The sequence below is a fragment of the Sceloporus occidentalis genome, unplaced genomic scaffold (assembly GCF_023333645.1).
Source record: "Sceloporus occidentalis isolate IW3139 unplaced genomic scaffold, rSceOcc1.0.p SCAF_144, whole genome shotgun sequence".
Classification (NCBI taxonomy): domain Eukaryota; kingdom Metazoa; phylum Chordata; class Lepidosauria; order Squamata; family Phrynosomatidae; genus Sceloporus; species Sceloporus occidentalis.
This window is the reverse complement of record NW_028317124.1, coordinates 1,155,297-1,299,475: the sequence shown is the minus strand read 5'-3', so window position 1 is coordinate 1,299,475 and position 144,179 is coordinate 1,155,297. Positions and strand designations below refer to the sequence as shown.

The window sequence follows — 144,179 nt, the reverse complement described above, 5'->3', positions numbered from 1 at the left end:
GAATCTTATGAATAGCTTTGAACACCCCAAAGTTACTTGCTTACTCATTGAACATATTTGTTTCTCCTGGAAGCTCCGACGTCAGTTATCCTGTCCTGTTTTCGTACCAATCTGTAATTTTACTGGAAAGGCTAGTAAATAAAACTAGAAAAATCAAGCCATATTGATCGAAAGATAATCTGAGAGCAATCTGGGGTATTTATTGGATGAAGGTAATTTAGTTTTTCTTATTGATTTTGGATCGCGTTGGTTCATGGAAATAGTGTAATAACTTTTTTCCCCCCAAAAAAAATATTTCACTCTGGAATCAATACAGTAATGTAATGTTTTACGGTTGAAAAAAAACATACTTAAATTCCAACATAAAATAAAATTTACCGACATTCTACAGCTCAGGATAAAATAAAAACTCATTATTGATAGCGTGAGTGACAAAGGGTTTTGAAAACATTATACAGCTCAATATTTTGTGCCAATTCTTGGCGTACAAGATGGATATTGTCTTTTAAATGAAACGGCATGGAAAAGTGACAGAAATGACAAAATAACATCAAAAATATTTCAGATCTGTCACTTCTATCTTTTCGGTATCGCCCTTACAGGAATTGTCTGACGGTTAAATTGATGCTAGCTGGCACGACGGAGAACGAGCTAGCGGTGGTAGGGGGGGAGAAAACGCTTTCTTTTTTTACGACTTTCACACCTAAATGCCCTAAACTCCGCTAAGGGCAAAAGTCAAGAAAAACAATGGGAATTTCGACCAAATTCAGCCAAGAAAGAAATGTTTTTGAGTTCCCTCGACAAGAATGAAATATAGATATGATTTTGCTAAAGTGGGATTCTGTGCTCTAAATTGGATATCAATTTGACAAGCAATCTTTCCTGTTACTTCAAAGAAGCTTGTACGGAAGTTTAAAAAGCCATCTGTTTGGCAGCTTTGATGTCTAGCGTATAAAATTGAAAACTGGACACATTTCTTAAAATATTTTTTTTTTTAAAAGTCAGATGTTATGCAGCCTGGAATTGGATATAGAAATATGGAGATACATCTGTGGATAGATTATTTTAACCTGGATTTTATTAAAAAGTATACATTTGTTTAAAAGTCATGTTGTTTTATAACATTTAAGTTGAGGAAAATACCCCAAAAGGGGCAAATGTTTATTTAAGAAACATATAAGTTTTACGGGTGCACAGTCATCATCATCGTACTTGGGAAGTCTCTGGGATGGACCTGGAGTCTCCGAGTGAAGTGCTGCGTTCCCGGGTCTCTGGGTCACCTTCCCTTTTCTTAGGGGAACGAAGGGGGGTTTGGCCATGCCCACTCTCCACCCACTTCTTTAAGAGTTTCTGGGACTAGCCCCACCCCCACACAAAGCCACTCCCCCAGAATAGTGAGAGCTCTGGATGACATCCCTTGGGAAGTTCCAAGATACAGTATGGTGATCATGCACATTGAAAGTGGTAAATTTAACTAAAAAGCCATTAGGTTCATTAAATGTTTTTGGTGAAATGACCTATAGCTGGTGCTTTAGGGGACACTCCAGTATTAATGCATATGATGAATCCTGCAGAATGCCCCTTATGCATTTGCCTCTTTCCCTGCCCCCTCTCTTTATTTTGGGTTGACCAAACCCATGACCAGTCAGCTCCAGCATCCACAGAAATATCTCCCAATGGTTTAAGTAGAAGTGCTTTCCCTCCACTGATTGGCTGCTTTAACCTGCCAATCAGTAGCGCAAAACAAGACCAAAAACAAGATGGGTTGTAAAGGTAGGGAATGCTTTATCGAAACACTATGGTAGGTGCTCAATAGATTAACCCAACATAACATTCTATCTTCTTCACCTGTAGATGTTTCCATTTTCTTTACAGTGCCACCTTGCTTATGCCTCTCCAGAAAAACTACAAACCCTAAGACCGACGCCGTACATTCCCCATCTATAAAATGAAAAATCATAAATGATAAAATCGACAGAGCGAGTCAGACAAAACCCCCAAAGCCTCCTTCCTCTACCAAGTTTTAATTCATTCACATAGCAGCCTAATCTGCCCCTGCCTCTTTGGTATTACACGATACCGGTAGCATTGTATAAATTACCACTATAACTGGGAATTATTTGGGACTTCTTGCCTGGAGGCCATGTGTTTTTATTCCAACATTTAAAAGATAAGCAGACGTGGTTCCTCAGTACAGGCCCTGCTCTCTATTATGCCAAAAAGTTTTCAGCACCGCGCAGATATAGATGGTAGAAAATACTTATGTTTCCCCTGTATCTGTGTGTTTACCAGTTTTTTTTACTCTTTTGTTCCATGTATGCATACCTGGGAACTCACCGGGTTTGCTCCTCCGGTTCTTTGGGTCAAGACCCGAATCATTCGACCTCAGTGGGTACACCCCCAACATCAGCGGGAACCCCCCCCGACATCAGTTGGACCACCCACCGACATCACTGGGACCGCCCACCGACATCAGCGGGACCGCCCGCTGACGTCAGTGTGCAGTCCTGGCCGCGTCCCGCAAGGGAAGGCTCCGAGTAGCCGGAGCCCAGAAGTTCCCAGGTGTGCATGTATGATGTCAAATCTCTTAATGACACTCTTTGAAGAGTAATATGACATAGCAGGGTCAGAGATGAGTTCAACCACTATGGAACCCGTAGAACAGATGTGTAAATAGGCAACGCATCGTTTAAAAGAAGCTGAGACCTATGGCAAAACATTCGGGAAAAATGGCATATCTAATCAATCTTCTGCTATGAAATTACGTCCCTTATCCTCCTATAGGAGATAACATAATGGGGAGGAATAATCATTGTGATCTTGAGAACAGACGGCTGCTTCCATAATATACACACAAAGGTAGATTTTTTTTTATTTTAATACATGTTATTGCTCAATTTGATTCCTTTGGCGTACAGATCTAGATAATGTTTGATCTGCCACGAAATGCCGGGAATAACTAAGCCATCGATGGAACTGTCTTAAAATGATAATGGATGCTAATATATCTATTGATCATCGGACGCATTAAATATCCAAAAATTCCTCTACGGTATAATATTTTAGACATCCGGTACAGTTTTATGTATGTCTAGGGTTTCTAAGGGGCAGCAATAATAAGGTTAATAGCTCTTTAACCCTTTCATGATTTTCGTTGGTCACAGCCTTGAGAATGATTTATTGTGATCGCGCCCCACTGCGGGTCACAGGACATAAATAGTGCGCTTATTTAATATATATCAGAAAGTTTAAGTGGAACAAGTCACAATACATCGGCCATTCATCTCCACCCTGACAACAAATAATTACAATTGATTGCCCTGCTGGCCGGGAGGACAGTAAAGGGCATTTACTAAATTTATTGCCCAACGATTAATGCAAGAAACCCTGCAACGAGAAAATGTAAGAATAGAGACTTTCATAACACGAGGGAGTCAAAGTACTTTTATGTGATATTTGTCATTTTTGTGATTTTATTATTTTACCTCAAAATGCATTTTATTTTGTGAGTAATAATGTTATGACTTAAATTTTATTCTATGGAACATTTCTGTTGAGCATAACCCCCAGCGCTGCATACAGTAATATAACCCCCAGTGCTGTATACAGTAATATAACCCCCAGCGCTGTATACAGTAATATAACCCCCCAGCGCTGTATACAGTAATATAACCCTCAGCACTGTATACAGTAATATACCCCCAGCGCTGTATACAGTAATATAACCCCCAGCGCTGTATACAGTAATATAACCCCCAGCGCTGTATACAGTAATATAACCCCCCAGCGCTGTATACAGTAATAACCCCCAGTGCTGTATACAGTAATATAACCCCCCAGCGTTGTATACAGTAATATAACCCCCAGTGCTGTATACAGTAATATAACCCCCCAGCTCTGTATACAGTAATATAACCCCCAGTGCTGTATACAGTAATATAACCCCCCAGCGTTGTATACAGTAATATAACCCCCAGTGCTGTATACAGTAATAACCCCCAGCACTATATACAGTAATATAAACCCCCAGTGCTGTATACAGTAATATAACCCCCCAGTGCTGTATACAGTAATATAACCCCCAGTGCTGTATACAGTAATATAACCCCCCAGCGCTGTATACAGTACTATAACCCCCAGCGCTGTATACAGTAATATAACCCCCAGCACTGTATACAGTAATATAACCCCCGGCGCTGTATACAGTAATATACCCCCCCAGCGCTGTATACAGTACTATAACCCCCAGCGCTGTATACAGTAATATAACCCCCCAGACTTTCATTAGTCAGAGCGTCCGGTTGGGTGATTAAGACTGAGCCATTCTATTGTTCCCCACAGGCAGTATGATAAGAAGTCGGGGGGTTTAGTAGATTGGGGAAATCATACAAATGGCTGATATACAGCTGCCTTAAAACATTATATTATGGGACAAAACAACATTTTTTTAAACTTATTTGTAGTGTGATACTAGTAAAAATAATGGTGGCATTTACCCTTTATATTTTATAAAATGTTTCCATTATAGTCATCATAGAAAACCATTAAACAATGTATTTTCTTGAATATCACATAAATGTAATATTTTAGAATTTTACAAATTGTCCCGGTTGGAATGCAGTCTAAAGTAGTTTATCTTTATGAAAATAATGAATCCATTGATGGTTTCTCCCCACGTAGGTAACTTAGTTTCTTATACACTCCTTATACACATAAGACCCGTTTTGCCGACCTAGTGTCTAATTTTTTTATTTATTACTTCTTACTTATGTGGTATTTATTGTAAAAACGGTATCTTTTAGACTAAATTTGTTATATCTTGTTGGACTATTTTTTTATTATTACTATGAAAATGATCATCCCAGCTAGACATCATTAATCATTGCACAATAAAATAATTCATGGATGATGTAAAAAAAATATTTTATCTTTATATCACCTAATCTTTCTCCAATTTTGTCTGCTTGCTTTGTAAGCTTTAAATCATCAGCAATTATTTATAAACACAAATGTAACTGAGAATTTTAATATACGTGACCTTTCTATATCAAAAGAGTTAGAAGTAGTTATTATTTTTATGATGGATCATTTTGCACCGAAATAAAATTTACCATATTTTAGAGATTTGGGGTTTTTTTTCTCCTATATTAGTGAAGTTATCCAAGGTGAACAAAATCTAGAAGTTTATGCCAGGAAAGAACAAATGAAAAATGAAATGAGATCCAAATAAAATGGAAGAGGGAAAAAAAATATATATAATGTAGAAGAAATACAATATTCAAAGTTCTGTACTATACTATTTATTATAAGTAAATTACAAACTGCCAGGCATGACAAAGGCTTAGTAGTTTCTGTAATCCTCTATAGGAGAAAGACATGACTGATGCATAAGCTGAAAAAAGAACAAATAAATATTATTTTCTAATATCATTTTAATAATAGTAATTAGGTCTTAAAATGTATAAATTTTATGCAAAAATATGCAAATTTATATAGAATATTGCATAGGCCTAATGAACTTGGACTGTGCAATATTCTACAGGTATATGAATAGGTGTACATCCCAGAATTGGGTACCCAGAGCTCTCCTTCTTCTGTGGGAGTGGCTTAGTGTTGGGGTGGGGCTAGCCACATAGTGGGGTGGGGCTACCTCAGCAACCTGTATGGGGGAGGGAAGTGGACAGAGCGTGTGCGGGGTTAAATTCTGCCCCTCCCCACCCGCAAAGAGAATGAAGAATCTGACCCAGAGACCCTGGAAAGCAGGGCTTCATCTGGAGACTCCAGGTCTGAGCACAATCTTCTAGACAAACACACTGACTCCTTATAATACTGCCTGTGGTAGAATGCCTCAGTCTTTTTCACCCAACCAGAAACTCTGACTTCTATGGAGGAACGGACTTCATTAACATTGCCATAAAGCATCAGCTCAGTGTGGTGTTTGAGCCGGGAAAGTCACCCAAAAGATCACATTTTAATGGATCAGATTATAAGGTTTTGGAATAACGGAAGTAATTATCCCGGTTAACTCATAGAGGGCCAGTGATAACAGTTTATAACATCTGGGGGCACAATTGTCGAAAGATTTTATTGTACAGATTAGAAAGCCCGTGCGTCATCTGTTGCTTGAATTAAAAATCTAATCCAGTGAATCGTGATTCTGTGTTATACAAATCTTTCAAATCGTAACCGTGGCAAAATTTTGGGAGCCAATTAATTTATGTGAGTTTTTACAAACCAATTCGTGAAGAAAGCTGTCTCTCTGTAATTTTAATCATCATATTCATGAATACAGTTTCACGAAACTACCGGTTGTGCGGCCCACGGATGATAACCCTGAGCGAGTTACAATTATGGATCTGAGGATATTTCATTCTTGCTTGAAGGAGATCGGAGGGAAATTGTTACAAATTGGAAGAATATGCGGCGTAATATGTCAAACCATAAACTATGCCAAGCTGTATCAATTAAGATTTAAGATGAGAAAGGTATGTGATGGCTAACTGAATTTAAAGTGTATCTGTCATCCAAACAGCAGGTATATATATGGTATACACTATATGGTATATTATATAGGCAAGTGGATAATGTATATGTACCTTAATAGCGCCGGTTGATGGGCCATTGTTAAATTTGGCGAACCCATTCAGACAGTCTTCTCTGAGATCTCTCTTAGATCTAAGATCTATGAAAAATCTTGGTGCTAGATGAATTCAATTAAAAAATAATAATCATAATAATAATCATAATAATAATATTAATAGTAGCACCAAAAATATAAGAGAGAATGCACAATTCATAATAATAATAATAATGTTAAACATGTACTGTATACAAAATGAATAATAACATGAGAATATATAAGATATACTGGTATAGAAGGAGAATGGTACACCTAAGAGATTCCAAGGGTTGGCCACCCAGAGTTTCCAATCTCCCGGGGTTGTTGCAGTCATCAGTGACGTTATCCATGCATATTGGAGGGCCTAGCCGCATTTGGACTTATAAGGTAAGAAGTGGGTAGAGAGTAGTTAGGAGCTGGAAGATCTTTAATTAGTGCTTTAACCCAAGACGCCTTCTACTCTGGCAATTTCCCAGGTTGGGAGATGATGGCCAGGCGAGTTTACAATCCAATGGGCACTTCCACAGCTATTGTTAAAGGGACTCACGGGTCATCATACGGTATATGTGGTCCCTTTACATTTTCATGACGTCCCCAGGATACCGCATGTTCACTTGCCTCTTTCCCCACATCTCAGGTATTTTCCGTTTGGCCAAACCCGTGTCTGGATATATTTACCGCCAGTCAGCTCCAGCTCAGGCTCAGCAAACACTGCAGGTGTGTGCATGGCTGAATACTGCTCCCATTGCTTGCAATGGGAGCACTTTCCGGGCACTGATTAGCTGCTTCCTGCATTCCTGTTTCTAGAGTGGGAGGTCAACACAAGAGTTTTGGAAGGCAGTTTTGCTTGCATGCGTTACTGTTCAGTGGAGGAAGAAAATAAAACAGATGTCTCATTTTCTTCAGTTAACAAATGCAGGCAAATATTTGAATTCAGTAAAGTGCAAAATTCATTTTACATAAACATAAGTCACAAGGGTTTCGTTATGTACTTAAAGTATACACGATCCTAGTTTTATTAAAGCCTCATCAAGTGTAGGCACCATTATTCTTCAAAAATATTAATTAAAGGTTATAACCCCTAATGATTGCATTGGGAGTTTCCAATGTTTATTTCTCTTTTATTTGTTTTCTATTATTTTCTCTGCCAGTCATACCGCTTAGTACTCTTAAATTATTTAACAAAATAACTTTATATTAAATATTTAAAAAGATGATAGCTTTTAAATCCATAGTTACACTATGCCTGTAGAAAAAAAAACAATTAAAAAAAGTAATTGTCAGTTTACCCCCTTTTCCCTGTATTTGAAAGTCTACCGTAAAATGCAGGGGAGGAACTAGAAACCGGAGGGCCCCCGTGCTAAGCTTAACCTGACAACCCCCCCTCCTGACTTCACGAAACATGCCCCACAGTGTCTGCTTTGCCACCAAACAACTTGTTAGTGCCAACTGTGTCCCAATCAGCTTCTCTGTACCATTTTAGCCCCCAAAGAGCTTGTCGGTGCCATTTTAGGCTGAAACAGCTTACCTGAGCAACCGTTGTCCCAAAATAGCTGGCCAGGGCTATCTAAACCCTCAAATTGCTTGTTTGTGCCCTTTAAGCCTCCCAACACCCACCTGCGTCTCTCTCTCTCTCTACATGCAGAATGATGCAGGAAATGGATATGATGCAGGAAATGGATATGATGCAGGAAATGGATATGATGTCACTTCATGAATGCTGGATCAAACAGAGTGCAGGGAGAGAGCGTGAGCGGTCATCCAATCAGATGATCTCTACACTCTCAGGTGTTACCCGCAGCTAGCGCCTTTTAAAGGGACAGTCGCTGGGGTCCCCCTGGCCTCCTAGAGTAGCCAGCCAATCGCTTTTGTGACCCCAGTGACCATGATTGTTAATTTTTTTGCAAGCACCATCTACTGTTCAAACATGATATTTTTTTCTACCATTGTAAACCCCTCTTACAAAGATTTTCCGTAAAATGCCCATTTGCACGTCCACAACGAGAGCACTTGCTGTTGGCCACAATTATTTTGTACACAAATAAACAGCAAAAAGTAGCGCACAGAACCGAAATGTTTCCACCCTAACACTTTCAAGAACAAAAGAAAATATCATTTATATTTGTGGTTTACTTCAATTTTGTGTTTATCATTATCGCTATTATCTTAATTAATAGTAATATCAGGTGGCAACATTTTTAACCAAGTCATTACAGTTTTAGTAATTAGGATATGATTAAAATTCTCAGCAATTTTTTCTACACAAAAATAAACTTTTTTTTTTTTTAACTAATGCATCATTTGCGTACGAGCTTCTTTGTTATCTATTTTATCTATTTACTATCTATCTATCTATCAGAACCGATTTCAAGCAGTTTCTGTTAATTTGGTCAGGTTGGCGATTTCTGGAAAAGGTGAGAACACTTATTGTCATTAAGTAGGTCAAAAAAAATATGTCTTTCATGTCAAACCCCCTGTCATCGGCTCATTGATATGCTAATTCCGAAAGCTCACACAATAGCTTCATAACGGAATTCTCGGGAAATTGGATTATTTTGGTTTCAGATCTTTCCATCTACCTATATAACTTTGGATAAACAGCTGTGCCAGCTCGTTGCCGTGGAAACTGCTTCACTCACACAATTGCCCTAGTGATGTAGTCATTAGCGACGTGACATCTACTCAGCCTGTCATGTATATTATCCAAGAGTGTTTTAGACGCATTAAAGTGGAGCCCTTTTCATTTACATAATTTAGCCTTTTTTATGATATTATGGCGCACGGAAACAATACATTATTTGCATTAACCGAGCTCATGCCAGGGGAGGAAAGAAAAAAGAAAAAGAGCCCCTGCACGCATATTTTGAATTAAATTCTTCCGTCGACGTTAGTGGCATCCCCTCTGCCTGATAAATGCATTTTTTTTACGGGTTGTTGCGGAGAGAACATAATAAAGACGCAGGGATGCATTTTATTACCTGTGAAAAGTTTAGCATTTGGGTTTTTTTGTTTTTTTTTTAACCACTGATTTTTTTTTTTTTATTATTCTCTACGGGGAAATTTAGAGATAAAAACCGTGATCAATTTATTATCCAGCCAATAAAGCTGTAGAAAATTGCTTGACTAAAGTACTCAGAGTTACCATCTTGTAATCATCACGCCAATTCCAACTTTATTTAGAGAGACTCGCCCGACATATGATTCATGGGATCCCCGGACAACCTCCCGATGAACCTGTTTTCGAGCGCCTAAGAAAAAAAACTAAAAGTTTGTTTATTCGTAAAGTAGATGGTTGTGATATAATATGTTTTTTTTTTATCATGAGAGATAGAAAAACAAGGTAGATGACATAATTTAATTTGTAATAACTGGGACCAAAAAATATTAAGGGTAAAATTGACGCTTATTTTCCATGCTGGGGTAAAATGGACAGAATCAGAGAAGGGCTGGCAACCTTCTGCCTAGGAGCCCAGCCAAGCTGAATGGCTCAGTAATACAGCAAACCAGATGGCACGTGACAGGCTCAATGATTGGATAGGGCTAGGGGAGGGATGGAACCTTCTGGTCTGGAGGGGGGGGCAAGTAAAGCCAAGTGGTCCATCTGCCCTTGACATTATGTGACCCCACTTTTTGAGCAAGCCGGCACAATTCGGGTTGGCACTGGGTAGGTGCCCCTCTCCTTTTCCTCCTAACCTTGAAATTGCCCTTTATCGGAGGGCAAAAATAAATTCCAAAGAAAGTTATGGGATTCCGGTCCAAATTCCGCAGCATTATAACCAATGAACTGGTCCAATCAGCAGAAGCGTTCCATTTTATGTTATGGCCGTAAGTGAAAATTGCACCAAGGTTACTTCTTATACATAAACGCCTGGTGCACGGTAATTCTACTTTCATTTAACGCGTATTTTTTGGTAAATGTGTAAACTGAAGACAGGCAGACGAGGGAATCTTTAAATGATAAATTATGAAATATAACACAGTGCCGTGAATAAACACTGCTGTAGTAAATGAACAATTATAGAATTCAGTAGAACACAATGTAATCTTGTACTGTACTCTTAATTAAACCTATGTTATCCCCCCCCCTCCATTCTCCTGGGCTTAGATAATTATCTCCACAGATAATTATCAGATATAAATACTTGTAATTCACACATACATGAGCATTTAAATACCTATTGTTTTGAAGTCTATGTTTAAGAAAAAGATGTTCCTCCAAACGCATTTAAGGCTATCATACAGAAACCATAGGGAACCCACCACTAAATTAGTTCCCACAGAGCAGCGTTCTCGGTTAAAATATTTAACAACACTCAGATTAGCCCCCCTGTTATCGTTGGCTAATACGTCGTGTTTAATGATGTAAAGTTGAGTTTCAACTTCAGTTTCAGAAGGCAGCGGGTGATGTATCTACTTCACCTTGAACAAACGTCAGTAATACCATTTGGTTGACCAACCTTTGAAGCTTTTAAGACTTCAAAGGCCCGGTCACCAAGTAGACAGGGATGGATAAAGTCATACATCATGAGAACTCTACGGATTGGCTGTCGATGACCCAGGAATCCCAGCTACTGGTCTACTGAGTACTGAGATTCCGGAGCAGCCTTTTGGTCTTCAGGTCATGATGAGTGGCGTTTAGCCAAAACATCTCCCACCTGGTCTTGTTCACGCTTCTCCTATTTTCAGCTATTGGTAACTGGCGTACCTGGGAACTTCCAGGCTCCAGCTTGCCGGAGTCCTCCCTTTTTGGGTAGCTTGGTGATGTCGGTGGACGGGGCTGACATCATCAGTGGGTGGGGCCAAATACATCAGTGGGCGGGGCTGGTGACGTGGTTGGCCGGGTTAGCCACAACAGCTCAATATTTCTATATTAGAATGTATAGTTTAATTTGTCAGTTGAACTTGTGAGTTTACTAATATAATCTTGCATTATGCAGGGCTAGCCAAGCTCTTCTTACAGAAAAAGCTCAATAAACGTAACTTAAATTAACGCTTTTGAGCTTAAACCACAACCCTCTCGCCAATTTAACATAGTAACATAGTTCATAAGGTTGAAAAAAGACCAAAGTCCATCAAGTTCAACCTATATACATATTGTGTCCCTACTGTGTTGATCCAGAGAAAGGCAAAAAAACCCTTATGAAGCAGATGCCAATTGCCCCATACCAGGGGGAAAATTCCTTCCCGACTCCAAATATGGCAATCAGAATAAATCCCTGGATGAACGTTCTGTCCCTATTAATCTAATATCCATAACCTGTAATATTATTGCTTTCAAGAAACACGTCCAGGCTCCTTTTGAACTCTTTTATTGAGTTTACCATCACCACTTCCTCTGGCAGAGAGTTCCATAATCTCACCGCTCTTACTGTAAAGAACCCCCGTCTGTGCTGGTGTAGAAACCTTCTTTCCTCCAACCGTAGAGGATGTCCCCTTGTTATAGATACAGTCCTGGGTATAAATAGGTCCTGGGAGTGATCTCTGTATTGTCCCCTTATATATTTATACATAGTTATTAAATCCCCCCTAAGCCGTCTTTTTTCCAAACTAAATAACCCTAATTCTGATAATCTTTCTGGGTACTGTAGTCCTCCCATTCCCCTTATTACTCTGGTTGCCCGTCTTTGAACCCTCTCCAGCTCCACTATATCTTTCTTGTACACTGGTGCCCAGTACTGTACACAATATTCCATGTGTGGTCTGACTAGTGACTTGTACAGTGGTAGAATTATTTCCTTGTCGTGGGCATCTATGCCCCTTTTGATGCACCCCATGATTTTATTTGCCTTAGCAGCAGCTGCCTGACACTGGTCGCTACAGGTAAATTTACTGTTAACTAAAACTCCTAAGTCCTTTTCCATGTCAGTCGTCCCCAGTGTTTTCCCATTTAATACATATTCCCAGCCTGGATTTTTCTTCCCCATGTGCATAACCTTACATTTATCTGTGTTGAACCTCATCTGCCACATCCCAGCCCAAGCCTCCAACCTATGCAGATCCATTTGTAATCGTGCACTGTCCTCTATTGTGTTAACCACGTTACAGAGCTTAGTATCGTCTGCAAAGATTGATACTTTACTATACAATCCCTCTACAAGGTCATTAATAAATATATTAAAAAGAATAGGACCCAAAACTGACCCCTGTGGTACCCCACTAGCAACAGTAACCCACTCAGAGTATGTACCATTAATAACCACCCTCTGTTTCCTATCACTGAGCCAGTTACTTACCCACATACACACATTCTCCCCCAGCCCAAGCATTCTCATTTTATGTACCAGCCTTTTATGTGGCACCGTATCAAATGCTTTGGAAAAATCAAGATATACGACATCCAGCGATTCACCCCGATCCAGTCTTGAGCTCACCTCCTCATAAAAGCTGATCAGGTTAGTTTGACAGGACCGATCCCTTGTAAACCCATGCTGATATGGAGTCATACACTTATTTTCATTGAGATTCTCCAAAATAGCATCTCTTAGGAAACCCTCAAACAGTTTACACACAACAGAAGTTAAACTAACAGGCCTATAATTCCCCGGGTCACTTTTTGTCCCCTTTTTAAATATTGGCACAACATTTGAACTCATTTATAAACCCCATTGGGTTCTTCGATGATCTACCATTTTTGGAGGAATATTGCTTCAACTTGAATGTGGGAGTTCAACTATATACAGTATATCAAACATTAAGGGCTTAAATTCCCAGATGAACCATCTGTTCCTGCTTGTTCTTTATACGTCTCCAGTTCTGATATAGTTTTCTTTAAAGTTGAATATAAACTACATTGACCCATTTAAAGTATGGCCATGGGGGCCAATATACTTAAAAGGTCAAGCCATGTAATTGTCATCTAGATTATTCACACGTAAGCAGCTACTGCTTTAGTTTGCATTTCATTAAAATCCTGTTTTCAAAGCCTTCTTTTTTACCATAACATATTTTTTTTTGGAACTTAATACAGTCTGAAAAGGCAGAACAAGAAATAATAATATCTGTATAACAACGCTTTTTAGGAGAACACTTTGATATTATTCTCCCGGCGCTCTATTATCCAGGCGTAGATGCGGGTATTTAGCCTTTATAACCTTTTTTTATGGTTTTGAACTCTAATTAATAAAATCTTTGAAATGATTTTATTAATTAGTATGTAAATCCAATAATCTCCACATCTCATTCTATCTTGAAACTCTCAGGACTGCATTTAGGACTAAGGATTGATTTTAAGTCTTTGGTGAATATATCATATATAAAAAGAAAGGATGATACACAATGCACATGATGGCAGAATGGTCCCTTTAAATTTTATAGGTCCATCTTTGCAAATGCATAGAGGATTCTGCTAAATTACCCCTATGCATTTGCCCCTTTCCCCACCCCAGCTATTTGCTGTGCAGGATACATGATAGGATAAAAGCCCACCCTTAGCTATTTGCCCAACGTAATTTGCTTACCAGTCAGCTCCAAAGATGGCTGGGGGAATGTTCAAGGTTGGGGGGTCTATAACGTGCAGACCTATTGATTTCAGTGGTGGAGCTTCAAGCAGCCAATCAGTGGTATGAAAAAGTGGACAACGGAAAGGAAGGGGGCTTCAGCTCTGCAGCTGCAGCTGCTTCCTAAAGTAATAATTCCCATTTTCTTTTTGTTAAATGAATCCACATGAAAGTACTTACAAACCGAGCCCATTTAAGTAACATGGGGAGAAAAACAAATCCACAAATACACTTTAATGTGTATTAGTGGTTGAATTTGGTTGTTAGGCCAGAGCACGTTTGTATTAATATTCACCAGCATGAGCACCAGAGCTTCTGTGTAACAAGTAGAATAAACTAATTAAAGAGATAACAGAACGATGTAAGGAACATTAATAGTCCCCACTGTATCTACTACTCCTTAAGCGATCCTGTCCATGAGGAAATAAACTATGGCTTCCACCACACTCTATAATGTATTAGTAGGAGTATAGTTTGTTTTAAGCATAAATTATTTGAATGTAACATAACTTGAAAGTTTTTAGGTTTTAGGCATCACAGATTTACTGTAGGGAGATAATATGCCAGATCAATCATATTGAGTACTTAACAATTAGACTATGAGACAAAAAGTATGTGGACACCTTACCATCACACCTATATGAGCTTGTTTGATATCTCATTCAAAAACCATGGGCAGTAATGTGGGGTTGGTCCCGCTTCACAACCATAATAGCTTCCATTTTTCTCGGAAGACTTTTCAAAGGATTTTTGAATGGGAACCTGTGCCCATTTAGCCAAAAGGGCTCTTAGGTCCTACCTGGTTCGTAAGAATGAGAGTTGGGAACAACTTGCAGGTAGACCTTGACACTGGGTTACCAACAGAGAGGGGGCACAACAGACCAACCCCTCACTGTAAGTAGAACAGGGTCCAGTAGGTTGATAGGGGTCCATGAGGAGCCTGGATCCACAGGAGGGCCATGAAACAACTGGGTCGGGATCAGTGGCCAAACCTACAGGAGCAGGCAGGAGGACTGAGAAGTCTGGTAGTAAGGAAGCTTGGTCACAAACAGGACAGGGTCAGCAACAGGAATCACAGAATCCAAGGACAACAGCCAGAAGGACCAAATGGACTAGGACATGGTCTCAAATAAATCAGGGTCGGTATCCAGAATCACAGAAATCACAGACTGAAGGAAAAAATGCGTGGTCAAAACAGCTACCCAAGGTCATCAATAACGGGGAGTCAGGAGCAGGTCAGGAGCAGAAGGGTACAGGGAGCATGAACAATGAACATGGACCAGAAAGTAGGTAACGGGACACTGAGTTGTAATAAAAACAAGGAACAGAAACTGAGCAACTAGGAAATTATATAGTTAATTGGGTAAGATGGGTAATTGGGTAGTGGTGCCTCCATGCAATACCAAACATTCACCACTAAGTGCCAGCAGAGGACCTCCACCAGTCGTCGGATCAGTCACTGATGATGGACAAGAAGGCCTGGCTCGCAATTTATCCCAAAGGGATTCACTGGTGATAAGGTCAGGGCTCTGTGCAGGCCACTCGGGTTCCTCCTCACAAAACTTCTCGAACCATGTCAATATGGTGCTTGTTTTGTGCGCCGTCATGCTGGAACAGGAAAGGGTCTTTCCCAAACCGGGACCACAAAGTTTGAAGCATACAATGGTCTAAAAGGTCATTGTATGCTGCAGCATTAACATTACCCTTCACTGGAACTAAGAGGCCCAAACTCTGAAAAACAGCCCCAGACCATTATTCCTCCATCACCAAACTTTAGAGTAGACACTATGCATTCTGGTAGGTAGATAATAATAATAACATCCTAGAAAAAAAAATGTAGTAGGGTAGGGAGTAAACACGGCCAAACATTGCTTCCCTACCTGGGGAAAGATGAGACTAACCCAGAGACCCCGGGAAGCAGGACTTCATCCGGAGACTCTGAGTCCACTATAAAAATAACATTCTCAGTACAATCGTTATCAATTTTGTCTTATTCTAGACTCTTTAGTTTTATTTCCTCGTCTGCAGTGAATATTCATCTCCTTATTAAAATCTAGTTTGAAGGCACTAATTGTCCAATTATAAGGTTATTATATTCTAGGTCTGACATCATTTCTGTACAATTAATTCTGACACTCGTGCCCCTCTATTATCATGAAATTATACTCAGCTGGCAATACATATATATATTACAGTTCATGTACAAGACGTAATGTATTCACAACAAAGTCAGAATTCAATGTCACTTTTTTATCCGCCATCGCAAATTTGAAGAGAGTTTGTGTACATGGGAAGATATGTTGGAAGTGTTAATAGTGAAGCCGCAGGCAAAGAAACCATAAGGAACAAGAGGGGTAATTGCTCACATATTTTGGTTGGGGGTCCTCAGTGATCAGTTCTAAGGATATGAAGAAACAATTTTGAAAGATGTCAATGGATTCACTGGAAGAGAATCTGAGGATCTGATGGAAGAACTCAAGTTACATCAACAGGAGCTGGGCCAAAATTGGACCATCTAGAAAGAAAATCTCAATGTCTGAGTTGTATCCAAAGTAGATAAATAAGAATGTTTTACCTGCTATAGTCTCTTGCATGGAAAAAGAGTTACTTTCTGACAATTTTCAAGATTTCATGTTTTTTTCACCCAACTCACTTCCCCCGTCCCGACACGTTACATGAGATACACTATATGGGCAAAAGTATTTGGACACCTGACCATTACACCAACAAGGACTTTGATGATATCACATTCTAAATACATAGGCATTAATATGAAGTTGGTCCCCTTCTTTGAAGCTAAGGATTTCCACAAGATTTTGAGGAGTTTCTGGGGGAATGTTTGCCCATTCATCCAGTAGAGCATTTGTAAGGTCAGGCACTGATGTTGGGACGAGACGCATGGCTCCCAATCTCTGTTCCAATTCATCCCAAAGGTGTTGGATGGGGTTGAGGTCAGGGCTGTGTGCGGCCCACAAGGTTCTTCCCCACCAAGCTCATCCAACCATGTCTTTATGGCGGCGCTTGCTTTGTGAGCTGGGTCACAGTAATGCTGGAATAGCAAAGAGTCTACTGGATGAATGGGCAAGAATTCCAAGAAACATTCCAAAATCTTGTGGAAAGCCTTTCCACAAGAGTGGAAGCTGTTATAGCCACAAAAAGAGGGGCGGCGAGTTCATATCAATGCCAATGGTTTTGGAATAGGATATGCAGCAAGCTCATATAGGTGTGATGGTCAGGTGTCCACATACGTTTGGTCATATAGTGAATCCATAGGTTGAGAACCATGTAAAGCATGAAAGAGCGAGAGAGACAGGGAGTGAGGGGTCTAGCCTGGCTCGATAATCCTAAAAAAAACCCCAGCCTTCGACAATGTAAATGACGCATTAGCTGACTTTGGGACTTCCCCGTCAAATGATTACGAAGATTCTAAATCTATTTTTATGTCTTACTTTGTTTCTATTTTTATTTCCCGTATTAAAACAAATTACGATGAAAGACGTACGTTGGTGGCCTTACAGGACAAAGTAGGGGAGGCCGCTGAGCGTCTTGGTGAAGGGTCAGACCAGGCAGGAAGTAATTAAGATGAATTGTACGGAGACCGGCTGAACAAGACCACTGCTGGGATTTCAAATGCTATGCGTTCTAACGGAGTTTATAAACAACGGAATGCCACGGGATAAGAGCATTCACCGTATGAGGCTGTCTGTATCATGTGGCTTGCTTTACATACGACACGAAAGTGGAGTCATAATGGATGGCAACAGAGCTGCCGGGGGGATAAGCGTAAGTGTTTCACGATAAGCCATTTGCCAATAAACCTGATGCCACGTGCACTGATTAAAAGTCACGAGTCAAGCCGTTTTAATGAGAGAACGGATATTTATAAATTGTTCATTTTGTAGACAGGTTGATAGCTCGATAATTTAGTTTCCAACAAAGTGATTATTATTAATTCTGCATGCTTGCTAACAGCAGAAAGTTAATTTACTTAATTGATATCTGAGCCTTAGCTCCCATTTCTCCAAATAATATTATGTTTCGGTCGCCTCTCTGTTTTGCGAGCATAATATTGACTCGCTGCTCAGTTTTCCCTTTTATAGAATAAAATTTTTCCGTGACATTTCTTCAGTTTCAAATGCTCAATGTTCCTTTATTAGATCCCTGTGTCGATAGCGTGGCTTCAACAGATCGGACTTTTTTTTTTTTTTTATGCTGACTGATTGTCGTCAATGAATAATATATTACATATTTAACGAGGACTACAACAGTGGAATTTATTGGCGTTTATATTGGATTAATATTATTATGCACGCTGCTTACGTTAGCTGGCACAGCAAGTGTAAAAGCCTTCAGCTTGTTTTAAAGACATATAAATAAATATTTTTTTCACCAAAATAATAAGATTTCGGGACCTATAGCTCCCTTACGTGTACAATATATAACACCAGTGTGGGCTGCGTACTCAAAGCATTATTACATTAATAGAGCGCCAATGGATTCTGAAGCACTATTACGGTAGAGGCACAACATAATATATTTTTGCCATGTGGGCACCTCCGTTATAATACTATATGTTACTGGTTTTTCAGATCCTCAGAGAGTTCTTTGCCATGAGGTGCCATGTTGAGCTTCCAGTGACCAGTATAGATCAACACATTAACACACAAACCCAGCATTGCATGTATAGATCAATTGAAATTCACTTGTGAACTCAGCACTGAAGGAATAGATCAAATAATCAGAATCAGACATACAAATCCTGTATTTGCAGGTATACGATAGTAATGTATGGAAGGTATAGATCAACTGGAAAGCACATGTAAACTCAGCTCTGCGGGTATAGATCAAATACATGGAAACAGCATTGCAGGTAATGATCAACTGAATAAGTGGAAGCATAGAATAGCAGGTATTGATCTACAGAATAACACAAAAACCCAGCTTTGCCGGTATAGATCAAATGGAATTCACATGAAAACATGGCATTAAAGGTAAAACCCCCCTAAATTACAGGCATAGATCACAGGTTGCACACCCCAAAGCCAGCCCTGGTGTGTCCACACTGCTCACATAGAACCTGACCAGCACCCAGATAACACACATAGGATTTGCCATCTTTAACTCCAAACAGCCCAGCACAAGTCAACTTTGTCCCCAAACAGCCCAGCCTGTGCCAGCCTTGTCCCATAAATACCCTGCCTGTGCCATCTTGGTCCCGAAGGCTCAAACACCCTGCTAGTGCCATCTTTGCCTTTCCACAATTATACATCTGAGACACAGAAACACTTTTACAGTCACTCACTAATTCACACTTCAGACAATTCATCCACATATTAATTTATACTCTCACTCATTCACACAATGCATGCCACTGGATATCGCTAGTTATGCCGCATAAAGCTTCTTTAAGGAGACCTTTAAAACCCTCTTGCTGTATGGCATCGCCATTAGCAGACAGAGAAACGGATTCGTCGTCCTTCACTTGCGGAGTCAAAATTTCAGAAATAATGCAGTTTTAATGTTTTTTTCGCGTACATCTTTCACAAAAGAAATGGGTTTCTGTCAGACTTCATATTACAAAAGAAAGAAATTAAATGAAACGCCCTGTAATGACTTGATTGATACTTTTATTGACTGTATGTATAATTGTTTCTGGCTCCGAGCGCTCTCTTCGTATGTATTAAGGCATTCGCAGCTATTTTACCATTGGTTTATGTATTGATTCAGGTATCGACCATGGCTTCCAACATGAAGGGTTGTTATCTTTTATTTCTGAAAGTCTGAATGATGCCATGGAGCAGAATATCCTGTAATGTTGATGCGTATTTAATTAAATAAAGTCAGAAATGATTAACCCAGTTTGAGCTTCTAGGTTTTTAATGGGTTGTGGCAAACGCTCTACTGGAAAGGTTGGAAAGATGCTGTCTTGGGGTCAAAACTCAAGTGCTAGGTCAATCGTACAGTCTCATAAAATATATACCCGTGGTTATCTCATCCTGCCCCGAGAGGACACATTGATTCCTCCTGGTAATCAGCAAAGTGTTCTTTGGTAGCAAGACTATTATCTCTGAAGGTTATCGGGTACTTGGGTGCTCTGTGAGTGGAGACAAAGATCGATAAGGTAAGGGATGCTGATACAGTCAAGAGCTCACCTTCAAAGTGAATGTTAGTTCTACAAGCAAAAAGATATCCAGCTGTCCTGACAATTTTGATATATGGCCCGGCATGACAGAAGCTGTCGGGACTGTGCAGCAAATGCAAGACTGTTGTCACCTGTGGAGGGTAGATGTTTTCTTGAGTTGCCACTTTTTTCTATCGTGAATAAGCAAGTTCCCTGTCCCTCCTTATGTATGGTTGGAGCAGATCTTATCCATTTGTTACTCATCATCCCCCTATTTTCTGCCTACAGCTCAACCCCAAAATGTCTTTACATTCCTGCCATTGGATAAACATACAACCACTAAGTGTCCTCTGAGAGACGGTCTAACCCAATCACACTTTCCTGCCACTGATTGGCTGCTTTAAGCAAAACATGGGACCCCCATGGAAATGGTGCGCTGAAGCTCTGGAGCTTCTCTTGAAGGTAACTCATTTTTCCGGCTTGAGTGAATGCACATTAAGGTACATACAACGTCATGGGGTGTCCCTTTATATCTGCCAGCCACAGAACAGAAGTGGTCTCAGTGTTGGTCTCAAGGGGTTACAGGGGTAATACATTGTGAAATCCACTAATGCCTCTTCTCAGTGACCTGCTGCCACCTTCCCGTGGCACACTAGTCTGCTACAAACGACCCATCAAGCTGGAGTGAAAGAAACCCGGTGTAAGCGTGTGTGAATGCGGGGACAGTGGGAAATATATCCATGTTTTTTTGCTTTAACGAGCGACGTGAACATTATAGCGTTGCACTGCCGGCACAAACACATCTGTCATGTATAAAGCCTTCAATTGGCCCTGGTGCAGCTGCAGGTATTTTACCTCCATGGGGTAATAATCAATTAGAGTTTTTTTTTTTTTAACCTGGTAAGCTTTGTATTTCTTTATGAACTCTTGCGAACCCTAATGTATCATTACTGTCTTTTCCATACAGAATACACAGTGAGGCTCTTAGCAGCAGAGGGCCCATTCAGCGTCTATGGATATTGTGGAAGTGACAGTTCCCTTTGAAGCTCCGTCTGCGAGGTGACACATTAGCGTGCAATTATAAACCTTCTATGTATTTTTTTTTTACCCATTACTGCAGAACGCTAAGTTTCATTAAACGGAAGCCCAGACAAATCTATTCGCTGTTAAAAGGTACGGAGCAATCATTTGTCACGAAGGAAATTGCTCGCTGCTCCCGAATAGAAATTGCCATAATAAGGACTTTTTTTCGGGGGGGGGGGGTGCGCTGGTTTCAGGGGCTGAGTGCCAGGTCACATTCTGCCGTTCTCGTTGCCGTGTGATAGCCCCATAAACTAAGAAAATACATCTGAAACATAAATACGCACATTTGACATCATCATAGCAGGAATATGCAGTGCAGTCCGGTAAGCCAGGCTGGGGGGGGGGGGTGATAATTAGAATATTGTTATATATATATATATATGTATATAAACTTGGCAATAATTAACTCATTCAGGTCAAGAGAAATGGGAAACCTATATGCACACTCTGTCCAGTAAGGCTGGGATATTTAAAGGGACCCGCCAATCTTCATATGCATTAATGTATATGATAGCTGCTTGGCCACTTTACATTTTCACCTGTGGGGACCCCCATATGCATATGGGAACCCCATATGCATTTGCCCCTAGCCCCACCCTCCCAGCTGATGAGCACATCCCCCTGCATACGGTAAACTCACCTCCAATCAGCTGCAGTGCTGGCCCAGGGTGCTCTGCGCATGCACACAAAACTCCCCCATTGATTTCAGCGGCTCCAGCGCTAATGAGACCCCCCATGTGTATGTACAGAAAGCACTCTCATCGACTCTGTCACGAACGCACTCTACTCCAAGCTTGCGCGTGACTTGGTTCTGGTGGTAAAAGGGTTAAAATTCACTATCCGTCTGCACTAGACCGAAAATAGTGATAAAAATATAAATATCCACCCTTAATACCACCCGCAATTAACTATAATGATATAACAAATATCAAAATAACGCTGCCACCACCAAGACAATTTAGAAATGGGGTGCCTTGGTACCCCAAACGAATCAGACTAAAAAAAGCCACACAATATATTTTAACACAAAAATTACGTGATTTCAAATTACCAATAAAATGGTCTAATCAGGTAACGCGAGTCTTTACCAGACAAAGGCAGAACTTAATAAAGGGATATTTATTATGAACAAAAAAAATCACAGTGCATACAAAAAAGATGATAAACAGATTTACACCAACAGATAAAAATAAAAAGGAGAAAATTACAGAAAACCTAACTACTCACTGAATGGTCAAGTAACAATTTTTCTGTCCGTAGGGCTCCGGCAAGGAAAGATGGCGACTTACTCAAAATTAGATCTTGGCCCCTAGTAAGCACACTGACCAATCTTCTTTCACTAACTTTATACTCTTTCCCAGTTCATCTCGAGTTTCCAAGCCGGCCCAGAGGTGGTATAAGCGGAGGGAAGGTGTACCATAAGTGACCTCCCCCTTGTGTGGTGGAAACATATCAGTCCAAATAACTTATTTTAATTTTATCGTCCCTCCTGTGCTCGCCACAGTAATAATTCGTGCGTTTATGAATTTCCTGTAAATTGTGAAGTCCATAGATATGTCACACTTGCTACTTATGACTGAACATCATAGACTTCACAATTCCTTCCAAACTGGTTAAGTGGCGCCGCCATGTTTGTACTTTTTTTTGTAGGGTGCGCTTTCCCCGTTCTAGGTATGCACACAAGGAGGTATGATAATGAATATATGAGGTATTATTGATATGGGTTGATATGACCTGGATATGAAATGGTTTTCCTGACTGCTAGTGGTCACTTAGCATATCAAAGAATCCATTATATATGAGGGGATCCAGGCATATGGTGAATGACTCAGCTAGCAGACTTAAAGGCACCGCCTCCCTGTGAAATTTCACACCTTGCAGAGGGCCTTGGTTGGAGTCCCAGCTTCAAAAGACCAATTTATCTAAAAAGACCTTTTGGCACCACATGCCTATACAGTCGAATTAACCCCTCACATACTGAAATTGGCCGTGCCATCTCTACCAGGTAGCAAGTCCATGTATGCACTACACAAGTTGGTGTGACAGACTCCAAGGGAGCATTTTCTTGCCAGTGACTGGATGCTTGAAGTAGCACACAGGAGGTGTTTCACTGCAGCTTTGGAGCTGCAGCTTCTTCCAAAGTGTGCTTTTTTTTCCCCCCTAGCCAGCCCGCAGGCGTGGAGCCAGTTTCTACAGCGAGTGAGGCTAAGAGTGGGCAGAATAAATGCTGGGGAGTGGATAGAACAAGATGCCCTGTGATAGATCAGTGGATAAGCCTTCCAGCAGAAGTGGTAGAGGGTAATACAGTGAGGGGATTTAAACATGCATGGGATAGACATACGGCTCCTGAATCTAAGACGAGACCAACGACTGATTAAGGTTTGAGTCTTTACAGCAGGAGAAACGGGCGACTAGACGGTGGGCTATGGTGGGCCGGAGCATCGTTTACAGGTTCCACTATGTATTCTGATGCGCCAAGTAATTAGTTCTTGCAAAAGGAACTTCGATGTGAATGGTCGTTCAGGTCGGTGATAAAGAAACAGGGCAAAGGTGTTATCTAATTAACAGATGCCAATTATCACATTAGCAATGCAACCGAGAAATCAGGTGAACTCAGAACTGCTAGAGATTTATCCATGAAATAACGAGATAATTAACATGTGATAGGAAAGCAAATCTCTGCTTTATCATCTTTAAATGGCATTCTAGAAATTCCGATACACCACAATATGGAATAACGTCAAATATATATCGATAAACCTCATAGAGCTCTTCTCTACTAAGGGGTTAGCGGAAGGCTACTCGGCCACTTTACTTTTTGGTTGGGCAGGGCTTTATAACTATATATTAAGGAGTTCATCCTGGGGTAACTCAGAAAGACCATCCTACTTTGCTCAAGAACACCCAGCACCAGTGAGTGCACCCTCCACCCAGAAGAGTGAGTAGAGTACCAAGAACGACCTGCCGAGGACCCTGACACAAACATAGAACCTGCCGGGAGATCAGACCCATTCAGCCCATCTAATCGGCCCATTTAGACTCAGACACAACATTTCTGGAAGTAAATAGAGAGTATGCGTGCGTTATGACATCATCGAGCCGATATATTTAAACGCTCTGCACGATTTTGCAGCCGCCAGTGTTCCGATGGGGAGGTAAAATAGTCTATAGTCTAAAATGAAAGCTGTTTACCACACAGACCATTTTTCATGTTTTATTTAATGTGCTAAAGGTTTTTTTTTGTGACAAATTCCCTTTAAAGACAGGTTTTAATAAATCATACATACCAATTACAAACAATAGGCTAATAAAACATTAATTTTGTATCCCGTTTAGGTGGAGGGGTAAAGGTACGTGGCCTCATAAGTGGGTTTGCAGACTGTGTGAAAATATTTCTTATTTAAAGTTAATGTAAATATTATTACCCCCCCCCCGAGATTTAAAGAATAACAAATATCTGACGCTCTAAAGGGCGAATGTAGACAAAGACGTCACTTTGAATGTCTTCTACATCTTCTTTACTAAGGGCATATTGTTCCCTGAAAAATTGAGGGGGCCCTGTCTGAGGGGACCCCCGACTTCAGTCGACCAAACGCTCCCCACCCCGGGCCGTGCCTCACTACCTCAGTCCCAGAGCACTGAGCGTGGGGATATGCTGTGTAAGTGTATTACTGTGTGTGTGTAAGTATGTTAGTGTGTGTGTGTGCATGTGTTTGTGTGTATGTCTGTGTAAGTATATTACTGTATGTTAGTCACTGTCGAGGGAGAGGCGTTGAGAGTGAGACGTCCCACTCGGCGCCCATTTCCCCTTCTACCACATTACATTTTTAGGCGTCTGGGGAAACCCTGGCACGCAACGTCAGCAAGACCACCGAAGGAAGCAAGGGAAGCTGTCACTAGGTGAATCCTTGGCATGCCCCCCTAGCAACAAGCAGGGTGCATTTCCTGCTGATGGTTTCCTGTGACACTTGGATAGAGCGTAACATGGCGGACGAGAGCTATAGCATAAAGAAACCCACAAACGGATGTAGGCTACACAACTACTGAGATGGAAACTTCGGCCTATTCTATGAGTCGGAGATGTATAACCTCTAACAATCTTAACCCCTTCATGACAAAGCCTGTACATGTACGGGCTCACAACGCATTGTTTTTAATGGGTTTAAGGACAACCCATATTCCTTAAGGGGTTAATAAATAAGACCTGAAGTACTCCACACTTAGTATGGTTTAACCAGTCACCATCCACTGCTAACTACATCTATAATGATTGGAAGAACATGGGGAATAGAGATGCCCGCCAACCCTAAAGCGTTTTTGTTTTCCATTATTTGTGACTAAAGTCCATTTGGGAAGGAGGGAGGCCATATTTTTGGTGGAGAAGTTTCTGGAAACGAGACTTACAAAGGGGGAGGGGAAGTTAAACTCTAACTGCAGGACAGACTCATCTTACTTATTGGTGGCTGAAAAAGGAACCAAAGGTGGCCGAGGAAATTAGAGGCTGACGTTTGAGCCGTGGTCGCTGAACTCGTCTGCCCTTTCTGAAGGGAGGAAGGAAGTTGTTTAGAAAGGGCACTGACCCCCAATTAATGCGGTCCACACAAATATATACGTGTATAGCTTGGAGAACAGACAAGGTGATATGTCAAGGGGTTAAACAAATTACAAGAGTAAAGTATATTTAAACGAGAAGAAAAGGAAGGGCAAGAGGCCACGCTTTTACAAAGCCAGAGCTTTAGATCTGATATAAGGAAGTACTTCATCACTAATATGGCGGTGGAAAAGTGGAACAGCCTTTCAGAAGAGGTATACTTTAAAACAGTTAAGGCGTTATGTGCACACCTGGAGGCCACCATTATTGTCAGGCATGTGATATTTTCAGTGATTTCCCCAAACCCCACATCGAGCTGATTCTTTATGGCAATGCTAATGAAGTCCGCTCTCCATAGACTTTCATTGGTCAGAGTGATTAAGACTGAGCCAATCTGTTGTTTACCACAGGCAGTATGAGAAGCACAATATTTTAAATTGATTTAAAAAAAAAATGGTGGGCGTTCCCCTTTAAGGCAGCCATTCTATTGTTCCCCACAGGCAGTATGATAAGGAGTCGGGGTGTCTAGTATATTCGGGGGTCAGAATGAGAACTCATACAAATGGCCGATACGCAGCTGCCTGGAAACAATGTACAAACAGAAATTATTTCAACGCAGAAAACACTATTTTTAACATGTGCTACAGAGAACGATTAATGTTCTAAGTGGAACAGCACCTTTAAGGCTGCACGGAGTAGAGAGAAGGATATCCTGAACATAAAACAATGGGCTAAATGGCTGTTCCATGCTGATAACACCCGGGAATTTTCTGAGTTTGACTCTCCGGAGCTCTTTCCTCTTTTCTCATTGTTTGGCCACGCCCACTCCCCACCCACATCCCCTCCTACTCCCTGCCCATTAAACGCTGGATGTGGTTAACCCCTGCTCATACATGACCAGATTCACCTCTACAGAGAGCTAGCCCTGCCCTCTCACAAAACCACGCCCCAGAAACAGGTGAGCTGTAGGGTAACCTACCTGGGGCATTCTCAGGTACCCCACAGATGAATTCTGTATTCACACACCCTATCAGTGGCCAGCATATATAAGAGGCCATTTTTCTTTTGTAGTTGCCATTTAACCTTAGGAACACAGAGCAGGATCAGATAAATAATCTATAAACGCCCCAGTATAAATAAGTCTGCAAAACGCGTTTTAAATATTCTGCTCATAACTGAAATTTACAGATGTGTCTTTTGTTTCTTACACTCAAATCCCGGTAATAATACTGGTAATATGTCAAGTGCGTAATATTTCATGTTTGGGAAGACAGCTCCGACGGCGTGATCAAAACGTAGTTAAATATTCACTAGAGAAACTCATTACTAATTCTCAAATAAAACCCCTGCCAAATTCTACTGAAGGGAGAACTAAAGTCGCGGGCCAACGTTTACCGGTATATAAGAATATCGGTACTTTGTGCTCGCTGCAAGGGAAATGTATTGTTTCTAATAATTTATCAGGGGTCATTAATGTTTTTAAATGATTGAACAGATTCTAAAAAAATTTAGTATATGTTTTTAAAATTTAGAATCAAATTTTTTTTTTTTCAAAAATATCTTTTCAAAAAATAAAATCAGCTGATCAAACTTTGCCAAATACCACATTTTCTATTATTTTTTTTGTTAAATCTGTGAAATTCAACAAATTAATATAAAATGGGCACTATAATTTGCAGGAATACGTCAGGTTTATGTTTACTTACGACGTTGATTGAATTAACTTTTTTTAACCGAGAAATCACCCAAAATATGTGATCTATTGCTTATCTTGATCCGCAAACGTTGATACATGGTTTTTTTGTAACACAGAGAACCGAAATCGTGAGATCTCCCCTGTAATATGTTGTCGTAACCATTCGCCTTATTGGGTCATGAGATCGTATAAAAACCTCTGCTCCCCAAAAAAGTACTAAAAAAAAAATAAAAAAAAAATCACAACACCAGAGAATATGAATTGAATTCATTTAATTTCACACAAAGAATAACATATGAATCGGATTACTTTTTTTTTTTTTTTTTTTTTTTTGTAGGTAAGTGCTCTATACTGCTAACCTGATTTGGTAGCGGAAAAAAAAAACTGAGCTTTCGTTTAGAAAAAAAAAAGTTTCAAAAAAACCAACATCTAGAATCATGAAGGTGCATGACATTAAAGCATGCCTGATGTATCTACGCATCATATAACTGCAATTCCATATCCATTTTTCAATGTACAAAAATGCTTCATGAATAAAAACCGTTACAAAAAGAACATTTCAAACAATGTACAAGTTTTTTGTTTGTTTTTTTTCTTGCCTCTATGTTCAATAAAATACAAATACATTTTTTTTGCTCTAAAATATGTTTACATACAATCAAGATAGAACATGCAAATACACTTTAAAAAAAGGCTTTTAAAAACCACTTATGAATACAAACTAAAAATTAGCCAGCACGACTTGTAAAACAATATTGTGCCCCATTCTTTTAAATATGTACATATATAACATTTCATGTGCATTACTTAAGAAATAGCTTAGAAATGAAAAAGAAAAAAAAGGCGAAAAAGAAAAAAAACATGGGTCAAACTGCTCTCCCATGTTCACCAATTGGCACGTCTTCTGATTTTTTTATTTTTTTTTATTTTTATTTACACAATTTTTTTTGCTGTCTTTGTAGTGTATAAAGTAGGCAGAAATGATGCATTAAATGGTTTTGTTGAATAAAATGTGCTTCTAATTGAATAGGGATGGTTTTTCTCGGGTGTGCCACCCGGCAACTGTTAATGGATAGTTATAGGGTAAAATACATGTTTGGGAGGCAGGTTTCGTAATAACAACAACAAAATAAAAAACAAACAAAAAACAAGACTTCTTCAAGGACACATCTGCATAAACTTACTGAAATACTAAGGTGTTCAGGTCACTGGGGAACAAATTGACCTGTTTTATACATTATATATATATATATATATATATATATTTTTTTTTTATTAATTTGAGTGGCAGAGCAATCGGGGAAGTACTCTACCCTGTGCTAATTACTGATTTGGTTCTAGTATGGCGCCCACAGGCCCTGAAAGGGTTACAGGACCTTTAACTACCCTAAAAGCAGATTAAATATGTTTAACAAGTGCACTTTTTTACCCTCGAGACTGAAAACATAATTTTTCTTGAATGCAAATTAAGTTTAGCCAGCGACCTGCCGATATCCACAAACATGTCCAAGACCTCCCCTTTTAAGCGTTTCCTAAACGTGATAACACTGTTCTGAATCATCCGCATGCTTATTTACAGTTAAATAAATAATTTGGTACCTTCTAATGAATTTCCAGTAGAGCATTACAAAAAAAAAATATATATATATATATTTTTTTTTTAAACTTGCTTTGTCAAAACTTCTAAATGTATAAAAGAAATCGTTACTATCGTATGGGGTCCTGTAGTGCACACAGTTAACAAAATTGGTACAGGGATAAAAGGAAATCGATTCGCAGGTTCTGGTTTTGTTGTTGTTGCCCTGAGTTTCATACGCTTTCCGTGATCTATGTTAGGAACCGGACTTTTTAATTTTTTTTTATTTATTTATTTATTTTTTTTTAGAGACCCATTGGGTTTTATTCACAACAAACCCTTTCTTGAATTAATTAGCGGGACACAGTACCTTGGTCTAGAGGGCTGGATTTTTAAATAAAGCAGCTGCAGCGTTAACATTAAAAGTGGGGGAACCGAGTTCCTACGCGTTTCACATTTTTTATTTTTTTATTTTAAAGGAATGAAGAAAAAATTTGTTATATTTACGTCCAAAACGTGAATCGGTCCCTAGCGTTATAGTGATATAAACAATGGCCCAATAAAACATAGCGCTCTAATCTGAAGGATACCAGTTATCTGCATTATATAAAGACTGAAATGGAAATGGAGATATTTAGAGAATCCATTGGACAAAATAGACAAAAAAAAAATAAAAAAATTGACTCTAACACTAAAATCTCCAATCCTGCAGCTGCAGTAAAATATTACAATTTTAAAATATATATCTGGCAGCTTTTTTGGCTTAGTGCAAAACAGAAGCACTGATTTGATAAATGCCCCCATTCCCACCCCCAGCCTCTCATATCTTAAAGTAGAATATTTAAAACCCCATTTCAAAAAAGGTTTTTATTTTAAAAATACATTAGACAACTCTAATTTCTGTACCAGAAACTATAAGGGATTGGTTTGAGATTTTTTTTTTTTTTTTTTTTTTTTAAAGGGCTTCGGGCTAATATATATTAATATATGTCTTAGAAATTTAAATGTTCTGTCGGTCTCCGAGAACGTTAAGTGCGTGTTTGGTACTTAAAATGCTTCCCTTTGATAGATATTCGCTAAAAACGACCACTGTATAATGTCACATTCGATAATGAACAGTAGCTGCTAGCTGGAGTCATTAGCGCATATGGTGATATTAAATGTGTCCAAAGCTCCTTGATCCAAAACCACTGGTTCTTGTAAACCCCTAATCTTTGGAAAGGGTATTTTAATGGGATACTAGTGACATATCTTATCCATAAGTCATTAGATAAAGACAACACATCTTGGGGAGTTGGGACAGACGATAACCCGGAAATACTGCTTAAACCACGGTTTTCTGTTTCGGACACTTAAGACCACCCCTATCCGTACACGGTTATTTACCAAAGTCCACTCAACGTCCTTGACTTTTCAGGGCTATGAGTACAGGTCGCTAGAACTCAAACACTTTTGTAGACGCTAAACCAATGGCTAACTTGACTGAACAAAAGACTATTAGTCACGGACAGTTTGCATTCATACAGACTGATAATTTTATACTTTACATTATGTACAAAAAAAAAAATCACTTAATTAAGGCAACCACGACTTGGAATGCGTTCTCCGACGTGGATTAAAACAATTGCAGTGGTGAAACCCTTTGATCATGTTTTTTAAGATAAGAACACTTACTTGTATTATTATCAACCAGTCGTCAAGAAATATTTTCCACATTGGAAAGATATAACGTGGATATTGAGAGACGTGATTTTTAACCTTTTTTTGACCAAGCTATTGAGAGCAAAATTTTGATTTTTTTTTTTGTTTTGGTGATAATCTGAAACGTACAGTTTTTTTTAATTATTATTATTATGTATATTTTGTCCATAAAATGAACAAATAGAAATGGATAATAAAATAAACCCTACAGCTGGTTTGTCTAAAAAAGGAAAGAGAGTCAAATCATGATATTTTCCTAGAATTTTGGGCTATGTTTAAAATGCTTGTATTCTCCGGGGGGGGGGGGGGGAATACAGTAAAAATATTTTGTGAAAAAGGCTTAATAAGGTATAGGGTTGCAACCAAGATAATGATGGCCCATAACAGTTCCAGAAATATGTTTGACTAGAGGTGGAATTAACCTGATTACAACATTCAACTATTTTTATTACATCCACTGGGTCTTGAAATGCACTAAATGCATTCCCCCCCCCTTGGAAGCAAACGTTATAGTTCTGCATATCATTGCAGTTGCACACGGTATACCAAAAGATAAAAGTTCATGAGTTAAAGTCTAGTGCCAAGAGAACCATACCAACCATATTAATAGGTTGCTACTGGTCGTTCTAGTAAAAGGGAAAAAAAACAAAAAATAAGTCTGTTACTGCAGCCGTTATTATGGTATCAAGTACCCTTTTTACGCCCGTTGCCACGCGCGATATGTTGTTTGACGCCATTTTTTTAAAAAATTCTGTTGGGATGCTTACGGACTGTTGTCCGACTCCCCTCTTCTTGCCTTCCGATGCCTTTTTATCTTCACCTCTTCCTCGGCAACGGCCTTTCTCTTTCCGTTCCTCGGCGCACGAGAAGATTGGTTTTCTCTTGCCATGTGTATCACGGCTTCAATGGTATCCATGACAGCGTCATGGCGGTTGACGTGCAACTCTAGAGGATGGAAAGAAGACTTTTGACCTCGTTTGCAAGGCAGGTCCACGCATTTCTCCAGAACCGGCATTTGATCTCTAGAGTCCTCCTCGAAAACGAGTGGCTGCTTCCTTGGCCGTCCTCTCTTCTTCTTTACAAAGTTATTGCCCGTCTTCGACTGTCTTTGCAACCTTTTGGCCTTCAGGATTTTGTTGACGTGGTCCATGTTTTTTTTGGTGGACAGAATCTTATTGAAGTTGCACATTTTCCGCACGTCACACTGGATCGCTTCCATCTCGAAGTGTTTGAATCTTTTGCGGTGCGAGGCATTGGCTGTTCAAAAAACAAAATAAAATAAAAAAATGAATTAAAGAGAATTTTAGTGCATGTATTAAAAAAAATCACTTCAAATTCAAAAAATATCCCTACGTATATAAATGACTTGAGCTGCAAATGTGTCGGGAATGGGAGAATGTTCGCAAAAACCCCCCAAAACCCACCCAATGCCAAATTTTTTTTAAAGATGGTAAAAAAACAGGGGTTTTGGTGTTTATTGTTGTTTTGTTTCTTTAGATATTTTGCTATTGTTAAATTACACAAAACATTTTTTTTTTGGGGGGGGGAAGCAATAATTAATTAAAACCAGCCCAAGAGTCAGCATTACCAGATCGTCTTTCCTGCTGATCTGCAGCACTACCCCTTAGTAATGAAATATATAAAAACGCTTCTGATGTTGGCAAATTAAAGAGAGAGACACATCTGTTCTCGTGAAAATATGTCTTTGGATGACTGGCTCCCCATGTCTGATTCTCATTAATTATAATACAAAATGCATTTTCCATATGCAAACTAAAACCACCTACATCTGTCCCCCGTGAGCGGCAGAGAAGATAGGAATGAAGTTATTTTCATTGCAAAGTTTGGCTTTAATTACTTAAAATTGGTTATATATTGTATTAGTTTGGCTTTGCCTCAAGCCATTAAAAAAGTTTTCTTGTGAGCAGCTGTGCTTCAGATACATACATATATAAAAAAATTAATATATATATATATATATATATATATATATATATATATATATATATATATATATATTTAGTATTCACAGGTATCCCACAGTTCCTTTTTAGATGCCCCCCAAAAATACTCTTTGCTATTAGTGAAATCAATTCTGATCTTCAAAAAAAAAAAAAAAAAGACAAATAGCAGTAAAAAGACAAGGAAAGACACTGACCTAACTAAGTAGTTTAATATACATTCTTCTAAATCAGGGTGAAAAAAAAAAAAAGAAAATAGAAAGCAATTTAATGAGTAAAAGCTGCAGCTCTGCAGCTGCCCTCCTCCCCTGTGGTCCGACTACTTTTGCCACCGATTGGCTGCTTGAAGCAGCCAATCAGCGGGCAGGAAATTGCTCTCATTGAAATCGAGCGCATGAAGTAGCTGCTACCGTTTAACAAGCTGTCCCCGTTCTCGCAAGCGGCAGAGAACCCAGCGAGTATGAAACCTGGGAGGTCGTCCCCAGTCTCTCAAGTACTCACCCAAGTCTGTCGTTGACGAGAAGCTTAACAACTGACTCGAAGGCACAGCTAACGATTCCGCCGCAGGCTTCCTTTTAGTCACATTGTTGGAAGAAGCACTTTCATTTTTATTGTTGATTAGATGGAGATTTGTTAAACCTGAAGAAAAAAAATAAACAAATTTCATGTTTTAGTTATAACATTCCGAAATGCAATCACTGTCGCTACTCTCACTGATTTCAATAAGAAAGCTTTATCACATGTGCAGGAAGTGTACTCGAGTATGCTTCCTGCTTCCAGTAGAAGCAGTTAGGGGAGGAGTAAAACGAGACAGAAGACTTGTTTTCTAACTCTAATAACTAAAGAATGCCTGTGCCTATTAGCATGTAGTAAAATGCATCGGTGTCCATGCAAAACAGACTCCACTATGCATTTTATATGGTTTATACCAAAAACTTAGTGTATCAAACATTTTTTTTTTTTTAATTATATACAGATTATGAACATGCAGAAGGGACGAAAAAAAGGTTTCCGACAGGATTCAAAAAACTCAAAACAAAACAAAAAAAACCCCACTCATGACAACGTGAATAATACAATGTCTAGGAAGCCAAAAAAAAAGACGCATACATCCTTCTAAAAGACGTGCAGGTTGTTTGACTAGTAACGGCTGAGGAGGCGCGTCATCTATCAGTATCTCAGGCACTTTCGGGAACAGACAACATGTTATGAATGATGCAGAGAGCCCAGATGATTCATTCCATCCCCATTAATCTCGCAGGCCCCAGATGAAAGAGTCAAGAAACGCCGTTAATCACGGTGCAGCAAAGCTTCTGCCTTACAGGATGGGTTAGCAGCCTCTGCCTTGAACCCTTTGAGCGCTGAATGGTGCAGCTTATAGCAAATACCCAGAGGGTGGTAGACAAATGGAATAGCCTCCCAGCAGAATTGGTTCAGGTTGGCTATCCCAAACCAAGACGGATCAAGGTTTGAGTCTTTACAGCAGGAGAAATGGGCGACAAGGGCCGAATGGGGCTGACCTGCCAACGTGTTTCTATGTTTTACCAATATCCATCAGAAAACCGTGACATCATTATATTCATTATACCATTATACCTTATACTCATTTAGCTCACCCCCAATAAAGAAAACCTGTATAGCAGGCCGTAAAGCACTTATATTTACACTGTTGCAAATAATATAGTAGTATGGGTGAGTAAGAGGACACCTTTCATCACAAGCTCCAGTTATCCCCGGATGTTGCTTGATTATAGATATATATATTCTGCATTTAAATAAGAAAGTAAAACAAATGTCCTGTAACTCAAGTTAGAAGGAAAATGTCCCTTTTTTTCTTCCGAGAGGCAAGATTTACCTTAAACCTGAAAATCTTAACACATCATTACATAGATCCCTCATCTATTTCTCGAGCCGTCCGTTTAGGACGAGCGCTGATGCGGGCTTTAAAGTCTCCCAGGAATTAGATGAACGGAGCCGATCGTGATAAAGTCTCAGTTAATAAACCCACAGCGCTCATTGCTGGAGAATGATCAATTTCTCGATGTCCAGAGGCATGTTTCATACAACTGATTTACTTGTCCTCCTACCTAATACCAATAAAGCCGAGACGAGCCCTAGATAACGCAAGAAGCCACTACTTAAAATCAAACGGATTAGAGAATATAAATCAAAGGCGAGGCCAAGGACCGATTAAGGTTTGAGTCTTTACAGCGGGGAAAAACGGGCGGACTAGACAGGGGCCGAATGGGGCCGATCTGCCGACAGATTCTATATTTCTATAGAATTTGACTACAGTCTCTGAGCTAATGAAGACAAGAGTTCTGTATTTGTAATAATTAATCCCTTCTAATTTTACAGAACTCCTATTAAAATGACATCAATTAAGAAACGGCTCTTTCCGGGGAACAAGAAAAAAAAAAAGTTATAAATAAAAAATATCCATTTTTATTCTCTACGCCCCAAAAAATAATCTCTGGCAGAGAATACAAGATTGTTTAATGTATAAAAAGTTATTTAAGTTACATGGTAAGAGAGCTGGCAAGGTCATTTCCCTTTAGCATGGATGCATCGTTGGCGGTTGGCTACGAGGGCGTCATACAGGGTTAAGATAATCCTTTGCAGGTGTCCCTAGGGTGTAATAAAAAATCAAGATGGGTGTTTACCCTCTTGAGTGTCCTGGCAGGAAACGCTGTACAGCTTGTCAAGTCAGTAAATTGTTTATTTTCCATAAATAAATTAGGACTTTAAATTGATTATTATATGGGCAAATAAGGTTCTTCCCCAATGTTAAAACCCATGACTTCACCCTACAGTCTGTAAAAAAAAATAAAAAATAAAAATAAAAAAAAAGCGCCCCCCCCCCAAAGAAATGGACACGATAAATGCTTTCTATTTATTTCCAATTTAATCCAAAAAGTACTTGGACCTAACAGACACCCATTCATTTAGTTGCCTACATAAAGCCGCTGGGAATAGATCCGAGAACTAATGTTTTTTTTTTACGTTTTGGTTTTTTTTATACGTTCATGTTTTGGAGGTCTTATTTTTCTTTTTAATGTACTGGAAAAAATGCGTTTCACTCGGCTTTTTGCCTTAAAACTAATAGATTCGACTTGGTCTTTGCGTACTGAATAAATATCTATAATGGGCTCGGAGAAAAAAAAAAAAGGTTCACGGTGAATTATGCACATCGTCAGAAATGGTTGTTTTCTCAGTAAACAATGATAAATGCATTAAAAACCCCTGAAAAATCCATGGTCCCCAGGGGGGGGGGGTTGCGGGGGATTTTGCAATCTAGTTAATGCTTTCAAACAAAATCGCTGTGTGGGTCAAATAATTGCTCTGCAAATGAAAAAAAAGATCTTATATAAACATGGCCAGTCTGTTTAGCAGCCAGACAGAACGATGGTGTATTCTGGCAGTCGTGATGGAATACAGAACGGGCCCCTTCCTTTCCTTGAATAATAAAAAAAAGCCCTTCCTAATTTTATCCAGAGCCAAGTTTTCGAAAACTGCAGCCGCGTGTGACTCATTGAGTCCATGGGGAATGCGGGGAGGTTGAGTGGGGTGGGGGAAACGGGGAGAGAGTGTGTATGTGTGTGTGTGGATATGTGTGTGTATAATCTAACAGAGCCTGGAGCTTTGGAGAACCACTTCAATAATGCAGGCCAGGTTCATTAAAAACGCTGGCAGCGATCCAGCTGTGAAAATTGAAGCAGTGTATTTATTGCTTTTTGTTCAAATAAATCTGAAAATGTGTGAATCATATCCCTCAGAGGAAAGAGCAGAAGGAGTAAACAATTCTCAAAGTAATGCACACGAGGAGGGTGTGATGGAGAACAAATCTACGCAGAGGTCAACAAAGACCATATCATAAAATAAAAAATACAAAAGAAAAAAAAAAAAAAGTCCAAACACCCTCCCATATTCACAAAATAATAAGCAATAATAATAATCATTCAAGAGTCCAATCTGCCCCTGGCAAAGGGGCAGGTGGGCTGTCACCCTCGCCGGACTTGCCGCACAAGACCTACATTGGTGCTGGAGTCACAACGTAGTTACCCAAGTTCTGCTCAATCTAATCGTTTAGTAGATTGGGGGGTCAGCTAACATACAAATGGTTAATAGGCAGCTGCCTAAAAACATAATATGGGGCAAAAAATAGAACTGGGTTTCATAAAAGTAAACAGCGCAACATATTTGAAAACTTATTTTTAATCTAAAAACAATGTGCGGGGAGTTCCCCTTTAATCTATTTAAAACCGTTATCAATGTAAATACTAAAGTTATGAATTTTATTTATTTATATTTTTTAAGATTAATCCGGCCCATTTTATAGACGGCCCCCAAATAAACAAACATATACTCGTTGAATTGGTAAGAGCCTGGCAGGCGCTATTCCCCCTGGCACACCAAAATAATGGCTCGGTGCCACAAAGCTGAAATGAGTTTCTCGATGGAAAATTACCAGGAGAAAAATACCTTTCCACCACAAAAAAAGTACTTTCCAGCAGAAAAAATACGGAACGCATTATCATACGTTCTAGCACAGTAACCAAAATAAACATATCTGAAAATCCAAGGGATCGCAAAACAAAACAAAACTCTTCGATAATCAACATTTTTTTTTTTGTTAATGTTTCTCGTTAATAGATCATCTGTCAAAAAAAAAAAAATGTCTTCTTCAGGAGAGCGCTCACTTTTTGAGCTCCGATGCCAACCCGCGTGACCTCCTCTTTACCTGCGTTACCGAGAGGACTTGGCAGTGAATGCTACCTGGTTCTGGAAAAAAATAAAATAAAAAAAAACTAACCTCCTCTGGCATAAAATGAAAGGAATAGTGGAGTTTGCTTCCATGCCAATGGCCTGGAGAAAAACTCGAGCTACTCACTAAAAGCCTCTTTTGGGCAGAGTTTCTCTCAAATTTCTGCCAGCTCATCCATTCAGAAACCTGAAGACTAAATGCGAGTTCAGTAATGATGTTTATACTCACTTTAAACCTGCCATGAATGAACTCGAATTGTAACAATCTCAAAATGGGTTTAATTGTGTCCATAACGTTAACCAGAAAAAACTCATTTTGGGGGGGGAAAATGGTTCCTGGTCCACGATGCTACCCACGTTATTTTATTTGTGGCACCTTCATGGCAACAATGATGTTATCACAGTTACATACATTTCCATGTGTCCTCGGTCAGAAAAAAACTCCCAAGTGTCTTAGTTTAGTTGGGACAGTCCTTCTTAGGGACCAAAAGCTCTCTCACTGGGTGCCCCTCTTTTCTGGAAGCTCAGAATGTTGGGTATGGGAGTATCTACAGCCCTAGAGGTCGTTATGATATATATAGAAACATCAGGAATTGGCTTTGTAAGTTCCTCTGTTTCATTGGGACGGTTCTTCTAAAGGGACCAAATCCCTTTGCTCCCATTTTCCTGCCCCTAATGCCCCTCTTCTTTTGGGAGCTCAGAATGTTGGGTATGGGAGTATCTACAGCCCTAGAGGTCGTTATGATACATATAGAAACATCAGGAATTGGCTTTGTAAGTTCCTCTGTTTCATTGGGACGGTTCTTCTAAAGGGACCAAATGCCTCTGCTCCCATTTTCCTGCCCCTAATGCCCCTCTTCTTTTGGGAGCTCAGAATGTTGGGTATGGGAGTATCTACAGCCCTAGAGGTCGTTATGATACATATAGAAACATCAGGAATTGGCTTTGTAAGTTCCTCTGTTTCATTGGGACGGTTCTTCTAAAGGGACCAAATGCCTCTGCTCCCATTTTCCTGCCCCTAATGCCCCTCTTCTTTTGGGAGCTCAGAATGTTTGCTGGGTATTAGAGCGTCAAAGGGTTCTACAGCCCTAAAAGGCACAATAATGAGTATATATCCTATTTTACTGAGCATAAGTAGTGCAATAAGTCAGAAAGTCAGACCAATTTAACCAGAACTGTCCATCGCCGGCCATTTGAAATGCTAGGAGGTAGAAGTGTGGTCAAATGCCCCTTCTAGGGCATATGTTAAACGGCACACTATGCTTATTCAATCCTAGAATCAACAAACAGAACTTGGAACCTTCCATATACTTGCATCTGGCACTCAACGAGCTCAGAAGGTATCACCGCGTAATCTGATTTATCTGCGGCCCAGACATTCTTTCCAGCTAACTCATCCACTTAGCTTTGTCAGAAACGAAAGAAAAAAAAATTTCTGAATTTCCTGTATCACGGTTATCATGTAATTCTGTACTTTAACATTTAAAAGAAAAAAAGAAAAAAGATCGGTTGGAGCTCGGACTCGGAGCCTCGTCCGCCCGCCAGTGTTTACGTTTCCTGCTTCAGAAACCGCAGCGGTGGTTTTGGAAAGAAAAAAAAAAAGTACATTATTGTAACATGTCAAAGAAATTTTATTTTACTTAAATTACCAGCCAATGTTCTTAGAAGAGAAACGCAAATAAAAACCTAGAATCTTAGCCCGTAAACAAAGTCTATTCCATTTTCTACCGTGAGGTTCTGCCCAGTGAGAAACCTCTTGAGATGGTTGACCCAAAATAGGTTCTTCGAGGCTCAGTCAAGTTCAACGAGGTTGTAAAAAGATGGCAAATAAAATGTCGCTTGGTAAGTCACCTGGTGGTGGGATACTGGCATCCAACAGCGAAGGGTATCTGAGCGCGCATGTACATCGGTGCCATGTACAATTCTCTTAGGGCATCTTAAGCAAGTTTATTAACCACCCCCCAAAAAACAGAATATTAAACAAACCCATTTAATGTTAAAGAATAAAATGCTGAATGGTCCAAGGTCAACTTTGTAAGGGTGGCGAGAGAAGAGAAGGTATATAAACATCTTTTTCTGAAAAAGTTGGTTTATTGATGAAATAAATTTTACCCACTCACGGCGACAGCATTCTATAAAGTCTATGGTGCCGGTGTCAACAAGGGGATGGTTTTAGTAGTCTTAGCCTTGATGTGTTCAGCTGAGACACGTTCAGCTGAACACACCTCCCTGCATCTGATATCCTCTCTTACAGCATTGGCTCTGTGAACGCCGCATGTGCAAGGCACTGTGCAGACCCCAATGTGGAATGGGCTGCAGTTGATTTCAGCGGGATCACTTTCCTGCCACCGACTGACTGCAGCCAATCAACGGCAAGAACAGATGGATGATGGCGGGTGAAGGCCACCTCTTCCATGTCGTACTTTACCATGCATTTGTCTATAGTGGGGACGTCGGGGACATTAAACAGTAACAATATATAAGTTTTGTTATTAGTAAATGCTCACATGTGAACCGCACTTCCAAACACTGCTTAGGAATAACGAGTTTTTGCAAGGTATTAATATTTACTTAAAGTCATTTACAGCCTCCGGGTAAATTGGGACAAATTGAACAAACATGTTTGATCCATTTATAGCTAAAAGGAGGTCACGGCACAACGCGCCTGCGAAGAGATGTTACAGAGATATTGATAGGACACGGCTGTTATGTCCTCATTTAACAGCTAATAATTAAGGTAATTAATTGGTAATTTCATATTTCCGTGGAAGTTCATTAGGGGTGGTGATACGCCTGATGGGTCTAACTTCCTCAGTCAAATAAACTGGAGGACAAAGCAGCATGGGATTTGTAAGCAGTAATAAGAGACCACCTCAAAATAAATAGGAGGCGGGGGGCTCCATGTCCCAAAAACCTCAGGCTTTCCATGTTCAGGTATAGAACATACTTCTGCTCCACCTGTGATATCATAACACAGTATAGAGCGGGGTTTATTCACTAAAAGAGTCGGCAGGAGAGCTGTGGTCTCAAATTCACTATTCATTGCCTTCCTTGGTAAATGTCTCTGCAAGAAGGGCCTAATGTGTAGTTAAATCAGTAAAGTGACTTCCAAGACCCCTCATTGATTCGAATATGCATTATACGGGGCTGGCCAAGCCATTTTTGTGGAGCAGAAGCTCAACAGGTTGGGTCTTCATAACAAACATCAGAATAATCTTTTAATCTCGGGAAGGAGGGGTGGGGAGCCATCTTGCTTAACCCGCTTCATGTCCCATCCGTGCCTCCTGCGACCATCTTTACAACCGTCCTGACTTTAAGAGAAACCTTAGAGGCCACGTCTAACTTCAACTCATTAAAAGATAGATATTTATACAGATTTGACAAAGATTTGGTCAGCTGTACCTGATCAAAATTGTACAACATTCCAAGATCTGCTTAATAAACTGTAACAAATCTATACAATATTATATATATATATATTTTTATTATTTTTATTTTTTAAGTAATATATTTGAAAATAAAAATATTTTCAATTTGAAACATTACTTTTTATCTAGTTTAAATATTTTGTTCTTCATTTATTTTGCCGTGTAGTATTTTTCAATATGATTCCTTGCTCTAAAAAATTTCTTTAAGTATACAAGACTTAACGGATGTTTTAAGAGAGGAGAGAAGAGATTTGTCGCAGAACCACAAAAGATATTGTCTGTATATGTTTCTTGTATATTTTGGAGCGGTTGAACATGTAACGGTAAAGCAGTAGGTCTGCCATGGCGGGTTGAATCACCAAAAACCAACTGAAGAGACAATTTTTTGGAGTATATTATTTTAAGACCTCTTCCAATCCACCCAAGAGGGGTTGTAGTTAGATAATCTACGGTAATATATTTTTTATCATGGAAGCGACATGTTTTATTACGCTAATAAACCTAAATCATAGTCCAAAAGGGTTGTAAAAATGTTTTTAGACCCATTTAAGACGTCAGCAGAAACCAAATTATAATTTGTTGTGTGTGGTTTCGGGCTGCAGATGTTTGAAAGATCTCTCTTTTATCATGTTAAAACGCTGTAAATATCTCATCGGATTACATTAAAACAAGCAGACAGCATAGATCGCTTAAAAAATTTGTGTTGCGGAACTTATTATTTGAGCGTCAATGAAAAAGATCTACGGAAGCCGTGCCAAATATCGACATACAGAGCCGTAGTGGGTTAGCTGTGAAAAGTAAAATGAGCAAGTTTGGCGAAGATAATACCTTTATTGGAGAATTTGATTAGATCTTAAAGTAGAATCTTTACCAAATATGCTCAGATATTGATATGGTGACTGCCCAAATGCGTGACATTACTTTTTATTTTAAAATCTGTCATTGAAAGATATAGTTTAATGGTATATTACTCTACGGACCATATTTATGAGAGAAAATACAGATTTCTTGGGTAAATGACTTCAAATGCTAACATTCCAATAAACTGATCCAAATTACCCAAATGTTATGGGATTATGGCACCGATTTTTCCCCATGATGCTTGGTTTACACTGGTGCTAAAAAAAATATTAGAATATGTGACGCTCTTATATTTCTACATAAAGAGAAATAAATTGCTTAACTATAAAAAAAAATAAAAAAATAAAAAAAAAATAATATCAAAAATAAGAACACGAAGCCTATTGGGAAATAAATTTGATTTGGGCCTCCGTTCAACAACAGCAAGAAAAAAAAAAAAAAAAGAAAAGAAAAAAAAAAGTTCAAAGAATATATGACCTTAAAACAAAAATGAAAATAAATAGTCTAACAAGAGAATATAAAGGCTGACATTTACACAGTCTCAGGAAAAACAAGGAACACTATGTACCACTAATTAGCAACTTGTTTGTGTTCTGGAAGTTAAAGTGCATTCCTTAAAATATAATCTTTTTTTTTTTTTTTTCTTTCAAATTTGCAGGCTTATAAAGCAAAATATCTTTCTTAAAAGAAAAGAATGTGTTTCGGTCTGCGTATTATGCTTTTGCATGTTGAATGTTGGCCAACTATGATAATACAGAAACGTGTTTGGGGATGGGGATGGGGATGGGGTGGGGTGGTAGGTAAGGGTTATTCACTATACAAACCAACGAGTCCAGTTGGCAAAAACATTCGCTTGGTTACAATAGTGTTAAGACCCCTTTAAAGGTGCTGTTCCACTAAGACGTGTTTCCTCCAACTTCCCTAAATCCTTAAATTATTTTATCCTACTCTTGTATAAATGTCACAAACTTAGTCCTGTTTTAAAATAATGCATTATTTTTCACTAGTTTGTTGTACAAAACCTTTCGATGGGGGCCTCTTAATTTGTTCCCTCTGAACTGCTCTGCGCTGGCTCCAAGACCGTCTATTAGTTTGAACGGGGACTGGGAGTCGTCGTCAGAAGTCAGACTGCTGTGATTTAATACATAGAGGGCAGCTTTGGAAGAATGACAGGACTCTATTGCTAAGCTTCACCGGTATCTCAATAAACCTTTTGATGTAGCTTATAAGTGACGGAGCATTGTGGAGAAACAAAATGGCAGATAGGTTTCTTTTACTTATCTGGGGGGACATTTTATGGGGCACTTTGGGTGGAAAAGCTCCTAGAAATCTAACCTAAGGCGTTTTACCTTCCGTCCCTTGGTCTGACAAAGCTAGATCAATGTTCTTCATGGCTACTCAAACCAACTCATCAATTTTTTCTAAATATAGATATATTCTACTCTTTTTTGGAAATTTCCATTATTGGGTAGGTATTTTGTGCTCAACATTACTGACTGTTAGTTTCTCCAACGGAGAGAACACTTTACTGCTGCTGCAAACAGTGACCCCTGACACAGCCTTGTATTTTGAATCCCGCGATCAGCTGACCATGAAGAAGAAAGGGCAAAAAATTAACCAAGTCTACTATTTTTAAATTTCCATGAGCCGTTGGGATTCCCTGTTTTCATGGAGTTTAGTTTAAACATTTAAAGCGACTTTAAATTTATTGTATTCTAATAAAATATAACTGCTCACTTAGCCTACCTATGGTTCCAGCACAGACTTACCCACATATAAAATAATGTTTATCATTTCCCAAGGGAATTACATTACAAAAAAAATAAAATACCGCGACCCACACAAAATGTTTCGTAATACATTCCACGTCCAACTATAAATTGGATATAAATAATACACCAGAAAAAGTCTAATCTAGAGTCTCAGTTTTAGATTTCTTAGTCATGGGGATTACACACTGCAAACAATTTGTTTTTGTATTGCAATCTCAATGTATTTAGTTGGTAGAATCTATATTGACCTTATTTAGTCAAACCAAGAATAAATATATTAACTAAAAAAAAAAAAAGTTATTGCTTGGCCAATTAGAGTGGTTTTAATAAAAGCAAACAATAAGTATTATAGACCAAGCCAAGAACATTAGGATTAATATAAGAAGTGTTGTAGGGGATCTCTGGCCCAATGGCTGGGCTCGATTCTAAATATGGGAGAGGAGACTCTGCCTAAAGGGGCCAACAATGGTTCTTCCAAGAGTTGAGTTGCCCTTTAATCATCATCTTCTTCCATGCCCATTTTGCCTACAATCTACCCATTTTCCATCTAAACCTGACCTACATCATCGAGTTTATTAACCAGGGACAAGTTTGTTTGCAACATTCTCCTGTAAACACCTTTAAATTGTGTTTTCCTTTATGTCTCGGAGATCCTGGACTCGTTTGCCCCCCGTGCTTCACGGTTAAAGCACCGTAGGGGATGGCCTAGCACAGGTTCGCAAGGAACGATTTCAGGATTTGGTAAGAATACCGAGACGGTATTTGAACGACAGCTAAATTCTAACAGATTTTTTTTTTCTCTCTTTTCTTTCATATTTTGGAGCAGAACCTTTCAGGAATGTTCAACCTTTCGAAAAACAGGAAACCCATTTAACAGAAAACAAAACTACCGAACAAACACATGTTGTTTTATCTGCTGTTGGAGACGTGAAAAAGTCACGTTCTACACACCTGGCATGTTTGCGGTCTTGCGAAACCGTTATACTAGCGAACCCCGGCTCGTATCCTATTACGATTACTCCAGCTAACCACTGCTTTGCAGTATTTGACCTATCAGTAGATTTTATTACTACACGAGATAAGAGTCCAGAAATTAACCTTAAAAAGGCACAAAGTGGGTTTTTTTTTTTCTAAGACAGCTTTCCAGAGCTTCTAAGGATGTTATTAACTAGATGCGGTTTGGGAACCTAAATATAGTGGTTTTTGGGGTTTTTCTCTAAGGGTGAAAAACAGGAAGTTTGTTCGACTTCAGTGCCTTTCTAGTTTTGGTGCCGCTTGTGAGCAACGTCTTCTTCAAAAGAAAAAGAAAACTGCTCTCCTAATAAGAAAATTCCTAAGATGACCACAGATGAGAGAAATAGTGGACATCAATCAGGTTGAACAGGAACGATAATAAAGAAAACTTATTGGAATAAATAAAGGTTAGTAACAGGGTAGATATAGGATCCTTGATCTGGCTGAGCTTGTTAGGGTGCTTCACTATAGGCTGAATTATCTCATTAGAAGATGACCTCACAAATACCTCTCATCAGAAGATGACCTCACATATCCCGAAAAAAGTCAAACTTGAATAAGGTTGCAATGGAAAAAATAACTATTGCGAAAAAATGTTGTTGTTGGTTATATTTTGCATTATTTGACTGAAAGGCATACTCCCTCAGGCGTCTGAGAACTACGTGCCCTATTAAGGGTATAATTCTGTTTTAAATAAGCAATGTTTCAGAATTGCGTCAGAGCAAAATGTCATAAAATTGTTTGCTTTCCTGGAAGTTGATAGCTTTTATTGGGAAGGAATATTCAAAAGATGTAAAGTTTAGCTTTCAGGATCTCTGAGGTCAAGAAAGCGAATGCAACATTGCATAATTTTTTCTATGTCGGTCCAATAAAATTTATGGACATTAAAGACCCATTTTTCTCTTGTTCTAATATAGTAATACACTTTTTTTTTTTTTTTTTTTAACTAACTTTCTTATAAAGAAAAGTGTGTTATACTTCAAGCGTACAAGAACGTGTATGAAAACATTAACAAAAACACAGTTATGCATTTGTAGGCTGTTTATTCGGGAGGAAAGAAAATGTCATACTGACACTAGAGAAATTATTAGTCATAGGTTACTTGGAATACAGTGTTCATAAATAAGAATAATGGAGTTAAAAATAAGTAAATAAAAAAGCACAGAAACATGCAATAAAATGGGAAATTGTAATTTTTTCTGAAAGGCCTTCTGTCTTCTTTTAGCTTTGCATATTTCCAGCTGAGCACTCTCCAAACCAATGAAAAAGTCTACTATGTATGTCCCATCTAAAAATGGGCAAATGTTATACTGGTAGCCAGCTCTTATTTCTCGAGTACCCACCCACCTAATGGTTGGGGATCATAGGAATTGTAGTTCGAGAACACCCAGAGGGCTATATATTAATTGGCTATTGTTGAGTTACTAAACTACTGAAAAACACACCAAGATTTAGCGGCAGTGAAAGTTTGGCCGTGCTGCCGTGTCATTGGACGATAAGCAGAGATCGGCACAATGCACTGGTGATAATTTTATGTAAGCGGCGTCTTGTACTTTTATCAAGTTTTCTTTCTGAAAATGCTAGAATTGTTGAATGATGATATTTTTCCCTCAACGGCAAGGGCAGTGGAAATAGAATTTAAGTTCCTTCGTTTTCTGGAGCTCACTTAATTATGATTTCATTTATACTGTAGTTTTTAATTAAGAGGATAACATTGTCCAATAGACCTAGTTTAACAAAAAATGCAATCACGAAACTAATGATCATGCTAAATTGCCCTGACTTTACTTCAAAACATTAAATGGCTTTACTGTAATATACCCATTTTAATTACTAAAATACTAAAATGTAATTGTATTTTAAAGGGCATTCTCTCTAATGCAAAGCAGTAGAGCAAAAGAGAGAAAACTTGAATCTTTAGCCTGCGTTCTCATAAGAAAGGATGATATCAAATATCTTCAGTAGTTGCAAGAATAATTCCTACAAAGCTACTCGATGTCATGGAGGCATAACTCCCAAATATCCCTGTATAGTGTTGCCTGTGCCTTTTTTGGGGCAGAAAACGCTCTTTCCTCCCCTCATGCCCCTCTTTTCTAGGAGCTCAATGTTTGAGGGTATCACCGGGTTCTACGGTCCTAAAAGCCCCGATAATGTGTATAGAAATATCAGAAAGTTGGTTTATGAATCAAATGTATTATCTTTCAGTGTCTATATAAAATCTGGAATCAGCTTCCGGAAAAGATAACAAGCAATTTTTCTTTCTAACATTTTTGGCTTAACTCAGTTTGCTCCACTGATCTCTTGACCGCAACAGAATATTCAATGAGTGAGTTACCTACTATTTTCGTTCACAGGTCCACTGTTATGTTTAAGTTCTCACATTATCATTAATTATAAAGTTTCTCTTACCTGACCCTGTAGGATCAAAGGAATTCCGGTCGTTTTTGTTGAATCTGAAAGACTGAAGGTCTCTTTCTCTGTACGATCCAAAACCTTCGAAGCTCCGCCGTTTGCCGACGCTCGCTTCGCCGTCTCTCTTTTCACTCGATGAGTTCATTTCGACAAAGATGTCGGAAGAATCTGCCCTCGCGTTGCAGTCATTGCTCCCAGAGTACTTTTTCAAACTATCAATCGATTCATTGCCCAAGTCAGCTTTATCTTTCGATTGTGTCCAGTGCTGGGTATCTGAAAGAGACAACGACGAAAGTGTGTCCACCTCAAAACTGCTCTTTGAGCCTCTTTGCCCAGCTTCACAATGCTGGTGCTTTTGCCTGTCCTTATGCTTGCTTTTCTCGTTCATAGAGGAAAGTTCTTTGGCAGAAGGACTAAGCTTCTCATTTGTTATGTGGCTTGAAAAGCTAGAAGTCTTGCTGGAAAACAGGCCACCAAAATCACTATGTCCTCCCAGGATACGATCATCCTTATGCTTGTGCTTATGCTTGTGTTTCCTTTTGTGAAGCCGGCTACTTGACAGACTAACTCCTCCAGTCTTGGGAGCCAAAGACGACTGTAGGTCACCCAGCCCTAGTCCTAAGGATGGTTGCAAGTGCACACCGTGTTTTGCTTTATGCTTGGCCGCAGCAGACATTTTCATATGAGAGCTTGTATGAAACGGTGTTGGTGGGACAGAGGGCCTCATGAATGGAGAAGTTGCCCCAAGAGTATGAGACAAGTACAGAGGGGCTGGATACTGACCATAATAACCAAGGTTCATCATAGGCATTGATGTGTAAGGCATTCCATATGGTGCATAGTAACTTCCACTGGGAACAGGGTACCCAAACCCTTGTAAAAAAGGCACCTTTGTCATGGTGTCATTGGTTTTGGCAGGCCTACCACGCTTTTTCTTCGATTTCATTTCAGAAGTCCGGCGAAGGTAGAGCAATGGGTCATACTGGATATATGGCACAGGGTAATAGTGATCAAAGTTTATCCTAAAGATACTAGGATAAGGATTTTCGTGGTAGAACGAGTAGTTCCTGTGGGAAATTCTGAAGACTTGGAATTTGTTGATAAGTTCCTCAAGATCCGCAAGAAACTGCAGATTATCCCTGTTCTGCAAACATTTCCTCTTCCGCTTGTGCTTTGGCTTTTTAACACTTTCATGAACAAGAAAGTTATCAACAATGAGATGTTTTTGCCGGTGCCCATGCTTGCTCTTTGTGCTGGTGTCAGACGGGGTGACCTCTGGATTGTCCAGAGAACAGAAATCAAAGGAGTACCTTCTTCGTGATTCTGAGATTTTCTCGGCTTGATCAGAAGTGCTATTATTGTCCGTACCAATCCCACTGTCACTTGGTATGGTCTCCTCACTGTGAGACTCGCTTATGGGGGATAACGTGACTTCTTTTAGCGAGCCGATCTCACACAAATGGGAAGGCGAGTGAGCCAATAATCTTGGCGGAGACAGCTTCCAAGAACTGCCGTGGATACTTTTTTGGGTTTTTGTTGGAAGAGCACTGATTGGCTGAAGATTTGGCATAGTTTTTAAATCTGAAAATATTGTATCAGTGCTGGCAGGGCTAAGGTTCCCATTAGAGCCCATGAGTTGTGTACTAAGTGTATGAAAAGATGCTGGTGTAGATGCCGCAAGTGACTGCAAGTTTGAAGGCACTGATGGGTTTTCAGGCTGGCTAGAGACAGGCCTTGTCTGTTTAATGGCTGTTCTGCGTTCGGTTTGTGGAGGGGTCTGCTCTGTCCTCGGCTTCCTTCCCCTTTTTTTGCCAATGTAGATTGTTCCCCTCTTACTAACATTGATCTGCTTGCCTAATCTAGCATCTAGAGTTGTGGTAACAGCTGCTATTGCGTTGGTCTGGGGCTGGGTTTTTGACTTCAAGGCTATGCTGCTCGAGCAAGACAAAATTTGGTTTAAAATATTTTTCCTCTTGAGCGTTTTCATCTTATTGATCGTTTTAATTGTTTTCTTATCAAGCACTCCGAGCTTCCCAACTTTTTTGTGTATATCTAGCTCGTTGATAGATTTTTCCATATTGGGTGTCATTTGGACAAGCTCAGAGACATTGGGCCTGCCCTTCCTGTTCTTTATTCCAGAGAACTCTCTATTTATTGGACTCACAGGACTAGTTGACGTTCCCTCGTGAATCGTCTCCACGGTAAGCAGTGGTTGTTTCTTTGGTCTACCCCTTTTCTTCTTCGCCGGAGTAATCACCGTAAGACTATCTGTATTGGTATAAAGAGGGCTAGATGGAGTAATTGGGTAAGCCGACGGGGGCTCAACCACAATCTTTTCAGACAACTGGCCAGAATTCTCGTGAGAAGAGTTTATTTTGGGTTTCCCGCATGTCCATCTCTTCTTGGCTGCAAGTTTAGGATGGTGTAATTGCGATGGTCTTGATTTCACGTTTTCCAAAATGGCTTTTGAAACTGGAGGAGTAGACGACTTTTGAGGTCGCGTCATGCTGTTGATGAACGTTTTTCCGCCGATACCATTTTCTTCCTGCAGCTTTGATGACAATTCATTGCCAGAAAGCTTGGCCTGTTTCAAAAGACGACTGTCTTTCTTGTTTCCTTGACCATTCATTTGGTTACTTGTTTCGTTAATTACCAGTCGTCCCGCAGGCTGGTCCTCTTGGAACTTTTTGTCCATGTTAGTTTTTACGCACTGTTTCTTCTTCCTTTTGTTCCCAGGCGGATCCATTGATGTAGATTTAATTGGGATTGTGATCCGCACATGGCTCGTGTCACTTTCACTAGCATTGACAGAGGCGTTATCCTGCCGTTGAGCCATCAATAAATTGTTGTCTATCGGACGACTGTCCTTTTTAGCTTCTGAAGAATCGTGACTTTTGGCATCAACTGATTTTTGATTACCTTTGACCCACTCAAGCTCAGTTACTTGTGCAGCTTGATGTAAATCTTTTTTACCAACCTTTCTCTTAACAGTGGGTGGTTCTGGTGGCTCCATCAACCCATTCTTTTGGTCCTCTAACTGCGAAAGTCCATTGCTTTCCCCAGAATTGGTAGACGAAGATGATGATGACGACACAACGTTACTTGGTGGTGAAACCGCACTGGAAGTTGAGATCTCCTTTGCACTGGACAGCTGACTCCAGGGACTACTCCCATTCGATTTTTTTGACTGAGACTTGAGAAACGAAGACCCCACTTCTGTATTTGGACTCTTGGTGATACTAGAGGGTTCTTTGTTGGGTTCAGCATCCAAAAAGCAACTCTGTGGTGTTGCTCCGGTGTCTGAGCTCGTTACCCAGTCGTGATGGAGCTGGCTGCCTTTCTGCTGGTGCTTTGGTTTTAAGGTATCACTGGTGATATCGGGACTGATGCCAGAGTCAAAATGCAGAGCAGGACGCTTTGGAAACTTTTCATGCATCTACGTAAAAAAAAAAAAAAAAAAAAAAAAAAAAAGGAGAGAGAGAGAGAAAAACACATGAGTATCTGCAGATCGGCAAAATATTTGAGCAATCAAAAAATTAAATGTGACAAATGTAAATTATACTTATTATACTTCTAATTTGATAGCAAGTGATTTGCCTCCATATACGATTCAGACATGATCATTTTAGGACGGAAGGCATAAATATATATATAGATAATAAAACACTATCTACACCAGTGGCATGGTAACATAAGATAACTGTATGCGTCTACCCAGCATGCCTGTCTTCTGCTAATCTCCGGAATGACGTGACAACGAAGTACGTTCTGAGAATTTATGGATTAGAAAACCCATTAAATTACAGCTGGGCGGACATTACCACGTAGAGCATTTGGAAATCATTTCATTCCCCAGTTGTCATGGATACAGTTTCATAAAACATATAGATGGCAATTTTATTATTTTTTTTTTTTTTCTAAGCAGCCGCTGTAAATCATAACGCGAACTGGAAATGCATTTGAAAAATATAGAACGCGACCCACGGAGGCGCAATGTTAACCCTTTCCGTGCCTGGGGAGTAGTGTGTGAAACAAGGTAATGTCGTCTTCTTCTAGAAAGCTTCCATTCAAGAAAACCGGAACCTGAGACTCCAGGTCAAACCCAGAGAGCTCCCAGGTATATTAATAACACTGAATTCTTTTTTACCTAATTTAATGAAAACATGCCGTAGCTTCTTGTGAGGGTACATAATATACGCTGTGTTAAAGGCGGTCAAATATTTCTATTTCACATAAAGCCTTAAAATAAAGACGTATAGATTTAATGGTTCCAGCAAAATAAACGCAGTCAGCAGTTATACGGATATTTTTAGCGTGGTGACTCATGGGGATTAGGCAGAAAAATAATCACCTGATGCGGCCAACGCATTTCATGCCAAATATGTACAGAACAAGTGATAAATCATCTGTGACAAATACAACGGCGCTATCTCTCCCAAATATACGAGCGAAACACAACCTCCGACCTTTTGTCCCTTCTGTTTAACCCTTCGAGCGCAGCGAGGTATCCAAGACTGGCAATCGCAACATTTAAATGTCGGAATGTTTCTCGTTTTATATATATATGGAATTCTTTATAGATTTTGTGACTTATTGCATGGTGGCATCTGGTCTTGGTCAGCATTTAGAGAGAGAGAGAGACTTATGTCACAGTTAAAAGTAATTATCTATAATTTCCCTGGAGGCCCAAGAAATGATAGCCGGGACTCCAGGTCGATATGTTTAACCTACTACTGCCTGGCTCCACCCTCTCCCTTCCTTAGATCCCGCCTACTCTTTGCCCCCCCCCAAAGTCCCATCTCCTTAATCTGGACACAATGTATCAAACACCATTGTCACATTTGTGAAGGGCTCAAGAGCCCATTTAGCCCAACATCATGGTGGTAGATTAGTGGAACAGCCTCCCGGCAGAAGTGGTAGAGGCTAATACAGTGAGGGTATTAAACATGCATGGGATAGGCATACGGCTCCTGAATCTAAGACGAGGCCAACGACTGATTAAGGTTTGATTCTTTACAGCAGGAAATATGACCCAATGAGGCCGAACGTTACATTATATATAGACAACTATACCTATTTACAAACAGATCAACCATGTTTTAGAGCATAAGGAATAAGACGGCATTATAAAACCAAATAATGTACTGTGTGTTTATAAACATGCACCACGTACGTTGATATATATATATACATTAACATATAAAACGCACATTTAAAAGAACTGCACATTTAAAAAAAACAAAAAAAAAAAAAACAGAATAGTGCTTTTTTTTTTTTTTTTTTTTTTTTTTTTTTAAATCATTTGCAGATCCATCTGGTTAATGGCTCCTTAAGTGTAATTCGCCATTAAGAGGCTTTATCTGGGGAGATAAGCAGCTGGTTCCCATGTCACTAATGGCTGTCTGCTGTGATTTTAAAACATCTGCACTATTGTGCTATTCATTTTCATATTCTAATCACGCTAAAAAAAAAATAAAAAAATCCCTAAAAGAAGCGGTGAACCCATTGATTGTTTGGATGAGTTAATTACGGCGCTGCTTCTGCGCGGAGACAATTGAAAGGCAGCTTAGTCCTCAATCAGCAAGTTTGTCATAAAAAAAAAATAGCTAATAATCGTGGTAAAGGGTCAAAGCCATGAAGATAAATACAGAACAAAAATCACCATTGTCCTGTTCTAGCCACAAATAAGGAACAGTCTTCACCATTAGAGTTCCATTTCATTTTACATCGTAGAAGACAGAGGAGTCTTTTTAAAGAATTTTTTCATTTTTTTTTTTTATTTTTTTTTTAAGTATTTGGTATATATTAAACATATAAAAGGGGGTTATTTGTTTAAAAGTAATATTTTCTTTAGTGTTCTGTGAAGAGAAAAATCCAAATGATTCTACAAGGCTAAAAGAAACCAATTTTTACTCTAGGAAATGTAAAAAAAAAACAAAAAACTTTATTTGGAATTAAGAGAATTTATGAGCTTTATCTTGAGTTGTGTCGCCATAAATCTAAAGAAACATCTGCCGGCAGATCGGCCCCATCCGCCCCCCCCCTGTCTAGTCTGCCTGTTTTTCCTGCTGTAAAGACTCCAACCTTAAATCAGTCGTTGGTCTCGTCTTAGATTCAGGAACCGTATCAATGAATAGCTGCCTATGATGTAAGGTACTGAGTCAATATGATTCCATCGAGAAGATGTGCACGATTTGCTAAACGGGGTCCCCCCCCCAAATAGCTATATCGTGACAGAGCACGTGGCGGAAACACGCGGATTCGCAACTAAAATATCTGTTTATTCTGTGCCTTGTAACAGCCGATATCGCATCAAAAAGCAACCAAGCCCTTATCTCGACTTCACAATTATACGGGATAGACCAGCGAGACGGTTTTTGTCTCCAGCCCTCCAGACCTCAAGGTGAAAGCAATGTGAAAACATCCAACAGATTATCCACCCATAAACACCGCCACAAGCATGCGCCGCATCCAAATATAACCCAGAAGGAGCATGATACTCGCTCTAAACTATCAAAAAGAACAGCATCATATTACCCAACATTCTTTCATTGTAATTATTTATGTATCCTCCAAAAAAATTATAAACCCCCCCAGGAACCCGATTTATTTAATTTAGGCACATGGTGTCTTCAAGACATAAGGGATGAAGAAAGTATCAGAAACCGAGGGTTCGTTGTAACAGTAATTTAGGTTGCGAAAAAAAGACAAGTCTAAGACAAGGCATTTACTAAAGTGCCTTTTTTTTTTGGCCCCAAAATGGGGAAACATTCCTTCTTGATTCCAAAATGACCTCTGACTTCTCACTGGATCAAATAAGCAAAACATTTTCAGCTTCCCAAAGCAGGGGATCTCTCAGAAACATTGGCATTGTTAGGACCTACAATTATAATCTTCACTAGGATTCCAGAAGGAATTAGAAACGTAGAATCTGCCGGCGCATCGGCCCCATCTAGTATTTTTAACGCGGTGCACATGAGAGCAGCCATCTTGTTCCGGCACACGGAGGACAGGAAGTGTGTATCGACTTCCTGTATCCAACGCCTCTTCACTGGGGCATCGTGGGAGTTTGCATGAAACGACCCAGCTATGCCTTTGGAGGATACCTTCCTCGCCTGTTTCTGTAACTCAACTTATGTTATATATTACTTGTTATGTCCGGTTTACCCATTGTACAGCGCCACGGAATATGATGGCGCTATATAAAACAATAACACAAGATTTAGAAAATATAAATCAGAATAAAGTAAAAAGAAAACAATCATTACATAAGTGAATTTGTTGTTTTCCGCCCCGGATTGCTTTTAGCTCTTTAAGAAGTGCCCTATGTTTAGTAAATCATATTTGGTTACAAGTAGGGGGGTTTGTGACGTCAGTCTGGAAAATCCCGGTGAATAGAGGCATTGTCGGGGACGGGTCGCTTCTACATGTTCGCTCTATTTTTTTTTTATTTTTTTTTTATGGCTGCTTTGTTTTGACAACTACAGAAAGCTAGTAATTAAAGATTTAAAGGGACTGCGTATTAACAAAGGGGAGAGAACCAACATTCAACTCCACGCAAGATTTACTCTTCATTATGTTAATACTAAAATTAGAGGTTCAGGGGCTTAAGTGTAATGATAGGAACTTTTACTTTACTGAGAGGGTGTTAGATAACTGGAACCGCCTCCCATCAGAAGTGGCAGAGGGAGTTTGAACATGCATGGGATAGGCATATGGCTCCTGGATCTAAGACGAGACCAACGGCTGACCCAGCTTCCCATCTGGCCGGCGTACGGCCATTATTAATACTCACATTCCACAGAGAGGAAGGACATGAGCAACTGCAGAGGACAGGAGGAGGGCGGGTTCCAAATCAGGACTGTGCCACCATATCTGGGACCCTTGGCAAGTATGTGAAAACCAGTGAGATTTCATCGAAGAGCTAGCTATGCATTAGGCAGGGTCCGCTCAGCCATCCTTACATGAGAACATTGCTAGGGTCCTCGTAACGAGTATCGAGGTCAGGAACGTGGAACTGCCTCCGACTCACAGTTTAGCGAATAAACCCAAAAGTGTGTAAGTTTAGCTAAAATCAGCCAAATCAAATCATTTCTTTTTTTGACGTCCGATGAATTGAGCGACAGATACAATGTAACAAAATGTAGAGACAGAAACGGTTAAAGAACATTGCAGAACCTTCCTCCCTCCCGAAAACGTGAGCGGAGGATGAAGTCGATTGTATTTTCCTCGAGTAAAAGTAAGTCAGGGGTATAATCCGCGTACGGCTGCATCAGATCAGTTATCCCGCTCACGTGTTTGCCAATCAATGTTACAAACGCCGGCGAGTTCGTGTAACGCGGCTACGCTTTCTTGAGTTAAACATATGGCGGCTGTTACGAGAAAATCAATATCGAAGCCATGCTCTTAGAGGAAAGTGGATTGGACCGACCCCAGCCGCACTTGAAATACGACTCGGTACCGCAGCGAAGGCATCACGCCGTGGAAAGCGAGTTGGCCGCGAAATCCACGCGGGGGGGGGACCCTTTCGGTGCCAACAAAGGGTGCCTGGTGGAGGAAAGAAAACGCACTCTTCGAGAACTTCAAAGCAACAAGTCGAGAAATGGAGGTTTCGATTCCCAGTTATCGTCCATCGCTTAGCGGAGCGTAAATCAATAAATTCTGCCTCGTTGGAGAGAAATGAGAAGCATTCTGCTTTTATACGGCGGGTCTTCAATGCCTTGTACGGTACAACGTTACGCAATAAATGATTAATGCACAGAACAGATACACTGACATGATCGGGACTTAAGGGCGCAGAAGAAGCAGAAAGAGACGCAGGATTATATTACTGTAACTCCTCCGGTGACGGAGGGCACGGGAAGTTCAAATCACGCCGCCAGCACATCAACGTGCAAAGGGTTAAACCCCACGCCATTTATAGCAAAGGTTTTTTGTTTTTTTTATTATTCTGCATTCTGGATTTCAAGATAGGACAGGCTGGATTTCCTCCCCCCCCCGAAGTTGTTAGTTTTTTATTTTCAGGTTTGTACACGTAATGCTCGACACTTATTACAGAGCAATAAATAAAAAGAAAATACATAAAAAAATAAAATAAAAAAAAAGGCATTAAAATATGTTCCCTTTCAGGCTGGTTAATATATAAAGTTGGATTTTAAAAGAAAAGGAACAAAAAGGTTAGGATTTTTTTCTTTTTTTCTTAACGAGCAGTAGTTCTCCCTTTTTGCTTCTGGTTTCAGTGAAGGTGTTAGTGTGTGTGTGCGCCAACATGTATGTGTAGGTGTTAGTGTGAGTATGTGTGCTAGCGTATATGTGTAGGTGTTAGTGTGAGTATGTGTGTGTTAGCGTGTATGTGTAGGTGTTAGTGTGAGTATGTGTGTGTTAGCGTGTATGTGTAGGTGTTAGTGTGAGTATGTGTGTGTTAGCGTGTATGTGTAGGTGTTAGTGTTAGTATGTGTGTGTCAGCGTATATGTGGAGGTGTTAGTGTGAGTATGTGTGTGTTAGCGTGTATGTGTAGGTGTTAGTGTGAGTATGTGTGTGTTAGCGTGTGTGTAGGTGTTAGTGTGAGTGTGTGTGTGTTAGCGTGTATGTGTAGGTGTTAGTGTGAGTATGTGTGTGTTAGCGTGTATGTGTAGGTGTTAGTGTGAGTATGTGTGTGCCAGCATATATGTGTAGGTGTTAGTGTGAGTATGTGTGTGCTAGCGTATATGTGTAGGTGTTAGTGTGAGTGTGTGAACTAGTATGTATGTTACTGGGTGGGGGGGTGGGGCACTCATCTGTATCTGCTTTAATGAGCCAGAAGGCACCAGCCCTCCCTGCAAAAGAAGCCTAGTTGATAAATAAACATTGTTGCCCAATTCCCACCTGGGCCTGCGATATCAGACCCGATACTTTATCCTCAACGTGTGAATACCAAGCTCCTTAAAAACACAAAATCTCCCCGTTTAGGACTTCATTTAAAAATCTCTAGCCTCCCCATACTACAGAAAAACCGCCCGTAAAATCACGTTCCAACAAGAACGGTCAAGTACTTTCCGTATTCTTTGTTATTTGATCGCCCCGTGCTAATGAGCTTCTAATCCTCTGAAATATTTTTCAATCACTTTCTTTAATTAACAGCGAAAAAACTCGAGTAACACGCAGGCCGGAGAACTCCTTTCCCATCCCTCGGTTTTTCAGTTCAAGGAAGAGGTTTGACTCTCCCTTCAGTTTTTTAATCCTATAATCCATCAAGGAATTTTCTCATGTTTATACCGGTGAAACGGCCACTTTACAGCGAGAGCGGCTACACGAGGAAGAATAGTCCTCCACGTTAAAACGGAATCAGACCCAACAGAACACGCTTTTTATTTTTATCTGTAATCATGACAATAAAATAACTGAATTTATTTAACATTCCATGCGTTATATCTCCCAACAACCCTGTTTTTTTCCCCCGCTTTAATTACTTAGTTCTCAAAACTTTTTTTGTATATAAAAAATAATAAAAGTAGTTAAAATAAATATATACATTTTATGGTGCTATACATTCTGTAGGTATCTTCCGAAAAGGAAGCGGCATACCCGGCGCCGAGACATTCGTGGTGTGTTTATATAATATTTACAGAACCGACGTTTGCAAGAGAAAGTTATTGAGTCTGATCTAGCACTCTATTCAAGTCCCATCCATGGGGAAGCCATTAGGCACCATGAAGCATGCGCAAGCTTCGTTGGAAGGAATGATGAAGTTTGTACAATAGATAAAAAAAAAAAGCGACAGGGCTGCTTAGGAAAACTGAACGAAGGGAATTTAAGAGCAATAGTTAAAAGTGTACAAACTGTTAATGAGGCAGCACTACTTAAATAACGTTATATACAGAGCGTCGAAAGAAGTGTGTTTTAGTAAAAGTAAAAACTCAATGTGGCAAAAAAAACCCCGTTTGTTATAAAACATCACCTAATAAAATAAAAAGACCTATTATTTACATGATAAAGCGCATAGTGCAGTCCATTCCGCATGGCTTGCAGATATTATTTTGTGATTGGATTTAATTTATCTTAACTCCTCCCCCAGCTGCCTCTACTGAAACAGGAAGCATACCAAAGTACACTTCCTTGCACATGCTCAGTAGAACTCCCATTCAAAGGAGCTATGTCAACTCTGGTTGTTTTGCAAGCATCACTTCGATTGGCTGCTGGTTCAGCGCGTGTGCTACCGAGCATGCGCAAGAGGTTTGCATACTAATGGCTCCCTGGTTTCAATGAGGCAGAAGTAAAATGCATTGACGTCTCTGAAAATTGGGCATTAAAAAAAAAAAATGGAGGACTAAACAAGCTCTGATATAAAATTTATATATATTATATATATAAATTTTATATGTATAAATAAAATAAAAAAATACGGAGATATAGTCACACACTTTTGCCTCTCCCAGGGGTTAGGGTTTTTAATGGCTCGAAATGATTTTGGAAGCCCCGACATCCTGCACAGACTTCACTAGACGTGGCAAACGAGCCGGGAACTCGTTCTTACCAGCCCAGACGGGAGCCCGAAGCAGGATTATGCTAAACAAATTACGGCAAAATCAATTGCCAAAGTAATTGGCGTTATTACAGATGATGGAAAATTTCTGATGCCGTCCATGCGCTCGTTTTGAAATAATACGCTTTCATCTAATTTGTTCGTTTCTCATTCAGCCGATCGTTCTCGTCTACCTAAGCTTTCCCATTTGGGCAATCAGATGACGACAGCCAACGACAACCGATCGGTTTTATTTTTATCTTTTAAAATGACAGCCTTATATATATATATATATATATATATATATATATATATATATATATATATATATATATATATATATATATATATATATATATATATAAGAGAAGAGATATTTTAGATGTTTTAATTTTGGTAGCAAAACTATTGCTCAAAAGAGGTTTTGATGCTTTTGAAGAGCACATGGTGGCGTAGGCTTACCTATTCATTTGGGAACCAGGCTGGGGGGAGATAAGGTAGCTCCATGGACGGAGGCTTCTCTTCCATGTAAATGGCAAAAGGAGAAGAAGCTGGTATGGGATGAGAAGTTCTAAATTCCACTTGGAATTCTCCAACAGCAAAATGTTTCCTTGTAGGCCCAGCGACCAGTTGCCATACTGGGAACTTCCAGAACAGTCTGCTGAATTGGCCAAACGCTACAGACGTAGGACATCACTACCAAAGAGCCAGCTTTTGCAACTACACCAAAGACTTTTTTTGAGTCGATTAGCTGGTGTTCAACAATTTCATCCCAACCCCATCGCCAACCCCCCCCCCCATAAGAATAGGAATTCGCTAAACACGAAGCAAAATGGCATTCTTGGAGACCTCATAAGAAGCCAACGAGGGCAGGAATAAAGAGTGTTTAATGGCGAAGAGAAAGGGGGAAAAAAAAAAAAGAAAAGAAAAACAGGGTTGAGCAGCTGCTTTTATTGCCATAACATTGTGTATAACCGTCGCAGCCAGAGAGGCAGGTTACGTAAAAACGTCTCTTATACCTCCTCTCCTTCACAGAACAGAATGTTTGTCTCCCGTAACGCTCCCTAAAGAGATTCGGCTCAATTCTGTAGCAGAGAATTATAGTTATTACCTACAGGAGTGACCCGTAGCGCTATCGAGACAAATCACTGGAGGAGAAGCGCCGCAGCTTTGGCAAACGCGGTCTTGGGTTTCTGTTGGCATCATTATAGCAGGTTGGATCGATATTAACAGCAATACGAAAGCCCCCGTTGAATAATGAGCTTACATGAGATATTGACGTGCTGTAGGCAGATGCACACAAGAACAGCAGTGGTCCGGCTAAGAGCTACAGCTTGCAAAAGGAGGTCAAAACGGTAAATAATAAGAACGAGGACTACAATGGACAGTAAGTAAGAGATAAAAATGGTAATTATGGTAATTAGTTATGGGCAATTTCAATAGGGATGAAAAGCAAAATTATCATGTCATATACCTCCTAAATACCCCCTCTTAAGGAGCCTCTCGATGTGGAGGAATAATACTGGGGCAGAAAAAAGGAATGGGCAGGGCAGATGGCAAGACACTAATGTGTCCAACATAAAAGGCTTCATCTACATGACTCACGGCTAATGTGTGACCAGGTTGTGTCAACACGGACCGGCGGGAGAAGCGGCTCCATCAAGGTTTTTCCAACCAAAACCAGAAATACACCAACTGGGCAGGAGATGAATTTGGTCGGGTGACTACTTTCTGTCAACGTTATCGGGTATAACTATAACGTCTTGTGGCTTGGTCTGTTTTGGGGATTTATTAAAACAAAGTCAACAGCCCCAAACGAGGCTCAAAATTATCAGAGATTTAATTAACGAGGTAGCTAGAACCAAAACCTAATAAAAAAAAATAAAGACCTCTCATGGGTTCTTAACTCCACTTTTACCGTGCGTGGTCAGCGCCTTAGGGTCATAAAGTTCATAAGACCTTCGTTCGCAACCAAGTGGATATTAGCAACATCCGACTGGTGGGATTAATAAAGGCGTAAAGGCTTTTTTTGTTGTTAATTAAGAAAATTACAAAATCTGTAAATAATTAAGGTTAAAGTCTCCAAATTAACAGGGAAAAATAAACTAAAATATACATAGCAAAACTATACGGCCGTAACTGTTGAGTGGTAGAGTTTTTTTTGTTTATTATTATCATGTTTTTTTAGGCTTCATGAAAGGCCACTGCCTGTAATATTAGTCAGTTATTCAAGGTCTTTCCTTATGGGTCTTAAATTAAAAAAAACCAAAAAAAAAAACCAAAAAAAAAAACAAAAAAAACCCTACAGGCTTCATAAATAAAAAATAATAAAAAAAAACACACACACCAGACAGCTTCTTTATTTTAATGAGATTCAGTAACAGATCAACTACTTTATTCCGCTGGGGGTTTGGGATTATCGGAGACCATCGGACCATGCCTACACACACACACACACACACACACACACACACACAAATTAACCGAAGAGCAGACAGACCACAACAAAGCAAGCCACTGCAATCATCAAAGGAAGAGGTCGAGGTCAACTCTATAAATCAAGAATATGTTTGAAATTATTATTTGGTTGTAATCTGCGGTCATCGGTTCAACCGAACACCCCGCTTTTGGCTGATACTTTCCCATCCTAAACACGGCGTGATAATATAACAAGGTCTCGGCAGGATTTGGAAATAATCGACTGGATTCACATATGACAACGAAGAACAGATTGAAAAAGCATATGACGCAGGACGCCATGTTGACAAATCCAGGGTTGGAGGCTAAAGACTTGGATCCCTATGGGGGGGAGGGGGACAAAATAAAAAGGAAACATTGGGATCTTCTGCTTGGTCCAAGCACGGTCCTACATGGTCTTAAGGTGGGAAGGGTATGAAATCATGGGGCATTGCTTTCCAGATGGATGCTCATTGATAAGCAGTGGGTTCATTGCCCACCAGATGGACAACCCAACATAAGCAATGGACATTGTGAATGTATCGCACTGATAAGCAGTCCTCATTATGCCTGAAGACATCTGCCTATACATTGGAACTTAGCTGGACAACAAATCTAGGGCTTTTATTGCCTACCCGTCCCTAAAACAAAACAAACAAAAAAAACCCTATCCTTTTCCGTTTTATAGACATATCTTCGGTCTTTTGATATAAGAGCGATATATTATAAACGTTTTTTTTTTTTTTTATAATATATCGCTCATACAACATACAAAACCTGTGGATAGCAATGTTTTGTTTCGGATATAATTGTTTCCCCCGCGAATGACATTTAGAGGGTAACTAGGATTGTGTGCATCGTGTAACGATCATATATACCCAATATAATAAAAACTTGGGACTTATTTATAGCTTTCCATGAATAATATTCCGCTAACATTCTGGAAAACGGAGGAAAGATGAAAGGGAAGGAACCCAATATATACAATTGTAATGGAGATCTAGTACCAGTTAAAGGTTATTATGTTGCAACCAGAATAAAACGTGAATGGGGAAGGCTCTCTGTTACAATGGAGGGGGGCGTAGGAATACAAAAAATATATACATTATAAACCAGCCCCTGGGTAAGCGTGCGTCTGGGACCTGCCGGCATTACCAGCGGGGTCCGTAGCCATTTTCATTCTGGGCACGTTCCTTCTCTCTCCCAAACAGTTCTGATTCAAAGTATTAGTGTGGCAAAGGATTGCATTTCCACATTCTCAGGCTGCAGTCGCTCCTTGGCATGAGTCCAGGGTTTTGTCTCATTTCTCTTCCAATTCACGAGAACAAAAAAACTAAAAAAAAAACCACCTTTTTTTTTTTTGAATTACCACGATTTTGAGTCCTTTATTCCCCCTGAACAAATAAGGGTGGGGTGAGAAGGATACATTTTGTCTAATGCCCCCTACCCCCCTTTTAAACCAACCATTCTGTTTATTGTACTCTCTACAACGGTGATTTCGAACCCGTTATTCCGCGGCGTGATTACAGACTGCGATGCCACGCACTCGTTGCGCTGTCCTTGCGCTGAAATTTCGGGGATGGGGATTTTATGGGCAGAACCTGCTGTGGGTCCTTCCAGACGTTACGCGCACAAGTGTAACACCCCGGTGTATAAACCAATAAAACACTATACCAAAAGGCTTGCCCGGGTAAGCGTGATGGCGTCTTTGCTTGATGGATCCCTTAAAGGGTTAATTTCTACAAGGTCAGCTGATTTTATTGCCCCCACGTAGCCTGTGTTAAAGGTAGAATGAAGTCGTCTCATCAGATACCCAATGTACCTAAACGAGCAGCACGAGACTGCAGGGAGAGGGAGGATTAGGCACACGTATCTAATGCAGGCGATGCCGGCTCTTTGCGCATGTCAGAGGCCGAGATCGCCAGCAGTCAAGATGGAGAGGGGGGAGGAAATGTAGGAGGCGAGTGTGTTAAACCACAATAAAAGCACCTGAGGGATCTCACTTTTAACACACGCCATGACTCCGGATTAAGCCACAGACTCCAGAGCGGATGATGGCATTCGGCTTTTTACTGAACCGTCTAAACCTGCCAAACACGCAGAGAAACACCGGCTTGACGGCTGGGCTTTGAGTCGTTAACATGTTGGAAATTAATAATCTTTTTTTTTTTTTGGAATGATCACCGTACAGATGTATACTTTGATTACAGATTGATTTATGTAGCGCCATCATATTCTGCGGCGCTGTACAAAGGGCAAACAGGAGAAAATATGTAGCGCATGACATAATTTAGACCTCAAGAAACAAAAAGTTAACAATGACGTGCCTTAAAATGACGCGGAAATTCAGAAAAATAAAGAATATACCATTGTGACATCCAACTCTCCCAGTTTTTGCAATACAGTCCCAATTTCTTTGCACTGCCCTGGCTAATGCAGATGCATTATGCAGGACGGTGGGGACCCTTGGCCAGTTACGGAGACCCTTCGATTTCCACCAAATGGCCCAAGGAGCTGTCAAATCAATGGAGGTCTACATCGTCGCCCGCGGCCACCGTAAAACTCTCTGAAGAGGAGCCCCACAAGGTGGATCCCCGGGGGAGGTGGGTGGGAGGCCAACATGTGAACATTTTCTTCACACGCATGAAGGCTCCTACAGTGTTTTTAAAACTTTCACTTTCATAACTCAACGCGTTAGGGGAGCTGTTCTTTTTACTGGAACACGTTTAGTATTTTTATTTATTTATCTTTCTCCTGAGTAGGAGTTCACTGAAATTGTTCTTTGTGGTTTTCCTGTTCATTGACTAAAGACAACATTTACCGCTAATAAATTATTTAAAGCATGCTGGAAAAATAGTTTCTGTAAAGGGGGTAAAAAAAAAAATTAAAAAATCTCCTTTAGCATAAACACCATCCCTATATACATAATAATGTGGGGTAACATTGGCAGAAACCTGGTTTTATCTCATTTTGTCCCAATAAACTCCCTTTATCTGCAGACCTGGAGGCCGCCATTGCTGTCAGTCATGTGATATTTTGGGGTGACTTTCCCCAAACACCACACTGAGCTGATGCTTTATGGCAATGCTAATGAAGTCCGTTCCTCCATAGACTTTCATTAGAAGAGAGTCTGGCTGGGTGATCCTATCATTTACCGCAAAATAAAAGGCTAAGAAAACAGAGGTTAATATCCAGCTGCCTTAAAACATTATGCAAAACAATAAACTATTTTAAAAAATAAAAAATAGTACAATATATTTAAAAAAAAAAATCATATTTAATCTGATACTAACAATTATAAAAGCAGAACTAGCGCCATTTTTTTATTTAAATGTTTTTATATAAAGTGGCAAAACAGGTTGACACCGGAATCTTTTTTTTATTTCATCATATTTGTAATGACCGTTCAACATTTCTGTTAACGAGCAAAAACAGTCAAGGAACCTCTAGAACGCAGCTGTTATCCGAAAATGTAATGTATTCTGGGGGGTTTTTTTTCCACGAATTTCACCAACTGAATGTGTGATCATTAGGTGACATCGCTCAAAAAACACATAATACGCTAGTCTAGGAACAAATTGTTTCTTGTTGCTTCATTTTTCTTGCAAATGATCAGAAGAAAAAAAAAAACAAAAAAAAACATAAAAAAAAAAAAACAGCTTGTTTGCCAGATATTGTTATCCGCGATCCTTAGTCTGTATGATACATGTGTGAAGTTCTCGTGCCAAACATGAAACAAAAGCCCCACGCAGCTGCTATCCTGGCTAAACCGTTCACAAACCGATTAACTTCTCCGTCTTGGAATCGGGGAGAAGATCTGATTGAAGCTTGCGGTTATAAGGAGGTGGAATTGGATTAAATATTCTGCACATTAAAACTGCTGCGAAGAACTTAAACCTAAGAAAATGCAAAGCGAGCACAAACACCGTACCTATCATTTCATAGGCAAGAGCGTAGATGGCTACGGTCCTGGGGAACAAAGTTACAATGTATTTCATCTGCGCTCCGGTTTGAACCAAGTTTTGCCCCGATGAGATCATTCTCAGCTACAGAAACCCAATGATCACCTCAAGAATTCCACGGCCGACCCTGATCCATCAGATTCCGCAATGGAAAAAGTTGAGTTATTAAAACTAAACACAGACGAGGTTCCTGGTTACTCAATAAATATAATTGTTTTGAAGGTATCTGGTTTTAGAATGGACTGTTTTACCGAACCGAGCCCGAGATCTATGGCATAAAGTGGCAGAACTAGCCTATCAACGGTCTGTTATCTGCCCTTTACCTGCTTCCAACACTTACTTGCAGTACCTTAAAGGGGAAGGTGGAGGAATCCAGAGAAGAAGGTCAGGTGGTTGATCCCAATCGTATACAAGTTGGGTTTTACTACATGTATTTTGCTTATCTCAATCTGTAGACACCTTAACAAAATTTTAGTTACGTACAAAGTGTAAGATGTTATGTTTGGGAGCCACTACACATTTCATTTACACAGAAATCTATGATGGGAACCATCCATGAATGGTCAAAGTGCCTCCACCATGGTCTCCTCCATCAACTGAAGTCCCTTCACCAATTGCCCACTTACTGATAACAGTTTCTTCTTTGTGGGAGAAAAAAAAATAATTTTTATGCAACAAACACTTTATAATTCAACAAAAGTCAAACAAAACACTGGGCCTACTTGGAGAAAAAAAAAATAGAAATAATAATTATAATAAATATTAAAAATTTGGAACGCTATCTATTTACTCTCAGATTTTAAAATATCTAAAGCAACGGCTGTAAAAAAAAAAAAAAAAAAAAAAAAAAAAAAAAAAAAAGGCAATCGTCGCTTGGCGCCGAAACCTTTCATTTCTTAAACCAACACTGGACCTGACAATTGCTATTTGGGAAAACAACTATTTTCCTTGGTCTGCTGATCTGCGGTATAATTTGTAACCAAACACCAGCGTGGACTAATTGACTACATGAGTCAGTTACATTATCACGAGCAGCGGCTGATATGTCGAACCTAATGCATACAGCTGTCCGGCTCGTCGAGGTGCCTATGGTCGGATTGTTGACGAAACACAATCCGCCGCTCATCTGTTCCCAGCGAGCTGGATATCGTATTTGCCGGAACGATTCCACCGAGGAACGCGCGCAAGTTTCCTCTCGGAAAAAAGGGACTCCCGTCAAGCGACAGTCGCGATTAATGAATTCAATGTCATTAAAGCGCCGTGCATCCTTCAAACGCGTCGATCCACTGTTGCGACACCAGACGTCTTAAAATGTTATTTCGGAATGTTTGATGTAGCTGCGTTTTTGTTTTGAGGCAAGTTTGGAGCGATCAAACATTTTATCGTGCCGTCTACACGCCGAAGGATCCAAAAAGGCAAGCGAGACGTTGTCGAGTCAACCATTAACATGACAGGCCAAGAAAAAGACAACGCTATACAGAAATACATTTCAAATAAAAATGATTCCAGGTCTAAACGGAATTACAAAAAGTAGCGTAACAGACTTTGATCGTTGAGGATAGGGCTGCTACAAATGATTCAGCGACACCCTTAAAGAATAGGCATCGTCGGCTGCCGCCGGAGAGACCTCATTTTGAATGACATAAAAAAAAAAAAAAAACTAATTAGAAGTTAATTTATTCAAATGAAAACAGGAATGAGTGTAACAGAGGGGATTTCGGAGGTTGAAGTTTGGAGGATTGCTGGCAAGAAGTGTTTCTAAGTCCCGTTCTTACCCCCCACCTTTCGCTTCTATCAAGAACCCAAGAATTTCGTAAATTCACTGAGAAAGGGTCTCTCAAATGTTTTATACCTCCTAGCCGATCAGGGCTTGGATGTTCTCCTCGCCACGTTAGACGATATCTTCTCATCTTCAGCACACTGATTAGTGGTCTTCACCACCCACCTTAGCAAAAAGACTCAGAAGCTCCGAGACCTACGTTGGCCAACCAAAGACCTTCATGACCAACAACAAGGTTTACATGGTCAACCCAAAAACTATATCCAATATTTCAAATCTCAGTTTCACCGAAATACTAAATAATGCTAAGAGAAGCAAGACTTTACAATATTCTCATACTTCACTGCGATAAGAATCTCACAATGAACTCCATGGGTTCCATGCCTGGTTTCTCATCATTCTACAGGAATTTACTATTACTTAAGGGGGGAAACAATTTATATATATTATATATATATATATATATATATTTTTTTTTTATTATTATTCTTTCAGCATCAAATACTTGATGGGGTAAAGCAAGATTGTCCTCAGTGACCACCAACAGCCAACGATTGATGGTGAACCAATTCATAAATCCTGGATTACCAGAGGATCCTTGGGGGATAGGATAGAAACCGAGTTCTAATTTGCTTACGTTTCTAACTATGACAGATACTCAAGCTACAAACATCAACAAGTCTTGATACATATGAGAGAGATGGGTGTTTGGGGTAATTTTTCATGAGGAGTGAAGATGACTGCATATTCTGGTTTATAAGGCTTGATTTTGTTGGTGGGGGGGGGCTTTGTGCCCTAATGATGAATATAACATATAGCAATAAACACCCCATGGCTTCTGAATCAAGTGTATTCGGCAAAGCACGGTTGTTTCCCGTCGCTCCTATCAACCTACGTAGCAATTATGCATGCGCGGCCATAACGCGCTGCAGATATCGATGAGCCATACGCCGATCTGTATCAAACCGAGGTCACATTAAATCACGACTAAGCCGTTACGAGCGCGAATGACTCAACGCACTCAGAAAACAAGCCTTCTGGGAAAATCACACAGCGATCGGCCGAAGATGCGGTACATCACACAAGTTCATTTATCTCCCGCGGCAAGGAAACGCGATCCTTCGAGGGACGGCCATGGCAGCGGTGAATCACAACAAGAGCTTCCCGGCAGAGAACGCGCAACCTGAACAATTAAAATCGCCATAAAAAACGGGTTTTAAGTAAAAATCAATGAAACGTCCAAACAATTTCCAAACCCTACATTATCATATTTATCGGCAAATCCTTCTCCGTTTGTATAAAGATCCCTTTTCCAGCCATAGGGATCTCAATATGTCCGACTAGGAGAAGCAAAGGGGGGGAGTGGGGGGCTCGAGAGAAACATTTAAACGCATAAAGAGATTTAAAGTACAGGAGGGGAGTTTATTTCAATGGAGGAGAAACGTCGGAGACCAGAATCTAAATCTAGAGGGTCGGAGGCATAGATGGAAAGTAAGGAAGTTTTACTTTACAGAGAGGGTGGTAGATAAGTGGAACAGCTACCCAGCAGAAGTGGTAGGGGCGTGTTAATACAGTGAGGGAATTTAAACATGCATGGGATAGGCATTAGTCTTAATTGTCTTGTTTGTAAGTACACATTTGACGAACCCCCTAAGGATGAATTGTTGTCAGAGGCTATTGTTCGAGTTTAGGAGTTTATTGTCTATACGCTTGGCTGGCGGTAAATACGTCGTAGATGTATTGAATACCAACCAGGACAGCATCACAATATTACAATAACTACCTAAAATACAACTGCTGAACTCCCACTATATTTTATAATTTAAGTATCAGATTAAGAATATATTTTAAAAGGTATTTTTTTTTTTATACCAGGTTTAGGAAAATATTTTCCTTCGGGACCGTAACCCCCCAGCGCTGTATACAGTGGCATCGGTTGAAACCGCGCACCGAGCTGATGCTTTACGGCAATGCAATAGATTTTCATTGGTCTGAGTTTCCGACTGAGTGATTACGACTGAGCCATTCTATTGTTTCCCACAAGCAGTATAAGGGGCCAGGGTGTTTGTCTAGTAGATTGGGCCCGTGGGAAACTATAGAATAGCTCAGTCTTAATTACTCAGTTGGAAACTGACTAGTAAAAGTCTATGGAGGAACGGACTTCACGAGCATTGCCATAAAGCATCAGCTCAGTGTGGAGCCGGAAAAGGCACCCAAAATATCACATGACTGACAGCAACGGCGGCTCCCGGTCTGCAGATAAAGGGAGTTTATTGGAACAAAATGAGATAAAACCAGGCTTTTGCCAATGCTATTACTGTATAGAGCGCTGGGGGGGGGGTTATATTACTGTATAGAGCGCTGGGGGGGGGTTATATTACTGTATAGAGCGCTGGGGGGGTTATATTACTGTATACAGCGCCGGGGGGGGGGGTTATATTACTGTATACAGCGCCAGGGGTGGTTATATTACTGTATACAGCGCGGGGGGTTATATTACTGTATACAGCGCGGGGGGTTATATTACTGTATACAGCGCGGGGGGTTATATTACTGTATACAGCGCGGGGGGTTATATTACTGTATACAGCGCGGGGGGTTATATTACTGTATACAGCGCGGGGGGTTATATTACTGTATACAGCTGGGGGTATATATTACTGTATACAGCACCAGGGGTGGTTATATTACTGTATACAGCGCAGGGGGTATTACTGTATACAGCGCAGGGGGTATTTCTGTATACAGCGCTGGGGCATTATGGAATATTGTTCTTTCCATGGGACTCCCCCTTTCGGAATTCTGATATAACGCGAAGCTGCTTTAGAGGATCAGATGCGGTTACTCAGTAGACACTTAGGCTGGAGTGCAATGAAAAGAAAAACACCCCCCCCCCCCACTGCAGACTCGCTCTTCAGGATGACAGTGACCGGCTTAATAGGCTGCATTTCCGCCCAGGCTCAATGCACTGCTTTGTATTCATGAAAGGCTCAATTGAAAGAAATAAGATGCTTTCCTATGCCGGTCTATAGAGCTGATCCATCAAAATGTCCGGGACGCGTAAGGGCCCGATTCATAAAAAAAGGTGTTTTACGCACTACTTGCTTTGGCAAACCCAGTAAATCGCAGCGTTTACTGGCCTCGGTTCATAATGAACCCTAAATAATGAATAGCATCCTTATTTATGGTCCTTTTCCCCCGAAGAATGCACACAGAACGCGCTGCAGGTGAGGTCATCCTGACAAGACAAGGACTGATGAAGGTTTGAGTCTCTACAACAGAAAACACGGGCAACTAAATTCAATGTTTGTATGTTTAGTGCGACCAAGTATTTTATCTCAGAAAAATTTAAATAGAAAATACAAAATAACTATTTCTGTTTTAAAATGGACCTGCGGTCCACAGCCAGGTGAAGCTTCATACCCTGCGTAGGTCCAACACCTAGCAGATTTATTGAACATGTAACTTAAATCTGCACCATTTGCACTTTTTTTTTTTTACCTTCCCATAATGCATTGCCAAAAAAACAAAACTTATACAGTGATCCAGGAGTACAGAGAAATCTTTGGACACAAATATCCTTCATTAGTGCATTCCCTAGCAATTGAGCCGGGACAATGCACAGAACAAATGTTTGCGTGACAGGTGCACTTTAAGCTGTCGATCGGCCCTTATCCTTTTTGCCTCCCCCCCCCCACAATTGCTACGGTTGTGTGAACGCGGCCACAATCCCTTTCTTAGAATGCGTTTTCCATCGTCTTCTACAATTCGCCCCCTTTGAGAGTCGAGGCCGCTTCTTTAACTCGGCAGGAATCTGGGCAAATATCCAAAAAAACGTTTACTTTTAACAAGGAAAGCAAAAAAAAAAAAAAAATATAAAAAATAAAAAAAAATTCCTCTACTGCCATTCAAAGCCTATCTTGTGTACCCGCACAGTGTTACCTCTTGTTTTAAACTCTGAATGATTGATAATGCCCTTGGCCTGTTCCTCTTGGCTGCCACAGAGCTTTCCAAGTGGGTATCCAGGCCCTGTGGGAAATAGCTCTCCCAGACGCTCGTCTTTGGGACCCCCTTTGGTTCTTTTCAGAGCGAAAAAGAAAGACAAGGAATACAAAGCCATGAAAAGCCCTTGATTAGAACAGACCCAACAGGTCCAAAGCAAACAAACAAATGAATCGTATCTTTTTTCCATGCCTCCCCATTTCCCAGCTGTCATCTAATGGGAAATTATATATTTTTGGGGGGCGAGGGGGGGGGGGTGTCTTTATTTTTCCTCTTTTTTTTTTTTTTAATGAACGGAGCATAGTCTAATAGATCAGGAGACTGGGGATAATCCCCAGAGGGCAACCGCGTATTGGACAGTTTCTTAGTACATGAATAAAACTGGCTAATTAAAGTGGGATCCCACGCGGTAAAAAAAAAAAAAAAAAAAAAAAATTAAAAAAGGCCAACATAAGAGTATCTACCGTTTGTAAGATTCTGAGAGGGTTCCTTTTAAGGGGGATATAGGAGATACTAGATGAATACACAATGTGAAAGATGCCCATTAGGCAGGTTGGACGTCCCAAGGGGTGGAAATGATCCCGATGGCAACACAGAGGAGTCCAGCAAAGAAGGGAATAAGCAAACCGAACGCAGAAGAGAAGAAGCAATAAGTCAAAGAAACGGTTGGGATGGGTAAACGAGGGACACCTCAAACAATACACAGACTATTAAGGAGGTTAAAGGAAACGGTTGATGAGCAGAGTGCTTCTTGAGGTGGGTTCTTGACCAGAGAAGCTCCAAGTGAGCTAAGGTTCCATGGAATGTTGAGTTGTCCATTCTTGATCACACTGGCCCATTTTTCAACACAATACAGAATATTAGCGGGGCAGGGTTACATTTTATTTTTATTTATTTTTTTGTGACGTGTTCCACATGGCATTCCTGAAGGGCCGGGACAGCATCAGACACCCCTTGATTAGAAATCATTAATGAGCTATATGGCTCCTTGTCAACCTTCCCACAAAGCTACCACACTGCCTTTAGTCCTTTTGTCATGCAGTGCCCCCCCCTCTATGCAGCATTTAAAGAGTTAATAGCATGGTACAGAAACCCCATGCATAATCCAGCCCTAAACCAAAAACGCTGATCATGTATCTATAAATGGGCTTGGAGCGGTTCTGGTCGAAACCAAGGAAAATTCAATTTCCTTTCCAAAAATGCTCTCATTTTTACAAGGCAATTGAGGGTTTGGCCCAGTCCCCTCGGAGGACACCCCCCAGGACATTTACATTCGTAATAGGGGAATGGTAGGTTACTCCCAAAACCTTGGCTTCAGAGTGACTAATAGAAAAAAAAAAAAAGGAAAAAAATAAATGCGAAACCGAAATTCCAACAAATAAAGAAAAAAATAGGGTTTGGTTTTTTTTTTTTTTTTTTTTTTTTTTTTAAGATGTCATACCATTATATATCATGCAAACATTATTATTATTACAGTTGTGCGCGTTCTAAACAAATAAGATTGTGGGTGATCTTGGAATGTCAATATAAATAATCAATTTAATTTATTTTTAATTATTAATAGTCAAAGCTGGGATGATCTTTGGCAGCTAATAAGTGCAAGGGTTATTCTTTCCTGAGAGGGTGGTAGATACATGGAAGAGACTCCCAGCAGCAGTGGTAGGGGCCAATACAGTGAAAGGGTTTAAACATGCATGGGATAGACACATCTGGCTCCTGAATCTAAGACGAGACCAAAGACCGATATTAAGCAGGAAAAATAGGCGATGGGGCCGATCTGCCGGCAGATTCTGTTCCCATGATGTCACCAGATTAACGTGCAACAATATGATGTCACATTGTAAGTATTACAGGCATGAAGTATGAAAAATAAGGAGATTTGGAACCGTTGGTGTGATTTAAGCTCATGGAAGAATTAGCCGTGTATTTACGTTTCATAGACCTTAAGACCCCCCCCCCCCCCTTAGCGCAGTTCTATGGATATTTCTTAATCACACACAAAATAGCAGGCAATTTGTTACTGTACCCAAAAGGTTACTGTAGCAGGCTATTAAAATACTAACGTGTATTCTTAAATCAAAGATAAGGCCTTTCGTGTAGGATATTATTTCCAGAACTATATTTCTTAGTGTTGTCAATTAGCAGTATATTATTAAGCCAAACTCTCCCAACAAGTGAAGTGTGACTAAGTGTGTACTCAGAGACTTCAAGAGCCGGGGAAATTTATGAGATGTCCTGTCCTTCCAGGACGGAATGCAGACCTCGCTGATCTTTGGTTTAAAAATAGGAAGACCCTGCTTCCCTCCTTCCCCCAGCGAAGGGGCAAAGGGCGCCATTTATTGTCTAGTCTGATAAACAGCAATAATTCACCGGACAGAACAAAGCTCAGGGGCACCCACTTGCCACACACAAAGTATTTGATCAGAGGTCTGAGCCATTAAACCAGGACAAGAGATAACTCAACCAGCCATTCCCTGCACATTCCAACTATCTGTCTGCATTCTTTTAATGTCACCCCCCCACCCTATATGCCACTGATGACCTGCGCATACCCAAGGTTGAGAGCAGTAAAGAGACATATCCACTTTCTCCGTGTAATATAAGTTACTTTTACTTTGGTGAGAGGGTTGTAGATAGGTGGAACAGCCTCCCAGCAGAAATGGTAGAGGGTAATACAGTCATACGGCTCCTGAATCTAAGACGAGACCAATGATTAAGGTTTAAGTCTCTACAGCAGGAGAAACAGGCAGACTAGACGGGGGCCGATCTCCCGGCAGATTCTGTTTCTATGTATCCCCAACATTTATATTGTTAACCTCAAAAAGGATTACCTTGGAACCCAAGCTAACCGAAAGTCAAGGTACGTCCTACCGGTGTCAAGATGAACATTCCATAAATATGATAGCTCCAAGCAGCTCTAGAGAGATTTAATTTATCGAAAGGGTGCAGGACGGCAAACTAACAATAATAATAAATAAAATAAAAAATTACGAACCATAACTCTTGCTTTCTGACCCAGATATTCTTTGACAAATCAGTATAATGAACAAGATTTTCAACAATAAATACTTAACAAGGAAGGAAACGAATTCTGGAAGTAAACACAACTGTGGTTTTAGAATTAGTTTCAAATAAAAAAAAATAAAAAATGAATACAATCAGAAAAAAGATATTTAATAGACTCCAGGAACCAATTTATCATTTTTGAGCATGCAGTATGTACCACGTACAATCTCAGTCTCCAGTGGACCTTGCCCCAAAAACCATTGGGGTCAGAATCACCGATTCATTGCAACGGAATCTTACCAAAAGGGTTAATAATGGAAGATCATTTATAAGTCAGCCAGTAACGTGTTTTAGTTCAGCAACTGGTTCCAATTCAAACGCTGGCAAAACTCAAGACTTCGCGTTGAAACCGAAAAGTACTTAAGGTATAAATGATAATGCCTTCCTTGGACAATACTACGCTGCGTTTCCAACGCAAGCCCCGGGAAGCGAGTATCCATCGCTCGCGTTCCAAGTTATAAAACTCAACGTAATCCCCGAAGCATTTAAATGGTAAAAAAGGCATTAACCTCCGATGGTGAACTATTCCAAATATCTGGCTAAATATGGAATCAATCTCCATGCATGCGATGTTATTCCGAGGTCAAGTTAAAATGCTTCACATATTCAGCTTGTTACATACCGACGAGCCGAAGGGTTCTAAACCGCTTGTCAATAGAGATTTTCTGTGGAACGTTGAAGAAGAAGAAGAAAAAAGATGGCAGAGCAGAAAAAAAAACATTAAAAACAGTTATTCTTTGCTCGCTAACCCCCCCCCCCCCCGATATGCGTCCGATTCCGAGTCTCCATGGGGACTTCTCGGGAAAGTACGTCGGTAAGAAAAAGGTCGTACAGGACAAATTAGGAGAACTTTCCTAGAAAATCCTAAAGCAGGGGGGTCCTTTATGAACGTTGTCCAAAAGAAATATAAAAGACTTAATGAGCTGGTCTATCGAGAAAAGTTCTACAAAACAATAATTCCCAGAAGGTTCAAAAGGGCCAGCTGAGGAGCCAAAACAACATGGGGGGCTTCCGAGAGAACAAATTTGTTTTTAAAGCTAAAAAAAGAAACTGGGGTGACTCAAAGTAATCTAAGGAATGGTTATACCACTAGCACAATTCTAGGTGTCCCCGTTTAAGAGGGGAAGTCCCTTCTTAGAACCTTACCTCGAGGTCCCTCTTTCCTTCACCGATGTTCCTCTTGAATGTTTGCTGGCTATGAGGGTATCACCGGGTTCTACAGCCCTAAAAGCCCCCTTTCGGTTACATTAATAGCCAACATTAGGCCACAAAGCCACAGAAAGTCTTGGTAAAGTCAAGATTTGTAGCTTTGTCCCGAAACAAAAAGTACCCTTTTTCTGTAGTCATCTGAGATTTGAGGGCAACCAAGGAGAACAGTCACACACTGTAGATGTTTTTAAGGTCTTGTTTTACATTGTTGGGCTACAACCCCCCAAGAACACAACATTTCTGCTAAGACCTTGAGCAAAACCAGGTGCCACAGTATATAATTTTAATATGCCACATTGGATCCTCTTCTCCCTACAGCGAGGCGTTTTTACTTTAGCGAGAGGGTGGTAGATAAGTGGAACAGCCCAACACCAGAAGTGGTAGAGGGTAATACAGTGAGCGTATTAAACATGCATGGGATAGACATATGGCTCCTGAATCTAAGACGAGACCGACGACTGATTAAGGTTTGAGACGACTAGAAAAATGGAAGGTTGATGGGTGCCCTATAATATGTATTTAAAGGTAAGATATACACTGGACTAATACGGCTACCCCAAACTACAGTATTTAAAGGTATAAAGCATCACAAACAAAAAAAAAATCCACCGACCCTGGGCGGGGGGGCTGGGGGATGGGTTGTTGTTGGGACTAGAACTAGCAACAGAAAAAAAAATAATAATAATTTACAAAATATTTTCTCGCTCTCTCCTGGATCCCGATACAATTCAGAGATATATTTTCCAGTTCAGTGGCTGCAAAAGTTAATATCTAGTCTAGCATTATTTCACCCCGATTAGACTGCTGATTTGGCAAAGGCCCACCACGAAAGACAATTGCAGCTTTGTGATGATAAGATAAAAAAAAAAAAAATCCCAACCCCCTCCAAACAAATTAACCAGCAAATTTTGCTCCAACAGCAAATAGTTTACAGGAAGCAGAAGACGGCAGCTAAACGCCTCTGGAGTTCTAGGTCTACATTCTCCTTACAGACCTAGAAGAGCGGTTAATGCGGAGATTAGGAGAAAAATCAATACAAGGCCAGTCATTTCTATTGACTCGCTACAAGCTTTTGTTTCAAATATTTTATTTCTTGGCTCAAGGTGCATTTTCCGTAGCAGATACAATTGCAATGTCAATAAGAAAAGGACTTAGATGGTGGTGGGGGGGGGGGCACGAAGATATTCTACTCTTCCTTATTGACACTCAATTAAGGTCCTCTAAGATTAGATTTCATCCCTTTCCCCTCCCCCCACAGCACAAGATATCCAAAATTTAAAAATAAAAATAAAATTCATCAGCGTTCTGCGCAATAAGTCCAAAAGGATAAAATAAATTTTACAAAAAAATCCTTTGTTCCGTTGTCCTTCCACGATGTCCTCATACTGTCTTCGGAAAACTTGGCAGCGCGCGACGCCTTCAGTTCTTGGCATGTGCTAGATTTGCTTACAGCCACTGTGCATGCGCAGTTGCCAGCAGCACTGAGAATCAGGAACGTCCCTCAACATTCCCGGGACTGTTGGCAAGTGTGTCCCGCTTTCCGGTGGGCCTAAAATTACATTATAGCGCTCAGCGGCGACGAAACCAAGAAGAATGCGAGTTAAAACGGCAGGAAGGGTGTCTCTAAAATGGTTTGGGTACATTAAATATTTTGCTTGGTCTTCTAATTGACCTGGTGACATAAATAGCCATTACTGTCATCTAGAAAGTCTCGGCTTGGTGCCTCGCCGTGTCGTCACGTCCCTCTTTGACGTTTTAAGACAGCTGGCAGGTACCTTTACCGTCATGTCATAAGACTGAAATATATATTTTTAATGACTTGTTGACTAATCAGCTGGTAGTTCCCCGTTTACTGGTTACGCTCTCTATGTGCTGCCGGTCACCAAATGCGGTCATCAAGGTAAAGCATTGTTTGAACCATACCTAGCACTAGGCAAGCTGCCAGCAAAATGTACAGGTAAAACATGGCTAAGGATTAAGAATACAAGCAATGACGGGGATGTGTACAGGTACTGGGATACAAGTAGAGGTCTAATAATGGCACAAAGGTCATAGGTCAATGGCTTCAAGGTGGGTTTGATAGTCTTGGAAGACGCTTTGGTTCCACTAGTTATGTGGCTGGGTTGGCGTTGATATTCTAGAAGATGCCACATAGAAACCATGCTAAAATCAAGGAAAAAAAAATAAATAAAAAAAAAAAAAGAATACAGATGGTCACAAGCCCGGCAACAAAAATAATTCCCTGTATTACAAACCCGCGTCAGGAATCGGTATTAATTTTTTTCCCCCCAACATCTGATGGCAACAATACAAAGACACGAAGCTAGTCTCTCTGGCAGATGTTCTATGAACCTAACAACGGGTCAGTTAAAAACCAAAAGAGGACGGCCTAACAACCAGACACCCATTTTAAGATTTATGGCTTTAAGAATCCGAAAGGTTCTCTACTGTGTAAAGTAGTCTGGGCAGGGGCTAATAGGTCGGCGACCTTCTCGGGACCAGTCTGTGGAGATGTCCAAAACATAGTTTCCTGGAGGAGACAAGGTCTTCTGGATCAATAGAACCTGCACTCCATCCACCAAATGGTGGGTGATGCTGCTTAACCCTTTCCTGTACCGCCTTTTGAAGACATTCAACAGAACGTAAGGAACACATTACCGCCTCAGAAACAAAGACGTATAACTAATATTTGAGGATTGTCTCGTGTGCCAATTTAGCCTGAAGGTCCTCAGAGTAGCGCGAACGAGGCGGGAGGCACACTCTGGGTGGCAGATTCGGTTACAGTTCTGTTCCTGTCTCCGCTCTGGGGGTAAAAGAACTTTTAACCCTACCCAGAATTCAGCCCCCCCCCCCCCAATAGGGAATCAAACATAAACTACGGAACAATAAGGCAGAATATTATTGAGCGAATAGTGACTCGTCTGCCTAAATAGTCAATAGCTGGTTAAAGATGATAATAATGATATAATTTAGCGAGAAGCTACAAACTGAAGAAAACCAACGAAGTGGGACGAATATCGGGAAAAACACAAAACAAAAAAACAAATAAAAGATTTCTATTTGTTTAAATTAATGAAGCAACTGTACATCTTAGTAATTGATCCCAGAAGATTTATCACTCTGTGGGTTGTTCGCTGTGAGATCTGTAAGCTCATATACAAAAAAATAAACTAAAGATGCCATTATTTGTTTGTTTTTTTTAATCATTAAATGTGGTTCGGTAAAAATCGTCAAAATATTGTATAAGGTTCGGACATCGCTTATTCCTAGCCAAATATCACGATGGAAAACTCACTTAGCATGGCATTCTCCGACGACTTGAAGGTGTTCTGGTAGACGAGCCTCTACGGTTATCATTAAAAAAGGTCTTTCATTTTCATTACGGATGAGAAATGGGAAAGCCAACAAAAGTACATAGGTGGTCCCTTTTACCAAGGTTTTGATATTGGCGACATTGGCTGATCGTCTTGTAAGTAGAAGACGCTGCCTTGAGTTCACCAGCCTATAATGACCCAGTGGCTTCTGCCCGTTAAGAGCAAAGATATACATTATATGGACTCTCAGAAGACCTCCTGATAGGTGCTGATCCAGCAAGGTTCACCAAACTATGGTGAGCAAGTAAGGGGATTAAACATGCATGGGATAGGCATACGGCTCCAGAATCTAATACGAGACCAACAACCGGTTAAAGTTTGAGCCTTTACAGCAGGGGTACACAAAAAGAAAGGTTGGAATGCAGCACTCAGCAGTAAAATGGTGCACGAGCCAGGGTACCACCAAGTCCCTCAATAAATCCAAAATAAAGAAGCAAAGGCTCAGCACTCAAATGATAAGGTGAGTTTATTTCACGCAGGCAACGTTTTGATGCACAGGTCTTTGAGAAAGCCAAACCTATGGACGGGTCTTTGGCCATATTTCTATTTTTTCCGGATGCAAGGTCAAAGCGAATATGGATTTATTTTATTAGAATTTGTCTTAAATCGAGAAGGCCACAACACCGCTATATAAAAAAAAACAAAAAACAGCTGGTTTATCTCTGCTGCCTGGAACAGTGGCAGAAGAGAGATCAGTCAGAGATTATTCCTTTACAATTTCTCCAAGAACCATCAAAGACCCATCCGTAGATCATATGTACGTCAGGAACATGCTCTCCGGAAAGATAAAAGATCTTAGGCTTGGTAGGAAATCATAATACGTTCATCTCTGCATCTGCTAACCCTTAACTGCAAATTGATAAAATGTTTCTTAAAAAGTTGCAGGAAAACTTAATGTACTTCCACAGGCAATGTCCAAAAAAATAAATAAAAGTGAGGAAACATAAAAATCTAAAGAATAAAAGTTCAAAATATGCCACATGGAATAGTATATTTTTGTCTTTCAGAATATATATTTTTTATTTTTTTACTGAAAACACATTTTTTTTTGCAATTACCATACTGGGTTGAAAACAAGATAGACCTTTTCTATTTCCCACCCCCAAACATTTGTTGTATTTACTTTGACCTAAGCCAAGTAAATCACATTTACGCCAAGGTATAGTTTAGTCGATCTGTCTAACCTACTCTTTTTTTGACAAAACGAGGCTCCAAAGTTCCAAAGACACTCAGCAGTTACCCGGAGAAGTCTCAAGGTATGGTTTTGGGATTGTGTAGAACCTCATAACCTGAGCAACAATCATGGTCTTCACCAAGCGTTCTCAACACAGCTAGTAGGGAAGAGCACTGTAAGAGAAACGAGACGGGCGACCTTCCACCAACGTTAGGTTTCACATGCTGACCATGCCCTCAACAAAGACTCTGTAGTCTTCGTACCCGGAGAAGTCTCAAGGCATGGCTTTGGGATTGTGTGGAACCTCATAACCTGAGCAACAATCGTGGTCTTCACCAAGTGTTCTCAACATAGCTAGTAGGGAAGAGCACTGTAAGAGAAACGAGGCGGGCGACACCTTCCACCTACGTTCGGTTTCACATGCTGACCATGCCCTCAACAAAGACTCTGTAGTCTCACCAACAAAGACTGGGCAAAAGGTCACTAAAAAACAAGTTAAATCTCCTGTTACAGTAACAGGCAAACCAAGATGAAAAGGATTTCTTTCAAGACGGGAGTAGATCCAACTAAAGTATTCCTAGTAAAGATCATGACTAGAAGTAGAGACTGTTTCAACATAAGACCATTTCAAGAACTTCATATATCTACATAACAAACAGATTTCAAGTAATTGGGAAAGTTCTTTGAATTCAAAACATCAAGCAACCAATCAGAATATGCCTCTGTGCTGCCCTAACCCAGACGTTGCAGAATGTTTGGTTTATCGTAACATTGGGCAAGCATGAGTTTTATAGGTTTAGAATATTTAGAATTCTACCAGCGCGCGGTTTCACGTAGGGTTACATTTCCGTCAGGCCGTTGTTATCCCTTTAACGTGGAAGGTTTTCGTATCCGTGAGTCACCTTCCCTTTAAACAGTGGACAAAAGGCTCATCGCAACATGCAATCAGAGCGCAAAAGTAATTGCTTGTGTGTTCTTGCAAACAAACAATCTCGAGCGGCCTTGTTTTGCTCAGTAGCCAATCAGCTTCAAACTGTTACTCCAAAGCCAAATTCTAGGTTTTTCTCTGCGAAAGAAAAAAAAATGATACGGTAACAATGCGGCCAACAAGGGCTCACACTCCGATGCCATATAATTTACTGCCAAATACTTGAACCGCGGTCTCTGTGATCCAAGGCCAAATAGAGGACAAGAAAATGGTATAATAGATTAGATAACAGGTGTGCGTTCAAAAGAATGAAATCTAATTCCGTCTATTGTGTCATCTATTAAATAAGCACCCCCCCCATGTTTCGCAATATTTATTACAGATCAACACGGCCATCTTAACTTTCGGTTCCTAGGATCTGCATTATTCCTGCCCATCAGATGTGTATTTGCCTTTGGCGCTGCCCTAGGCCTAACCGACGGATATGCCATATACCACTGCTCCATGACCTTCAGCGCCTTCTGAAGCAGTCTAGGAGGCTATGCCACCTCACCACAGCCTCCGTTGACATTGTGGAGGATATGTCTAGGCGGCATTGCCTCCATAGTGTAAAAAGCTGGATTGGGGACACCAGGTGCCCCCTTGTCTGCTGCTGCAAAATCTCTGATCTCCCTCAACCTGCCCATTTACACTATGGAGGCCGGTTGGGGAGGTCAGACATTTTGCAGGACACCACCAAGGGGCCCAATCACCCAAGAGAGTAGGCAAAGACAGGCTAGGCCACAATATGTCATTGCTGATTGGTTCAGACTGCCTTTGGAAAGGTGTGGTCAGGACAGTAAGCCATTCCCTACTAGTCTTGCTACAAATAAAAGGAAGTGGACCAAACCAAGCAGGAAGTGGGGGGTCCTCCTTGTACCGCGGAAAACCCACTTGTTTGCTTTTTGCCTTGAGAAGAAAAACGTCCGTAGTATAAATATCACGGGCTGCTTCCCACAAAGAAGTGTTTACACATCACCGATTACACAAGTGCAGGGTTTGCCAAGGAACACAATTATTAGTTACACTTTAGTGACAAGCAGTGAATGGGGGTTTGTTTTGGTAATTTGCAACGGAAGCGTAGCCAACGCTGTCGCCGAGCGTACAGGAGTCTGTTTATGTTGCGGTACTAATGGAGATACGGGTGTGTTATAGTAACGGTTCTCCTTAATATACGAGCTGAAGGAAGGAAAACATCAAAATAAAAATGAGGAGATAAGTTTTTAGATATACTAGCCAAGCTATGAAATCAGTTATAAATAAATAAAAAAAGGGGGGAAGGTAACTAATAAGCACTGCTCTTACCATAGGTATGTGGTGCAAAGGTGAGAGATCGGGGTTGAGATGACCAAAGTGAGGCACGTAATGATATTAAAAGAGGAACCATACGCTGCAAAATAGAGCAGTCGACAGTGACGCCCATTCATAAACATAAAATAACGATTCTAAGCTGTGTTCAGTAAAACCACTGAGCACTTCCTGCTGTATCTGAGCAACTTCCTGCTTAAGTGTGAAGGAAAATGCCTTCCCCCTTAATAAACATTTAAAAAATCCAAACAATTATTTGTAAAAACATGACTTTACCGCAACAAGTTTGCCTGTGAACCAGATTGCAGATAAGCTTGCGAGTAGGACCCACTTTACCTATCAGACCCTTCCAATGTATGGACTTTGTAGGAAGTGCGGTTGGGGCCATAGAAATAAAATAATTATATTGATGACTCGTTTAAAGGTCTTTTGTAGCTTTCCCCCCAAACACTTGCTTATGTCTAGTTACAATAATTAAAATTATTGCTGCCTTTCGCTTAATTCATCCTATGAAGATAAGGATTCCTGGGAAACATGTAGTATGTATGGCGTGGCAAAGGGCCCAATTATTCTACAGAAACAGAAAGGCTCGAGGATACCCTTTCCTCCACTTTTTCCACGCCAACAGAACAGAGCTTTGAAGCTTGAAAAGCGACACCCATTCACTGCTATTAATTTCTCTCCCGCTGCCAAAGTGGATTTTTATTTGATGTTCTGGCAAACAACTAATCTGAGGTAGGATCAGAAACCCGAAGCCATTGACAGCCACTGATAGGAATATCTCTGCAGAACAGCTGATGAAGGGGATTGCCTTTCACTGACAGACTCAATTGCTTCACTAACCAAGTGAAAGTCAATATAACGCTTCCCGGTGTTCTAAACAACGGATACAAAAGCATCTGAAACACAGCCCCAAAAACATACATTTGCGAACACTTTCCTACTCTCCAAAAAAAAAAGAAAACGTTTGACCCAAAAATTTCGGAAAAACCTAATCTGAAATCCCTTCAGATTAACATACGCAATCATGCTCTAATTTATCAATAACATAAGACCCTTGTCATTTTTCTGGAGAATACTCTGAAGGACCTCTGAAGGACCATGGGCAATGGAGGAAGATTTCCATGATGGGCCTTAGCTGGGTGCTACACACAAAAAAAAAGCTAAAATTACATGAGATAGATGGTCTTCGATGCTGGATTTGGTTATGATTCTATTTCCGATGTCACCGTCCACCTTTCATCACCAGAATTCTACATATTTCATGGGGAACATTGCAGAAGATCTTAAGAGTGATGCAACCAAGTCCCACATGAAAGTCATTTAGCATAAGAACCTTGTAAGATCCATCAAGATCAATATTAAGATGTATACACATATTAAGATCAGGAAATATCATGGCTAACACACATGGGACAGATTGGACCTAGACAATGTTGGTACGTATACGTTCTGGGTGCAATATCCTTACCCTGAGCAATAAAGTCACACAGGTTCACACAGTTTGATTCACGAAGGTTGAATATTGCATACTTACCCACCAAAACTATGGGTCCACCATGAAGATCCCCTGAATACCCGTCACCTGAACCTTTTGCTACATGGGTTTTAGAAGCAGACAATACGCAACATATTCGCAAAGAAGCAGACTTCCCACTGGCGATGTTCGCACTCCGACAAAAGTTGAGCGTGTTGGACGAGGATTGATACTGTTGCAGGCTTCGGAGATCACTTAAGAACACCACGGTGGACACACAGAGGGATTTAACAAAACCTCTTCCAGTAATTGAGCAATGCGATCCTTCAGCAGAGAAATAAAGGATCAAAGACCGGCTCAGCTGAAAAGCACAGGTTTGCCCCAAGGTATAAAGAATACGGAAGCAATTGTTTTTCCTTCACATTTAAAAAAAATAATTTTCCTAATTAACCATTACATCAAATATTGGCCAACAAAGCCAAATAAATAATTACAGCTATTCTCCAATGTACACATTTGAGGATTGCTGTATCCAATTGTCATTTGTTTTTAAAGAACTTATTCTAAATCAAGGGTTTTTAATCCTTTGTAACCCGACACACATTTGACAAAAATTCTACAATAGGAGTGCAGGAAAGTGTTTTGACCCAAATAACAAAGGCATTAGTGATTGAGTCACTGATCCACGCTATAGCTAAACAGAGTTAAATGGAACTCGGTAACAACCTGAAGAGTAGCATTCCAAAAGAATTCCTGGGCTTTCTCCACCCTTGTGTTGCAAGGAGATCCTTTACCCAGTTACTTTGACTATTAAAAATAAAAAATAAAAATGTAAAAAAAAATGGACAAATGGGTTGGGATGGTTCATTTATACAATATACATATATATATATAGAAAGAAACTCAAAGAAAAAAAACATTGTCCAGTTTCTCCTTTTTTTATGGGATAGTTTTTGCCCCATAATGTGTTTTCAGGCAGCTTTATATCTGCCATTTGTATGAGTTCCCGCTTGGTTATCTGAGCCCCAATCTGCTAGACAAATATCCCGACTCCTTATCATACTGCCTGTGGGAAACAATAGAATGCCTGAGTCTTAATCACCCAGACAGACTCTCTGACTAATGAAAGTCTATGGAGACACGGACTTCATTACCATACCTTCACCGTTTCCAAATCGTACATTTTTTTACAGCTCTATAAAAAGGAAATAAAGCTATGGGGGTCTATTCACTAAAGAGAGAGCTGAGCAAGGTGAGCATGAAAAGAATTTCAGGGCAGGATGTACTAATTTTTCCACAGATCACAGCTTTCTGGAATACATTGTCCTCGGCGATCAAAAAGCACAAGATATAAGTCGTTTTCTTAAGTGAATCTGCTAAAACACAACAGCCCACCCCTCTTATCTGATGGTTTAAAAGCAACTTAACCCCATAGAAGCCAGGAACGATCCAACACGCAAACTATTCCCTACGCTTTATACTTGGAAAGAATGTTTCCTTGACCAGAGAATGTGTCAGTTGAGCTGCGCTTTTGTCTTATCGTGAGAATACCCGATGACAACCCACACAAAGCCGGGACAATATTTGCCCATCGTGCCTAAGTCACTAATGGGAAGCAGTGTATCCTCAGATAGAACTCGGTTTAACCATTTGCATGTCGCAGAGAAGACAAGTCTATTGATTTACTGAGAAGGTGGTAGACAAGCAGAATTACCTCCCAGCAGAAGTGGTAGAGGGTAATACAGCGAGGGGATTTAAACATGCGTGGGATAGACATATGGCCCCCCGAATCTAAGACGAGACCAATGAGGATTAAGGTTTGATTCTTTGCAGCAACTGGCAGACTAGACAGGGGACGATCTGCCGGCAAATCCGATGTTTCTACGAACGTCCTGATACCATCAGAAGGGGATAAATTAAGTTAGCAAAAAGCGCTGATCATGTTAAAAACAAAAAAAAATAAATAGAAAAAATGTAAGATCTCACAAGAGGATCTTTTTCCATCGTCACATAAACAGCCTTTGTGTCGCGCCCGTGGCACGTGTGACAATACAGCCGCTCCTTAAACTGAAGAGTGGCACTCAAGCTAAGAAAGATGAGGTTACAGAGGAGGTGGCCATGATTAAGAAAGATTAATGTGATCTCTACCAACATGAAACTAGACAAAGTATTTGCTAAATAAATTACTCTGTAGCCTGGATACAGCTTCCAGAAGAGCGCGGCATTCATCATATTACCCGCTCGCCTACCGCCACTGCCTACCGCTGGAGCCACACGACGTTTGAGATTCTCGGCCAGACCACGATCGGGGATAATATCCTGCTAGAAGCTCTACTCAAAAAAAAAAAAAAAAAAAAAAAAAAAAATTGCTTAATTTTGTCCCTTAAGCATCAGCCTATTTTCCAATCATAATTGTACTTACTTTATAGCGCGTCGAATAGAATTCTATTGATATTGCCATAGCAACGCTGCTATACTGAGATATAAGACACTCTTAACATCAGCATCGAGAATGTGTAAGGCTTTATGATGTGTAAACTTGCGTAGTCTCCCCAAATGATTTTTCCTTTTCAACATCATTTACATGACGTATATCGGCCATATTCTTGGGACTACTACTTTGGGAACTGGGATTGAGCCTTTCCATAGCTGCCAACAATCCCTACAACCAGGCTGACCGTACGAACGTTATTTGAGAAACGGTGACGGCCATACTTTTTCCCCGACCGCAAACCCGAAGCTAATGAATAACTAACAATGTGGTCTCTTTTCTTTAAAACCTGCCGGCAGCACGTTGGTTAAACGTAAAAAAAAATCCCACCGGGAACTTCATTCCAGAGCAGTATGAGCACAACAGGGGGATCCTGTTACATCCCCAAACCCTCCATAAAGAGGCTAATGTGACCGCCTAATTCTAGAGGAGAATGCAGTCGTTAGACTTCATAAAAGCGTGTCTTTATTTGTGTAAACAGGGCAGTTTCGGCGGGAGAGTCGGGCTTTCTATAAACATGGCTGTGTTTTGGTTCCTCGGTAACACGATGAAAGAAAGCTTCGTTTTTACCAAAACCCTGGGAGTTTAACCTAAGGCCGTAAACAGATCTATTAACTCCACCCAAATTGTTAAGCTTTCCCTCGCCACATTCCATGAATACTTCGAGTGGCAACATCTCTCTGGACCTGATGAAGACCAACCTGTTGTTGTGGCACCGCTCCTCCAGGATGACCATTTCTAGGGTACGATCCTCTAAACTGTCCCCAGAAACCCTCATCTACCAATGGATTGTATTCCAAAAGGAAACTTTGTTTTTTTGCTTGAAGTGGAATTAAAGGGACAGTAATGCCCCCACTAAAGAAGAATGCATGTTAAAGTACTCAATGAGAGGCATTATTCGCTAAACGGTGCAATACGATGAACTTTTCGTCTCATCGACTTCATTGTGCCGGTGCAATGCAGCCGGTTGGGGAGATCAGCCATGGTGTAAATGGACCGGTTGGGGAGATCAGCCATGGCACAGCAGACCTAGAGATAGTTTTGCACCTTGTTTTCGCGGCAGGGGACCTGGAGACGTCACCGCCGCCGCCGCGCATTCCCCAACTCCTCACCGACAGCCTAAGAAGAGCACATGGCCGGTGCAAACTTTACATCTTGGATCATCACCCAGACGGCACTTCTGTTTACCTACACGTCTCGGTGATAATTTATGTCGTAGAAGTTCACATTCCCAGACAATCTCTTTAATTCGCCAGCCGGTTTTTTTCCTGAATTCTGTTCCCCAAGATAAAGCCTGGCTTTAATCTGTCACTGAAATGATAAACGCTTCCAAGAGGCCAGTCTAAAAATAACACCCTGGAACCGGCATCCCATATAACAACACAGATTAGCCAATAAGCGCTTCCTCCTAAGATATCTATTCACTTCTTTTAGGCAGATTTTAGGAAATTGTTTTTCCTTTGCATGTTCTGCTCACCACATCATCTTTCTCAGTGACTGAAAATGGCGTTGGGGTGGTCTACACATTTATATTTAAGGGTCATCAATGGGGGGGGGCAAGAAGGACCCTCCAGAAGACCCTAGAGAATAACATAACATATTTTATTATTTTTACATTTTTTTTTTTTATAATTATTACAATTGCATTCCACTAATAGAGCGCCAGCAGACTCCGTAGCGCTATTATAACGGGGGGGAGAATACAAAATTACCCATAACTCTGGACACATTTAAAGAGCTCTCGGGGCAGGAGAGGGCCCTGTTCTTAAGAGCTGACAATCTATTTGGATTCTCGGAACCTGTGTCTTTCTTTAAACCACGGAAGAGGCTTTGCTTAATATTTGTATTCCTAACGGAACCGGAGTCTTTAATTCATTGATGTCGAGACATTTATCGGTGCGGCGGTGTAGGGGATTCATTTAAAGGGATAATCCATAGAAAATCGCCAACCCTGCCGTCTTTTTATTCTTGATGTGAGCATTTAAGACTCCACACTACTTAGTTTGCCAACCTGTCTGAAAAAGAGACCTCTGAGGGTCTGAAAGCTTACAACGTTTCATCGACTTCAACTAAACACTCTATTTTCTTTTTTTTTTGCTTATATAGCTATATTCATTTTTCTCATGTTTTTTAATGGAAATCAAATGATGCCATCTGCTACTAAAGTAGCGAAGGAGCGGTAACTTAATATGGGAGGTATATGTGGGGGTGGGGGAATAATTGTAAATCCTGAGGTCAGGAAGTGAAAATGACTGCCCCCCTGATAAACACAGAGTGGGTTTACATACTCAATGTAATCTGTAAATATATATATTTTTATTTTTTATTGTATATATATTTTTTTTTTTTTTTTTTTTTTTTTTTTATTATTATTCTATTATTATTTTCAAATTTTTTTTTTTTTACTGATTTTTCTACCGAACTGTATGATTTGGGAGAAGCGATTAATTGTCCTCTTATTTCTTTTTTTTTTTTTTTTTTTTTAAATTAGAATCTTTAAAAGATTTAATTGCAAAGAACCAATATAATCAGCCATACGGACAGACGAGAAGGAAAAGTGCGTGATATAAACGTTATGAACCGCAGAAGTATTTTATGAAAAGATCCCATCAATTCCCAGAGCCCCGGACAGATAGTAATTAGTAGGTGCAAAAAAAAAAATATATACCGTGCTCAGGGCAACGAGTGACAGCATCTGCGGAGAAAGGAGTGGCACCAAAAGAGATGGGTTATTAATAGAGCCGACGCAGACCTTTAAGCGGCTGCCGTCACATCCGTGCCAATCGCCGTATATTTCTCAGAGAAAGCGGAGATAATAACAGTGCTTTGGTGTCTGCTCTGTACTGCCGATTCAATCACATTCACCAATCGAGAGAACTCATGTATGGAATGGTGACATTTCCTGACACCGCAAGAAAAGTGCTGGCAATTCACAAACCATTTCCATAAAATAACTAGCTGGTCGCGTCTGGATTTTGCTAAAAGCCACAAAAATAAATAAATAAAAATAAAATCGCTAGATCTATTTGACAAAGAATAAAATCTTTCAATTCTTTTTAGATTCTTAGCACCTCAAAAAGAGTTGGGATTAAAGATAAACGACCCGGGCAAGAGAACCAACCCCGAACCATAAACAATGGCCGGTCGGCTTTGCGCGGCACAGTCCAGATTTTGCCACTCTACGTTCCAAGCTCTGCCCCGCCGGCGTTCACATTCGCCAGGGGGTAAAAGTTGGGAGGTCCTCTTGGCAGAGACGATGTCCCTCCGAGTGTCAACACGGTGTCTGTGAGGACCAACTGGACGGGGTGAGTGGTAGTTTCAACTCAGGCTTACGTATTCGCTCTAGACCAGGCTCACAGCTCAAGCCCAGTACTTGCTCTCTATTGCCGGACAGCATCTCCACCAGAGAGTGATATAATTTCATTGGGCTTTTTTTTTTTTTTTTTTAAAGACAGAACTATGAAGAACACTATTTTAAGGGATATGGCGACGTTAAAAGGTTAATGAGCTTAGCCGGATGAAGGCCCACCATCCTAACAACAGCGCAATCAAAGAGAATTGAGCCCATTCGTCAATGTCGGGGCACAGAACCTCACACAACATGTGCCTGTGATCGCTACAAGCATACGGACAATATTACCAATACTGGGAAATCTCTGGGTCAGATGCCGACCTACACCATGTAGATACGACTTTGGCCAATTCCATTCCTGTCCCTAGACTTCAAGAGCAATAAAGGGTTAAATAACTATGGCATGAACACTAGCGCAAGGGAGATCAGGTTGTCTCACGGCCAGCATTGGCTACTCTAAAACACGTAAGAGGCAAACGATAGTTATCTTTTGGAAGGTAGATAAGTGAAACTGCCTCCTAGCAGAAGTGGTAGAGGGTAATACAGAGAGGGAATGTAAAGATGCATGGGATAGGCATACGGATCCTGAATCTAAGACGAGACCAACGACTGATTAAGGAAGAAACGGGATCTGGCATGACGTTCTAGATATATACATACACACACACACACACAGAGTGTTAAAGGGACAATCTGTCTGCAGTATGCGCATCTTGTACAGGATTCGTCTCGCTTTACGGCCGTAGCAAAACTGGTCCTCTGGAGCAGACCGCAGCAAGTCAGACCATTCTAGATGTTGGGGATGTACCGATCCTGAAGTGCCACAAAAAAACATTACCGCACTATTTTCAAGAACCTGAAACATTTAAAATGGTAATCGTCCGCAATTAAACGCCGTTAGAAGGGAACGCCTCTCCCGTTTGGCGAGAAAGCAGACATATTAAGCCAGGGTAAATAGTGTTCGCCTGTTCGGTACTATTGCTGGCTAATCCTTTTAGGGTTTAATGTATGATATTTTTAGGTGTTGATACATGTACCAATTAATTTTTATTAATTTCATTATAAACTCACCCATAAGGCATCTTGTTCGCGTAGGTCTAAAACTAAAGCCCACATTAAACCTACTTGTCACAGCCGAGGAACCGGATTATGAGGATTATCAGTCTTAATGGTTTATTCAATATTTCTTACCAAAAAAAAAAAATAATAATTGGCCACATTAAAAACCATATAAGGTTTTATGTTTTTAAAATTTTTTTTTTTTTTTTTTTTTTATTCATTTACGGAAATAAAAAAAAAACAAAAAAAAAAAAACTAAAAATACACAATGGAAAGATTTACGATAGCATTTCAATTTCTATCGGTATTCGACGTTATCTGGTTATTTAATAATGATATTTAGATAACCCTATGCTGGCTATAACATTAATAATATGTTTTATTAACATTTATATGAGAGTAATAAAGAAAAAGAAAAAAAAAGTTTTTTTCAAACTAGACACAATAATGCGATAAGGCAGCCCTGTGGACATAAAGTCCCATCCGCCCGGTGGGATTATAAAGCGTTTTCTTTGATTCTGTTGTAATATCAGGATAAAGCTTCTCTGATGCTAAGTGACTGGGTAATGATGGGGGGGGGGGGGGGGGGGGAGCAGGACGGGGCAGTACAACAGACAGCTGGTGTTTGGGTGGTGGTAAATCACCCTGAAATGAGCCTCTTCCCTCTGCTCGATGAGGCCTAAACAACAAAGCCAGACACAGCTTGCAGCCGGACAACCTCCTAGGCGGCTACAGCTACACGTGACGGCTTCATTCAGGAGCTTGGAATCAATACAAAAGCCTCGAAATCCATCCGACATCCCGCAACCTCAAACAATACACCAAATCTTCTCAGAATCTAAAGCCACCCCAAATGAGGGACAGCACCGGAGGGAGATCAAACCCCAGGACCGGCCCTGAAAATGAAGGGGGGGGGGGTGCGTACTTGGTTTATTAATCTTGTGGTCTGGCTGTAGCGTTCTGTCCATTCATTAGAAGAGGAACGCTACAAACATTACAGAAATATGTATTCCTTAGGTCTGTTTATCTCACGATTCGCCCACCAAAGCCTCAGATTTCCCGACCCCCCCCCCCTCAAATAACTAACTTCAAGGGCAAATCTTTAGCTAGGTGCATTATAATAATTCACCCCCCCCCCTAAAAAGAGGGGTTTGTGGGGATAGTAAAGTCTCGGCGCTAAAGGGCTTACCCGCCATCTCCCAGGAACAATGACAGCCTGAAGGATCGGTCGCCGACAGCTGAGGCCCTTCCTCTTGTAAATTTAACGGTTACCTTCTCCATTAAGGCAGATGGTAATTGTGGTTGTTTGAAAAGAGTATGAAGAGGTTTGGCCCTCACAGGCATCTTAAAAAAGAAAATCAATAACTTGGATTTGCCCTTCCCACAGTGATTAGACTTTGCCCATCAAAGAACAGCTTTCTAAGACTTGTCAGCATCCACCATAACTGTCCAAGCTAAACCGACAATATCTTCCCGATACCAAACCACTACTTATATATAACATACATGCCAACAAAAGATACTATAGAAAATAAAAATAAAAAGGAAAAAAAGGGCCCCGTTTCAGTAAATAGGTCTATATTGAGGTCTTTGTAGGGCTGAAGTTGCCTACTACTGAGATGTCCAAGCGCTGTATAAATTGTTGGCGCTATATCAATAAAAGATAATGTAATAATAATTATTATTAATGTCCACTGAAAACAGCAGCTAAAAGGAATATTTATGACCGTTCCTCTTCCTCTTGCTATTTTAACAGTAATAAATTGTAAGCTCACAAGAGCAGGGCCCTCCTCACCTGTTTGTCAAATTGTTATGTTTTATACTAATGTCCTGTCCACCCGTTGTACAACGCTATGGAATATGATGGTGCTATTTAATGCAAAAAATAATAAAAGCAAAGCCCTCTTCTCCCTCTATACACTCTCCCTTTTGTGTATTTTGTCTGTTTTAGCTTTATTGGTAATTAAGTATTCTCTGTTGTAATAGCGCTGTAGAATCTACTAGAGCTCAATTAATAGAATGCAGCCATGCGATAATTGCAGTTGTGGAAATTGATACAATTTCGCTAGGGCGTTAATGATCGTTCTTTGAATATTTTAAGGTGGCTTTTAGGCTGAAACTACCACTTCTGATGGATTCATACTTGGATTCCTAGAGGTTATAGCAGCGAACCCCCCCCCCCCCACAAAGCCGGTATTTCTCCTTAAGTCCAACAAAGTTTGTCCTAAAGCCAATAGCTTAAGACAAGGCATGTTCCTGGCCACTGCCACATCCTTCCAAAGTGACAAGAGAACAAGCATTCCAATTGAGCTGCATGTGGTTGGAATGTAAGGAGTATTGGTTTTCCCATCCCCCCACAGCCATAACGCTCTTTAATGAGGTGTGAATATCTGCATTATTTTCAGTAAGAGGAGGGGGGGAGGGAAGAAAAAAAAAAAAAAAGGAGAGAAGAGTTTCCTAGAAAGAAATTCTGCCACCCTACAATAGAATACTGAATCCAATTTCGCAATCAGGTTGTAGGCTTTTCTCTAGGCTTTTTGTGGCTTACCCCCTCCCAGCAGGGATGGAAATTAAACAGGCTGCCCATATGCCATGCCTGACTTTTCGTCTGCCTTCCTTACTGCCATCTGGCCAATTTACTCGGCCAAAGAAAAAAAAAAAAAAAAAAAAAGGGGGGGGGGGAGGGAAGCAAGACACAATGAGATAGGAGACCATGACGTAGTCTCTCCCATCTGCTCTCTCGCCAGACTCCCGGATACACCAATCCATATGAATAAATACCCCAGCCACAATTACTCCAAACACTGCCCCTGTTGACTTAACCTATCCTCATACACCAAATAATGCAGTTTTCTCCCAGGCTAAGTGGTGAGCCGCAGGCGGCAGAGACGGTTCTGTATCGAGGTCCTTCAGAAACATGTTACACGAGCCAATATCTCTTTGGTCAAGATGTATGGTTTAATACAGTCGTTGGGGGTTGTGTAGAAAAGTGTCACAATCACGCAAAATGTGACTAAAATCAAACTACTTGCTTTACACAACTTAGGATGTGCCTATGGTATGTTTTGGAAGTCACCAAAATCAGGAATCTGCACACACTCCCCACAGAAACTATGGTATGCTTTGGGGCCTTTTTCTTTTATGTGACACTTAATACGTAGCACCTATTTTTTGTTTCCAGGCATTACGGGTAAATCTGGGATTCATAATCTTCATACAATTTGAGGAATTCTCCTTAGCAACTCATTTTATGGCCACACCCACTCCTTTCAATAGGATTGGAGGCTAGCCCCACCTCTGTGTGTGACCCTACCTCGTAAGCCACACCCCCCCCCTTTGGCCCCCAATAAGAACCAGGAGAAGGAGAGCTTCAGGGCGACTTAATATTTTTAACGCTCTGAAGCTCGCAGGACTTTGGCTGGGGTTGGTAAAGGTGCTCCAAATGTGGTAAGGCCATAGTGGTTAACCGGGTCTCCAATCTCATCTTCTAGGTCTGCACAGCCCACGAAGGGCATAAGCAGCCCCATTCTTCCCTCCCTGGCCGAAGCCAAGGAAGGGCCGGATCGTCTAAGACCCACTCCAAAGAGTGAACCCGCTGAATTCTTTGTGGAGGGCTCGTGGCCAAATATGCACAGTCCTACCTTGCACAAGTGTGCAAAGACGTAACTTAAAAAAATAAATAAAATGTAAAAAAAACAAAAAAACAAAAAAAAAAATTGCTCAATGGCCTAGCCACACAAACACAATGCTCAGGGTAAACTACATAGTTTAGTTTATACGCTACTGAACAAAAAAAATTGAAATTAATAATCCATTTACAGATCCTAAACGCATTATGGTACAGCGTGCATAATTATTCTAATGTATTTGGGCATTTATTTAAATTTCCTGGCTTGTTTAACGAGAGGAAAGAACATATTCTAAAGCAATGTTCCTTAAACACAATTTTTCAACATTAATTGGCCAAAAGTAGCTTCTTGTTCCTATAAAGAGGTAAACGGAGCTATTACCGGCCCTATCGGATTCATTAAAAAGTTATATCATTACATAAGTTATGGTGGGTAAAAGGTGATGGAAACCCTTCCACTTAAATTTAAGGGGTAGTAGAAGTATTATTAAACACTCATCTACAGACACCTGACAAGCCAGAAGGCTTGCTTTTCCCTCAGAAATCTCATGGTGCTTTCACAACCACAACCACTTATGTAATGATATTTCTTAGTTACCCCAAGCCTCTACTATTAAGCCAGTATCACAACCTCATGCTGACGAGTCCCATGAAGGACGAAACAGCTGTCCATGAGTGGTGATCTGGCTATTGTACCTCTTCCTGAGTTTTGTCTAAAGGCTGTCTTGCACAGCGGGCAATTACTTTCAAGGGATCCATGTATAAAGTGGATATAGAGGCAAAGGTGATAATTGTTAACCTTATTTGCATGTACCCACCCAGAATCCCTTGTGGTTGTGAAAGCACCATGAGATTTCTGAGGGAAAAGCAAGCCTTCTGGCTTGTCTGGTGTCTGTAGATGAGTGTTTAATTAAAAAGTTACTAATAGGATAGATGCAGTACGTGGACCTACGCTTCTACTGAATCTTCCTAAAAAAAAATCACCCCCCCCCCACACACACACACACACTCTTCCCCGTCGGTGTTAAATTTCCCTGTTTACATAAAGGCATCGGGACAGAAAGACTGTAGTGAACCTCCTCGGCTTGGGTGGAAAATCAAACAGGATTCATTGGTAACATTCTAGAAGATGCTTTAATACCTATATAAAAAGGAATTCTTGTTAGTTAATGGAAAGTTCTAGAACTGTAGCAAACACACGGACAGGCGGAGGTTTTGAATAAATAAAAGCTGATGAATAAACGCATTGTGGACTATATTATATATATAAAAAAAAGGCAACCATTTATGCATAACTAAAACAAGACCAGTGTTATCGACGTTCACCAAGTAAATGAGGAAAGGTGGCTCTACTGTTAAAGTTAAAAATTAAGCAAATTTAGCTTCTGTTTTATTTTTGGCTGATTTCTAATGTCTATATGGACAGAGAAATAAATATTTTTGTAAGGAATGCATTAAGACCCCTTTTTTAAGGCTGTCCCTTCATCATGCATTGTGATGTCATCTAGGTGATACCAGGGCTGCCCTTAGGTCGTTTCCCAGTGGCCACCTTAGCGCTCATGCTTATTAGTCTCTCCCTAATGCTTGTTGTCGCATTAAGGAGAGGAGGACTGAGATTATGATGTCATAACCCACCACTCACTTTCTCCCAGAGATCTAGTGGCCATGAGGGTAAAGTAGAGCAGGAGCGCTTCTTGTCTCTTCCTTATGAGCCCAGCAACCCCACCGTGCCTCAGGGTCCTCGAACCCAAAAGACAGCACTGGGAGACAGACCCATTTGTACAAAATAAAGCATCACCTAAACATGAAAAAATCCTGAAGCCGACCCGTATCTATCCCAAACAAAAGCCTAGCTACGTCTCACCAATACAGAATCGCATATATAAAGCACGCCAACGCTGTAGCAAGGTTCTTTTTCCAGAGCTGGCAACACCATCCAACTGGTTCCCATTGCTGCTGTTTATAAAGTAGTCTGTTTTGCACAGTGACCTCTATGTAAAAGAGATACAAAAGCAAAAAAAAAAATAAAAAATCGAGAAGCCATCTTTATGTAGTCTCATCCAGAATCAAACAATCTTCTAGCTTTTGCTGCCCAAGTTAGGAGACTTTTTTGTGTTGACATTGAAAGTATCATTTTCCAAACATGAGCAGGTTCCGTATAAATTCCAATGATCCGCGTTTCCTGAAATCCTCTTAAAAATAAACAAATTGACAGAAAGTACCCCAAAATTTGGTCAAAGGGACTTCTAAAAGCCCTCTCCGTGACTAACGCAGGATTAAGAGGCCAGACGGTACTGGTTGAAGCACAATCTGCCCACCCTACACTTTTTTTTTTTTTCTTTCTAGAAACTTGCTAGCCATCTGTAAGAAAACCCCATTTGTCCCAAAACAAAAAAAAGGCATTAATGCAAAACGCTCCAGGCAAAGATTTACCGGATCAGTTAACGATCTTAGAAACATTCTTATCTGGAACGCCTCCTGTATGTTCTTTGCTTTCTTTGACATCATTTCAGTTTTCGGAGAAAGTAAACAAGAGTGGAGTTGGTCTATAATGTTCTGTTTTATAAGGGGATGGGAGCGTTGACACATCAGTAGTTTGGTTTCAGGATATTATGAGACATTCAAGCTGTGGTTTTTCGACGGCCTCTAATATTACGTCATGTGAAATGTTCCAAGGTTCCTTTGAAAACTCCCAGAAACAGAGAGGAATTTGGATTTAAATACCACGCATTCTGAAGTGCTTGACGTGAAACCTCCTTTAGAGGAGGACACGAGTCCTACAGAAAAACAGGTATAAATAATCAAGTGTCCTCGCGGAATTCAAGATGTCCGCACATATGTACAAAGCAAAACGGCGTAAAAAATAGAAAAGAGGGCAATTATCTGTTAATCCCGGTTATTAAGGGACATTTATCCATTTTTGGTTTTTTTTCTAATAGTCGGTACTTGTTTTAGAGATAAAAAATTAAGGGACCACTGGTTGCCCATTTAAGATGGGATCCACATAATCCATAGCATAACAAATTTAGGAGGGAGAAGAATGTAATGGGGAGGAATAGCCATGTGAACCCTAGCAGGTTGCTCAGAAACAGATATGGCCGATTCCATGGTCGGCCTATTTGAATCGGAAAAAATAAGGTTTATTTAATGTATCAAGCCGCACCATGGAGGATATGGAAAAACAAGAGAATACTAAACGCCGGACTATATTCTTACACGTACGGTAAACGTACGGCCATGGTTTAGTTAGAACTTTGACCTCGTTGTGGTCTTTGGTCCATAAAATTTGATGGTGTTATAAAAACATAACCCCCAAAGGTAACCCAAGGAAGCCTGAATTCTAATATTAGAAAGTGTTACTTATGGAACCTTGGTCTACCAAAACCTCAAAAAAAATTAAAAGCATAGGTCCTGGTATGCTTTACCACGAAGGTGGAGCTTTTTAAAGCCATCACTTTAGACGATGTGACGTTCTAAAATAACCCACCAACAAGAGGTTCTACAGGATCATAAACATTAGGACAGTAGAAAGGACAACTTGACAACATTTACTTCTCTTCTTGTTCAATCCAGGATCTGATGTAGGAAAAAAACCCGCATTGACGAAAAGCCAAATTAAACATTCAACGAGCAGACGGTCAAGAAAGCCCAGCCAAAAATACTCCATGATGTCCTATTGGAACCAACGTTATTGCCACTATATTAAACTTTGTTTGTTTGTTTTAAGAAGTTTTTCTTCTCACAAGGGCATAAAATGGTCATGTTTTTCCAGTGGCTAATTCCGCATAATCTTCCTTTGTTGTTCACATGTTTCCATTATGAAGAAATAAATAGAATTCCTCATGAGCGTCTATTAAAAAGTGTAAATCTGCATTCTCCAAATATTTCCAACATTAGACCTTCTTGGTTTGTGGAGTCCTTTCGTCCTTAGGGACAGGTGGGGCTCTCCTGCTCTCCCTTACGCTCATGGCCTCGACATTTCTGGCAACCATTCTTATACTTATTGGCCTCAGCAGCTAGCCCACCGCGCCAAATTTCACATCTAACAGTGATATAAAGACGGCAACGGCATGAGAATTTTTTTATTATTTTTTTTTTTTTTATCACCAATTTTTGTATTTAATGAACAATTCCCATTATGCTAGACCCTAAAAACATATCTATATTATTTATCCACAAATAGAGGCTAACGCTAGAAAAGTTGTAGTCTGTGCATGGCAGCCTTTAACGCGCATGAGCTATATTACCCTTAACTGGTTAACGTATCAAGTGACATGTCCGCTTTAACCAGTTACAAGCTGGTTAGCAGGCATTCCGTGATTGACTGGAATCGAGTAACGTTCCGCTTTCATGAAACATTTGAATCTGAAAGGAATCTTCCATCAACGTTGTATATATCCGTATTTGCATCTGAAGCACATCCTTAAGCGATATAGCGTTTCTTTTGGTTTGGTGTAAGCACGATTTGCATACCGCCGCGTGGTTTTCCGTATTATGTTCTTGGAATGAACCTCGCGATGTCATCCTGAATTTGCAATTCTATACTCCCCAGCCACAAAATAATAAATAAAATCGCACCCGTCGGCAAAACAGGGGCAACATCTGGAGACCCGCAAATTAGTTGGATCTTATAAGGAAGCCTGGTCTATCGATTGCTAGAAACCAGAAAAAAAAAAACCAAAAAAAAAAACCTTCAGAACCCACATTCGGTTATTTTATTACACTTATTTACGACGTACTAAAGTTTCATTGATCCGCATTGGGTAGGGAGAGCCCCTAAGTACAGAAGTCCTTGGCCCATGAAGTGATTTATTCACCTAAGTGGGAGTTTCGTAGTCACCAAATTCTTAATGTATACTTAGGGGCCCAACATTGGCAACATTAACCTTTATGAAGAGCTAAGCTGACCCTGTATAATGTATTAATTATTTGGCCCTATATCATATTACCTACCAACATTTAAGGGGTCCAAATCAGGACACCTGTGTTGGGGTGTGCAGCCAGTGGAAGGCACGTTTTGGGCGCCGGAAGCTGGCAGGGTCGGTGTGAATGTGTGTGAAGTGTGGCCAATTGCATCTCGAACTCATGCCACAAAGTGGCCTTGTGGTTAATAGTTAGCAATAATTTAAGATAGTCCTGGAAAATCGAGACTGTCTCACAAAAACTGGGACACTTGGAGGCTGGACAGATAAGCCACGATTATGGATCATGGTTATGAAGCTCCGGTCCTAAGTGATCTTTTTTGTAGGACTTGATTAAAAACGAGCCTATGAGCAACAGTGATCTGGACAGGAAATGGGAGGAGTCAAACAGAACACCAACATCCAACAAAGTTGCTGTTCTAGGTCAACAAGTTCTCATGGGCCAAACCATGTGTGGGGGACAGCAGGTACCAAACAGACTGTACCAATGAGCATGCAATATAAATGCAGCCCAGCTTTAATCTCAATCATTATAAAAAATAACAAATTATATCAAAAATATAATTAGTCTCCAGGTCTATTGCCAATTCATACTGAAATACAGTATAACCCAACGTCTAGTGTTTTCACAGACACTGTACATTTTTTGTATTATTGTGATTTTTAGAAGTCAAATGCTGCACGTGGATGATTATATCCTCAAGGCCTCCCTTAGGTACTCAGTATCACTTTACTCGTGCGTAAGAGGCTTCGAGGTTTAATGTTTTATTTAATAATGCTCAAAATGACTTTTACTACGGATATTTAAAGGCATGTAGATTAACCAGCGAAACGTTAAATGGGGATAAATGCAGAGAGGAGGAGATTCTGAGATTGGGTTCATCTGCAGAAATAGTATTGGGGGGTAGATTTCAACCCTGTGATACTGAAGGGGTTAAAGATTGCAGAGGTCATTTCTCAAGGCACCTGAAAATCCAGAGTCACACATTAATGCTAGTTAGCTATTACCATCATAGGGTATCACGGTTGCTCCTTATGACCTTCTGTAGTCAACAAATCAGACTAAAGTGGCATTTGAACAGACCAAAGAGTCACGAGGGTCGTAGTCCGAGCACATTTACGGGGAGAGGCTTTTTGTATGAATCTGAATGTCATGGTGAATGGCCTTTGAGCTCTTTAGCACGTTCTTGGAATATAAAAAGATATTTTACTTTACTGAAGGGTGGTAGATATGCGGAAGAGCCTCCCAGCGGACATGGTAGACGCTAATACAGTGAGGGAATTTAAACATGCATGGGATTGGCATACGGCTCCTGAATCTAAGACGAGACCGACGACTGATTAAGGTTTGAGTCTTTACAGCAGGAGAAACGGCAAAAATAGGTGGGCCGAACAGGGCCGATCTGCCGACAAGTTCTATGATCGCACGCTCTGTGGCCCAGCTCAAACACGAATAATAAAATAAAATGTAAAAAAATAAATAAAAAAAATGGAAGTACTAAATAGATAAAGTTAGCTGAACCATAAATGTTTAATAATAATAATAAAGAAGGAACTATACATACAGGCAGAGCGTTAAGGGGAAAAAATGGGTTAAAATTAGCTTTTTCCTTCCCAAATATTCTGTATTACGTATGCACCAGCCGCAAAGCGCGGACGTCTTCACAACGCGGAGGGAACAGGGACCCATTGTGCACGGAGACCTTTTAACACACGGTTTGATATATCGGTGTTTAACTGTGAAATATGACATTTATGGGCTGTGCTAAATAATGGCGCGCGGCGGGAACACGCAGGATGTGAGCCAACGCCACCTTCCTGTTTAACCAAGGATCGCAAAGTATCCTGTCTGGGTCTCAAGACATTTGGCAGAGATCCACTCCAAAAAAAAATAAAAAATCTGAAAAACAATATACCTTCAGAGCAGAGAAACGAGGGCGAGAAAGAATCCGGGAACCGTTTGCCAAATTGTTTCAGCGTCTGAGAATAGAATCTGCCTAAACAAGTCAACACGAAGCCGCCGGCCGACAGCACAGCGCGGATCCAACGACTCGGGTCTCCGGAGCGGCGGTTGACGGATCACCGTTAACTTTTTCTGTTCTGTTTATTATTGTTTAACATTTTTTATGTTAATTCATATGTGAAGGTGGATAACGGGATGGAAATTTGTCTTCTTATTAAATGAGGTAGGATTGTATCTACTTTCCACGGGAGTACGAATATCGCAAGTTTTTCTTTAAAAAAATGTATTTTAAATATTTCTATAATTGCTGAAAGTACCCAAATAAACGTATTTTTTTTTTAAAAAAAGGTAAACAGTTAAACATACACCTAAAACGATTGATTTTTGCGCATTGGCTCAACCTTTATAAGGATGGAAGGAGGAGAAGGAAGAGATCATCATATAACGCTGGCTCTGCCATGGGCTGCCACGGGCTGCCACCGATCGCGGCTTCTGTGAGGTTTAAACCAAGTTCCTCCCGAGCGATTACATTTCTTACTATCATAAACCACAAGCAGGAATGGGGTTTCTAAGGCCGCACTTGAAACCAAAATTCAAAATAATCAGGAACATTCCGTTGGTTTCCATGGTGATTGCTCCAAATTTGACTTGGCTGCCCTTTTTAGTACCCAAAAGCCATGTAGTAAATATAACGAGCCAATACACAATATAAAACACCATCTTTACCTGTTGTGTCCCTACTGTTTTCTTCCCTAGGATTTCCTATAAAGACCAGGAACAGCTGAAAGCGCTTTCCCCGTCATCGACACAAAGGAAACATCAGAGGTTCACACGTCCACCTCCGCTCGGCAAACAGCTAACGGCGCGCAGAGGCTTTGAAGCCGCAAAAGACCTCCGTTGGTTAGAACGTTGTACAAACAACAGGTCGGTTTGCTGGTTTTCCTATAAGGATCTGGCTTGCATGGTTACAAAAAAGGCTCTAAAACAAGACTTTTCATAGTCAACAACCCAATAAACCCAGATTCCAGAGCAAGTGACGGCTCTAGCCGAGAATCCACATACCCCGGCACTCTAGTAGTTACAGCCTAAACCTCTCCCCTTACTTTCCTTATATAAACACCTTACCCAATTGTAAAGGGGTATTTCCCTCTATGGTACTCCAATAAGTCAAGCAAACGTGCCACTATTATTTTTATTTAATATCCCGAAGTCAGATTTATATATTTTTTTGTATACATTGCCTCTGATAAAGTTAAAGCAAGAGCATGTCGTGCAATTTCTTCCTCCATTTCCCATGAGCCCAACAAGAGCCAAGAAAGAGAATGCATCGGGATACTAGGCCCTCCTCCTGGAATTCTTGGGAAAGTATTTAGCAAGTCATGCCCACTCCTCACGCACAGTCCCTCTTAACCGAGACTGTCTGAGGGTAGCCCCAACCGCAAAGGCAACTAGCCCTGCCCCCTCAAGAAGCCACTCAGCCCAGAAGCGGGAAGCCTGCCATGGGCTCATGAGTAAAATCATGAGGTTTATGCGTTTTACTTTCTAACCTGCAGTTTATTTACCCCAGCTTGCCTTCGTCCTGTCGTCGACAACATTTATAACCAGACATTTCTAGTCTACAGCCAGAGTCACACAAATTAGTAGCTACCAATTCCAAAACCTGGAAACTCTCCGGGTTCAACTCAGTCTTCGAGTGAAGCCTTGCTTCCTTGGGTCTCCGGGTCACTTTCTTCATTCTTTAAACTAGCTTCCCCTCCACACAAAGCCACAACCCCCAGAAAAGGGAGAGCTTCAGGTAGCCGCTCTTGGAAGCTCCAAGGTATGCTAATTTTTGCCCGCGTTCCTTGAAGTTATGGTGGGTTCCGTCGGTCGTCTCATCAAACTTTGCCGTCTCCCGATTGGCTAGGTAACACTAAGTTAGTCGACCTAAATTCTGAAACCCATATTTTGGCCAATTTGCACAGAAACTGATTTTTTTTTTTTATGCCTGATTTGTAAAAACGATAATAACATAACTGTTAATACCTGTAGCTCGACGAAGGTGCAAATGGAAAGAGAGGCACGGAACGGCTAAGCCATAAAGCAAAAATATAAATATATTAGAACCTCCATTTTTTTCCCCATGTTGCCTAACGTCTCTCTTTTCACGAAATGCTTCACAATTTTATTATAGCAAGCTGTCAAAACATGCCGATACATTTCTTCATCTTGGGTGTAAACAGGACTCCTGCCAGAAATGGAGACAAGGTCTACAAAAAGCAATTATTGTGTCTACCCGTTCATAAAAAAAAAAAAATAAAAAAAAAAAATGTAAATAACGCACACCTTCCTGCCTCGACAGTCCAAAAAACAAAAAAACAAAAAAAACAAAACAAAAATGGACAGAAGGTTGGGACTTGTTTCTTAAGATGTATAATTGGGAACAGTTGGTTTATAGAAGAAAGGGGGGTGAACTGAAGGGAATCCTATGGCTGCAAGGTCACGGTAACCTTGATTCCCAAAAGCAGTTGGTAGAGAAAGTTCAGGCCTGTCAAGAGCTGGTTACACAGGCAGAAATTTGATCAGTCACGCTTGGAAAAAGCCATGTGGTTGTGTGGGATAAGATTTCTAGTCCGAGGATATACGATTACAAAAGATCTCTATTCAGTATCAATTTCATTTACTTCGTTTTTTAAATGTGTTGACACTTAATTCAGACTCTACCTCTCTGTATTAAAAGTTCTAACCCAAGAGTGGCATAAAAAGCAAACAGCGGGACCGGGGAACCAATATTTAAAGTTCTGACAACTTTCTGAATCACAGTTGTGTGCATAAGGAAGGGGGGGGGGCAAAAAACGTAAAAAGCTTTTAAATGAGAGCACGTCCTTGTTGAAAGCGGCTCATGGCCAGCCCTGCGCAGTTGTATGCTAATTCCCAGCTTGTATTATGCTGTATTCAACAACCCTGAATTTCATCAACGCCATGATTGTTCTATGCTTCCAGCTCATAACAAAAAATAAATAAATAATAATAAAAAAAAAAAATCTGCAAAATTAAAATTATAAATTGGAAAAAAAATAATACTTCCAATAGTCGCAATGAAAACATTGCAAAATTAATTCTGGTCAGAATTTTTTTCCTTTTTTTTTTTTTGGACATAATCTGGACGTTCAAAAATTCCTAAAAAAAAAAAAAAAAGTTTCGTTTTTATTAAGTTAATTTAAAAAAAAAAAAAATGGACACATGGGAACAGAGGCTGGTGCAGGCCCGGTCCTTGGATCGGCACATGCGATTCATAGAAAGGGGACTCCCCGCGTACACATGACAGCAGCAGCTGCGGCCTCGACTTGTTCATGGAGTGGCGGGGAATTGAATCAAAGAGAAGAAGAAGAAAGACACAGCTTTCCCTCGGGGAGCGGAAAGCACAATCCCAGACACTCTCAGACTTTACAAATACAACATGCTTGACATTATAACTGCCTCTCACAATGAGCTATTGGCAATTCCCAGCCGTTTTAGAATAGGCCTTACGGCAGATGGTACTCCTCGCCCCGTAAGACACTCTCAGCAGAGACCGAATATAATGACCAAGAGGGTGAACCTGTTGTACGGAACGTCTGTCTCTGTATTCATATCTACACTTGTGGAATTCTTGCTAAAAACAAACAAGTAATTTGTTCTAATTTTAATACGGTGTAACAGTGCGCTCTCTTTCCATTGTTTTACCGGGAGGTACGAAGCAGAGCGAGGAGTCGCGGTGGAATGGACCACAGGCAATAATAATATGTCGGCGAGGCTAGTTAAAAAATAAAAATAAAAAATGGCTTCCTCATGTGCCATATATTGGGGGGAAATTAACAGATCAAGTTTTTATAAGTGTGTGTAGCCGACAGGTGGGGGAATAGCAGCTCATCTGGATTATTTACTATACATTTTTTTTTTATTATTATTTTTTTAAGTTTAATGAGCTCACCATGGGTTAAAATGTCTTAACAGCACACAAAGTCCAAACACAGTCAAGCAGATCGGTTTATATATATATACACACACACATACATACATACAGAGTCTTTCGCATTCAGTTTTCGAGGGGTGGGCATCAAACGTGACCTACTTTGTGTTTTAGTTGTAAGCGGTTGGACCGGTACTGGGTGTGAGAAGATGACATCAGAAGAGCTAGAACATGACCCAGCTAGAACACAGCTCAGATCCGGAAGAGCGAGAAGCATAGAAAGGACAAGGCGTGTGGGCAACATCTTACTTCTTCATAAACGGAGTGCATGTTAACGTAGAACATTTGAAATACTTCAGGTTCAGAGTTCGTATCCAACACGTCCATGTTAGGACGACGAAAAAAAATTTAACCAAAAAACAACAACCCAAAAATATAATAAACCCATGTCAATAGGTTTCAAACATTTATAATATCATTTTTCATTTTTGGGGTTCCTCACTTCAATACACAACCCCGTTATTATGCATTAACCAACGTTAACTGGGTTTAGCCACATCGTGTAAGTCATAGCCACCCATTGGCTTAACCCTCAATAAATAAATTTTGGGCTCTCTGCGAATGAGAAACGTGGAAGCTGGTATTTGCGGTCCGATTACCAATCCGGCGCTAAACGCATACGGAGGAGCGTGGAATATACAAGCAGGGCATTGAGAGATACTGGTTTGTAACATACAAGCATGACAAATTACTAAAACATCTGTGTGATGGCAGGAAGAAATATGAGACAGGAATGCATTAATGGGAGCCTTCAGAATGCCAATGAGTTATTGTTTGGGAACACAAGGGAACAGAGGGGATGAAGATCAGGAAATCCAGTTAAGATCCCACATTAAGATTTTACACAGACGGGAACCATATTTACTTCTCCTGCCCCCCCCCCCCAAAAAAAAAGCTATTAAACCCCTATTATTCTATTTGGAAGCAGATCAGTAGATACTCGATCCAACACAGAATGAAGCTAGGACGATGGAGCCTTGATAGCTCTGCGTGGACAACCCAGGTGTCCAGAGATCATTGAAACAAGTCTTAAAACAAAACGAAGATGGCCTGGATGACAGCCCCTTCTGTACTGGTTAATGGATGTTTTCTCGCAGCCTCTTTTCATTTCCATTCAATACGCCCATTGGGAATGATTAGACAATGCCAATCACCCACGTTCCACGACCGCGTCTCTGCCAGTTCTCAGCGTTCTATCCTGCGGTTAATGAATTAATGGGAACGTTTCTATCGCGCACCACCTAGCGTTATTTACATGAACGTAGCACAATCCATGGCACGGAGGCGTATGTAAACGTTGGGGACTAAACGAGGTTTGCATCATCAGCCAGGACGGAAACCGATTTCTTGAGGCTTCAGATACATTGTTATTTCAACGAGAAAAACTCATTCGGGTCTACGTTTTTCACTTTAGTATCTGATGAAACCTCTCCAAATGGTAGCAACGTTTCGGACAATCTGATCTTGATGGTATACGAAACCAACGACTGATTAAGGTCTGAGTCTTTACAGCGGGAAAAACAGGCAGACGGGGGCCGAATGGGGCCCGATTTGCCGGCAGATGCAATGCTTCTATAGAATGCCTACTTGTTTTGAGGCATGGAACCCTTCGGTTTCTGTTATGTATAGTTAAACTGACGAGATGACACTTGAACATAGTTCGGTATTCTGTTTATCTTGGTGTACAATCTGCTGCTAAGGAACATAATTCCAAATGTATGTAACAATATGATCTCACCTAAAAGAAGAATGAATCTTGACCCATACCCAGTTCATAGCATGTATGCAAGCCACCTATATATGGGGGGGGGGGGGGGGGCAGCAGATTATTTGGCAGGGCTTGTATTTTATCAACCACTGGCATTCAGTAGTTAAAACATATAGTCATCTTTTAAGTCCACTAAACTGCCCGGGGTTATGAGCCGTTACATATACACAGATAAATCATCCCAAAATTAAAGCCAGGCGTAATTTCTCGGAAAAGTTATGGAATTAGTCTACTTTTATTAATAGCAGAAGGTTGTGCAATTGGAGCCGAACTGACGTCAAGCAAATTCCACTCATCGGCTTTGAATTCTCATAGACTGGGTAAAACGAAGGCCCCCGACACTGAATTCCATACTAAGGCACTTAGAGGTTCGTGTCTCCTTTCTGACCAACGTGTGACCATAAAGGCTTATCAGATCCTGACCGAACAAACATATGCAACATATACTTCACATGCACGTGACGCACAAATAGAGATGAGCCACGTTTCATACATCACTTTCAAGTCTTACTGCCTTCATGGCGTCCGTACAGGTAATACTCTTCTAGATTGACCTATGTGTGTTTAATTAAATATGGGGCCATAGAAACGGAACTCTCTTGCAGAACATGAACGTTATACATTGATACTACAGGAAACTGACAAAAAACAAAAAAAATAAATAAAGAAAGGTACAACGGACAGCCACAACATGTCAAAAGATCGTTTGGCCATAAACATAAAGCCCAAATCTGTTGCAAAGTCATAATGGAGGAGCAATGGGCAAGAACATTTCATTGGCTTCTATGGCAAACGTTCCATATTTAGAACTCTTCCGTAAAAGTTTGGTCTTTATAAATATGGCCAACTTTTTCAAAAATCAAAAAGATCATAAACATCTGTTTTAGACAATTTCCAGAGAAAAGAACCCATGAATATGAGTACAAAACACAAAATGTATATATTTCCTCTCTTATAAAAGCCTTATTATGTAGCAAACATTGGAAAACGAACAGGTGGAAACCTCCTCCTTCAACCGTTGAAAGAAAAGCACCGTTTACAGGGATTCCGGCATTTTCTCACAGTGACTGGGAGCCGGTGCTGGGATTGCTGAGAAGGATCTAAGAAGAGAGGTCATTTTGACCATGGCCCCACCAATGACTCTTAGAAAGACTAAAGAGGCTTATACAAAGGGGTCACTGATATAAGCTCTGAGGCTTCCTTTAGGGATTTCTTCATGGAACTAATATCTACAGCTATCTGTACTGACGTCATATAATTTCACATAACGACGGTGGTCTTGGTCTATCTTACCGAGACATTCCTTTGGGAAGGGTAGATACCAATTCTACTCTACACTAGAGAACATAACCAGGTGTTTCTAGTTAAGCTCCATATAGTTAAGGATAAGTAGTCCAAGTTGTAGGACACTAATAGACCTAAGAAATATGTTCGGGGCGGCTTGGATACACCAGCCTCGGACGACGGGGGGGGTGGGCTTTGGGCGCAGAGAAAAAAAATAGAGGAAAGTTTTACATTTATAGGCAAAAACATAACAAAAAGAAACTGTACAACGAGGAAACAACCAGCTGCATTGATAAAGCCTTCAAGTGTTCTTCATCGTAAAAATAAACACAAAGGACAAATAAAAAGCACTCAGCTGTGTTAATAAAAACAAAAATTATATTACACCAAGCTATATATAAAAGACAAAAAAAAATAAATGCATAGTTTATGGACAAGCATTGAGACTTTACCTTCTTTTTCAAATGACCTCTGTCGTCTTCCTTCCCAGTTTTGCTGTTTTTCCCAGACTTTGAGAGTTTCTGCTCTCCCGATTTTATTGTAATCTTAATCTCGGGTGGACAGATGTAGTTCTCCAGATTTTTGGGGGGTTTCTTTGCCCTTTTGGTGGTCTGTATTTTAAGTTTTAGGCTTCCCTCGGTAAAATTAGCCTCCTTGATGGAAAACTCTTGCTCTTCCAAACTGTCACCCCGGCGCCCACTTCTCGCTGTCGGCGTTGGAATTGGAATCCACATCCCTGCAAGAACTTAGCTCATCCTCTTCCTCTGGCTCCATAGCTTCTCCGTTTCCAGGTCCGGTCTTGGCTGCGCCAGACGCGGGCATCAAAGTGTCTCCGGTACAGCTCGAGATGGCAGAGGTCTTAACCGATGACATAATATCCGCATCACAGCCCCTCTGCCGGCTGCTGTTTAAGTTCTCTCTTTGCTCCATCGCAATCCTACAGATCACTGACTTTTCCGAAAGTGTACGAAGTGCGGACTGTAAAACCGTCTAAAAATGCAACAGCGTTTCAACGATACGTTCTTCTAGAACTCCGAAATCAAAGACGAAAAGAGAGAATTTGGAATCTGGAAAAGGAGAGATAGAATCAGCAAAATGTCATCGTACTAATAGTTCATTTAGTTAATTAGCAACAATATATTAAATGTATTGAAAAGCTGGCAAATCTAACAGTTACTTTCCCGTTCTAAAGCCATAGATGTACTCGAGAACTCTCATGATTTCACCCCAAGCCTCAGGTTTTTGCCTCAATGTCAGGGTAAAAGGGGCAGATTCTCAGTATGGAGCAGACTCCTTCCTATTTTACATGGCCGAGATCCTATATAATACTCCAAAATCCTTTTGTTATCGGTGTGTTATGGTTGGGTTATGGTTATGGTATCCATGTTGAAGGCAGCCATTTGGTTAACGTGTTTGGGGAGTTACTATGTAGAATATTCATTAATAAAGAGTTAATATTCAGGGTCAGGTGGAAATCAATCATATGCCGCCAAAGGAAGAGTGGGAGATATATGGGGAGGAATAATCCAGAGAACAGGAAGTTACGAGTTAAGATGGGTTTCCAACAAACAAGCATTGTTGATGTCAATCTGTAACCATTATAGAGGTTTACAGTTCTCAATTAGTAGCTATGCAAGACTATTTGAAGTAGAACTGGGACTTTCCCCATTCTATAACGTTAACAAGGACACAAGTACAGGTTGTCCAACTGGTGCAGGACTCCATACAAAATCCTCTAACTAGGACAATGCCTATTTTTGTTTCTCTGTTCTTTTGTACCTGTCTCTAAATTAACTGGGGGGTAAAAAAAAAACCATAAAAATAAACTCCCAACCCCCCCCACCCCAGCACGATCTCCCTGTTACAATGTTTTACATCAGATTACCGACAGACCATAACTAAAAGTGAAACTGTGGCAGGAAACGCACAAACAATATTATTAAGAATGCAAACTCTGAATCACGCTGCCTGCCCTTCTTCTTCTTCTTCTTCTTCTAACCCTCTGTTTACAAATTGTTTTGCAGATACTTGACATATTTTTGTGTAATTCAAGAACAAGGAATAGTTGATCAAACAAATGTCTTCAAGGTAACTTTTTTTGTAACCACAAAGATTTAAAAAAAAAATCTACTTTCTACGGGGTCATACTAAAACCTGTCGCCCGGAATACTTTTAAGAAGCTTTGGTTTGTGAATTTTAACTAGTTTATTTTAAGGAAGGACACGGACTGAGGTTGGGTATGGAGATGATAGGACTGGAGAGGTCCATCCTTGTAGTTTAGTAACAATTCTCATATGATTACCAGACAAACATCACTAGGGAGGCACTTTTGGCCAACGCTCCAATAGAGCCTTCATACTACACTAAAAGACACCAAGGTGCACCTGAGAGAAGATACCGTCCAGATGGTACGCAAGTTGGCCTGTGGGCTGGCCGAGGCTTTGGGTACATTGGGGACAATCTACTCTACCCCCAGCTCCCAAATTCATGGTTTGGTGGTTATGGATCGATACAATATGACATACACATAATGTCACAGAGCAATATATGTAAAAAGGTTTTTGTGGCTGCTGCTGAAAATAAAATCTCAGACATTGACTTTTCTCCATTTCATGCTTAGGTCAATTAGCCAATGGAATATGACAAGTTTTAACTCCTAAAACAAACTCTTTCCCCTTAAAGTATGCTTATCCCTCTAACAATTTAACATATTTTCCATTGTTAGCTCCCCCTCGGTTTTACATTATCACAGCAATGATGAGGAAAGATTTCAGCTATGGTCTGCCAATGACGGTGGAGATGGTAACAATAAGTTATTTTTATATTAAATATTTCTGTTACAAACGAGTAACCAGGGATTCCATACAGTGGGATTATGGACAAAAATTAGATTGTGGTGCAAAGTAGTTTTATTGCCATAGTAACTACTAGAATTTCACAGTAAACAAGCCCACTCCAATCTCTAAACCACTCTGTACACTTACTTAAGGCACCATGTCGAGCATAGACAAATAAAGAAACAAAATCCCCCCTCAGCATTTTAGAAAGGGCACTGTTAGAGGGGGGAGTAGGCAGTTTGGAGGTGTGGTTACCTAATGTACCACCCCCAAAGAGCCACCTTGTGGCATTTAGCTGCACAGCGTCAAGAGGTCACATGAGAGCTATAGTATAGTTCTGTCTTGCAACAGCACAATACGCCATTGACTTTGCAGCTCAACGTGCCCCCCGACCAGCCCATGATCCTCACTGTCATGAAAAGCCCAAGGATCAAGACTATCCCATGAAAACCAGGACACTTGGTTTGATGTGTGCACACTAGCACAAATGCCAATCTTTAACAAAGTTAGAGAGCTGGGGAGCAAAAAAAAAAAAAAAAAGATACATAATGAAAGCATAACCGGTTTCAATGTTATCGCCAGGGTCAGGTTCACAAGAAACACTTTTTTGGTTTTCTAGGGGCGATATGAGTCATCTTTTGGTTTCGAGCTGACGGGTTCGTTTTATAATGAAAAAAGGTAGAGTGCTAGCTCACTGCCTCTCTCACCCGGGTCAAGGCAGACGGATTACCTTGTTAGCGTGTTGGAAGTTTGCCGTGTTGTGCAATTACTGCTGACATGACCTATTGTCATGAAACTTCATGCGCTCAAACCGGTTGAAGGGGGAATAAAAAAAGCCCTTTGTAAATCATTAAACAACGAATTGTTTTCATTTGTAATTATATCTACGGGTTGGCTGCTACAAAGGTTGTCAAGGGGAAAAATGCTCGACTCGTTTTTTTAAACGTCTATCTAATAAGCAGTCAGAGTTAAGTCCTAGTAAACGCAGAGGCTGTATAGCACCAAGTACACTTTCCGTATTCCGACCATCCGTTACGAGACATTTTACTTATATAGCGAATTTTAAAAGTAACAATAAAACGGACAACAACATGAACACATGTTAAGACATACTGATAGAGGAGTCGTCGTCCCCGGTCCTGAGAGCATACAATCTAAGAAAACCCCACCCCCTGTTCAGGCCAACCGCTAGTACAGTATCCATTACAACCACAGTGACATGGCGCTGTACCACAGGTCCCTAATTGCCCTCGGCAGTCCTGGTATGTATATGCATTGAAGTATATATCTTTATATACATACGAGGCAGACTTAGCGGGACTGTCAAGACTTCCTGCTCAAGCCACACCCCTGTCTCAGATGTTTAATACACTGTACAGGGCCCCAGCCAAGCCCACAAGTATCCCCCCCATTTATTTTTTTTTAAAAAGCCAAACTGATTAATTAGAGACTAACCTATTTAAACGTATATAAAGCTTCTAAAAGCCCTTTGGATCTGACTTTATTGCTATTAACAATTAATTTGAATAACCAACGACAAGATACGAGTTGCCGACTAACCAACATCTTACGGTCTACTAAAACCTCACATAAAGAACCATAAAACAAGACCCAACTGTAATACTTACCATTCAGCTAAAAGGTTATAAAAATGACTCATTACATAAATAAAAAACTAGATTTTTCCATCCCAAGCACCTCTATTTTGTCCTCTATTTCTCAAGGAAGGAGTCTCCAGGTGAAGCCCTGATTATCTGGGTCTCCGGGTCAACCTTCTTGTACTCTGGGGTGGTGTTCTAATTCCAACCAATGCGCAGCCAGCCACATCCCTCAAGAGGCAACGCCTGCCCTCATATGATGTTAGTCCCACCCCTTCAAAGCCACTCCCACAGGAAAGCGCCAGGTGGGCTGGAAGTTCCCAGATATGCCGATTATCTATAATGGAGAGGGGGGACTCCGGGTCAACACAAGCTTACAGGACATCACAAGATGTCGGCTCGATGACAGAGCCATAAGCAGGGCATGCGAACTGGAAGCCCTGGCCCATGCCGACATCATATCCTGTTTCAGAAGCAAAGGAGGTGCGTGGGCATTACCGCCGGGGGGCTCAAGCACGCCCCTTGCAGCAGCTGCCCCTTTTTACCCCATGGAGGTCACGGCCCTGCTCGGCAAAACACATTTTTTCGTTCTTAAAAACAAAACGCTACGTCAATTAAGTCTCCTTACGTCGACGACCTATAATTATTTTTAATTGCTTTGCCAACCACAGTTACGGATTCATTTTCCACGAACGCTTGCGTATTCCATTATCCCTGCGACGAAGAAAATGTCAAAGGACAACAGCTTGATAATTAGCTGCGTGGAAAACACCGACACATGGAACACGGTAGCAAGCGCGTTTGCACAATCGCTTCCATGGCAAACACGGGCCTTGCGACTGTTTAATCTCCGCGTGATAAGACTGTGTGCTAATCCTGACCGTACTGGTTGTTGGTAAGGCCTTTTTTGTTTGTGAAGTGGCGTTATCACGAAACGACTCACTACGTGTCACCAACCCCCATGCCACCGGCTGTTAATGAGTTAAAGGGGACCTGTCACCAATTCCACCAATTTACCTGGTACCTGACAATGCGCGCCAAGCAGGTTTTTGTTACTTAAAGCTCTGTAGGTTGTCCCTTTAATACTTTATTTCCCATGGGGGTTACTGGCAATAAATCCAACGCTCGCTAAAGTTGAGTGTCGCCTTTCCGAGCCGGACATCAGACGCCAAGTGCTGGTCCTGACCCAACCTGCCGCCAGCCGCGGGATGTGAAGCTATTTTCCGCGACAACGCGTGGCAAGCATCCATATTTGCAGGTTTGCTGGACAGCAAGTGGGGTGGGGGGGGTCAATGCTCGAGCGGAACATAGAAATATAACCTTATTACCCGCGCAACTTTTTGCAACAAGTATTACACACACAGGCTCAGACTAGGCATCTGACACGCTGCCCGACAGCAGCCCAAAGATAACGTCCGAGCAAGCATTTTTCAGCCGTCGGCTACACTTGTATCATCAGGCAGCCTGCGGTAAAGTGCCAGGCCCCCTTCGTCATGGCCAGTCTGGCCCTGATTACATACCTATATCCTGCGCCATTGGCCAATAACAAAAAGATAAAAGCATGGTGGGGGAAATTTTTTTTTTTTTAAAAAAAAATAGATATATATTACACACAGACACACACACACTACTCTATAATCAAAGCCGATAAAGGGGAAAACTAAAGATAACACCACAAACTTTCAGGACCTCAGCCATTTTTTTTTCTTGATTTGATTCCATCTGACAGATGCAGCCACCCAACTGGCCACCATAAAAATTAATACATTTTAATAGACAAAAAAATAATAAAAAATATAAAAAAAGTTCCAGAACCCGTCTCGATAGAGCCAGTTGAATGCATGATATTCCAAATATAATGCTGGGCTTATAATTTCATGATTAACCTTTCTGGCACTCACGGTTATTTTGTTGAACAATATATGCCTTAAATTGATAGTGTTAATAACAATAAGTGTACTTCTTGGCAAGATTCAGAACCATCAGAAAAATTATTTATTTCCCTTCTTTGGCTGCAGAGAAAATGGAGTTTCTTGGCTTAACTTGTACTCAAAAGACTTCTGGTTTCAATTACATCTTTTGAGAGAACGGGAAAAAAAAAAAAAAATTCAACAGGCTGACCGCCAAGGGAATCGGGGTGTAGCAGCTACCACCGCTTCCCACAATATAACTCATTTTCTTGTGGAAATCAGTGCCATAATTTGCGCTGTGTTGTAGATACAGGAACCAAGACTAGAGCGCCAACATTCTTGATCCATGCGAGACGTTCCATATTTATTCTAGTCTGCAAACACCCAACCGCCTTGCCAGGTATCCATAAGAGGACAGTGAATTTGTCAGTACCCTGTCAGTTGGACTTTGATTTAAAGTGAACCTGATAAGAAACGGCACAGGTTTAATACTTTTAGACTGGGCAACCGATAATAAACCATGGTGGAGCTGTTGATATCGCCTACGTAGATTTTAGTAAGGCATTCAACACCGTCCTTCATATAAAAAACAAATTGTAGTCTTTGGGTTTGGATGTCAAAATAGTTGAATGAATACGGTGATGGCAGAGGATACAGAGGTCTGCAACAGGGTACACATTCCGTGTGGAACAAACCAAATGGCAAAAGGCTTAAGAAGAACGGTCATGAGTGTGGTAGCTGCAGTTTAATGTTGATAAATGTAACATAATGCACTTGGGACCAACAATCCCAAGGTAGCATATAGCATTGGGAGCGGTTCTGTCTGTGACATCGGAAGAGAGATCGACTTTGAAGTAATTAGGAGTACAGGAAGGAAGATTATTTGAAAGGAAGAGAAACATTACAACAACAGACCAGAACCTAAAACTAGAGAGTCAGAGGCTGAGAAGTAACAGAAGAAAGTTCTACTTTACTGAGGGAGTAGTGGATAAATGGTATGGAGTCTTCCAGCAGAAGGGGTGGAGGCTAATACAGTGAGAGAATTCAAACATGTATGGGATAGATATAAAGCTATCCTCACTATGGGACCTTACCAAGGACTCCTTACATCTGGGAAAAATGGGCAGACTAGATGGGCCGAATGGTTCTTATCTGCCGTCAAATACTACGTCTCTAATAGTGGTTTTCTTACTTAAGAATGCCTGCTGCAAAATCCATTGGACTTCATGCAAAGCGGACCCATTCCTCGAAATCAAGTTTTGCAACGATGAGCAAGGCTAGCCTCCAGTCATGTGACACAAGGAGAGGACGCAGATAGATTGAAATGGTTTGTTGCCATTGCAGGGAAAAAAAATTACAGAATGCTTAGTAAGTATCTTGTCTATATGTACCTTGGCTTTCCTCTAACATATACTCCATAGAAATGGTTAATAAAAGGTTATCTTACTGGCCCATCAAAGTGATCTGCAGTGATCCAATCCAGCATTCATTCACCCCTTCCCTAAAAAATGCTGCCAGAACCCAATAAGCCTCCACCAAAGAGACGGAATAAGAATTTGAGCCCAAGAACAGGTAGATTAGATGGCTACTCCCATAGTATATTTTTTTTTTGTTACTTTTAATCGGTTAACAGCATTACATAAGTTTATTAGCTGCTTGGAACATTAAAACATATGGTTTAGGAAAGTAAGGGACCTACTTTAAAGAATAAATATGTTATTATTTATTCACTGCCAGAAGAATGTTATAAAATTATAGGGTAATAAAAATGTAAATACCGCCAACACGTTCTGTGTGTCCAAAGCCGTAGACCCCAGGTGTTCTTACACGGCAAACTCCTTAAATTCTCCTTATATGTAAATATGTAATAATATACCTTAGATGTGCAAGCCACATATTAAACTATCAATTGATTACAACAGCTCTAGATGACTTTTGGGGTCCAAAAGGCCAAATGAGCCACACTTAAAAGATATTATACTTCTTATATACTTCTGTGTGCCATTGCTCAATGGGCCAGGGTTGGCCCAACGCTGTTTAATGCTCTTAATTCTGGAGGAAAGTCCAAGGTCAAGTGACCTCCACATTGATGTCACACAGTTAAACCACAGTCTGGATAAGATGGAGGCCATGTTTTTTTTACACTATGGACACTCAAAAGGCTGGCCTTGAGGTTTATTATGGCTCATCTGGCGTTAAGCATGACCAAAACCAAGGTCACAATCCAGAAGAACTTCCTAGTAGTGACCACAAGAAAAGATTACAACAAATTTAGTAATCTCTGTGGTTATCCTGAATTGTAAGACTCGAGTACTTCTCATTTGTTTGTTGGGAAACCCAATAAATGAAAGGAGTTGCGTGGCCATTGTGGTCAAAATGTTAGTAATTGACAAAGAAGTCTTCGGCGTTAGAACAACTTACTGTGGATTCTCTTTAATGCTTCTCATCTAACAGTATTCAACAGGAACTCCGCATCCCAATAACCCAATCCTTTCATCCTTATCATTTACGCAACAGAAGGTCGTCATACATTGGTTCACAGTGCTACAACTTGATCAATCGTCAACGATTAATACAATTTCACTCGAATTCTTTACATTTACACCACCACAAGCCTCACACGGCCACAAATTGCCCGTTTACCCCATAATGGCGCGAAGGGACAAGTGCATAATAGCACGAAGCAAAAGTTCGACCAAAATCCTAACGTCGATCATTTGAGGGCGGAATGTCTGCTTTTGCTGAAAACATAAAAAAAGACTACACGGCTCAAAATTCCCAAGAAACCGAACATTCCAAAGAAATCATTTTTATTACAGGAGTCAAAAAATCCCTAGCAATCTTTGTCAACTGAACAAACACAGTCAGTGATATGATACGTTATTTTTACAGCTGTCAAACATAACCAACCACATACATTTTGGACACCATATCTGAAATAAATTCTCATCTCCCTATGTTTTGAGCATCCCCCATGACTCATCCTAAAGCAAGCGCTGGGCAAAGAAGTTAAGAGCCAGACAGACAAATTTGGGAGTCAACATATCGTCAGTCAAGAGACAGGAGAGGTACAGATATAGAGATCAATATTATCAGATCATATAGAACCTTGCAGGTTGACCTGAAGGAAGCTCACGTTTTCGTTGGAGCTCCAGATGTTCCTCAGTGATGACTCAATATACTCAAAGAGTTAAGAAAAACCTGTGAATAACATTTTTTTGCCTCTCTGATATTCATCTAAGAAGCCCTACTACCAAAAAAAAAAATCTAAGTAGCCCAGCTAAGGTCCTCAGGGGACTGGAGATATTGGTGCAGTCGTGCGTTGATGTGTCACCAAGATGACCAGGTCAAACAAGGACCAGAAAGATCAATTTTCTATTTGGTTCAGTTTAATACCCAAGCAGTCTTTGGTCTTAGACAGACCACGGTTAACTCATTCAGCTCCAAGGAACAAGCAGCTCATACAAAACCAGCAAGGTCAACACAAGGAACAAAAGAACCATTTTATTTTTGCTTCACAGGATAATGCAGGCGTCAACCTTCGAATATCTCATACATTAACCGTTTTGCTCCTAGGGGCACAAGTAAAAAAAATATTTTGTTTTGGGGTTTCACAGTCTCTTTTTGCCCATCAGGTTAAACAGTGGTATTATTTATTATTAGAGAATATCCATGTTATGTCTTGCATGTATATGCAAACCTTAACGATTAGGACTGGATTCATGCCACCATAGATTACAGTTCTTTGGGGGAACCTATGAGACAACTCTTTGGGTAGAAGAGTTCATTTCGGGGCCAATGTTGGAATACTTGGGATCGCTCTAAATTGTTCAAACTGGAAGAGCAAAAAAAGTCAGGTTTCTAGCAGGGAACGAGTCTTTCACACCATACAAGTGGTGTCCTGTCAGAGGCGTTTGAGAGACTGGTTTTAACTTGAAACGAGATCCCTGCACACGTTTCTGTTTTATTTTGTCTCAACAGGATGCTCCTCTACCAAAAGCCAGAGGGTAAAGGGCAAAGCGGGGGTTGGTGGGGTAGCACATGGACCCATATTTGACGTGCCTCTAGGGAAGGACCTCAAGCTCAGCTCCTCTGCTGGATACACAAGAGGTTTATCTGCTCTGTTACATCAACATTACGATTATCAGTACTCTACTGCAAACGGAAACAAATAGGATATCCTCCCCCCCCCCCCCAGCGATGTCTGTAATCCATGTGCGTACGTTTAAAGCGGGCCTATGGGACACAAATTTCATTCTGATATCCGACAAGAAACCCACCGGCCACCAGATGCTACCACCTGCCTTACATACAGAGCAGGTACCATGACATGACCCATAGAGTCATCATGGAGCAAAGTGGGAAGGAGGCATCTGATCCCTGTTCTTCTTTTGATGGCATCAGCAGCCAAAAGGAAGCCACTTCTCCACCGCATGTCTCAACAGTAACGCTTACAGCTCCTGCAGAACCTCTTTGAAAGCATTTGCAATGACGAATAACTACCGTACGAAGACTTTGTATCAAGTACATTACATTTTTCAGCAACTTTCATTTCACAGGGTGTCCTTTAATAATGTCATTTCATACATGGAGATGTGATCGCTTAAAGGAAATATGCCCTCATATTACACACAAATCCAGAGCTCTACTGGGCTAGGTTTTGACCCCCACACTTCCATATTCCTGATCGAAACCCCCTCCAGCCTGTCTCGTGTGTACTCCTTAAAACAAGGACCATTCCTGAACCCTTCTTCGGCTACATATACATGATGATAGATAGATAGATGACAAGGTCCACAGTGGATACAGAGGCTACGCATCACGCTAACACCAGCATAATGAAAGATTCCTAGCCGTATCTACATAAGCAAAGATGAAATGATTAAAGATTACGGTATCAAAAGAGGGGGTCCATCAGCGTGAAGCAGTGACTACATACGCTGCCTACACAAAGCTATGTCCACAAACACACAGAGGAGGTCTTCACGAGCTACAGATCTTAGAACATAAACACAACCCAAGTGAAGGGCTGGTGTCAGAAATGAATAGGCACCCAAATTAGACAGCCTTGTAAAGCCAGAGTCATCATTTACACTGATCTGCCCCCAAATCAATCTCAAAGTCATCTGGTCCAGTGAGACAAGGTCCAAAACAACCTGGTGGACCGAGGAACTCTGCTTACCTTTAACTTACTGGAACTGGGATTTCTCCCTCCAATTCTCCACACACAGGCTGGGGAACCTAATATCAACCCAGTGTGACCTTGGACGCTGCCCTCTTCTTCTAACCCACCTAACTCAACCTCATCCCTCTCCCACCATCCTACCGCAGAACCTCTTGGAGATGTTAGCAAGTCACCTGTCTCTAGGCACAAAGAACTGACAGCCACCAAAGAGGTTCTACAGCATCTGAACCCCCCATGCAATCATTCAAAAAAAACAAATTTCATACAAAGAACTAATAAAATACCAAAATAAAACAGAGCAATATTTATATTTTAAAAAAGGCAATTTTAATAAGCCATTAACCATTTCAAGTCCAGAGCAGCCCCAAACCCATGTGCTTGTGCAATTTAGCGCCCCCCCTTGACAGGGGTTGCCCACCCTCATCTACCCCATGCAGGAATAATAAGGGTGCATGAGACTGATCCCCAAAACTAGCTCTAATGTTCACATGCAAGGAAGGGTTAAATAAGTTACCCCCAATCCCCCCCAAAGCCTAAAAAATCATGGCTGTGTCCCCCCCCCCCCGGGGGCTCCCAGGTTCTATACTATAGGGGGCCACACATACCCATCCTCCAGGCTGGGGGATCCGGCGCTCAGTGTCTGCGGCAGAGCCATGGCCACAAGCTGCCACCCGACAGAAACCAAAAGGGAAAATGGCGGCTCCACGAGTCCAGATCTCACAGTCACAGACAAGGAAAAATCCACAGCAGGGAGAAGCTAATTTTAGCAGCAAGAGAAGGGGGAAAAACGACCAGCGAAGCCGGGGGGATCCGAAACAGAAGCCGGGAGAGGAGCTGGAAGGGGGTGGGGGAGTCCCCTCCAAGGGGTGGCGGTGGGTGAGTGAGGGGTGGGGGGTCCTGAAGATGAAGCTCTTTGCCCCCTTTCTTTCGCCTTGTGAGGGTGGAAGCTTCTGCTGATGAGGGCAGCTGGATCAGGGCAGGGGTGGCAGGGGCCGCTCCATGCCTCCCTCTCCCTCTCCCCCTCTCCTTTCCCTGCTAGTCCTGGAGCGAGCGCAGAGGAAGCGATTATTTATAAACAATGTATCGAGCGGACGATTCTTTATAAACAATGTATCAAGCGAACGTTCGGAGAAAAAAAAGGCAACAAAATGTCTCCTCCGGCTCCCGGGGTAAGCGCTGCTGCCGAGCTGTCTCTCAGGGGCTCTCTGTAAGCTGTTCAGATGTCGGGATCTGTCCCGTCGGGGGGGGGAGGTGAGCTGTTTAATGAGATCTGTCCATCCCCCTGGTGTCTGTCTCTCCCCCAGTCCTGCGGTAGCGAGAACAAAATGCTAATCAAACAGTAGGGCTGGCTGAAAGCACTCAATACTGCCACTACCTGACACAGCACGGCCAGCCAGGGGGAGGAGGGCGCTGCCGCTGCTGCCTCCTGCGTTTCAAATAATAAATTTTTTTTTTAAAATATTAAAAAAAATAAAAATAAACCCCAGTGACATTTTTCTATTCAGCCATTTTATTAGGGTAATGATAATAACTAAATAATGCAAATCACGAGTGTTCTGATTAATAATTATTTGTATTAGAAAAATAATAATAAATACAAATATTGATAAGAATAAATAAAATAAATTCCTAAAAAAAAAATAATAATAATAAGAATGCTTGTAGTTATTATTTTGCACTTGGAAATATATTATTTTATTTTGACTCTTGATATCTTCAACCTCATGTAACTTTTTTATATTAATAATAGTACCAGTAATACTAATAAAATAATTATTTTTTTTGTGCCGAAAGCCCGTATTAACCACCACATTTCCAGTGATGGCATTGCATTAACCACAGGGGGTAGGCCAATTTTTTTTATTTTTTTTTTAGATATATTTCATTTAGTTTTATAATTACGGCATATGCACAATCATTCTACTTTTATGTTTTAGACATATGTGCTTTCAGTAACTTTCCCAGAAACACAGAACTTGAACTTGTTGCTGTGCACGTCACCGGACACAAGGGGGCGTCCTCCTGCCTACCCCTGAAGGATTTAAAGGAGAAGTCCTGTGTTTTTGTGTAGTCAGTAGCATACCTAGTGTTGTGTGCTTAGATACTGTTAGGTGGAGCAGTTGGGAAACTTAACTAAAGTTTTCCATGGATATCCTTGTTTTTATTGGTCCCCCATGTACGCAGGCGGCTGTCTCTTCAGTCTTCACAGCGCTCTAGCGTTACGTGTCCCAGCTGGACCACAGACACTCTCTTGCAACATCAGAGCTCCCTTACGTGAAGCTTTGTATTGCTGAAAATAAGTGCACAGTTTGCTTACTTTTTGGTAATTCATGGTCTTGTGCAGCGTTCGCAGCTCAAGGAGGCTTCTAGATTGCAATGGAAGAGGCTGGAGAGTGCCTGAGGATCATCGTAAGGCAAGGAACATACAGGTTTTACTGTGTCTTTCTTAAATACGTTCTATTCATGGAACCTTCTAACATATCTGTAATCGCTGTTATAGTCTCCATCCTTTCATATGCAAATAGACGCCACAAGAATCAACAGGGGCTCGCGGCAGCTGCTTTATTTGCCTATACACTATTTTGACCTATACACACAAAAGCAGCAATGGATGCAGCTGCCTCATGCCGCTTCTTTTCCAAGGGAACATGTGTATGACCCAAGACTTCATCTGAGGGGGCCATATCTGTAAAAAGCTGCTAAAAACACTTAATGGGACGCTATCGCCATCCATAGCTTTCAGCATAATTACTTTTGTTGATTACACAACCAATGGTCTGTGCTTTCTGTTTGTCAATCAGTATAATTGGTTTGGAAATATTTATTGTTTTAAAAACAGGTGCAACTGGTGACAGAACCAGCACAGAAATGTCCTGTCCTGATATTATCTCCTTTGTCCTTACCCCACCCTTACAAAGGCGGCCTGAACCAATCAACAACAATCAGCGACTTGCAATAAAAACAATATTACGGTGGAGGGGTGTTTGAATGTGGGGGGAGCCTATGATGTCACAGTGACCGATGTTCTATGAAACTTTACTAAACTTTGCTTATACAGGGTCATCCTTGGTGGGGTTCAGGCCCCCCTCATTAGCAATGTCATGTAACCACCATGAAGCAAGAGCTCTGCGTTGTCTCACAGTGACTTCCCAGGGACCAGGTGTGTTCTGGGGTTCCATGAAAAGCTGAATAACAACTGTAATTACATATTACTAACTGTAATTACTAACATACTGTTTAGTACATATGTCATACAGATTGTATTCATATAATATATAAAATAAAAGCAGAAGAAATATGCCCCGTGCCCTATATACCTCAACACAGCTGCTTCTTAACTTACCTGCAGGATTGGGCTTTTCTTCTCGTATAAAAGTGGGGCCAATATCATGAGCAGCCTGGGGAGCGCCCAGGGGCGACTGTCTCTATAATCCTGCAGATCCTAGATATTTATGACCTTATTTACCCTGTATGGTAGGGACAGCCCTGTCTGGGTTTAATGATGGCTTCAGTGCTCTAATGATTGGTCGAATGCCAACTCACTCCTTAAGCATCATACAGTAACATATCTTGTAGTAACACACACTCACACCAACACCCTTTACTTATACATACACACTCTCTCCCTCTTCCCACCTACCCCCGGATGCCACTAACCTTAGACTCACAAACACACTCACTAACAGCATATACTCATATATACTGATGTGATAAAGTAACACACACACACACACTAACAGCATACACTTACACAAACACACACTAACATTCATTCTGACACCATACATCTCCCTCTACCTCCTACTCCCCATCTCTCCCACCTCTCTTTGCCCTATACAAAGGGTGGCCCTGCTTATGTAGAAATAATGTTACATATTGTTACATATACTTATCTATCTATCTATCTATCTATCTATGTCAACATTTTTTTTCTTTATCTCTTTCTCCATCCCTACTCTCTCTTCTCTGAGTCACTTATCATCCCTCCTATCAATGTCGCCCTGCTACTAGTTTGTCTCTCAACCCTCTCTGATTCCTTCACCTGCTAGTTACCACCTGTCACCGATCCCTGCATAGTATCTCCTGTTAATAGTCATTGCCACCTGTCCGGTTCTTCCTTCTACTTACTTTCACCTGTCATTGACACCTGGTTTCTCCAGCTGCAAGTTACTTCTGTAACGATTCTGTTTGAAGATAGACCAACGATCTAAGTGGTCTCCTTCAGCTAGTAGGGTCTTCACCATGCCTGGGAACTATCAGTTTTTGACCCTGAGGGTATTTGCCCCAACCTCAGGGTCCTCGGGGCCACACAGTCTGGAGCTGACTCCTTCCTATCCTACACTGCTGTGGTCATATATAAGACTCCCAGCTGGTAATATCCCTGCTTGACTGCAGGTGATTGAATTAAGTGTATCTTGAAATAATGGCAAGTCAAGGTTTCCATGAGGACCATTATTAGAGCCATTTGGGTAACACATTTGATGAGTCACTATATAGATTTTCCAAGATGGGATATTAAAGGGTTAATATTTCAGGAGTCTTAGGGTCCACTCATTTAGAAAGTTGCCACCTATGATAGCTCCTCTTCTCTGAAGGTGATCCTCACATACTCAGCTGCCTCTAGGACTTGGCTGCTTGATGGGCAAAATACAGATGAGTGACAGAGACATGGTTTTGGGAATTGTGAATCAGAGACAGAAAATCAAGGGAAATTAATATTTATTGAGTTATATAGCGCCATCACATACCACAACGCTGTACAATGGGCAAACGGGACATAAGAAGTAGATCGCATAGGAATTCTCAGACTTAAAGAAACAAAATTAGCTCTGCAAATTAGCTTACAATGAAGAAGGTCATCTTAAACTGAGGTTGGAGATTACATGTCAATTAGAAGCAGAGGACATGTTTTGGGGCTTCGGTGAATTGCCCGTGCTCTGGTCATCTGCCTATTCAGCCCTCCCTAAGCATCATATATGGCACTCTGCTCATGCTAAAGGGGTAGCTGGCTGACCGGTAATCAGAGTTTCAGTCCAGTCTTCATTCATCACTCATGGACATTCACCCATCTGACACTATGTCCTGTAGGATCCAGTTCTTACTCTCCCATAAGTCTATGTATAGTCTAGACATCAGGAAAACTGCGACAATGGAAGTGCTCCTTACAACAAGAAGAGATAGGGGGGCTCCTTTTTAGGCTCGGGCAGAGGGTGGTTGGGTGTGAAGGAAGCACTGTGCCCCGGTACCAATGCAGTGTTTCCCTATCCAGTCCTCAGAACTCTCTAATGGGGTAGCATTTAGTAATTCCCGCATTCTAGTCTATGTAAACTGGACTGTTGGTATGACTTGAGCACGGGGTTGGGAACCAATGATCTGTGTCTCTATCAGACCTGCTCACATAACGAGTGAGTGATTTAGTGTATGGTACTAAAGTGAGTGTGTGTTTGTTTATGATGATAGAAGGTGTGTTTTTGTTTTGTGTACGTTGGATGTTAGCGTGACTGCGTATGTGTTAGCATTAGGTGTTAGAGTGCGTATTTTTGTTAGTGTGTATGGGTGTTAGACTGGGTACGCTTGTTAGTTTTTGTGTCACATGAAAAGGCGGAGGGTGGGATAGATGTAAGCAGCTTGGGCACATAGAGAACAGAGTTAAGTAGCTCGTTGAAAGGTACATTGTAACAATAATTAAACTAAAAGGTTGAGCGAGAGAAAGCAGGGGATGGCAGGATTGTATATATCCTCACTAACCCATAGGAAGGCACCCTACAAAATACTCCTGAAACCTGCACATGATCAATGACTTCATCGACATGATGCTGCCATGGGTGCCCTACGGCCGAAGCATGCCATAATGCCACAAAGCGCACATGAGCCACTCATGTAACATGGACACAATGTCATGTGTTATTGTGTGTCCTTCCAAAAGGGAGCCCAGAGGTCTGCCAGTCCAGCCTTGTTGTGTTGAATGATAGGCTTAGGTATTAGCATTAGGTTTGTGGCTGCCCACAACCCGCTCTCAAAGCCCGTGAATAAAATGTGTTTCGGTTTGACTGTCAGTAGCTTCCTTTCACAGTAAAATTCCACTTCCCGTACCGGGGCAGATCGCCCTTGGTGCGTACCGCTGTATCTTTATTGGACTAAAACAAAGAAGTCTATTTTCTTCAATAGGCCATAAAAAAAAAATAAAAAAATCCCCAAACATCCCCAGCATCTGCACGTTCTCGCCATTATTTAGCTAAACATCTGGATATTGCAACATCTAACAATGATTAATTAAATAGTAAGTTTGATCTACCATTCCTTCATTCATAAACATCTGTTTCCCATTACGTCTTTCTACAGTTCATTTTATACATTGTCAGATCCTGTCCTAGCAGAACTATCAAGCCGTGTGTTTATATGACGCTAAATGCAGCGTACAATACTATTTTATTTTTGTAACTATAAGGTTGTGCTGGAACCACTTAATAGTGACCTAGAACGTGGGGGGGGGTACTAAAATCCACAAATAATAATAATATATAATAATACGTTTTTTACTGGGTAAGTGAGAGTACAAACTCTTAATTCTATGGCAAAATGGTTATGGCATTAATTCTATGGCAAAACACTTAAAGGTTCCAGGCTAAATGTACATCCACCCAAGGGTTCTTTTACCATACAGTACTTGTTCCAGGCTCCTCATGCCCAATAACCCATAAATTTGGGGAAGAGCGTACTCTGTAGTGGTAAATACAAGCTCTGTAGACATCTATAGTGGTTCTTCACCACGTCCCAACGTGGAGCACCGGGATATGACAGTATATACTGGAACTCTGCCCAAAGTAGACGTCAAGTGGAAGAGAAAGCATTGGGTATCTGAGAAAACATCTGAGTCAGGCTTAGGCTACAGAACTGTGAAACATACAGGTCCCCCATAGCCTGATCATGAATACCCCTACCGAGGGCAGGAAAGAGTTGAGGGTGAAATTGTTACAAAAATCAAAACAAAATCTAGAATAAAACAAAAACAAAGATCCCCCTGACCCCCCCCCCCGAAAAAAAGAAAGTCTTTTCTTGGAGGGAAGGAAGTCGACATTTGATGATTTATATGGGAAAAAAGATAAAACTATTCTGCCAAATCTGTCTTTTCTAATGAATGAAAATAACTAAGGGGCCATTCTCTGGTAATAGCTTTATTACTTCCTGATTCTACGAATGATGATCTTTCTTTTCTCTAAATGAGACGCTATCTCTCCCATTCTCCATTAACCTAATTTAATTTCTAAACCGGACCAATAGATAAAATCACTTCTACGTCTAAGCGCATGTTTATTTGGCGTTATATACTTTTTTTGTCCATATTACACAGCCATGGTTGCAAATTTGGGTCTAATCAATTAGATGCAGGTATATCTAGGAGGTCATTGCAAGCAAACATGGCCATCGTCCCATGTGTCGGGATTGTTGGTTTTCACCAGTAATTCCTTGGAGACTTCTCCTCTACACAAGGCTTACCTTATAAACCAGGTCCATGGTACCAAGGAAAACTTCCAAAAACATAACAAGGTCAGGGCAGGCAGAGGCAAGCCGAGTCAGGGATTCAAGGAATCCAACCCAGAAGAACTTTCACCCAAGAGAACCGCCTCATGAAAATGGCAACAATGGTAAGTCAAAAATAACTTTTAATGGACAGGTGTCCACTCATTTTGGGGTGCACCAGATCAAATATACCAATGACCAATGAAACACTGTCCACTTGGGGGGGGGGTATGCTAATGCTTGATTAACCCATCGAAAGACTATAGGAATTTTATTTTGACAACAGCGTGATAATTACAGATTGGCTGTTCCTAAAGGTTAATGGAACTAAGAAACATGCATATATACAGCATTTAACCCATATGTTGATTTTCCCAATTGCACATTCTCCGAGCAGAAAAAACCAACAAACACTTAAACCTGACACTGGTATTCTATTACGTCATTTTCCAAGCATCGGATGGTGATAATATTTTCCATATGCCCTTCATTCCTTAAAATTCCCGCAGCCAAAGAAACGTACAGAGTGCACCAGATCCTGGTTTTAAACATTGCATGGATCACATGGAATCTGCTCGTTATTGTTAATTAGTTTCCTCGTTCTTATTATACAATATACGTCAACGTTGACAGTCATTGGATGTGAAGACAATAGTTGGGGTCCAAAATATGTAGGGAAGGGCGTTCTTTGAAATCAAGCATCCATTAGGCTTTCTCTCTTTTTTCTATATGTCTTTGCAACCATGAAACCATGGAAGCCTTTGGGATCGAAACTCATAGACTAGATACTTGAATCATGTTGAGAGCTTTCCAGCTACTAAGGTGGTTTTCCAGGTGGATACTTTGACGCAGTGGCAGGCTAAGCAATATAGTGTGATGGAATCCCCAATATTTATGGCTCAGATAGGTGCTGATACATAGTATTTGTTGAGCACTGGTCTTTGTTGTGTGTACATGTTGGTCATTTCAGCAGCACCCGGAATCTGAATGTGAATGTTTTTTTTTTAGGTTGTGCTTCCCTTCCTGTATTTCTTGTGGATATTTGCAGGTTCTGACGAAACCTTAAGGAGCCCACCTTCTACACAGGTGCTTCGTGAACGGTGCCCAGAGAGGGCTTTAAATTGCTTGAGAGTCTCATTAGGGTTTAAATGCACTGATTCAGCTCCTTAGTAAGCAATATAGCCATAAAAAAATTGCACAAGACTTTGATGTAGTGGAGGAGTAAGCAATATATGGCCCTTTAGTGTGACGCAATCCCCAACATTTATGCATCAGATAAGTGGTTTGAGGTAGTATTTGTTTGGTCGGCGCTGATCTCTTACTTTGTTCTGTAGAGCTGGGCCTGGCATTCCATCTTTAGAAAGAACGTACAGACCAAGTGTGGTGATCATGTGCCGGTTAAAGAGACCAATGGATCTCCTCTGACCTCCCACGTGGGATGTGACATCTCGGTCTTCTGCTTCAACACATTGCATGGTGACTACACATTTAGCTTGGGTTTGATGTTTCCGCTCCCAGCCCTTCCTCCAACCACGGACCCAACAATGGTCCCTCAACACATTTTTCGCCTTTTAAGGACCAGTGGAAAGTTATCCTTGCCATAGGGCATTGTACCCATGATCATAACTCAAAGGCTTCTGTCCAAGGGGACGAAAACAAGCTTATGTTTCCCTAGACTTAAATATCATCGGTATTGTTGTACACAGTAAATGTATACATTTTTAATGGGAGCTTATAATGCAATTCTTCCAACTAAATAACTATAGTGCTTACACAATTAGAATGTGGAATGGGACATGTAGAATCTTTGTTGAGTTTTTTTTTATATTCCATGAGTCTGGACACTTATCTACAAACTTTACTGGGTGGAATTTCCTTCTGGAAATGCCAGCTCTTTTCAATTTGTGTTTGAGCAAGAAATGGAGATTGTTATGTATTTGTCAGATATCTGATAAAACGTCAGCATGCTTCCTAAAAAATTGAATTAAGCGACAACCATAACATGTTTCTTTCCTGAGTATTAAAAAAGATTAAATTCCCTGTCTCGTGCTAGAAATGATTCTGTCAATTTCCAGCTTTGATAATGTGAAACCTTCCAAAACGGATCTTAACCCAACGGATAGCTGGTTAAAGTTTGGTATGAAATCCCTTCTCTTCTGTGTTAATTAAGAAGACTAATTAAAAATAATTCAGAGGAAAATTTATATTTAAAAAATTTACCCATCTATGGCCATATAAACATAGGCAAAGCCACACCATGGAAACTTGTTATCTTGTATGTTTAGACGAAAACAAAATGGCGCATATTCCAATTAAAAGAATATAGGTGTCTTAAAGACCTGCGACATATTCTAGCCTAGACCATCTAGACCTAGGGAGGCAGGTCTAGGGGCTAAAGGTCCCACTGTGTGCCACTGCTCAGTGGGCTGGTTACAGGGGAGATCTTCCATCATCTGGCCCATTGACACTATTAAGGTGTGGCACAGGGTGCTGGGATGTGGCATACTGTGCCGGCATTCTGAAATCAGGACCATGGCAACGAAGGCCTTGACAGGCGTCCGGAAATTAAATACGTCGGCTGTTAGAGACAAAAGGCTTTCTTTACAGTGAGGGCAGTAATGTTCCGAAATGCACTGCCCAGGAGTGTGGCGAAAGTAGTTGTGTTTTGAAAGATTTGGATGCGTTTTAGGAAGCATGGCCTTCTACTTGAAGACACACATGTAGGGGTCAATCGGAGTGCTTTGAGTAAGAATGTGTATCTCCACTTTATCCATAAGTCTGTATTTTCAGAACAGCTTTGTTTCTATCCAGATTGATATGGACCAGGGTGTGTCTTTTGAGGGTTGATAGAAATTCAATACTGGTCTTTCTTTCTAATATCCTGCTAATTTAAGCCCCTCTATAGAAATTGTTCCAACATTCTTTCCAGAAATTATCCAGCATGCTGGAACAACATATTTCTTAAAGCAATGTGCATGCTGGCATAAATTATTTCCTAAAGAAAAGTGCATTCTGGCATACATTATTTCCTAAAGAAAAGTGCATGCGGATACAATGTATTTCCTCCAGAAAAGTGCATGCTGGCACAATTTATTTCATAAAAATAAGTGCATGCTGGAACAACGTATTTCTTAAAGCATTTTGCATGCTGGCATAAATTATTTCCTAAAGAAAAGTGCATGCGGATACAATGTATTTCCTCCAGAAAAGTGCATGCGGATACATTGTATTTCCTCCAGAAAAGTGCATGCGGATACAATGTATTTCCTCCAGAAAAGTGCATGCTGGCATATATTATTAAATACACACAAATGAAAACAGTGCAAAAGTAGATATTTTCATAATTATTGTGAAGGATTATGAAATAGATGGATCCATTCTGTACAGTAACAAATATTTTTATTTTTTTATGAAATGTTTTTCTGGTTTTCTATTTCTGCAATGTTGAGGAAATAAATGAATGATGTGATTTGTAACAGGGCTGTATGGACATTTGTTGGTTTTTTTTTATTATTTTCTAACAAGACAGAGCTGAAAGTTTGTTAAAAAATAAAATAATGATATCATTTTCCATATGTTTTTACCATAGCTGTGTTTTATATTTTTACTCTGCCTACCATAAAACGCTTTCACAAATAACTTATGTCATCCCGTAAACCCTCTTAAATTAAAAACTTCAAATTAGAAACCATTGTAAAATGTGCGTATAAAATACCTTAGCGAGCTGTAATAGCTTTTTAGCAAAAAAATGTCTGCCAAAGAAAACACTTTCGAAAATGTTTTATTGTTACGAAATGGAATCGCTTAATGTATCTGGCTGCAACTAAAATATTTTGCATTTCGGTTAAAATGGTTACGGATCCTTGATTGTTATTGTAACTTTTCATGTTAAACCTCTCCCCCCCCCCATAATGTTTAAATTCTGATGGCGTCAGATCATTCAGGTTAGAAAACGGGTGCGTTATAATCATTTTATCGCATGGTTCTAAGGATAAATATTTATCTTGATTCAGGAGAATATTAACCCCTTAACGACTAGGGCTTTTTTAATGCTACATGACCAGAGTATTTTTTCTTGTTTTTTTTTTTGCTGTTATTTTCCTCTCATTTAGTGAACCTATGCACATTATATACTATACATATATCGTTTTCAGACAAAATATGGTGTTTTTTGAAACCACATTGATAATTTTTTTTTTTTTTTTTACTTGTAATATTTAAAAAAATGGGGTTTAAGAAAAATCCACAATTTTACAGGTAAAATTATCCATAAATTGGAACAAAAATACCAAAACTAAATTTGTTAGAGTTGATAAAAGTTGCTTCTCTACCAGCACATTCCCTGAAATATTGCAATGTGTTTTTTTAAAATGGGAAAAAAATAATTTACTGCAATGTTTGGCATAATAAGGGCAATACAGTCGAAGCAAGAAACCGGACGTATGGCAAAATAAATACCGGTAATAAGTCTTTTGGCAGGGAGCCCGCTTGGAAGGGCACGGAAAGGCACACAGCCCACTTGGAAGGGCACAAAGCAGGGAGTCCACTTGGAAGGACACAAAGCAGGAAACTAGGAACTGTGCAGGTGTGCAGGTGTGCAGGTGTGCAGGTGTGCAGGTGTGCAGGTGTGCAGGTGTGCAGGTGTGCAGGTGTGCAGGTGTGCAGGTGTGCAGGTGTGCAGGTGTGCAGGTGTGCAGGTGTGCAGGGCCACAGCAGGAAGGTCCATAGACTTCAATACAAAGGCCCTGACTGAACGGCAGGGCAGGTTCATAAAGGCAGGGTACTCCAGGTAACAAGGCCCAGCTGGATGTATGGACTAGGGCTCAACCCAGGTAACAAGGCACACCTGATCCCAGTAATTGAGTTCTGAGTGCTCCAGAGGGTGGAGGGCGGCCACTAGTGGTAGCAGATTTCTATACCACAGGTATGAAAAAGCCATGGTTCAGGCAGTGAAAAAGTGGTTCCTGACACATTGAGGGGAAAAAATAAAACGGCAGATAAGTTTCTTTTACTTCTCTTTACGTGATGCGGCATGGATCTCATGATTGTTTACGAGATACTTTAAGTGGAACAGTACCTTTAAAGTAAACTGAATTATTGCCTTCACTTATTTTATCATAATACAATTCATTTATTTTTTTCTCTATATTCTTTTGAGTATGTTTGGAATATATTTAGATATTTAATTTAACGTGTGGCACGGGAAGCATCAATTTCCTGCCCCTTACAAAAACCACCCGAGCCAATCCATAACAATCAGTACATTAAGGAAAAAGGGGAGGAATAAACATGGTTCTTTAAAAAAAATTGTAACATCAACAGCGTTTAACACAACTATGTTCAACATAATAGCCGTACTGCTTATTTCATAAGAAGTGAACGTTAAAGGGAAAAAAGGGAAAAAAAATAACAGGGAGTGATTTGCGAAGGAATTGCAAGTATATGATGGGAACAATGCCTAAAACCGAAATGGAGGGCAAAAACCAGCATTTGATTTTTAGCTTAATTCATACTTTTCAATCAAATTTCTTTACATAGATTGCAAGCTCAGAGGAACCAGGGTCCTTTTCTTCTTCCATACCAGTATGTCATTATGTTCCCTAAATTGTATATTGAGAATTGTAATGTTATTGATGTCCTGCTGTCAATGGATATATATATATATATATATATATATATATATATATATATATACAGTATATATCTCTAAATAAAGGTAACGCAATACATAATTCTCATTTGGGCTCAAACTTGAACAAAATCTGAACAAGTGATGAACATATGTTCACGTTTCACAGTTTTGCTGACATGGTACAGTATTATGTATCTGTGATATATGTCCTGCCGTAAGTAAAGATCAGAGCTTTCCTTACATATGGGAACAATATGGCTCCCAGGTTGCATCACGCCCTTTAGGTCCCCCTTCAGCCCCCAGACATGCAGTTGACGGGGTCCTGTCTGTCTGGAGAATGAGGTCTGTATCTCATCGTGACTGTTGGTCAGCGGAGGGGCTTCACCAAGCTGGAGGTGGTTGATTCTTTAGGCTGAGCTCTGTGTGTTTGAATGAATCATGGACCCCCTCTGCTGACAGGCAGAATTCCAGCACAGCCACATGACCTTAGGGCTCCCCCTACTGTGAAGACCAGGAGCCAGCAGCTGGGAGAGGCAATGAAGCCTGGAGGATAGGAAAGAGTTGTGTGGTTGTCCATGAGCGCTGAGTTGTGTATCTCTCTAAATTGCAGGAACAGCTTTGCTAAATGCTGCTCCTCATCCCCGGAGAATGAAGCGAGTGACCCGGAGACCCAGGGAAGCGGCACTTAACCCGGAGACTCCAGGGAAATCCAGAGAGATCCCAGGCATGCCCACCTCTGATTGTAGAGTTGTATGTGTGTGGGGGTGAATGTCAGGCTGAAATGTATTTATGCCACCGAATAACAAAACATAGCTGTGAATTGTATTATTTTATGGAGTACCAAGTGGATCTACGTATTTGAGTGCCCCCCCCCCCTCTATAAATTAAAAACCAGCCCTCTGCCTAATTGTGTCTGACACCCCTGGGAAATGGGATGGAGTCATATATTTTAATGAACAAGAGGCAGCTTATCCATATTTAACAAAATGAAATTGAAGAAAAGACTAAAATGTATTTTTTATGAACTCATACCAGGTAAAGCAGTTTTAACGTTTTCAGTTCCTAAAAATTAACAAAAGCTGGTGAGTAGCAAACTACATACTGAAACTACACACACAGATAATGGAAGCAAACCATGCAACAAAGCCAGATGCAAACTTTGCCAACACATCTGTACCAGCAACACAGCCACCCACAACAACAAGACATACAATATTAAAGGATCGTACTCATGCACTTCACAAAATGTTGTATACATGATTCAATGCACCAAATGCACTATAGGGTGTTACATCGGTGAAACCTGCCAGCAACTCAATAAAAGGATGAATCTGCACAGATACTCCATCAACCATCATGATGAAGAAAACCTTTGCACTCCAGTTGGGCACCACTTCACCCAAACAGGTCACTCCATACATGACCTTAAAATCAAAACACTGAGAGGTCATTTCAAAAACACCCAAGAAAGAAAGACATTTGAAGCCAAAATGATACATTTTTATGATTGTAAAAACAGAGGACTTAATGTGGATTTGAGCTTCTTAACACACTATCAAAACTTCCTATAACCTGTGCTTTTTTTTTTTTTTTTTTTTCCTCTCTTCTTCTCTCTCTCCTACACGCTCACCCCTGCTCCCCCTCTAGCCTTATCTGTGCAGTATATGCCACTATTTACTATTTACGACCCTCTTAGTTTTTTGTCTGCAAATTCTCTACCATGTTGTTTTAACCCCTGTTTTAACCCTGTATCAGAACATGTACTGGTCAGTTTTAAACTGTGTTTTTCACTTGCTTGGTCAGAAATGCTTTTGACTTGATAAAGGGAGGACTCCCGAAAGCTCGTCTATTATTTTAAATACTGTTAGTCCAATAAAAAAGGTATTACAAGATTCTGCAACATTCTGGTTTTTTGCATTCTTATACACTGGACTAATACGGCTACCCCAAACTACAGTAAAAATTAATCGAAAGCTCAACCGAAGCCTCGCTCTGTTTTGAGGATTTTTAGGGCCACATACACAGAATGTTATACAATAGACGCACGTGCTACACAACAGATTTGAAACGTTTATCCAGATCTCTGGCTGTGTATTAATTACATTGCCAGAAAAAAAATAAAACATTTCATTATTCTAACTTATCATTAATACTCTTACGTTATTCCAACCTCTGTAAAATAATTACACCTTTTATTGTGGAACAGAGTTTTATGAAAATAATATTTAAAAAACAGTAGTTAGTAATTAAAATGCTTCTCTGTGTATTTTTCATGAATTCCTACTTGTACAATGATTTGTTTTCTTGACTTGGTTTTATATCATTATATATATATATATATATATATATATATATATATATAGTATGTATATAGTAAATATGTTTTTACTATTTATATTTATAATTTGTACGGGCTTTGTCATTAAGGGGTTAATATGGGAAGTTCCACCATGTTAAGCATGCAAAACAATAGACCAAAAACAGACGGGTCTATTCACCAAAGGGAGAGTTGCAGGAGAGTCGTGGTTTCACCACAACTCTCCTGCCAACTCTACACTTAGTAAATAAACCCCAAAGGGTTTCTGTAAGAGAAAGTATCAAGTTAACCCATAACCAACCTTACTTGACACAATTAGATAATGTCATGAACTGGGTCCATACTGGTGCTGGGCAACTGCCCTCTCCCGGGTGTTGAGCACCTAGGGTTGTGTGGCCGCGGCCCTGACATAGCAGTGGATGTTGTCCAGAACAAAACAATACATGGTAATATCCTGCAGGAACCCTGGAGCAGGCATGAGACATAGCTGTATTGAGAAATGTACAGGATGCTGCAGGCTGGGAGTAGGGAAGCTAAGCAGAGAGTAATAGCAGAGGGTATAGAGAAACATAAGCAAGGGGACTCCATGAGCAAGGGGGACAGAGCGAGCAAGGAGGACTTGGCAAAGAACAGGGAGACAAAGCAAGAAACTTAACCAGACAAGACATACATGGTACAGGACACAACAAAGGACAGGGAACAAGGCAAGGAACACAGGGGACGGAGTAATGAGCTGAGATACTCCGAAGCTTCTCCTTTAAGCAAGGATAGGAATTTTAACTGGGACATGTGGAGAAGAGAGAGGAACCGTGATGATTAAAGGAGGAGAGGGCAAAGGTACATAAAAAGACAGGCACACATAAATACAGGACTAGCCTAGGACTATATGATAACAATTGGAGATTCCGTCACATCATATGGCCATAGTATGCTTAGCCCACCACTATGCCAAAGTACTCCAATATTTGTTGGGTCCTAGCGCTAAACCCTGCCTACTGAGTTACTAAGAAGCTGAAACTAAACATTAAATCTAAATACAGAACAGAGATAAAACATACATTTAGACTTCAGACTGAGACAAACATAACAAACGAGGGGGGGGCAACTTATAAAGGAAACAGAAGCTGAAGCTAAGCGCAGGACCGAAATTCAAGAATCAGAAGTAAATCGCAGAACATAAGAAAATCCAGGAATGGACCATAGCAAAGGGGGAACTGTAGCGAGACAGGGGAACTGTAGCGAAAAATAAAAAAACAGAGATAAGCATCTCCGCAGCCTGGATGAGGCCTGACAGATAATTATTTTTATCTCCATACCTAGGAGTTTGACGTGGAGTCTCCTGGGTTAAGTGCTGCTTCTTTGGGGCTCCAGGTCCCTTTGTGTAGGGGAGTGGTTTTTACCATGCCCACTCCCCGCCCAATGCAATGATAACCCCACCTACATGGTCAGATAGTCACGCCCCCTTGGGAAACCACTCCCCCAGAAGAGGCAGAGCTCCTGGTAGCCTTCTCTAGGACGTTCCCAGGTATGTTCACCGGGCAACAACCTATTGTATAGTAATTAAACCCATTAATTTAGAATATCTTCAGCAATTTCATCTTCACTTATTCACAAGCTCACGTCATCAATTCTAGCAGCTCCAGAAGCTTCTGGAAATTTTATTCCTCGACAGTCTCTTTTCACACTGCCGAACTCAAGAGTTTATTTTTGCTAATTCGAAAAAACTTGTTGTTTATACGGTTCATTAACGCTGTTAGTTACAGGGTGTCGTATTAACCTTCCTCGCTAATTTATGTTACACTTTTAATTCATGGTTGTTGTTTATTAATAGCAAGCATTAATAAATATCTAGCACCGCCATCACTGGGCACTTCACACTTTATTCACTTATACGTAGTCTGAAGGGTTATTAACCGCTTTCCAGCACACGCATGGAACTAAATTAGGCTTAATTATGTTTTTAAAGTGTCCTCTGTCACCAGCCATTTCAATGTTTCTAGTTTTTCATGAAATTAAGGTATCAAATTTTCGGAAAAGCATTAATTTATAAAAAATGGTATCTATGCTTTGGGCATATTCCCAATATTTCAGGTGTGTAAATTGGGACACCTGCATTGGGGGGGTGGGGTAAGGGCGGAGCCAGTGTCAAAAGTGGGTCGGTCAATGCATGGCCACCTGCACGCCTTACAGGTAGAGCCAACTCGTGGAGCTCAGCATAAGTTACTTTGTGGGAGCTCCGAAGAGTTTCTGTAAGAAGAAGTGTTAAGTTAACCCATAATCATCCCCAGTTGATTAGATAAGGTTTCTCACCTCCATACCTGGAAGTTTAACCTGGAGTCTCCAGGTGAAGTGGTGCATTTCCGGGGCTCCAGATCCTTGTTGCAGCACAGACCTCCACTGCTTTTACGACCTTCTGAGCCAGTGTTGGGGAGATCAAAGGATCAAAGAAGCATTATTGACATACCTGGGAACTCTCAGGGTTTCCCCCCCGCCCGGACTCTCAGGGTTTTTGCCCCATTCTCAGGGTGAAGGGGTCAGATGCTCAGGATAACAGAGTCCAGAGCTGACTCCCCCTCCCCCCACTGTGAATATAAATAAGATTAGTGCTTTTTATACCACTGTATTGTGGTTGATATCCCTACATGAATACATGTGACTCAATTGAGTAAATAAGGACAAGTCAAGGTTTTGTATGATGTATTAGAGGCATTTGGCGAGTAGCTACAAAGAATCTTTACAACAGGCTATTAAAGGGTTAATATATCAGGGCGAGCTCATTTAGAAAGTTCCCGGGTATGATTACTGTGACTATTTTGTCTCACTAGAAGGCATCACTAACTGCTACGTACTTTGGGATGAATCCAAGAAGGTTGTGATCTCTTAACTCATCAACTTTATTAGACAATGTCACGGGTGGACCCCGTTACTTCTCTCCTGTTAGAAGGACTGAGCTGACCCAGGTAACTTCTGCTTCTATCCTTTTTGAGAAGGAACTATCGCAGAAAAGGGCCATCGGATGCAATCGCTCATCCAGAAAAACGCCAGCTGTATGATCCAGATAAGTCAAAATCGATCTTCTCTGTGTTATTACAGGATCGTGTAAACACGGCATCTGATTTCTGTTACCGATTCTGCCTTGTAAATAGTAACTAGATTTCAGGAGCCGCTTCGATGAATAAAAAAAGTAAAATACATTCTTCCCTTAACGGGAAAGCAGAAAATACCTTGCACTATTATCCCAAAATAGATACAATATTATAATAATAGCAAACAAACAATTCCCATTGGACAGTTAGAAATCCCTAAATATTAAAACATGTATGTTTCATAGTAATACAAGCTGACTGGCGGTAAACATTTCACATGGCAGCATACCTGGGAACTTTCAAGCTCCAGCTACCCATAGCCCTCCCCTCGCAGGCTGCGTGTAGGTGGTCCTGCTGATGTCAGTGGGCGGTCCCACGGATTTTGTTGGCCGGTCCTGCTGATATCAGAGGGTGATTCCACTGACATTGTGTGCGGGGGAGAGACGCTGGAAGACACCATAGTTGGAGGGGAGGTGTGTCGGGAAGAGGGGTGTGCCGCAATGGTGCTCGAGCCCCTTAGAGTTTCCCTGTGGTTAGAGCAGGAGAAGTGTCCGGAGTCTCCAGGCGAAACACAGAGAATTCCCAGGTATTCATTGCAGGATATGTGTTTGTCCTGCACAGCAACTAGCGGAGGGTGGGATAGGGAAAGGGGCAAACAGCATTATGTGGGGAGTGCCCCCTTTAATTAACAATAAAGATATAGGTGGAACCATCAAAAAACCCAATAGCATCTTGCAGGGCATCCTCAACCTCCCGCTCCATGGCCATTATCCTGGGATCTTTGTCTCTTAAAGGCTTGTAGGGTCAGGTACTACGCAATATGGAGGCTGTTCCAACGCGTGGACTGGGGACTTTGCGTTAGGCTTGTTGAGCAGCGGCAAACTGGGCGATCTCGCCCCGCATTTTTGTTTTTTTTACCTGAATACACCACCACTATATGACTTTTATTGTCATAGGGTGCACTGCTAAACAAATAGCCGTCACAAATTACATTTAGGGATTTAAAGGGATAGTCAACCTTTGGAATCTCCACCGTTCTTACTCGCGATGAGAGTTTACAGGACCAGGCGCTTTAACTCAAAATATCAATATGGGTTATGACTGTGGGTGATCGCTTTGTTCCATTACCAACCCTCACTATGAATATTATATTCCACGTTAGCTATTAGTTTATTGGCAATAGCTTATTTTTTTTAGTTATGCTAAAAGCATACACAGATTATTCCATTAAGCAACAGTTTATTTTAATAGTTAGGTTCACATATCTTCCAAATAATAAAATTACAATCAATATATGTTGGCTCGGGCGTTGTAAGAGATCTTCATCAGTCATGGTTTACAAAATGCGTAACAAAAAAAAAAAAAAAAAACATTTTAAAATGTCAAATTAAAACCCTGGAGGTAAAATGCAAGTAAAAGTTAAATACTGTAAAACACCAAATGGGGAATTATGTTTAGAGCAGAAAAGTTTTAGCAAAATTAATAAAAAAAAAACCTGAAATATAAGTATGAGATTAATTATATTTATTTAGGAAAAAAGAATTGAAATGTGCTTTTTCAAACGTCATTGAAAAATTGTTACATCTAGAAGCACATGTGTGAAAGTAAAACATAGAAAAAACACTGGGGATAACATATAAGAGGTGTCCATCTGATTATGCTGAAGTTGAGTTAACGAGTGTGTTTGTGTCCCTTACGAAAAAATTACTGCAGTTTTTCTGAAGTAATACTGCAGTTTTTTGGACATGAAAAAACTGTAATACTGCACTTTTACTGCACATTTACTGCAGGTTTACTGCATTTGTACTTCACTGTACTGCAGTTTTACTGCAGTTATTTTTGTACGGAAGTACAAATGCAATAAAGCTGCGGTACTGTCACGGACTGGGTCCAAACAGATGACTGCATTGACCCAGCGCGCCCAAAGATTGTGTGCAGGAGTCACATGACAGGCGCATCGTCCAGTTAGGGCTAAAGGAACCGATAAAAAAACCCCAAACATAGACCAAATAATTGAGACCACACCATATATGTTGGAAAAAATATTGTCCACAGCTTTATTATAACCACAGAATTAAATATAATATATATATATATGATATAAACATACCAAAACATAAAAATAAGTCATTGTCCAAACAAGATAACAATGAAAACCCCTTACACATTCCCACCTGTCAAAACACATAGACAATGACCCCCAAGATAACAGATCTAACAATAAACATCACCATACCTTTAAGGTACAATACCTTACCAAACCAACAGTAGGGGCATACCGTGACACCCCTACACCCCCAGGTTCTGAGCCACAGACCAGCTCGAAACCTACCATACCAACCAACACCACCAACCAATCAACCCAAATTAACCGAAACATCCCAATTATACCCCGCCTAACCAAACCGGCACCGCCGCTGTGACAAAGCGAAGCCAGAAGAAAAACAAAAATATAGGGAGGGAGGGTGGGACAAAAGCAGGTAAGTGGCTCAAATTAAAAGTGACCGTTATCTAAAATGTCCGCCCATTTATAGCACCCGATAAGCCCCACCTACTAAACCCTGCAACCAACCCCAAAACTAGAGGCATAACACCAGCCCTCCTCCTAGCTCTGTCAAGGCCTGCTCCGCTAAGCTGCGCTGCTCCTCTGGCCACAGTGAAGTAGTGGAGTTGGACAAGGCCTGGTTGCAGGGCGACCACCCTCACCCAGGTGTTGGGCACCTAGGGTTGTGCAGCCAGACACCAGCGCCCTGACATAGCAGCGGATGTAGTCCAAAAGGAAACGAAGTGATATCCTGCAGCCACCCTGGAGCAGGTATGAAACATATCACTGGAATCACGTGCAGGATGCTGCAGGCTGGGAGTATGGAAGCTAAGCAAAGGATATAGCAGAAACATAACAAGCAAGGGACAGGGAGACCAGGCACGAAACATAACCAGACAAGATATAAATGTTACAGGGCACTACAGTGAACCAGACAAGGAATAAACATTACTAGACAAGATATACATGATACAGGGCACAACAAAGGACAGGCAACAAGGCAAGGAACACAGGGGAAGGAGTGAGGAGCCGGAATCCTTGGACGCTTCTCCTTTAAGCAAGGATAGGCCATATTGACTAGGACAAAGGGAGAGGAGAGAGGAACCAGAATCCTCAGATGATACAAGGAAGAAGGGCAAAGGTACATAAGAGACACACAAACATGAATACAGGAACTAGCCTAGCCCTATATGATAACAATTGGAGATTCCGTCACATCATATGGCCATAGTATGCTTAGCCCACCACTACGCCAAAGTACTCCAATGACGGTGGGTCCTAACGCTAATCCCTGCTGACAGTGATATGAAACAAACTAAACATGAAACCCAAATGCATAGCACTGAGACATAGCTTTAGACTGCAGACTGAGACAAACAGAACACACAGGTGGGGCGCACCTTATAAAGGAAACAGAGCTGAAGCAAAGAGCTGAAGCAGAAGCAAGGACTGGAAGAGCAGAACAGAGCAAAAGGAAATCCAGGAATGGATCGAAGCAAAATAGAGAAACTGAAGCAAGAGTAAGATATGCAGCTCTGCAGCCTGGGTAGGACGTGACAAGTACATTGAAGCACAACTGTAGGTTTGCAATATAAAAAAAAAAGTGCAGTAAATGTGCAGTAAAACTGCAGTACAGTGAAGTACAAATGCAGTAAAACTGCAGTAAATGTGCAGTAAAACTGCAGTAAAAGTGCAGTATTGCAGCTTTTTCATGTCCAAAAAACTGCAGTATTACTTCAGAAAAACTGCAGTACTTTTTTTGTAATTATCATGCATGTGTAAGGGTTTGTGTGTGAACATGTATGTGTAAGTGTGTGTGAGTGTTTGCATGTGTGTAAGGGTGTGTTGAGTAGTCTACTTTGTCTCCCCGTTGTCCATGAGGGTCTTCACCCGGCGGGGACACAACCAGGCACCCACACCTCCGTCCACGGACCAAGCAGTCACGCACTAGGCCGCATCCCTGGCCTCTAGTACGACGCGCACCGTGTAGGGCGAGTACCAGCACCTTACTGATAGCGGGGGGGCATGTCCTGCGGTCCGATGGCGCAGCTCCAAGGGAGGAGGACGAACCAAGCGGTGACGGACAAGACACCATTAACAGAGTCGTATTGGAAGAGAAGGGTCTCCAGGGTCTGGGGGGAGGAGACGCCCAACACTATTCAATCAGTGCTTGTCTGTTCAAGTCCCATCCTGGATTTTCCATACTTTATTTGACCTTGGCTTTTTTGGCTATGTACTTTGCTGATTCTCTCTTACCCCAGACCCCGGATTGCTGTATGGTACTGTTTATGCATTTATGTCTATTGTGGACTAAACCATTGCTGTTGTACCAGTCTCTGGTTTTGCATCTACTAACTTATCAGGTGTCACTCCGTGCTGTGTTCCGATCCCTACACACCTGACAAAGTATGTGTATGTTAGTGTAAGTTTGTGCTAGCATGAGTGTCTAAGTGTGTGTAAGTGTGTATATACCGTATTTGCTCGATTATAATGCTCTGAAAAATACCCCTCATATTCGAGGTTGTCTTATAATCAGACCTCAAATAGACTGGACTAAGATCCAGATCCCCCGCAGAGCTGCAGGGGTTCTATGACGGAGGACCTGGATCCTCCTCTCTGGCAGCCAGTGAATGTCTGTGCAATGAAGGAGCCCCAGGCGGAAGTGTCGGGTAACAGCGGAGGTTGCCTGCAGACATCCACCGGCTGTCCCCACTTGACACCAGGGAGTCAGTTTAAATTCTATATGCCGGTATAATAGTCAATTTTGCAATGGTGTGCATTTTCTGTGTTACTCAACAAAACGTTTAGTTAAATTTTAACAAAGAAAGTATTTTTGAAGACAGATACACAGAGATGTTTTAAGGAACTTTCTAAACGGACCATACACTAACGAATAGAGATTTCTGTATCCAATAACAGCTCGTTAGCCGCTACCAAGTAACACATGTCACTGTTGTTTGTGCACAGAATGGTTTCCAATAGACATTGATATACGTTGTAATATATTCTATATAGTTTATCCTTAGCTAATGTAGGTTTTATGCTTCAAAGAGCTATTTTGAGGTAGTAGTTTGTGTTGGATGAACATAATGGGGTGTACGTTTTTAGAATGGCGAGGAGGGTTCAGGAGAGCAGTAGTGAGTCCTCCTACCTTCTTATTGAAGGAAATATTTTATAGAAGGTTTCTATGGCAGTCTAGAGTTTCTAGAACTCTTTTGCTGGCGCATCTTAAGTCAACGCCTGGAGAGTCTCCAAAACCTGAAGGAGAAGTCATGTCAAGGACTCTCTTCTGCTCCCATATTGTCCCAATAAAAGGTCCCTTCATTCCCTTTACTTAACCCCTCTAATAGGGTCAGCTTTTAATCGGGTTTCAAGTTGGTTTGTCATTTTTTTTCTTAGGAAACACGGCAATGTTGAGAAGAGCTTGTGCTTCAGGATCAGAACTCAGCTGCTGTGTTCACCTCGGAAGAGAAGTTTTTCCAACTAAAATAAAAAAACTAGATTGGAGGTCATTCAGGGTGCTCTGTGCAGAAGAAGACAACAGTAGCTACAAAGAAAACAAGCAGTACGACAAAACAGAAACCTTAAAATTCTTTTTTTTTCTAGAATGCCGCTTAATTTGGTGGAAGAATTGTTAATACTGCAGATTTTTATTTGACCTCAAGAAACCCCTGTGCGGCAGCTTTTTCAGAAAGGACACCCAGCAGTGAGAAAAAGGAATCAGGTCAGTATTATCATATTTGCAAGTCAGACAGAATGATAGAGGAGCTTATTGTCGTCTTGCAAATGCCAGAGCAGAGCAAACGAGTCCATCGAGTTATAATGCATTATAATGTTTTCATTCGTTCGCCGGTGGATAAGCGAGTTCTAAAGGCGGAAGGCTTTATGAGTCTAAATAAATGAGGCATACAGGATTGCATTAAACACACGCAAAGGTGTTTTTTTTTTAAAGAACTTAAGAGTTGTAGCATATTGAAATATTAAAAGGATCCATAATCCAATAAATTCAACTTTAATGGGGGTTTTATTAAAGTGGCTCGTGTGTGATTTTTGTTTAGGATATTTTCGTTGATGCAGAAAACTACAGGATACGCTCCAAACATCTGAGTAAGTTTCATTTGAAGATAAAGGGATAAAAGGATTTTATGGCTACCATGTTGGTCCTCTAGACTGGGGTCCAGTTAGGGTCATCTGCCTCTAGATTTGGAAGGGGATATTC

At 40.7% G+C, this 144,179-nt stretch overlaps 1 pseudogene; it reads right to left on the bottom strand.

The window, feature by feature from the left end:
• Positions 1–31,646: 31,646 nt before the first annotated feature.
• Positions 31,647–108,760, bottom strand: LOC149280879 (SET-binding protein-like; annotated as a pseudogene).
• Between the last annotated feature and the right edge of the window lie 35,419 nt (positions 108,761–144,179).